Source organism: Bos grunniens, chromosome 13 (assembly GCF_055505025.1).
Source record: "Bos grunniens cultivar Pamir isolate PY7600 chromosome 13, Bosgru_T2T1.0, whole genome shotgun sequence".
NCBI classification, from domain to species: Eukaryota; Metazoa; Chordata; class Mammalia; order Artiodactyla; family Bovidae; genus Bos; species Bos grunniens.
Window position 1 is genome coordinate 41,406,805 of NC_141177.1, and position 138,395 is coordinate 41,545,199.

General features: G+C 50.0%; 8 protein-coding genes and 1 long non-coding RNA gene across 17 annotated transcripts; 2 read left to right on the top strand and 7 right to left on the bottom strand.

Annotated features, from left to right (window-relative positions):
- Positions 1–7,532: 7,532 nt before the first annotated feature.
- Positions 7,533–15,280, bottom strand: LOC147360842 (cystatin-8-like). The gene is made up of 3 exons (XM_086333660.1): positions 15,041–15,280; positions 11,127–11,240; positions 7,533–7,616 (listed from the first exon to the last, which is right to left on the bottom strand). Exons 1-3 carry the CDS (start codon positions 15,278–15,280, stop codon positions 7,533–7,535), a joined length of 438 nt encoding a protein of 145 aa, XP_086189786.1.
- Positions 15,281–23,276: 7,996 nt separating this feature from the next.
- On the bottom strand, positions 23,277–28,182 carry LOC147360843 (putative cystatin-15). Its single transcript, XM_086333661.1, has 3 exons — positions 27,367–28,182; positions 24,390–24,500; positions 23,277–23,463 (listed from the first exon to the last, which is right to left on the bottom strand). The coding sequence occupies exons 1-3, from the start codon at positions 27,808–27,810 to the stop codon at positions 23,383–23,385; spliced, it is 636 nt and encodes a 211-aa protein (XP_086189787.1). The 5' UTR covers positions 27,811–28,182; the 3' UTR covers positions 23,277–23,382.
- A 2,331-nt stretch (positions 28,183–30,513) lies between these two features.
- LOC147360844 (putative cystatin-16) lies at positions 30,514–34,552 on the bottom strand. Its single transcript, XM_086333662.1, has 3 exons — positions 34,042–34,552; positions 32,832–32,942; positions 30,514–30,700 (listed from the first exon to the last, which is right to left on the bottom strand). The coding sequence occupies exons 1-3, from the start codon at positions 34,240–34,242 to the stop codon at positions 30,620–30,622; spliced, it is 393 nt and encodes a 130-aa protein (XP_086189788.1). The 5' UTR covers positions 34,243–34,552; the 3' UTR covers positions 30,514–30,619.
- Positions 34,553–40,770: 6,218 nt separating this feature from the next.
- Positions 40,771–43,645, top strand: CST11 (cystatin 11). The gene is made up of 3 exons (XM_086333663.1): positions 40,771–41,129; positions 41,781–41,885; positions 43,460–43,645. The coding sequence occupies exons 1-3, from the start codon at positions 40,902–40,904 to the stop codon at positions 43,541–43,543; spliced, it is 417 nt and encodes a 138-aa protein (XP_086189789.1). The 5' UTR covers positions 40,771–40,901; the 3' UTR covers positions 43,544–43,645.
- A 5,974-nt stretch (positions 43,646–49,619) lies between these two features.
- On the bottom strand, positions 49,620–53,254 carry CSTL1 (cystatin like 1). Its single transcript, XM_086333664.1, has 3 exons — positions 52,823–53,254; positions 50,417–50,530; positions 49,620–49,738 (listed from the first exon to the last, which is right to left on the bottom strand). The coding sequence occupies exons 1-3, from the start codon at positions 53,030–53,032 to the stop codon at positions 49,655–49,657; spliced, it is 408 nt and encodes a 135-aa protein (XP_086189790.1). The 5' UTR covers positions 53,033–53,254; the 3' UTR covers positions 49,620–49,654.
- A 1,522-nt stretch (positions 53,255–54,776) lies between these two features.
- On the bottom strand, positions 54,777–62,760 carry LOC147360847 (uncharacterized). 2 transcript variants are annotated; one of them, XR_015139440.1, is made up of 2 exons: positions 62,481–62,760; positions 54,777–55,756 (listed from the first exon to the last, which is right to left on the bottom strand). It is a non-coding gene; the product is annotated as an uncharacterized LOC147360847 (long non-coding RNA). The 2 variants fall into 2 exon arrangements; XR_015139441.1 differs by lacking the exon at positions 62,481–62,760 and adding an exon at positions 55,954–57,122.
- Positions 62,745–100,807, top strand: NAPB (NSF attachment protein beta). Of its 3 annotated transcripts, XM_086333670.1 has the most exons (11): positions 62,774–63,028; positions 80,152–80,231; positions 85,040–85,156; positions 86,878–86,924; positions 87,016–87,093; positions 91,927–91,982; positions 92,263–92,347; positions 95,840–95,944; positions 96,618–96,686; positions 97,000–97,050; positions 97,842–100,807. In XM_086333670.1, the coding sequence occupies exons 1-11, from the start codon at positions 62,931–62,933 to the stop codon at positions 97,950–97,952; spliced, it is 897 nt and encodes a 298-aa protein (XP_086189796.1). In that variant the 5' UTR covers positions 62,774–62,930; the 3' UTR covers positions 97,953–100,807. The 3 variants fall into 3 exon arrangements, with proteins under 3 accessions (XP_086189797.1, XP_086189796.1, XP_086189798.1); XM_086333671.1 differs by lacking the exon at positions 86,878–86,924 and having other exon boundaries at positions 62,745–63,028; XM_086333672.1 differs by lacking the exons at positions 62,774–63,028; positions 86,878–86,924 and adding an exon at positions 63,556–63,807.
- Positions 100,808–102,121: 1,314 nt separating this feature from the next.
- GZF1 (GDNF inducible zinc finger protein 1) lies at positions 102,122–110,365 on the bottom strand. Of its 5 annotated transcripts, none has more exons than XM_086333667.1 (6): positions 110,308–110,365; positions 107,764–109,164; positions 106,593–106,687; positions 105,006–105,173; positions 104,361–104,518; positions 102,122–104,098 (listed from the first exon to the last, which is right to left on the bottom strand). In XM_086333667.1, exons 2-6 carry the CDS (start codon positions 109,140–109,142, stop codon positions 103,763–103,765), a joined length of 2,136 nt encoding a protein of 711 aa, XP_086189793.1. In that variant the 5' UTR covers positions 109,143–109,164; positions 110,308–110,365; the 3' UTR covers positions 102,122–103,762. The 5 variants fall into 5 exon arrangements, with proteins under 5 accessions (XP_086189793.1, XP_086189795.1, XP_086189794.1 ...); XM_086333669.1 differs by having other exon boundaries at positions 110,216–110,365; XM_086333668.1 differs by having other exon boundaries at positions 110,133–110,365.
- A 6,685-nt stretch (positions 110,366–117,050) lies between these two features.
- Positions 117,051–119,944, bottom strand: NXT1 (nuclear transport factor 2 like export factor 1). 2 transcript variants are annotated; one of them, XM_086333674.1, is made up of 2 exons: positions 119,653–119,944; positions 117,051–117,711 (listed from the first exon to the last, which is right to left on the bottom strand). In XM_086333674.1, exon 2 carries the CDS (start codon positions 117,655–117,657, stop codon positions 117,235–117,237), a length of 423 nt encoding a protein of 140 aa, XP_086189800.1. In that variant the 5' UTR covers positions 117,658–117,711; positions 119,653–119,944; the 3' UTR covers positions 117,051–117,234. The 2 variants fall into 2 exon arrangements, with proteins under 2 accessions (XP_086189800.1, XP_086189799.1); XM_086333673.1 differs by having other exon boundaries at positions 117,051–117,883.
- Positions 119,945–138,395: the final 18,451 nt, after the last annotated feature.

Genomic DNA, 138,395 nt, shown 5'->3' on the forward strand with positions numbered 1-138,395 from the left:
GGCCTCCCTGTCCATCACCAACTCCTGGAGTTTACTCAAACTCATGTCCATTGAGCCAGTGATGCCATCCAACCATCTCATCCTCTGCCATCCCCTTCTCCTCCTGCCCTCAGTCTTTCCCAGCATCAGGGTCTCTTCCAATGAGTCAGCTCTTCGCATCAGGTGGCCAAAGTATTGGAGTTTCAGCTTCAACATCAGTCCTTCCAATAAACACCCAGGACTTATCTCCTTTAGGATGGACTGGTTGGATCTCCCAGCAGTTCAAGGGACTCTCAAGAGTCTTCTCCAACTCCACAGTTCAAAAGCATCAATTCTTCAACACTCAGCTTTCTTTATAGTCCAACTCTCATATCCATACATGATTACTGGAAAAACCGTAGCCTTGACTAGATGGACCTTCGTTGAAAAAGTAACGTCTCTGCTTTTTAATATCTAGATATTAAATATTTAGATATTTAATATCTAGATAGATATTTTAATATCTATATTTATTTATCTATTTATATATCTATATTTTTAATATTTTTAATATCTATCTAGGTTGGTCATAACTTTCCTTCCAAGGAGTAAGCGTCTTTTAATTTCATGGCTCCAATCACCATCTGCAGTGATTTTGGAGCCCCAAAATATAAAGTCTGACACTGTTTCCACTGTGTCCCCATCTATTTGCCATGAAGTGACGGGACCGGATGCCATGATTTAGTTTTCTGAATGTTGAGCTTTAAGCCAACTTTTTCACTCTCCTCTTTCAGCAAGAGGCTTTTTAGTTCCTCTTCACTTTCTGCCATAAGGGTGGTGTCATCTGCATATCTGAGGTTATTGATATTTCTCCCAGCAATCTTGATTCCAGCTTGTGCTTCTCCCAGCCCAGTGTTTCTCTTGATGTACTCTGCATAGAAGTTTAAATAAGCAGGGTGACAATATACAGCCTTGACGTACTCCTTTTCCTATTTGGAACCAGTCTGTTGTTCCATGTCCAGTTCTAACTGTTGCTTCCTGACCTGCATACAGGTTTCTCAAGAGGAAGGTCAGGTGTTCTGGTATTCCCATCCCTTTCAGAATTTTCTAAAGTTTATTGTGATCCACACAGTCAAAGGCTTTGGCATAGTCAATAAAGCAGAAATAGATGTTTTTCTGGAACTCTCTTACTTTTTCAATGCTCTAACATGTTGGCAATTTGATCTCTGGTTCCTCTGCCTTTTCTAAAACCAACTTGAAGATCTGGAAGCTCACGGTTCATGTATTGTTGAAGCCCGGTCTGGAGAATTCTGAGCATTACTTTACTAGCGTGTGAGATGAGCGCAATTGTGAGGTAGTTTGAGCGTTCTTTGGCATTGCCTTTCTTAGGGATTGGAATGAAAACTGATCTTTTCCAGTCCTGTGGCCACTGCTGAGTTTTCCAAATTTGCTGGCATATTGAGTGCAGCACTTTCACAGCATCATCTGTTAGGATTTAAAATAGCTCAACTGGCATCCCATCACCTCTGCTAGCTTTGTTCATAGTGATGCTTCCTAAGGCCCACTTGACTTCGCATTCCAGGATGTCTGATTCTAGGTGAGTGATCACACCATCGTGATTATCTGGTTCATGAAGATCTTTTTTGTACAGTTCTTCTATGTATTCTTGCCACCTCTTCTTAATATCTGCTAGGTCAGACACCTGGCTCCAGTCCTAGTTTGGGAAGGTTGCCATTGCCCTTGACTGGGCTGTCATACATAATTCCAGTTTGGTTCGTCTCATTTGGTGGCTCTTCTTTGCAGCAATGCCTTTTGTTTAGTCTTGCTCCAAGGATGGCCTGAATGGGTGAGATCCTACAGAAATCACCCTCACTTTATTACAAACCTCCTTTTGTCTGAAGGGAGGATGGGGTCCAGCCCCCGGCACTTTGGAGCAATCCTCTGCTCTGTAGCCTTGCCCTGTACCTGGGCCTCTCTCGCGGGTTAAGTTTGCTGTGACACTGAGAGGGTGAGGCTAAGTCCTTCACATAGCAAGCTCTCCATCTTGGCAATGGGCACAGTCCCACCTTCTTGTCTTTTGCACAGACAAGCTGAGGGGGAGCCAGTGATTGCAGAAGGGCTTTCTCTGCATTTCTCTGTGGGGGGCTGGATGTGGTTCTGAGACAGCGTTCTAGAAGCAGGGCCATGGGCATGTGTACACCTTGGGCTGAGCCCACCAAGTCAGACAGCTCAGAGGCCCGTCCCTGCAGTATCCATGGTGGGGCACCACGTGGGGCCATAGACTAGGTCATTGCCACTGATAATTCTTTTCCTAAGATCAGTCCCCAGAGTCACATTCCTGTTCGTGGGAGGGGAAGGCTGCACGCTGCAGGTGCCTGGTGTCCAGATAAGAGCGGGGGTACTCCTCAACCCAAGCGCTCCCACCCTCTATACCCAGGACTTTCTGTTCTTTGGGGAAGTGCCTTGCAGTCTGTTTTGTCCCTGGCCTACTTAGAAGTGGAAACAGTCAATCTGTGTGTCAGTTCAAGAACAAAGGTGACCTTAGAAATAACGCTTTTCAACTGTAGATAGGAAGCGGTTGACAGTAAGAAGTGGGAGGGACCTGCAGAGATAGGGCTCAGGCCTCTGCTGCTCATTGTCCCCAAGGCCACCGTCCAGCCCAGCCTCAGCAGAGACCCGCAGATCCAAGTGTCCCAGCCCTGATAGCTGAGCTGGAATGGTCAGGCTCCCCGGCCGGGATGTGCAGAGCAGCTGACCCAGCACACCCCTTGTTTCCATGGACCCGCTCACAGAGGTGGGCATGCGGTCCTCCAAGGTGAAGGCAAGCAGCCCCAGGACCCAGTTATACAGGAAGGACTGAACTAGACGGCGACAGTGTTGGGATAAGAACTTCATCTTCCGAGCTGGCCTGTGGCTATACCCCACCCCCTGCAGGGGCCAGCAGCCCCCTAGCTCAGGGGTGCTGGTGTCTGGGAGGTGGTCATACAGCTGACCCTGCTCCTGGCTTCACTCCCTTCACTGGGGGGCTCTGTGGACCACCCAGGACTCGGGACTCATTTACTTGTGCTCAGACACATTTATGTCCGAGAATGGAGGCCATTAGCTGGGACTGGTCCCCAGGTAGCCAGGCTCTGCTCGTAGGGTCAGTTAAACACTGTGGTGAGAGGGCCTTCCCTGGCCAAGCCTGATCACAAGCTCCAGGTGCCCACTTGCCCTGGGCACCCCCACCTCTGTTTGCCATGGCTTCCTGAGCTTCCATCCTTTCCCATCAAAGGCTGAACTCATGTGCGGCAAGGAGTGGGGAGGCTGCCCATCATGGAGGCCAATCCCACTGAAGGTGGGGACATGGTGTGTGAGTGCTGAAAGCTGGGGGTGGTGAGCAGCCCAGAGTGGGCATGCCACCTGTGTGGCCAAGCCATGGATGGGGAATAGCAGGAGGGAAGTTTTAAAAATGCCCTGGGCACTGTAGACAAAGTGGGCACACAAGGGCATGTCCGGTCCCCACTGGCATCATCACTGGGCTGTAGAGGGGCCATCCAGGCCCCTCGAGTCACATCTCCTTCCACTCTGGTCAGTCCACAGGAGAAGACAGCTCCTCAGGGAGGAATTGAAGAGCCTCTGGCTGGCCCTGGGTGACGTCGATGGCTGCATTGACCTGGCCCCACATGTCCAGGAGAAACCTGGTAATGGGGACAGAGACTGCGGGAGGAGGTGAGTGTCCCGCCCGGTCTATTTTGTGATGACTCTTGTGGGGTGGCCCTGGCTGAGACTAAGGATGCCCGAAGGCAGATGGTGCAGTGGCCTGCTTCTGTCCAGGGTCATCAGGGAATCTGGGCACCCCCATGGTGGACCTGAGGGGAGTGGGCTTCACCAAGGAAATCAGCCAGGCAGGCCAGGGACCCTCAGCCACAGAAGGGCCATCTCACCCTCTGGGCCTCCCCTCTGGCTGTAGCACCCTCCTCCTGCTTGCCCATCCTCTGCCCTGGCCGTGTCCATCCATCTTGAGAGAGGACCCAAATCTTTATCCCATAAAACAAAATGGCTTTGTATTTTGATCCCAGGGTTGGAGTGAGACCCCCTTATATTTGCCAGCCTGGGTCCATCCCAGAGCTTGCACGTGGTCATCCCACCCAGCCCCCTGCACAGGGTGGACAGTGGTGGCCGCTCCACACGCTTCCAGTGTCTGGATCTTGACCCTTTGTCTCTGACTCCATTGGAGACCCTAGAAATGCACCCACCGAGTCTACACGTACCAACCACGTAGAAAGGGGTACTCTCCCAAGACGCATATGGAAGCTGAGCCTGTGTACCCACATGGCTTCCCAGTCCAGCAGGACCCAGGAGCCAGGCAGTCCCTAGCCGGCCCGGCTCAAGGCAAGCAGACCTGCAGTGTGTCAGGGGTAAAGGTGTTACAGGGGGACACGGCAGAGCTGGTGCGGCGTTCATGTCTCTGAGACCAGCACTGGGCCGCATTCTCCCCGCAGCCCCCTGGGCCCTTTCCCAGGTTGGAGGCCCTGCACCCCCTGCCACTGCAGCCCGAGTGGTCCCTGGGATGCCTACAGGCCCTGAGAGCTCTGCCTCCTTTCCCCCAGCCCCACCCAGGCCTGGGCTGAATGGATTCCTTGTTCTCACTTAGAATGGCCATGACTGCTCACTGGGTGGAAAGACTTCAACCCCCGCTGAGCCCTGGACCGGTCTTGAGAATGGGCAGCCTCTGAGTCCACCTGGGCTGCCTGGTTGGGCCCCATTTCCCTCGTCTCCATGACTTCCTGGGACCGCATGCTCCGGGGTCTCAGAACAAAGTCCAGGACGCAGGTGGGCTTTAGCAGGATGAAGTAGAGGCTGCAGGTCAGATCTTGGGGGCTCTTTCCCTCCCCTCCCCCTCAGGGGAAGTAACTACATGTGTGTGTGAGAGAGAGAGAGAGAGAAACTCCAGGGACATCTTAGCAGAAATGACATGAAACCTAGCAAGAAAAAGCGAGGCCTGCTTGGCATCATTTTTCATGTGAAGAGAGAGAAAACGAAGAGCCTTGGAGAGGTAGGTTGGAAAGAGGTGAGGTTAGATTAAATTTTCTTGTTAGTTAACACACACTTAGAAATAGGCCTGTATGAGGCATCTCTCAGCAAGGCACACCTGTAGCACCCCCGTGGTGGTCTGGCTGGCCCCACACTGTCCCCAGGCCTGGTTGAACACCGGATCCCCGTGGTTTCCACACAACAAGCCTGAAGGAAGGACCATCCCAGGGGCTGATCCCAAAAGGTCCTTCCCAGGGCACCCACGTGTGCCTCTGGAGCCGGGGGGACAGGCAGGCGTCTGTGGGCTGACCTGGGCACCGGGCTGGGTGGGGGCTCTGCTGCTCCTCTGGGGGGCGTCCCACAAGGGTGTCAAGGGGCACTTTTAGATGGAGCCCCCTGGCTGGTGGGAAAGAGTAGTTTTCAATCAGGGTATGAGAATTAGGTTGACGTAGAGCCTGTTTCAGGTCTAAATCCTGGGCCCTTAGTTGGTGGAGGCTCCTGGTGGAGAGGGGGGCAGAGCAGGGGCTGTGTATAAGGAAAGTGGGGGGCACAGGGCTGGGCCTGGAAGAGAGACTGTGGGGACTGACGGGGGTCGGGAGAAGGGACAGTGGAAGGAGAGGGAAGGGCTATGCCAGGCGAGTGCCCGGTGTCACCCTGGGTAGCGTGATGGTCCCAACTGAGACCTCCATGTTTCCACTTAAGACCTCAGTTCAGAAGAACCAGAGACGAAAGCAATGGCTCTGGGGTCTCGTGGCCTTCTATCGGGGCAGCAACACTGCTTCCCCATCATCCACCAGACCCTGAGGAGAAACCCTGACCTTTGGGAACACAGTTGTCATCCCGAATTGTACCCAAGGCCACCTTTAAAACAGGCTAGTTACTTAAAAACATTTTAATTGTGGCAAATATATCTATATATAACCTCCTGTCTTAACCATTTTCAAACAGACATTTAGTAGCACTGAGTATATTCAGGCTGTTGTGCCCCTGATCTCCACAAGGTTTTCACCCTGCAAAACTAAAAAGTGTATCCATCAGAGAATCCTCCCGCTTCTGCACTAAAACTGTATCCATCAGAGAATCTTCCCGCAGACACACCTAGTTATTTATTTATCACTGGGCTGGGTCTTCATTGCTGCACAGGCTTTTCTCTAGCTGAGGCAAGCCAGGGCTACTTTCTAGCTGCTGCGCACGGCCTTCGCACGGTGGTGACTTCTCTTACGGTGGAGCACGGGCGCTGGGGTGTGCAGGCCTCAGTAGTTGCGTCACATGGACTCGGTAGTTGTAGCTCCCGGGCTCAGGAGTGCAGGCTCAGTAGCTGTGGTGCATAAGCTTAGTTGCTCCATGGCAGGTGGGATCTTCCCAGGTCAGGGATCAAACCTGTGTCTCCTGCATTGGCAGGTGGACTCTGTATCACTGAGCCACCAGCGAAGCCCAGCCACACTTATTTTTAATGACTGCTTTCTTTGAGGGAGTTTTATCTCCTACTATCAACCAGTCCATTCTGAAGGAGATCAGCCCTGGGATTTCTTTGGAAGGAATGATGCTAAAGCTGAAACTCCAGTACTTTGGCCACCTCATGCGAAGAGTTGACTCATTGGAAAAGACCCTGATGCTGGGAGGGATTGGGGGCAGGAGGAGAAGGGGACGACAGAGGATGAGATGGCTGGATGGCACCACTGACTCAATGGACGTGAGTCTCGGTGAACTCCGGGAGTTGGTGTTGGACAGGGAGGCCTGGCGTGCTGTGATTCATGGGGTCGCAGAGAGTCGGACACGACTGAGTGACTGAACTAAACTGAACTGATCATCCCTGTACTTCTTTCACAGACCCCTACGTCCTCTCTGTCACTTTGCACATACACAACTGCATACCCAACTGCATACATAGTATAACCTGCACACATATGCACACTCGTGCACACTTGTGCACACACGTGCACCCCAGACACATGTGTACTTCAGCTTCCCCTGAAGCTTTATTGCCCTCATCTCTCTCTATCGGTGACCACTGTTGACATTTACATATAATGAAGAATAAATTCTCCCAATTCTCAGAGCCCCCGCAGGGGAGGGCTGACGCTTCTGCCAGGGGGTTTCCCAGCCCCCTGGGGGCCCATCCACTCAGGACCCAGGGAGGGAGGAGTCTGGGAGCCTCATCTGGCGTGAGTTAGCACCCACTGTATTCAGCCCTCTGTGTGTGTACGTCTGTGTGTGTGTGTGTGTGTGTGTGTGTGTGAGGGGTGTTATCCAATCAAAAAGTGATTCCTTCCCATGTGTGCGGTGGAAAATGGAATCAGCCTTCACTCCACCCTTTGTGCTGAGGGACAAACGTTCCTTATTCCTAGTGGCATGCCATCATGTCAGCCAAAGGCAAGTGGCCTCCTGTGAGGCCAGGAAGGAGGCATGGGTCTTGCCCACCTTTCATTACCACATAGTAAGAAACTAGAAAGTAGAACGGCAAGCAGGGACACATGTGTGAGGAAAACATGTTGGTAACGGCTCACAGGCCATCACTTCTTCACAAAGCGAGGGGTGGTGGCGGGGTGCCAGAGCCTCTAGATGTCCACACACTGCTTCTTCATCACAGTGAAATAGCCGTGCCATGGGAGTGCGCCCACACAGAAGGTGCACATTTGTCTCTGAAAAAGACCACCACCACAGCAAAAGTCAGCAGTGTGCCAAGTGCGAGAGAAAAATCAGTTCTGTTACCGGGTGCCAGCGCAGGAGCTAGGTGCCAGCGTTGGGGCTAGGTGCCAGCATAGGAACAGGCCAGAAGACGGGTCGCCACCTGTCAAGCAACACCCCACAGAATTTGCCGGCTGGAGGCTGCAGACCCTTGTAGCCACCAGAAGTTACATGGAGGAGTGTTTGTCCCCATCCCATCCGTGGATAGACAGCAAATACTAATCATCGTATTTTTGGTGGGAGATCAGACATAAATTTGATTTTATTTTTATAAAATAAAATATTAATATTTTCTATAATGTAAATACTGTAGTTCTGTGCCAGGTATAAACTAATATGTGTCATCTTAATAATCAAATAATGCCTTTTGCTCTGACAACAAATACATCAGATAAGAGCAATGTAGAGAATTCTAGGACCTAACATAAATTTTATTCCAAACCTCCCCCTTCTCCCTTTAAAAATGTCATTGAAATGACAAATGAAAACTTTTATTGTGGGTAATAGATGGATGAATGGGTGGAAAGAGGCTTAGGCAGATGGACGGGCAGGTAGACATCCTAGAAAAACAGCAATGGCCGTCTTCGATAAATGACTGGAAACACAGGGGCATTTCAGAAGTGAGGGGCAAACAGTGTCAGAGAGAAGGACGTTAGGTTTTGGCTGAATTCTGACACATACAAAGGAGGATTATGGGGTCTCCGTCCCCACAAACCCACAAGATACCAAGTCAAGATGATTTTATGGGCAAATTATGTCAAACCTTGGGAATCCAAAGCTCTTTTGGTTTTTAAACTGATCTAATTGCAGAAAAAAGTTGAAAAGCCCCTGTTCTCATTACACCAGACCTGAGAAACCCTGAAGCCAAAACACAACCAAGAAATAACTGTAACCCAGACTTACCTAGTAAAATGAAATGTAATATCCTTTTAAAAGTCAGCAAATTAAAGGCAGCATAGTGAACAATTGCTGGCCCTCGTGCAGTGCTCTTCAGCGTTCCCTTGACATGAAGTGTGTACAGTGTCTGTATCTGGACATTCTGATTCAGTAGGTTTGGGATGAAGCAGTGGAATCTGTGTGTGTGTGTGTGTGTGTGTGCGCGCGCGCGTGTGTATGTGTGTGTGTGTATGTGTGTGTGTACCCCACACTCCAAGTCATTCTCTGGGGAGTTTGAGTGTACTTAATATTGATATATAGAAAAGCAAAATTCATAAACAAAAAGTGGCACACTAAGCCACCAGGCTTCCCTGGTGGCTCAGACAGTAAAGTGTCTGCCTGCAACGTGGGAGACCAGGGTTCAATCCCTGGGTCGGAAAGATCCCCTGAAGAAGGAAGTGGCAACCCACTTCAGTACTCTTGCCTGGAAAATCCCATGGACAGAGGAGCCATGGTAGACTACAGTCCATGGGTCACAAAGAATCGGACACAACTGAGTGACTTCACTTCACTAAGCCCTCTATATTCTCAGAGAGGAGGGCAGACCCCACCCATGCCACTGCTTCTTTCCAGCCTGGACCCGGCAGGATGGCTCCCACAAAGGGAGGTGACAAGAAAAAGAGGCTGTCCTGTCAACAACAAAGCAGTGACCTGAGACTAGCCACCCACATGCACAAGTACATCCACGGAGTGACCTTCAGGAATTGCACCCTTGCAATCAGACAGAACTAGAAATTTGCCATAAAGGAGAGGAGGATGCCAGATGTGTGTGTCCATAGCAAGCTCCACAAAGCTGATCGGGTCAGAGGAACAAGGACGGTCCCCCGCTGGCATGTCCAAGTCCAGTTGTCCAGAAACCCTGCCAAAGATGCGGCTTCACCCAGAAAGTCTGCACACCCTGACCTGTGCGCCTGACACCACTCTCAGTGCAGATGAATTAACCACGACACTCAGTTACAGAACAACCGAAAAAAGACATGTACTTCCTATTCCAGACACATAAGGATGACTCAATACTAGGGGATCTATTATTTGAATTTATTTTAGTAATGGGTCAAAGAAGAAAAATTATTCAATATACTTGGTAGATGTTGAAGGAATAATTAATAGAAGAAAACATCCTTAATTAAAAAAAATAACTCTTGGTAAAGAGGGAGTTGGAAGAACTTTGGAAATCAACACCTGATATAGTATTTACTAATAAGGTATAAATACTGAAAAGAACCCCATTAAATCCTCCAGGAATGAGACACCACCCAGCATGACTCCTCTTCAGCATTATTCCAAACACTTGGAAAGAAAGGAACAAAGGTTTGTTCATCGATAAATGTGTACTTAAAAATGTGTGCTCTAAAACCGAGATGGGCCATGGAAACTTTACAAAGAATAAAAGAGCTTCCTGGAGACAAGTTTCCTAATTAATCTTAATATTAATTCTTTAATATTTTCTACAAACAGGTAAAAAGTAACAACTCTCCTTTATGCTCAAGGCACCCAGTAGAAAATATAAACTTCAGCCCACGATATTTCTACTACCAGGAAAAGATAAAACTAAAATAGAAGATCAAATGGTATCCCGCATGCTCCCTGCTTGAATGTTTGTCCTGAGGAGCCTCTGCTCTGCTGGAAGTGATGGATTTGTTCACAGCAAGCCCACAGAGGAAGTTTTAGGTTCTGGTCAACTGACCTTTGTGTTTCCCACCGTGACTGCATGCCAGAGCAGTTCTGAGCATGGTCCCAGGACCCCCACTGCAGGAGCTCATTAGCAAGGCCAGTTCTTAGATTCCTCTCCAGACCTACTGAGTCTGATTCTGCAGGGGGAACCCTGTCATCCTCGTGTGTCAAGGCCGCCAGGTGATTCTGACATGTCTCATGTGAAGGACCATGGGTGTGAAGGAAGGGGCCACCTCCACCTGCAGAGAGCCCGGGGGGAAATCAGAGGAAGCCCTCAGGTCTACCCCGGATACTCCCACCCCGAGTCAGAAATACAGGCTTGAGGCCAAAAGCCCCCAGGCCATGTCAGCCCTCTGCTTCGAGCCTGGGGCTCTTCCCATGGCTGAGCCTGGGAGGCTGGGGACACTCCTGACCTGGTCACTGCTTAATCTCCAGCACCCAGCATAGCACCTGGGGCCAGGTAAGCTTTGATGAGCAGTTGAGTGAATGAATGGACTTCCCTTTGTGCTTTCACAAGGATGGGCAACCTCGGGTCAGGCCACAGCAGAGTGGTACCTCCAGGTCCAAGAGGGTGGACCCAGTGAATGTGTGTGAGCAAGTTTCCCTGCACCAGGAACCCAGAGGAATGGAGTGCTTGTACTGAGAGTGATCTTGACAGCACCGTGTCCCTAGGCTGAGGTTTCCTCCACGTCTGCTGTCCTGCACTGTCTGCTACGAGGGCCGCAGGACTGACCACTTTGGGGCTCCGCCCTGGGAGAGGCGCCGACCACTCAAAGACAAGCTCTGGGTACCGCGAGTTCTGCCTGGGGCTCAGAGCAGCCAAGACTGCCGCAGACAGTTGGTGTGTCCCCTACCTTTTCCAGTTTGGAGGTGTTCTTAACCACGCAATTCTCGTTACTGTTTGGAAGCTTTCTGCAGTTGGTGCGGGAGATTTCAGCGTCAATAAAGTATTCCAGACGATCTGTGACCTGTTGATTACCAGTCATGCAATTTTGTTCAAAAAAGCCTTCTTCTACTTTTTAATGTTTTTAACAAACCCTGAAAAAACTGCTCTTCCTTTTATTCCCTCTCCTTATCTCCTCCTCCTCCCTCCTCCAAACATATCTTTAGGAGATGGCCTGTGGAGCCACCACACAAAGATACTCCTACCTGGAGCCGGATTCCCTGGGGCAGAGGCCCCATCCAGTGTGGGGCCTTTCTGAAGGCAAGACGTTCTACTTAAGAACAACCGGCTTCTGCGCCCAGGGTGTTACCCGTTCACTTGGGCCTCTTGGGAACAGGACCCTCAGCCACATGGGATCCCCTCCTTGAGCCCCTTTCCATACACACACACACACACACACACACACACACCCTTCAGATTTTGTCACCTGAGATCCCCTGCCCATTGAGGCTCCTCCACCTAAGACCCCTAGCCCCACCCCAGGGCCCCGTGTAGCCAGGCTTGTCTTCCTGTTCTCTGAGTGTTTAGGAAGCAGAACAGGAGTGGTTGACAGAATTCATGAATGAATGAGTGAGGTGAAGGCTGCTGTATGTAGATTTATTAATAAATCTGCTCCCATCTGGTTTTAAAAGATTACGGCAGGGTTTAGAGATGGCCAAGCCTGCCATGCAAAAAATACTTCTCCCATCAGCTCTTAGAGCAGGAATAGATAAGGGCAGTCCTTCCACAGTGGTGTCCCAGACCTTTGTAGGTGGGGTCCCCGGATCAACAGCATTAGCATCACCAGGGAAGTGGATGGAAATGCAGGTTTTGAACCACTGAGTCAGAAACTGCTGAGGGGGTGGGGTATGCACAGTCAGTGTCTGAACAAGCCTCCAGGTGATTCTGATGGCCAGGGGAAGCAAAATAAAGCAAAGAGGAAGAAGACAGCAAGAGACAGGAGTGTATCTGCAGCTTGGGTCCAGGTTCCCCTGGATTCAACCTTCGATACCAGGCTTTCCCACACTGCCTCTCCAGCCTTAAGCAAGGAGATCCTACCAGTCCATCCTAAAGGAAATCAACCCTGAATATTTATTGGAAAGACTGATACTGAAGCTGAAACTCCAATACTTTGGCTACCTGATGCAAAGAGCAGAGTCATTGGAAAAGACCCTGATGCTGGGAAAGATTGAAGGTGGGAGAAGAAGGGGATGATAGAGGATGAGATGGTTGGATGGCACCACCGACTCAGTGGACATGAGTTTGAGTAAATTCTGGGTGATAGTGGAGGACAGGGAAGCCTGGTATGCTGCAGTCCATGGGGTCGCAAAGAATCAGATGTGACTTAGCGACTGAACAACAACAAGTGACGTCTTAGTTTTGTTCCAGAGAACTAACAGGGAGACTGGGCTGTCATGGGAGAAGCTGGTTGGCCAGCTGGCGGCCAACCCAGGACTGAGACAGAAGCATCGGACGTGGAACACGCTCTCCCGCTGCGGTCCTGGCCTCGGCTCCTCCGGCCACAGGAAGGCAGAGGACGACCTGATTCCAGGAAAGTGGCGACCCTTTCCGGAGGTGAGAAAACCAGAATGGCAGATTGAAAGACCACATCTGGTCACAGGGATCCCAAGAACTCCCTGACCTGATGCCCCTCTGGCTTTCAGTCTTCCTAAGACAGCCTGAACATCTCGCCCACAGTCTGGGAGGCCCGGCCTGGCCTGGTCACAGCCCACCCATCTGGCCGCTCACACCGGTTCCTTAGGGCTAGGAGTCAAACTCCTTCCCCCCTCCTGCACCCCTAAACTCTCCCTGCTGACCTCCTGTAGCAGAGACTGTTGATGGGGGCCCAGGCACCCACCTATTCTGCTGCTTCCCGGGGCTCCCTGCTGCCAGATGGAGCCAAGGACCCTGGGAGCAGCTCCCAGCCAGTGACAGGCGAGAGCTGGTGGGAGAGGAACCCAGCTCCCCTCCTGCAGGCGGCCCAATCCTGCACAGGTGTTGCACCATCTCCTTGAGGCTCAAGGGACACGGAGTCCAGATGCCCTCAACAGTCAACATGCTCAGTGACTCCCCTGCACTGGCCACTTCCCTGCCCCCTCTAAATCCCCTCTGACCACCAGGTGCTTCCTGGATGGCCTCTCAAATAAACCACTTCACTGAAACACTAGTCCTAGAAGCTGCTACTGAGAAACCCCCAAAAAACCACCACCTACCAGCCTCCTCTCCCTGTAGCCCATCTGCCCTCGGGCATCACCTTCATCTTTCCTTGGGGAGGCAGGTCTCAGTCATGACTGTGCAGGGGACCCAGGTCCCACCCAGAGACCCTCACTTAATTGGTGAGGGTGTGGCTGGTGCAGGAAGGGGACTCACCAACTCTCTAAGGAAGCCCCACAGGCAACGTGCCATAGGCGGCATCCCAGCTCTCCAGCTTGGCTCAGGGTTTTGTTTTTTTTTTTAATTTTTTTTCATCGTCTTTGGCTTCCCTGATGGCTCAGATAGTAAAGAGTCTGCCTGTAATGCAGGAAACCTGGGTTTAATCCCTGGGTCAGGAAGATCCCCTCGAGGAGGAAATGACAACCCATTCCAGTATTCTTGCCTGGAGAATCCCATGGTCAGAGGAGCCTGGAGGTCTAGAGTCCGAGGGGTCACAGAGAGTCAGAAATGAATGAGCCACTAACTCTCTCTTTGATCAACATGTCTTGGCTGAGAGTAGAACCTGATTTCCAGTGAAAGACAGCTCTTTACTTAATTAATTAATTTATTTTTGTTCACATTATGCAGCATGTGGGGTCCTAGTTCCCCAACCAGAGATCGAACCTATGCTCCTTAAAGCAGGGAAACTCAGTCTTAACCACTGGACGGCCAGGGAAGTCTCGCAGTTTGTCTTCTAACTGGTCCCCTGGCTTCCTAAAGGCTGTAATCATTTGTTTCCATCTCAGCCTCATCTACAGCATCTGGTACTGCTTGTTGCCCAAGCTACTTGGGTCCCAAAGGAGAAAACCATGAAGGGCTTTGCTTCCTGTGCAGAAGTCACAGGACCCAGGAGCCTTTACTGTGAAGGGTGATGGCGGTGCCCCTGATGGAGCGTGCAGTCGCCAGCATCATGTGTTGGGGACACTGGGCTGATGGTGCACGTGTTCCTGGAGACAGGGTCACATGTAGACTGGCCCCGCTCCTGCCACAAGAAAGCCTGGAGTCCAACACCTGGCCTGTCTGCTGAATGTCTTTGCAACACATCCTTGCAAATCTCCTGTGCACTTACACCCCAAACACACCCCAAACACCCGACTGAGGCTAGAAGTCTGCAGAATTCTAACACCAAGGACCTCTTCTTGGACTTGGCAGGTGAGGATGGAGCGTCTCCCACATGGATATCAGGTGATTGATGACTCCCAGCACTGGGTCACCTGAGGCCCTGTAGGGAGGGATTCCATGGACAGAACCACTGTCGCTAAAATGATGTAGGACTGAGAGCATGAAGGGATCTGGGAGCAGGCACTTTATGAGCCTCCCTATTCCATGTCAACCCACATTCCACGGGATATGGGGAGATTGAATGTCACTCAGGGTAGCATTATTGTAAACATATTCATGGTGCTCAGTTGTCTCCCAACCTTAGCAAACATGGATCACAGATGTGTGATTTGCCATTTGGGGTGTAACCAAGTTCATAGGTTGGGGCCCCTAGGACAGCCGTCATGGCACTTAAGAAAGGGAGCTGGCCGTGGGGCTCAGCACCACTGGGTTCCAGTGCTGCTCACGCACCCTCCCTCTCATTCTGGCTTCGGTCTGTGCTGCCAGGGGCAAGCAGGAGCAAGTATGCAAACTGGGAGGAAGCGCCCTTACCTGCATCTGCACCCGCAACACCTTGACCACCTGGAAGAAGAATTTGTCCTCGCTATCCTTGTTGTACTCCTGCATGGCGAACCACAGGCACTGCTTCACGTTGCCGCTTGAGCTGCTGACGTTCTTTAATTCCCACAAGACCTTGTCCGTGTCCTTGTATACAAGCGTGTTGCCCCCCAGGGCCACCAGGGCCACCAGGAGGGCAAGCAGGAGCTGGTAGGTCCCCCAGAGTCTGGTCATGGTCCCTTCTTTTGGGGACACAGGTGAACGTCTCTGTCCTCCCAGGGAAGGAGCTGCGAGTGGTGTGGGGTGGCCGCTGCTGGCACGCCAGTTTCCAGAGATCTTACCCAGAAAGAATCAGCTTGGATCAAGACAAAAGCATCAGGGTCAGCTGGTGGGACTATCCCCGTCTTCCAAGGAGCCCCACCCATGAGAAGCCAGGTCAGAATCCCCACCTGCCTGCTGCCCTGCTCCTCTTGGGTGACTCCTCCAGGGAGCTCACTTAGAGCCCCAGGTCCACACCTACCCCGTGTGCCTCCTGTTTCTGTGTCTCTGGCTTGTAAGAGGTGGCTGTGAAGGGTGTGATGGCCCGAGGTTTCCTACTCTGGCTCCCTTTCCTGCCGGCTCCCCGTCCTGGGGGATTGCGCTCTGACCTAGTTCCAGCCCAGAGTTCTCCTATGAACCCAGCACTCTCAGCTGCATCAACGCCCTAGTCTGGGGCTTTCTTGCTCCTGCTCCCTGGTCTGTGGTCACCTGCGACCTCCGTGCCTCAGAGGGCAGTCCCACTTTGTGATGTAATCCCACACCTGTGACCCTGTCTCAGAGGGCGCCTCGCCCCTGCTGGCCCCTGGTCCCTGGTCCCGGTGGTTCACATGGCACGCGAGACCCTCCTGCTTCTGCCCTTGGAGTGGAAGGCCGAGCACACTATGACCTCAGCTGCCTAAGCGTCTGGCCTCTGACCCCTTCTGCTGGGCACCTTTCCAATATCTTTGCGAAATTATGCAAGTATTTCTGCATAATAAAAGACCAGAGAGAGAATCAATGCAAAGCATTAAATGAATTTAAATTTAGTGAAAGAAAGTGAAAGGTACTCAGTCATGTCCGACTCTTTGCAAACCCATGGACTATACAGGTCCATGGAATTCTCCAGGCCAGAATACTGGAATGGGTAGCCATTATCTTCTCCAGGGGGTTTTCCCAACCCAGGGATTGGACCCAGGTCTCCCACATTGCAGGTGGATTCTTTACCAGCTGAGTCACCAGGGAATGGCCTATTGCTGGTCACCTATTGGTATAGTTGATTCTTGAGCAATGCAGGGGTGAGGGGCACCTACCCCCAGTACAGTCAAAAATCCACATAGACCATCTGATTCCCCCAAAACTTAACTACTAATAGCCTATTGTTGAAATTTGTTTACAGTCCACATATGCATTAAAAAAAATATCCATTTATAAGTGTACCTACCTACTTTAAGCCAGTGTTGTTCTGAGGTCAGCTCTAATGCATTCATGATTTTTAAATTTTGCTACATATTAAAAGCACCAGGGGTATTTTAAGAGTTTCCTACCTTTAGTAAATACGTGTGTTAGTTGCTCAGTTGTGTCCAACTTTTTGAGCCCATGAACTGTAGCCCAAGAGGCTCCTCTGTCCATAGGATTCTCCAGGCAAGAATACTGGAATGGGTTGCCATTTCTTTCTCCAGGGGATCTTCCCAACATAGGGACCGAACTCAGGTCTCCTTCATTGCAGGCAGATTCTTTACCATCTGAGCCACCAGGGATACAAATGCATTATGATTTGAATAAAAGGAGCCTCTTCAGTTCAGTTCAGTCTCTCAGTCATGTCCAACTCTGTGACCCCATGGATTGCAGCATGCCAGGCTTCCCTGTCCTTCACCAACTGTGTGAGCATGTGATGTGCGTGCATGTGTGAGTGTGTACTGTACAAAGTGTGTGGGCCAATTGATTCTTATTCTCCATCTGGCTTCTGTGTTTCCTATGACCTTAGAAGTTCAGTTCAGTTCAGTCGCTCAGTCGTGTCTGACTCTGCAGCCCCATGGACTGCAGCATCCCACGCTTCCCTGTCCTTCACCAACTTCTGGAGCTTACTCAAATTCATGTGCATCGAGTCGGTGATGCCAACCTACCATCTCATCCTCTGTTGTCCCCTTTTCCTCCTGCCCTCAATCTTTCCCAGCATCAGGGTCTTTTCAAATGAATCAGTTCTTTGCATTAGGTGGCCAAAGTATTGGAGTTTCAGCTTCAGCATCAGTCCTTCCAATGAATATTCAACACTGATTTTCTTTAGGATGGACTGGTTGAATCCCCTTGCAGTCCACGGGACTCTCAAGAGTCTTCTCCAACACCACAGTTCAAAAGCATCAATTCTTGGTCGCTCAGCTTTCTTTTTAGTCCAACTCTCACATACATGACTACTGGAAAAACCATAGCTTTGACTAGATGGAAATTTGTTGGCAAAGTAATGTCTCTGCTTTTTAATATGCTGTCTAGGTTGGTCATAGCTTTTCTTCCAAGAAGCAAGCGTCTTTTAATTTCATGGCTGCAGTCACCATCTGCAGTGATTTTGGAGCCCCTCAAAATAAAGTCTGTCATTGTTTCCATTGTTTCCCCATCTATTTGCCATGAAGTGATGAGATCGGATGCCATGATCTTAGTTTTCTGAATACTGAGTTTTAAGCCAACTTTTTCACTCTCTGTTATGGTGACTTAAAAATTGATATTTGGCAAAACTAATACAATATTGTAAAGTTTAAAAATAAAATAAAATTAAAAAAAAAAGGCATAGTATCTGCACAGGCAATAAAGCAAAATGCAATAAAACAGAAAAAAATTGTATTTAAAGAATTGTCAACAGTGCTGGAAAATGCTTATTGAAAAAGTTGTGCACAAGATGCAGAACACTAAATATGATTCACTTGTTCATAAATAAAAAGTGTGTTGTTAGGAAAAAGCAGAGAATCTTGTTATTAACCTTGTAGGAGAGTCTTGATCACCCTTCAGCTGCGGGTGCTGCCTCTTCACGCTTGGCCCTGGGAGGCCCTCCCATCACACTGAGCTCAAGGCCAGTGCCTCGCCTGCCCCACAGGGCACAGCCTCCTCTCGGGGTCCGGGGGTCCCTCCCTCACCTCCACTAGCCCCTCATCCCAGCTTATCCCCCTGCCAATCTCCATACAGACTCCCCCCAAGTCTCATGTGCCTCTCCAGGCTCCTGTTTTCACCACCCTCTTTGTTCTTCCATGTCATCCATCGTAACCTACAGTTAGTTACCCGTGAGTATCTTGATGGCCCGTCTTTCCCCATGAGAAACAAAATGGACTTTCTAAGAGCAGGGAATCCTTCCTGCCACCCAACACGTCTCCACCAGAGCCAGGCCAGGCATGGAGAATGTGTGACTATTTGAGGAGTTGATGAGCAATGCTTTTGCTTTGGTGGAAAAGCACTCATTTCTGATTTTTCTTTATAATGTTTCAAGTGTTCTACATTATAGATGAATTAATTATATACTATATATTATATAATTATATTATATTTATATATTATATAATATAAACATATAATTATAATAAATATATACAGAAATATAATTATATAATTATAATAAATATAGTTATGTAAATATACATAATTTATATAATATAATATATAACATTATATATAATTATACATTATAATTATAGTGAATTATAATTCAATAATTATAATTGTTGAAGAATATATTCTTCAATAATTAGGAAGAAAAAGAAAGTAGATAAGCTTAGCAGGGGTATGATGGTAAATAAATGGAAATGGGTTAGACCAGAGTGCAATTCCTGTACTCACAGCAGAAGACCAAGGAGGAGCGGGACCTGAGGGCTGACAATCTGTCACCCCGAGGGAGTCAGCCACACCTGCCCCTCCGCCCCTGGGCTCAGGAGGCCTCAGGCACCATAGCTCAAGGTCTGAGCCAGGGGAGACCCCACTCTGGGGGCAGATTAAGCACCAGAGACCACAGAGCCTCTTCCTTGGGCCTCCATGTCCCTCCCTCCTGGAACACCTGGGCCCCCTCCCAGTTCTGTCATGGCCAAGAGTATACTGGAGACAGGTCTTCTCCTACATATGATGGTTCCCACAACCCAGGGACACAGGTGAGCAAGGGCCCTTGGGAGGGAAGTCCAAGCAGGTTGGGAGGCACCCAAGGCCCCACTGAGCCCCTCAGGCCAGGGGTGGGGGTCATAAAGGGCAAAACCCAAGACCCAGCCCAGCAAATGTGGAGCCCACATCAAAGGTATTCAGTGGATGGGGGTGGAGTCCCCCCTCCCCTAGGTGCTCAGAGGCTGGGCTGACGGAGTAACCCCAACCCTCAGCCCTTGTCCAATCAACTACCAAGTTCTAAGCACATGCTGGACTTTTCTCTGACACCAGGGTGCATTTGAGGTTTCTCTTGGCTTGTCTTTTCTTATGAACCCTAGTTGCCCAGAGCCAGGTGAAATGTCATCTGTCCTGGTTCGGAGCACTCCTGGCATGGGTACAACACGCTGGACACCCAAGCATCCATCACCCAGACCAGGAGCCGGAGTGTCATAGGTCTCTCACATGTGCTCCTCAGCTGTCCTGTGACCCCACCCTGGATGCTGTGTTTCTCATCCTTGCCTTTCCTTAGCACGTAGTCACTGGTGTCTGTGCCCCTGCCATGCCCAGTTCTGCTGGATTTCCTACTTTGGGGAAGAACAGATGTCCATCACCACACATGCAACCCTGGGACCTGGGTTGTCCGCTCCAGGTTATGGTACCAAGACTTTTACAGAGAAGCATTGCTGTGGTCCTTGTCCCTTCCCTAAGATTAAGACCAGCTCATTTGCACCCTTTGCCCTGACCGCCCAGCCTCCTGCAGTGGTGGGCTGGCACGTGACTGCTGTCTGCCTATGCAGTGGAGGCAGGGTTGACAGCATCAGGATGAGATGTGAAGATTCCTCCTCTCTCTGGTGGTCTCCCAAGGTGAGGGGGCCCTGGGAGACCCTAGTCTGAGAACATGTGATATGGGAGCTTCTAGGGTCAGGCACCTGGTCTGGACCCCAGAATATGTAGACCCCACCCCAGGGTGAGCCCAGCTGTGCTGACCTAAAGGAAAGCCACACAGCCATGACTCTCGGCCAGTCTCAGACCCTGACCTGATTATGGACTCCTGCTACAACTCAGTGCTGAGGTCAAGGTGATGTCAAGGTGAGGGGAAGGGGCAGGTTGTCAGGCAGTATTCCTGTGCCAAGAGCTGACTGCTGCTGCTGCTACTGCTAAGTCGCTTCAGTCGTGTCCGACTCTGTGCGACCCCATAGATGGTAGCCCACCAGGCTCCCCCATCCCTGGGATTCTCCAGGCAAGAACACTGGAGTGGGTTGCCAGTTCCTTCTCCAAAGAGCTGACTAGCACACTAAAATTCACCCAACTGAAGCAATGTTTCCAGAGTTTGGATATTTTGTGGAAAGAAGTGATTACTGTTGTTGACTTTGTAAAAAAACCAAATCCTATGCCCCCTAACACTCTCATAATCCTTTGAATTTCACAAGCACGTGCTTATACACACATGCACCATCAGCATGTTAATATTACCTAGAAGAGTTTGCTTCCCAAGTGGCTCAGTGATAAAGAATCCACCTGCCAAGCAGGAGACGTAAGTTTGATCCCTGGGTCGGGAATCCCCTGGGGAAGGAAATGGCAACCTATTTTAGTATTCTTTCTTTTATTTTACTCCAATATTTTTACCTGGGAAATCCCATGGACAGGGGAGCCTGGTGGGCTACAATTCATGGGGTTGCAAAGAATAGGACACAGGAAAGTTTAATCCTGGGTAGCCCTGAATGTAATCAGAGACGGTCCCCCTATTTGGCATACTTGTCAGGAAGGATGAATGCTTCCTACTATGTGTGATATTTTGAGGGTGCTTCTTATGCAGTTAGAACTAACTGATACAAAATCTTTTCATTGTGTCTTCCTTTAATTCTGAAAAATGTATCTTCATTATTTCTTATAATATTTCTATCTTTTTACTTTTCTCTTCTAGGGTTTGTAGGTTTGCAGTTCTACAGATACTTGGACTTGTCCTTAAAGCATCCAAGCTTCTCTCTTCATCCTTTCCGGCTGCCTCCGCATACCTTCCCCCATGATGAGATGGATTAACAAGGAGCTCAGCACATATATCCCAAAGGGCCCTGCTTCTCCAAACCAGGTAATCCGAGAAAACATTCTGGGTTTCATGGAAATCAAGGATTTTTAAAACCAATGCATCCATTTTTCTACTGTGTGCTTGTACTCTCTGTATATTTTCCCTCCCTATTGATTTCAGACTAGGCTGAATCTGGAGAGGTCCCTCCAGGACAGGGACATGGGACAGGCCACGGTTGTGACTGATGCAAGGAAGTAAGTCATCACCCACAACCTGCTAATGTGGTTTCACTGATGACAACAGCAGTGGGCGTGAAATTTACCAGTCCCCTCCGCAGGCCCTCTCAGAGCCTGTGACCGTGAGCTTCAGCTCAGTGGATGGGCCATGGTTTTACTCTGATAAATCTGCTCCAGAGAGCAGGATCCAAATGCAGAACACAAGCCACAGACAAGATACCTTCATGGGATTCACACATCTCTAAAGATCGGGCTTCCTTGGAACCATTTCCCAGATCTTGGGCACAAGCACCAACCACCTGGGGACCTTGTGTCTCTCTGATGTCAGGTCACAGAGATGGGCATGAGTGGGAGAGGAGAGGAGATGAGAGAAATGAAGCCAGAGGGATTTCCAAGACAGAAAACTACCGTCATATAATGAAACAGAGCAGATGTCAGGCCTTCCCCAGGGGCGTGAGGGTTCAGGTGAAGATGCTCACCTGGGGCAGAGCCAGCCGACCCTCAGGGAGGGCCTGCTTGTCCCAGGCCAGTGTGGGGCCCAGAGCCGCAGCCCTCAGAACCAGGAGCTCTGAGCCAAGGGTGGGCAATAGGCTGGCTTAGCTGACCACAGACTTACCCTGTCAATGTGTACATGCCCCTGCCAGACCGTGAGGATGTTACAGGATCTACACACAGGCTGGACAAGGAGCCAAAGCGGAGCAGGCCACTGTCTTTGTGATGTGGCTGGTAGAGTTGTCCTCGGTAGTCTTGGGAAAAGCAGTCTCATCAGGGCTGATGACCCCTTCAGGGGAACCAATTGGCCAGGAAAGAGACAAGCTAATGACCACGGACAAGAAAATCAGATCCCCAAGCTCAAAAGGCAGAGGAAAGACCCTTCAGCCCCTCCCAAAGTCCTCCTCCAGACAGTGTCCCATGACCTCTCTGTCCCAGTTGGGCCCCCACACCCTTGGACACTTCAGGGCAGTCCCTACCAGGACCCAGGGAGAGAGACATGCTTGTAAAGAGTTCTGTCACCCCAGGGCCCGTCCTAGGGCTAGTGATCTATGTTGACAGCCTTGGAAGACAGGCTGGGCTCCAAAGGGGAAACACAAGGGTCAGGGAGTGGGAGGGGATGGGGGGACTGGAGCTGCCATCTTCTGAGCCATCCCCAGAAACTCTGAGAAGACATTCTCATCCATCATTGAGCTCCAGGCCAGTTGCCCTATGGGGCTCCACAGAGGACAGAGCCTTCCATCATCTTAGTCACCCACTTCCCACCCCTGTGCCTGGGCATCCTCCCCCCTACCCCAACCCAGAAGGACCATCCACTGTGAGTCTGGCTTCAGAGATGGACATGGAAAGGACACAAGTGGCTGTCACCTGCAACACTGTCTGGATTCTTTTTGAGTGGAATGGATGGAGGGTGGCGACATTGGAACATAAATAGAAAAAGAATGGAAGAATGGATAATGGAAGGAAGGATGGAAGGATGAAAACACGGGTGATGCAAGGATGGATGCACGCATGGCTGGATAATGCATGGAAGGATGGCTGGATGAGTGAATAGATGTGTGGGGAGATGAATGGAAGGATGAGTAAATGGATGGATGGAAGCGTGCGTGAATGGACAGGTGATAGACAAATGGAGAATATATGAATGAATGAATATACAACACCAATCCCAAGGGCCCTGTAGGACCCATGAAGGACAAACTTCCGTGAGCAGAGGAGTTTGATTAACTCAGGACCTGCTCCTGCAACCAAGGTGAGACCAACGATAAATTCTCCATCGCTCGACATTGGCAACAACATCCATGGAAATAAATCATCAGAGAGAAGGAAAAACTGACAGGGACCCAGAACATGCTCTAAGATGCCTTTAATTGCCCTGGTGCCATGCAGACCTAGGACTCCAGACCCTCACTCTTCAGGGGAAGAGGACCTGCCGTGGGAGTCCGGAGCTCATTCCCCTACATCTGCTGGCAGGTGCTGTTCAGGAGGGTAAACTTCGTATATAAGGGCCGTGAGTCCACAATGAAAGTGCAGTTCACCTGAAAATAAAAAAAAGTAAATCTATGTAAGACATAAAATAAGAACAATGTAACAATGAGGGTGCAGAAAGGACTTAACAGGAGCTCAAGGGACATTAAAAACTAAGAAGAAAGAAAAGCAGAATCAAACAGTAGCCTGGGGCTTGGTTCTGGAGCTCAGCTCTCCATGATCAAGGCTGGGAGTTCCTGAGAGGGTGCCTGGCGGAACCATGACCTGCCCCTCAGGGTCCTCTCCCTCAGGGCATGCGATGCCTGAAGGGCTCTGCCCAATGAGCTCCCGGGGAGCCCACAGCCTGCCCAGGAGATGGTTCAGGTGACACCCCCCCGCCACCCAACAGTGGCTGCAAACCCACCCCTGCGGAGGCAGCTCCAAGGCTGGGTCCAGAGAGACCCCAGCCCCACTGAGGGCATCTCTCTGACTGGGACCCATCTTCAAGATCTCAGTCTAACCGACCAGACGTCAGCCCATAGGGTGATGACATGAGGACTGATTGACCGAGCCTTGTCCTTGCTGGCCAGGAGACCAGGAGGAGGGTGGGAGCGACCAGCAAACTAATCAGTCCTCCCGTCCAGAAGAATCGGAGCAGAGGAAGGAGAGGCCCACAGGGAGAACTGCCTCTGCCTGGACCCAAGTTCGTAGGAAGCTGGAGGCTGGGGAGCCTCCATCCTGGAGGGAAGGGCCCTGGGGGGTCTGTAGGAGTCTCTGGTGGGCCAGCCAGGCTGTGAGCACAGGGCCCAGCTTGCTGCTGAGCTGGGAGCATCTCTGTGCAGGGGGAGCCCTGGGACCTGGCGGGGAAGGGCCTGGACCCTGCATTCTGTTCCAGGGTCAACACTGATGCCTTCTAAGCCTCCTCACACACCCTCCTTGACATTCTTTTTCATTCTCTGAAGATTTGTGATGCTTTGGGTTGATTTTACTCTCGAACCTTTTTCCCTTCAGGGCCTTCTTGCAAGGGGCAGTTATCGATGTCTTCATCGTGTTTTTTACAGATTGTGCGGCCCAGGTGCAGGTCCATTAAATACGTCAAAGAGAACTTCTGTCAAAGGGAGATTGTAGAAACTTCTGTGAGTATATACTTTGCAGTAATGAGAAAAACATGGAGATTCGGATAGAAAATGGGCAAATGGTGTGAATGCGCATGTGTGAATCAACTGGGACAAACCTAGGTGCATATTCTTATTTTTTTATTATCAGTTTATATTTTTCTTTTTCATCCTAAATCTCTATTTTCTTACAAAAAGATGCCCCTGAGTGCAGCTCCCGCAGCCCTGGAATTTCCCCTGCCTCACTCCTCCTGATGGTTGGCACCCAGGAGCCGCATCACCAGCACATGGCATTGGCGGGGCGGGGGGGGGGGTGTTCCAGGACGAAGGGCCCTGGCATTGACAGTACACGCACAGCACACCTGGCATCACCCAGCTCTCAATCACATTATCCAGACACCCGGAGGGCATCACACGGCTCCTTCTAGGGAGGGGGCCAAAAATGCTCATCCGCTGAGCCTCTGTCAAAGCCATGCTGTCCCTTTAGGGGGCAACATCCAGACCAGGACGGGAGCCCGGGGGCTGGATGTTCCCTCTCTCCTGGGGCAGCTGTGACACCCAAGGGCTCATCTGGCAAACCTTCATCCAGGTGGATGTTTGTGACCCAGGTGCTGCTCTGTGTATTCATCAGCTTCTCTAAGAAGTCATCATGAGATAGAATCTCATCTCTTATGGAGAGGCAGTGAGAACTCGGAAGAACTCAAACATGGAGAGGGATGTAGCCAGAAATCTCCCCAGGGAGGAAAATGCCTCTGGGGCACTGACCTAGAAATTTCTAGAAAACTGGCTTCCTTAGGGGTACAGGAATGCCTGCAGCTGATGCAGCCCACCCCCCCCCCAACAAACACACACACACACACGCCCAGTCTCTTGCACTGCGGCTGGACCCTGGGCAAGGACAGGTTTAGGATGGATCGGGGGCAGCAGTGGCCACACGGATGCTTGAGGCGCTCTTGGCCTTGCCAAGTCCGGGGCTGGGACTCAAGCCAGGGAAGGACCAGCTGGTCAGGAAATGAGGGCATGTGAGGGAAGCCGGGGCTGTCTGTGTAGGAGAAGACCCTCCCATCAGAGCCCGGCTGACTCAGGTCGACTTGGGGCTGGCCATCCAGTGTCAGGCTTGGGTCTGGGCTCAGAACAGCTGGACAACAGTTAATCCAGACGAAATGTACAGGCGGGGGAGCAATGCACATCAGTGGGAAAGTGCCGCCCGGCCGAGCGCTCAGGACACCATGCTCCCCTCTTCCCCACCCTGATGCTCTGTAACCACAGTCTTCCTGACCTTCCCAGGCTGCCTCGGGGATACCCGACCTTCTTCCTGTCTCCCCCGCCCCTCTCTGTGCCGTCTGCCCATCTGCTCAGTACAATGACCTGGGGTCCACGTCTGACACCCCACCCATACCCCACATCGATTTCCAAGCAGACTCAGAAGCCAGCTCTCCTCTGCCACCCGGAGACCAGGGCAGGGCTCCTGCACCCTGGTCTCAGCTTGCACCCAGGCTGAGACACCCATTTCTCTCACAGTGTCCAGAGAGACGCTGGACAAAGCTGAGCAACCTCTTCTTCTGAGTCCCTGATACTCTGAGGGGAATATCCTGACCGGCCACCAACACACCCACACCCTGCGTGCTATCGCCTCCCGCCCCCCACCCCCACACCCCCTTCTCTGCAACACAGACCTACAGACTGCAGCCTGGCCCTGCAGACACTCATGACTCCTTCTGGTCCAAGGCCCTCTCTGGGCTTCCCCATCCTTCTTATCCCCAAACCTTCATGTGGGTCCTCCCAGGAATGCCAGTCTTTAAAAAGGCTCTTCTGCCCCCCACACCACCCTCCCCACAGCCCTGCAGTCCTGCACTGACTGCTCTTGTCCGCCTTTTCAACTGTCTCATCCGAGAACTTGGGGCTTGATTGCTCTCATCACCAGGGTAACAGCCCCAGGAGAGCAGGCCCTGCTATCTCCACTGCCTCCTTCAGGCCTGGAGGGGGCTTAGGGAGGGGGAGAGACTCCCCATGGCCCCACCTTTACCCTGAAGTCAGGCCCTGGGGTGAGAGTGTCGGATCTGTGGTCTGGACGAAAGGACAAGAGATCCTTGTCAGTGTTAGTGGCTCACTTGTGCCCGACTCTTTGCGACCCCATGGACTATAGCCCGCCAGGCTCCTCTGTCCATGGGATTCTCCAGGCAAGAGTACTGGAGTGGGTCACCATGCCTTCCTCCAGGGGATCTTCCCAACCCAGGACCAATGGTGGTCTGCTCCACGAGGTGCCTCAGCTCACCAGCTGGGCCATGAGCCCAGCGGCCTAGGCCCGCTGTCGACTCTGCGATGCTGCTCCTTCCTGGACTTTGAAGTTGGGGTGCTGCCCCCCGGTTCATCTCCCTCCTCGCTTAGCCTTCTGCTTCCCTCTCCTTCTCTCCCCTGCTCCAAGCATTCAGCAAATATATTGGAACCTTGGAGCCCTTCTAATGGAAGTTTGTATTTTTAAACATCCTTGACCAAATGAGGGCTTCCCTGGCGGCTCAGACAGTAAAGAATCTGCCTGCAACATGGGAGACCTGGGTCAGGAAGATCCCCTGGAGGAGGGCATGGCAACCCACTCCAGTATTCTTGCCTGGAGAGTCCCCTGGACAGGAGACCCTGGTGGGCTACACTCCATGGGATCACAAAGAGTTGGACACAGCTGAGTGACTAACACTGACCAAATGAAGGGTCTCTTACCCTTTCATGCAGACCACGGACCCGCCACCCCAACCCTGGGGCCTGACTTCAGGGAAAAGGTGGGGCCACAGGGAGGGTCTCTCCCCCTCCCCAAGCCTCCTCCCTTCCCACCTCCATGCCTTCCCCTACTCCCCTCACCCTCACCTTGTGCTGACTCCTCCTGACCCACAGCAGCTTGTATGCATTCTCGTCTGGTTGGTGCTCATTGAAGTGGTGGATGGCAAACTCCACACACATGCTGAACTCTTGCCCTGTCTTCCCGATGTCCTCAAACATCCAGCTGCAGACATGAGGCCCCAGAGCAAGAAGCCCCAGGAGCAGAGGCAGCTTCCAGAACATGTTGTCCAGCGTCTTCCTGGAGGCTAAGTGCTTGGGAGGCCGTCTCCTCAGCTCCCCACCCAGCACCGCCCTGCCCCGCACAGCGCTCTGCTGCCCACCGGGCCCTCTGCCCAGTTCCTCCTCTCTGATCCTCCCATTATCACCAGATGGGAAATTGAGCTGGGGGTGGGGCTGGGGGATGTCCCAGTTTCCACCCCTTGTCAAATAAGCCTTGGGCACCAGGGACCCGCAGGCTCTGTTCCCCCTCATCTCTAGAGCAGCTTCAGACCAGCCTCAGTAGGGTCTGGGTGAGGGTCTCGAGCCCTCTGGAATTCCCCTCATGGTAGTACACCCCAGAATGGGCAGAGTCATAGGAACGCTTAGGGATATTGGTGGGTCCTGAGTCCTGGGCAGCTGAGGGTCAAACTGGATCTTGGCTGCAGCCCATGACCTCAGGAATCGTCTGGAATGTACAGTGATGGGCAGTGTGTGGGCTGGGATAGTGTCCTCTCCACCTCCCACATCTGCGGACCTCCTTGCCCTGGGGCCTAGCTGTCCTGGGCACTGGGAAGGGGGCTTCTAATGTCTGTGAGCAAGGGGGAAGCCAGCCAAGGCAGGGGCCCTGCTGGAAAGGATGTGAATGGCAGCCAGGAGGGGGTCAAGGGCTGCGAAACATCAGGATTAGAATACGCTGAATTTGGATAAATGTCTTATCAACTCAAAAAGAGTGTGTGCTCTGCGGCCACTGGTGGATAGTCTGCAACTGTTGTTTATTTGTCAAATCAACACTGAGGTGCAGCCTGGGGTGCTTGGCAGCAAGCCATGGCTCCAAAGAGACCACAGAGAAATTGAAACAGACGTTTCCTGCTCTCAAGCTCTGGACGAGGTACCAGCAGGGCCCATGCTGTTGGTGAAGGAGGGGAGGGTCATGACTGGGGGCCAAACACAGAGCAAGATGTGCACGCCTTCACTGGAGGCCCTGGACTCCCGGCTAAGGCCAGATTGGTCAACTCAAACCAATAGAGCAGGTTCCGGAAAGCTCTGCAGGGGTCTTATCTAAGGCAGCTACAGGGGAAGGGAAGCCTCTGGGGGAAGTTGCACTGGGCTTTTCATTGGTCCTCTTGGGCCTGTGCTCATATTGGGGGCTCATGTCAGGGTAAGGTCCCTGCAGGCCACCTGGCCACACAAACTGGATGTCCCATGGAGTAGCCTCAAGTCTCCACAATACTCCAAATCAAATTTGTTGAATGATTTCTTACACTTTTGTATACATCATCTGGCTTTCACCTTGTGGACTATCTGTCAACCGTTGAGACAGTGCTTTCACTCTTCCCCAGACCAGGAATCTGGCTGTCCTCCCTCTGGTTCTGTCCCTTGTAGCTTTACTTCTCCGGAGACTGGGAGAAGGGATGACCCCTACATCAGAGAGACCTCTTGTAACTTCCCTAACTAAGCAAAGCTGTTACATCGGTTTCCCAAACACTGTGTTTCTGATCCCATACGTGTTTAGAGCTACAACCAGCAGACGGAGGCTGCAGTTGACATTAGCCACCTTCACTTGAACCCTGGTGTCCCCCCAGAAGCTCGTGGTGGGCTTACAGTCACCTTGCAGCTGGGTCTGAATGCTAAGCACCATGGCACAAAGACAGGGACAAGTGCAAAGCCCTCTGGTGTAGTCAGGTGTATCTGAGCTCAGACCATAGCACAGCTGAAAAGAGGAGGACAAAGAACCTCTGATGGGAGACAGGAGATGAGGCTAGACTTGTCCAGCCCAGGGCCCACGAAAAATGGCTTCATTCCTCTGTGCTCAAGTGCCCTCAAAGGAAGCTCAGATGACCACATCCCCACTCCTATCAGTTTGTACTTGCCCTTATCAAATTGTGGGGAGATGTAGAAATCCCAAACACAGGTACCAAAGGACCAAAGCTGACTCCGGCCAGCTGTGCTCATGGAGTTGCCCAGAGCTGGGGGACAGGGCAGAGGGGGGTCTGTCTCACCAGTGCTTACGGCCTCATCATGGGTATTGGCCAGCCAGGAAAGGGACCAATGACCATGGACATGCAAATCAGATTCCCCAAACTCAAAAGGCAGAGGGAAGACCCCTGAAGCCTCTTCCTCTGCAGTCCTCCTCCAGATGGCATCCCACAGCCTCTCTGTCCCAGTTGGGCCCCCACACCCTGATCCCTTAGAGCCTCCAGGCCTGTCCCAGGGCTAGTGACTCTGTGTTGATAGGCTTGAAAGACAGGCTGGGTTCCAGTGGGGGAACACAAGGGTTAGGGAGCGGGAGGGGAGGGGGTACTGGAGCTGCCATCTTCTGAGCCATCCCCAGAGACCCTGAGAAGACTTTCTCATCTGTCAATGAGCTCAAGGGCAAATGCCCTGATGGGGGTCCACTAAGAGCTTTCTGTCATCTTAGTCACCCACTTCCCACTCCTGTGCCTGGGCATTCTCCCCCACCCCACCCCAGAAGGACTATCCACTGTGAGTCTGGCCACAGAAATGGACATAGAAGAGACACAGGTGGCTGTCACCTGGAAAAACTGTCTGGATTCCTTTTGAGTAGAATGGATGGAAACTGGAGGGATGGGAGGGTGAATGGACAGAAGAGTGGATGATGGGAGGATGGATGTATGTCTGGATGGATGGATAGATGGATGCATGGATGATGGAAAGATGAATGGATGCCTGACTATATGGATGAGTGAAGGGATAGATGCATAGACACATGGATGGACAGATGATAGAGAAACGAGGAATATATGGATTAATGAATGGATATGCACACTAACCATGAGGGCCCTGGAGGAACCAGGAAGGGCAACCTCTCATGGTCAGAGGAGCTTGATTAACTCAGTACCTGCTCTTGCAACCAAGGTGAGACCAATGATAAATTCTCCATCGCTCGACATTGGCAACAACATCCATGGAAATAAATCATCAGAGAGAAGGAAAAACTGACAGGGACCCAGAACGTGCTCTAAGATGCCTTTAATTGCCCTGGTGCCATGCAGACCTAGGACTCCAGACCCTCACTCTTCAGGGGAAGAGGACCTGCCGTGGGAGTCCGGAGCTCATTCCCCTACATCTGCTGGCAGGTGCTGTTCAGGAGGGTGAACTGTGTAAACCAGGGCCGTGAGTCCACAATGAAAGTGCAGTTCACCTGAAAAAAAAAAGTAATTCTATGTAAGACATAAAATAAGAACAGTGTAACAATGAGGGTGTAGAAAGGGCGTAACAGGAGCTCAAGGGACATTAAACACTAAAGAGAAAAGAAAAGCAGAATCAAACAGTAGCCTGGGGCTGGGCTGTGGAGCTCAGCTCTCCATGATCAAGGCTGGGAGCTCCTGAGAGGGTGCCTGGCTGGACCATGACCTGCCCCTCAGGGTTCTCTCCCCCAGGGCATGCGATGCCTGAAGGGTTCTGCCCAGTGAGCTCCCGGGGAGCCTGGAGACTACCCAGGAGATGGTTCAGGTGACACCCTCCCACACCCAACCATGGCTGCAAACCCACCCCCGCGGAGGCAGCTCCAAGGCTGGGTCCAGAGACACCCCAGCCCCACTGAGGCCCATATGCAAGGTCTCAGTCCAATTGACCAGACATCAGCCCATAGGGTGATGACATGAGGACTGATTGACCGAGCCTTGTCCTTGCCGCCCAGGAGACCAGGAGGAGGGTGGGAGCGACCAGCAAACTAATAGTCCTCCCGTCCAGAAGAATCGGAGCAGAGGAAGGAGAGGCCCACAAGGAGAACTGCCTCTGCCTGGACCCAAGTTGATAGGAAGCTGGAGGCTGGGGCTCCTCTACCCTGGAGGGGAGGGCCCAAAGCGGGCGGTCTGTGGGGGTCTTTGGTGAGCCAGCCGGGCTGTGAGCACAGGGCCCAGTTTGCTGCTGAGCTGGCAGCATCTTTGTGCAGGGCGAGCCCTGGGACCAGGAGAGGAGGGGTCTGGACTCATCGTTCTGTCCCTGGGTCAACCCTGATGACTTTCTTAAGCTCCCTCCTTGAAGCCTTCTGTGAGGTAAAGAAAATAGACATAGTGGTCTCTGCCCAGATTCCTGGCACACAGCATCTGAATCCCTTGTAAGTTTCTAAGTGATAAGAACTCCAGGAGCATGTTCTGTTCTACTGAGGTGATTCTAGTGAGCTCCTGGTTGGGGACTGGTTACTAGAAAAACCCACCGATGGAATTGGAGATAGTCATGCCAACGGAGGAAGTCTCCTCCCAAATCCTGACCTGAGATTCAGAACACCCATGTGGGTGACCACGTTCTTGTACTGGGGGGTGACGCACCTCAATCACCAAAGCTTCTGTGCTCGGGACCCTCCCTCACCTCGTCCTGGGTATCTCTGTGTCTGGCTGCTCACCTGTGTCCTTTCACTATATCTTTTAATAAGACAGGAAAGCTAATTATTCCCTGAGTTCTGTAGGTCACTCCAGCAAATTAATCAAGCCTGAAGAGGGGGAGATAGGAACCCCTGATGTGTGGTCAAATTGGACAGAAATTCTGAGCAACTGGCATCTGAATGAGGGACAGGTGTCTCAGGGGCTTCAGCCTTTAACCTGTGAAACCTGATGCCACCTCCAGGTAGGTGGCTGGTGTCCTGGAAGGATTTCTTGGTCACTAGAAGGATCAGTAGCAAGGTGCTCTGTGTGGGGAATAAGGAGTTCCAAAAGGCAGTGAAAGTGTTAGCTGCTCAGTCGTGTCCGAGTCTGCTACCCCATGGACTGTAGCCCACCAGGCTTTCCTGTCCGTGGGATTCTCCAGGCAAGAATCCTGGAGTGGGTAGCTATTCCCTTCTCTAGGGGATCTTTCTGTCCTAGGGATCAAACCCAGGTCTCTGGCATTGCAGGCACATTCTTTACCATCTGAGCCACCGGGGAAGCCCAAAGGGCAGAACTGTTGCTAATTAAAGGAGAGGCAGCACCGAAACCACCCGAGGCAGAGGCTCATAGAGATTAGGAGATGACTGCCTGGGACGCTGCATATACCCTAACCTTGACAGCAAGCCCTCCCTTTGAAAACTGCAGAAGAAATAATGCAGGACTGTCACTTCCTTCATCCTTATCACACACTCCTGCTTGACTATATAACCTTTCCCTACTCACCAGGGAGAGGGGGCACAGTTTTTGAGGTACTAGCCTTCTGTGTTCCCCCATTGCCTGGCAAGGTAATAAAGCCACTCTTTCTTTCTCCATAATTCTGCTTGGCACTGGGACACAGAGAGCCAAGATTTTGGCAACACGCCCTCCTTGAAGTGATTTTTCCGTCTCAGGTTGTTTTCATTCTCAAACCTTTCTCTCTCCTGGGCTTTCTTGCAGGGGGCAGTTGTCAATGTCTTCGTCGTGTTTCTTACAAATTGTGCGGCCCAGGTCCAGTTCCATTAAATATATCATTGTCCAGCTCTGCCAAGGAGAAATTAGAAAACAGAAGGGTAGAGAATCCAGTAGAAAAGTGGGCGAAGGACTAGACTATGCATATGAATAGGACACGCACCTATGTGCAATTTCTCTACAAGAACATACCAACCAAAAGATGCCCCTGAGTGCAGCTTCAGCAGCCCTGGACACTTCCCTGTCTTGCTCCTCCTGATGACTGGGACCTGGGAGGCGTATCACCAGTCCACGGCAGTGGCGGGGGGTGGGGGGTGTCATGGGACAGAGGACCTGGGGCTGACAGTACACGCACAGCACACTTGATGTCCCCTAGCTCTCAGTCGTATTAGCCAGACACGCAGAGGGCATTGCACGGCGCCTTCTAGGGAGGGGGCCGGAAATGCGCATCCACTGAGCCTTTGTCAGAGCTGTGCTGTCCCTCAGGGGGAAACATCCAGACCAGGACAGAGGCCTGGGGGCTGGACCCTCCATCTCTCCTGGGGCACCCAGGGGCTCAGCACCCAAGGGCAAACCTTAATCCAGGTGGGTGTTTTTGACCTGGGTGCTGCTCTGTGTGTCCATCACCTTCTCTAAGAAGTCATCATGAGATAGAATCTTGTCCCCTACAGAGAGGTGGTGAGGACTTGAAAGAACTCAGACACAAAGAGGGATGTGGCCAGCAATCTCACCAGGGAGGAACACACCTCCAGGGCTCTGACCTGGAATTGTCTAGAAAGCTGATTCCTTAAGGGTTCAGAAATGCCCGTAGCTGAAGCCACCAGCCACAAACATATACACACAAACACACACACATGCCCAGCACCTTGCACTGCAGCTAGACCCCAGGCGAGGACAGGATTAGGAGAGATCAGGGCCAGGAGTGGCCACAGTGATGCTCAAGGGGCCCTTGGCCTCCCCGAGTCCAGGGCTTGGACTCAACCCAGGGAAGGGCCGGCCAGTCAGGAAATGAGGGCATGTGAAGGAAGCCAGGGTCATCTGTGCAAGAGGGCGGCCGCCTCCAGTCCCTTCAGGAGTGTGTGCGGCGGGGGACCCTCCCATCAGAGCCCTGCTCACCCAGGCCAGCTTGGGGTGAGCCGTTCCACAGCCCCGGCCCATGACTGTCACTCACCTTTTGCTGGGCTCGCCTCACCTCCAGCAGCTTGTAGGCCTGCTCCTCGGTATTGCCACTGTTGAACCAAGCCACGGCGAACTCCACAGACACCACAAAATAATCGAGGTCCTTACTAATGTCTACGAATTCCATTTGAATGGCCCAGACATGCATGCCCAGGACAGCAAGCCCCAGAAGCAGAGTTGCCTTCAGAAACATGCTGCTCGACCTCAGCCCGAAAGACAGCTGACAGGGGCGTGGGAGTGGTCTCTGGGCAGGGGCGCCCTCCACAGCCTGTATCCCCTACAGCCCTGCGCTGCTGGCCTCCTGCTTTGAGGGGGCCTCTGCCCAGCCGTTCCGCAGCATCCCCGGCCAGTCTCTCCTGTGGACACCAAACAGAGGCCAAGTGGGGGGTCGCATTCCCTCCTTGGTCACGTAAACCTCGAAGGTAGGGACTTGCACCCAGCAGGCTCTGTCCCCCTCATTTCCAGGGCTTCATCCTGTGAGTGTCCCACGCTTGCTGGGCCCTGAGTCCCCCGTTTGCCTTCAGGGCCGTATAAGCAGGGACTCCCGGAGTCACGTGAAGTCCTGGGAGCGCCAGGAAGCTCATTCCTGGGCAGTGGCCAAGGCTGCCTGTGGCCTTGGCTGGAAGCAACAGCCCCCAGGCGAGCCCAGGGGAGTATGGGGTATGCAGCCAGCCGCGGGGGTGTCTAGGTGAAGCTGTCCTCCCCACTGCCCTGATAGGAGCTTCTAACCGTAGTTGATCTCCCAGCCGTCTTCTCTCTTATTGACTATCAGCTCATGTCCACTACAGTCAGAGAGTATCTTTCCTATTATGTCTCTTCTTGAAACTTACTGAGGTTTGTTTTATGACCAATATGCCACAGGTTCTTGAGAAGACTGTATGCTCTGCATTCTTCAGGCGCAGTGTTAGGTATTGACGCATCTCACCGCCAGCAGGCTCTAGCAGATACTGATGTATCTCAGGTCACCTGTGTGACCCAACTTTTCTCATATGGACTCTCTTTACTTTATTTTTTGTTTGGTTTAGGTTTGTGTTTGGATCTGTTTTTCTGCCCGTTCCTGAGAGAGGTGTTAAAAATCTCTCACTGTGATGATAATTGTGGATGTATCTAGTCTCCTTTTCTCATAACTGTGTACATTTGAGACACTGTCATTAACTGCTTGTACAAACAGAGCTGTGGGGCCATTTTATTCTCATCAGTGATCCCTTTACATCCCAGTGATGCTCTCGCTGTGGAGTCAGCCTTGTCTGACATCAGAGTAGCCACTCCAGCAATGCTTTCACTAGCGTTTCCATGATATATCTTTATCCATCTTTTTACTTGCAGATAGTGCCTTAATAATTAAGTATGTGTCTTGGTAAACAGCGTGTAGGTTTTAAAATCAGTCTAACATTATTTTATTTAGAGGATTTATCCCACTTGTGATGACTCCTGTTACTTACGTTGAGTATCACTTGACTGTATGATCATCACTTCCCAGGTGGTGCTACTGGTAAAGAATCTGCCTCCCAGTGCAGGAGACACAAGAGATATGGGTTCGATCCTTCAGTGGGGAAGATCCCCTAGAGTAGGATATGGCAACCCACGCCAGTCTTCTTGCCTGGAAAATTCCATGGACAGAGGAGCCTGGCAGGTTACAGTCCATGGAGTCTCAAAGAGTTGGACACGACTGAGTGACTAAGCACAGCACAATACAGAGGTTATCACATTAAGTTTTTATTGCAGTTTACTGTGAGCAGAAAACATACTCTGAACCATGTCAATCTTTTGAAATTTGTGAGATTTCTTTTCTCTTTGGCTGGCTGAAATGTTTTTATTTTGTCTTCATTTTTGAGCAATATTTTTGCTGACTGTAGAATGCTAGGTTGTTTCCTTTTTGATCTCTATGCACATTCAAAGTAGGGCTTCTGAGAACAATGTATTTCCAGTTGACTTTCACTCTTAGGATGCAGCTCTTCATGGTCTCCACTGAAATCCTGGGATATTCATCACAGTCCTCTTTGGCAGATATTGCACTCTAGGTTTTGTTCCCTGAATTGAGACAGGGAAGATGCCTTTTCTTCAGGGGCATTTCTCCTCAGCATCTGGCAAAAATACCACTGTGGGGGGAACCTGGAGACTGGAGAAGACAGGGATGCTGGTGAAGGCCATATGAAAGCCCAAGGAGCAGACCAAGGTCAGCAGGCCTCCTCCTCACCCCACACCTCTGACCTTGACCCTGGGATAATAGATCCATAACTAAACATGCAACTACAGGACATGACTACTCCTTAGCCCTTAGCAGGTCTGACTGTTGCTATTTCAGAAGTCGAGAGGGACCAGGATGGCTGGCCTGGCACCTGCTGGGAGAACAGAGTTGCCATTTCTCAGGGCAGTGGGGTGGGGTGGGGGGCCTACCGTGATGTTGGGGGTCGGGGGCACAGGCAGGAGAGATGCCCAGACTGCCCTCTGCTCCCAGAAGGACACGTGCCAGGCGGCCAGGCTGCTGTGCACATCAGGCAAACACAAATTTAAGGAAGCTCTACAAAATAGTGACCCTGCAGAAAGGTCACAGTCATGAGGTCAGTGAGAGTCTGAGGAGTGGCCCCGAAGGAAGGAGATGAAGATGCCCCTTTCTCCAGGAGCTCCTGGCAGGACAGGTACTTCCATGTCCTGGTGCCCAGCTACTGGCGAAGCAGGGTGTCTGCCTGTCCCTGACAGCTGATGGGTCTGAGCACCAACAGGGGACACCTCTGCATTCTACCCTGGACTCCTTGGTTGCACTGTGGTTAGAGAGGAAGACTCACCTGTGTGTGGGTGTCTCTCACTCACACGCTGAGGGTGATGGGCATCACGTTGGCAAACTCCTCTCCAATGCCTCAGGGGAAACACTTCTTTGCATTGTAATTACAGCATTCCCCTAAATTGGAGATTCTTTGAGATGAAAACTACTTTTGAAAACACAGTAGGATTGGGGCACAGCAGTTGCCTTGGCACATGAAGACAGGTCAGAAGAGGGGAGATGAGCCCAGTACAGTAGGCCTGGCGCAGCACCAGGGGACCCCAAGTGTACCGGGGGAGGGTGGGATGTGCCCTGGGAGTCCTGGGCCAGCACTCCCAATCCGGCAATAGGAACAAGCCTTGGTGGTTGTGACACGGAACCGCACGTTGTCGTGGCTGGAGATGCCTTAAATGTAGCCTAGCACCACCACCTGGAGAGAGGGGCAGAGCTCCATGTGGGCATTTCTGGCCGAAGTGCCCAGGCCATAAGAGGGGGCCCCACAGTGCTGGTGGTGTCAGGGCATGCAGTGCTGTGGGGAAGGGTGGGCAGTCCAGGGATGCTGGTGAGCAGGTGATACCGGCCAATGGGGCTCCATTCCACTGGGGTGCCTGGAAGATAGTGTGGAGCTTGTGCCTTGGGGTGAGGGGTCCCTTGAGCAGGGCATCAAGTCCCCAGCTCCCATCTATCCTGTGTGGAAATTGCTCCCTCTCCCCACTGCTTTAGCCTGTCCCACCGGTGGGCACACATGCCTGTGGCCAGGGAAGTGCAGGCTAGCTTAGGGCCCCATGGTGGGAGGCCTGGGGAGCAGGTCGAGCCCTTCTGCTGCTCTGTCCCCCGGGGGTTGGGTCTTGTCTCTCACCTGGCAGTGCCTTGGAGCAGGATGGCTGCACTGGCCTGGTCTCATGCCTTGGCTCCAGCCCCTGCGAGCAGAGAGTGGGGAGGATGGGGGCTTTCTGGGAGGGTTCTCGGGAGGGCTGTCAGCACACACCTCCCACTCCCCCATCACTGCCAGGAGCCGGGCAGAGCTGCCCATCCCTGTGTATGTAGCTGGGTCTGAACTGACAGCTCTTGGAGAAGCCCTCCAGGGGCAAAACGGGGAGCTTGAAAGCCAGGGGTCTGGGGAGTGGGAGGGTTGGGGGCAGAAATCCTGTCTCTTCCCTCCTCGGTCCTCTTCCGGTCCAGCTCCCAGATGGTCTATGGCAGCAGAATAGACAGCAGAGAAGGGAAGGCTGACCTTCAGCCACATAAATATTGAGGGAGTGGAGCTTCTCTCTCCTATCAGAGCCACTGTGGGTCTAAGGTGGTGAGACAGACCTCCACTACTTTTTCCTGTCTCTGTCCTCCTGCTCTGTGGCCCCAGCATTGGGTGTAGATGTGGGTTTGCAAAGTCGAGCAAGAAAGGGAAGATCCAGGGAACCAGAAAGGACTGGATGGATCATGGGAGCTCAAGAAAGTGGACCTGAATGGCACGAGTGTGGTTCTAACCCTAATGGCACAAGGAAGATGTGAACGGAAGGAAGGGACAGACCACCACCCAGCCAGCCTGGCTCCTGCAAAACACACATGCACAGACCACAGCCCTGCAGGACGGACACAGAGCTGACCTGACCCTGAAACCACAACCCACAGAACGCTGGTCAGAATTTGTGCCCTGAATGCAGCTGGGAGGATCGCCCACTGAAACAAAAATACCAACATTCCCCAGAAAGCACAAATAAGATACAGACTCTCCTAATACAATTTTCAGAACATCCAGGATATGACCCAAGATTACTCAGTATACAGAGAACCAAGAAAATTACAGCTCTCCTGGGGGATGGGAGGAACCAATCAACAGATGCCAGTGCTGAGATAACTCAGGTATTGGAAATATCTGACAGACTTTAAAGAAGGTATTATCCAAAACTTCCAGGGACTTCCTTGGCAGTCCAATGGTTAAGACTCCATGCTTCCAATGCAGGGGGACCAGGTTCGATCCCTGTTTGGGAAACTAAGATCCCACATGCTGTGTGGCCAAAAGAAAAAATGAAAGTTCCAAGTGGGAGTAAGCACTCTTCAAAGATTGGAAAGGTAGGAACTATTAGTAAGAAATAGAAGATAGCCTTAAAAACCAAATGGGAATTTTACTGATATCCTGGAAAATTAAAAAAAACAAAATAAAAATCTCATTAGTGAACTCAAGAGCAGACTGAAGATGTCAGCAAAAAGGGCTTATTAACCTGAGGACAGATCAATAGAAATTATCCATTACAAACACTCAAGAGGAATAAAATGTTTAAAGGCGTGAATAGAGCTTCAGCAGTCTATGGGAAAATTTAAAGGAGTCTTTCATGTCCTTGGACTCTCAGAGGGAAATGAGAAAGTGTTACAGAAAAAGAAGAAGAGGGGGGAGACGAAGGAAGAAAAAGAAGAGATAATGGCTGAGACTTTCCCAAATTTGTCAAAGACAGAGGTTTATGAAACTTATTGAACCCCAAAACAAGTAAATTCTAAGAAATCCACATCAAGGTACTGCTAAAAACTAAAGACAAAGGAAAAAAAAAACCAAGAGCCTTTAGACAAAAGACATAATTTACAGAAGAACAAAGATTTGAACAACTGCAAATTTCTCACCAGGAACAGAGAAGCTAGAAGGAAGTGGAATAAGACTTTGAATTCTGAGAGATAAGAACTGCCAAACCAGAATCCCATAGTCAGGGGAAATATATTTTAGGAATAATCATGATATGAAGATGTTATCAGCTGAGGACAGGTTTAAGATATCTCATTGCCAGCAGACATGCTCTGGAAGAAGGGCTAAAAGAATTCTTCAATGGGGAGAAATTTTCTGAGTTCTTCATGGGCTGAGTAACCTTGGATTGCATTTTGGGCATATGAAAATTGTGTTATAAGACTCTGTCTTACTTATCTCTATGGGGAATGTTGGTATTTTTGTTTGGGAGGGTGGAGGGAAGGGTTCCACATGAGTGATGCAGGAGCTTCTGGAAGGACAGCAGCCCAGCCCACACCTCCAATGTCCAGAGCTGTGAGATAATAAATGTGCGTTGTCTTAAGCCATTGTTGGTGGTAGCTTGTCACTGCAGCCTCCAGAAGTTAACCAGCTGCCCAGAGAGGAGAGGGCGCTGCCGTGGAGACTGGGGGAGAGCCTGAAGGGACCTGCTGGGGCTGGAGCCCTGCAGCGGGGGCTTCTTGGTCTCTCCCCTTACTCTCTTCCTCCAGACCAGGAAAGTCTAGGACGTGTGATGAGACAGGAGGCAGGGCAGACTGAGGGTCACAGGAGAAGGAAGACATCTCTCCCTCCCGCAGCAGGCCTCTGGGTTGGAGAACCACATCTCCAAACACCTTCTAAACTTTGGGCATCTGAAGACCCTGCCCAGATGGTGGTACTGGATGGAGGCTATGTGTGTACTGTATGAGTGCCACAGAGGGTCACAGGGACAGGAAACACCACTGGTCCATCCACAGGGACAGCAGGATGTGAACACAGAGCTGTGTCGAGGCCACACCCGCAAGTTTCCTTATGAGGCACACCCTCCATTTTCTGGGGAACCTTAGCTTTTCCAGGGAGTCCCAGACACCTCTCATAGCTAAGAAATAGCAGGAGGAAGATGCCAAGGTTTGGGCTCGTGGGCAAACTTGCATCCTGGCCAGCCCGGGAAGTGGAGAGGGGACCAACCGGGAGAAAGTCTGAGGATGATCACATAGAGAGAACATGGTGTTCGGGACTCCACCTCGCTCCACTGCCCTGGGACCCAGCGCCCCCGTGTCCCTGTCGCTTCCTGCCCCTCCAGGCCTCTCACGGCCTGGCTGGACTGAACTCAGTGGATGGAAACCCCAGGCTGGCTCCCACTCAGAGACACTAGGCTAGCAGGAGGGATCTAGCCTGCCCAGAGAGCAGCCCCCAGAGAGAGAGGGGGTTTGGTGGGTATGTGTATTTAAGACGAGCAGGCCTGGGAGGAGGACGCAAGTTTGCCCAGCTCTCCCAGAGGGCTCTCACCTGCGAGATCAAGAGGAGGAGAACAGCTGTGGGTGTGGGTGGCGCCCAGCTGCCTTGAATCCACTGGGCAGAACGGCCCCAGGCAGGGCGAGCCATGATGGCCAGACCCTGGCAGGGGCCCCGGCTGCTGCTGGCTATTGTGGGGGCTCTGGTGGCCCTCAGCTATCAATCAAAGCGGAAGACCTTCATTCTTGTCTACGAGGTGCCTGTGTCAGACCCCGTGGTGGTGACCACCACGGACTTTTTGACCACGGACTTCAACAAGAAGAACAAGGACCTGTACAACTTCAGGATCGTGCGTGTCCTGAAGGCTGTGAAGAGGGTCAGTGCCCCCCACCCTCCCCTCGTGCCCCTCTCTGGGGATCTGTGGGTTCAGGGCAGCCATACAAGTGAACTCAGTCTCGTTTAGTCCAAAGTGGGTGTTTCAAGTGAAAGTGAAAGTGAAGTTGCTCGGTCGTGTTCGACTCTCAGCGACCCCATGGACTGCAGCCTACCAGGCTCCTCCATCCATGGGATTTTCCAGGCAATCTCGTGGAGTGGATGAAGTGGAGTCGCTTAAATGATACCCAAGACCAGGGCCGCACATCCTGGTTCAAGGGCCTGAGCTGCGGGAAGGGGACTCTTGGGCACCGGGAGACCATGTGTGCACGTCAGGGGCTGTCTCCACGATGGCAGCGGCACCCAGTACCCACAGCTGAGACGGGCTGGCCCTCAGAGTCTAGCCTGCTGCTCTCTGCCCTTGACATCAGCAACACATGGATCACCAAGGGTGACTTTGCCCATGGAGTGGCTTCTGGGGAATTCTGCTCAAATGGCAGAGGGGCCAGGGGAGGCAACCAGGAAGGGGAGAGGGGAACCCGTGGGTCTGTCCAAGGAGGGCCTTCAACCTGGGGTGGCCCATGAGGAGCTCCCACCCCTGGAAGTGACAGAGATGGGAGAGGGGTCCTTTATCCCTTGTCCTTGCCTCCCACAGCTGACTGACCACCTGGAGTATCAGGTCAACCTGGAGATGCGGCGGACTACCTGCCTCAAGTCGGAGCTGACCAACTGCTCCTTCCAGGAAGGGAAGCTCTACAAGGTACTGGGCATGTCAACAAGAAAGGGCTCACTTCCCGGGGCTCTGCTCCTCAGATTTTGGAAGAACGATGGGGAGGCAGGGGGCCCAGATGGAGGAGCAGAAGTGGCTGAACTGCAGGGTCGGGCAGAGCCCTCTGACCCCAGGCAAATAGCTGGTTATAATAATATTTTAGCAGCTGGGGGACTTTGCTGGTGCACCCACTGAATATCTGAACGTCAGCCTGTTGTGAACACACAATCACAGGGCTGTATGCTCTGCTCCTTTCACCAGCAGTGTTGAGGCAAACAGGAGGAAGTAATAGGAAAATGAGTCAGGAATAGTTCAACCAGGGGTGGAGTGGGTCAGGGAAGGGAGAAGCCTGCAGGCACGTGACCTGGTGAGGAGCTGCCTCCCCAAAAATGGCTTCATCCCGACCCAGCATTCTCATACTGGGAAGGTCAGCTGGGCCATCATCACTCAGGAGGTGGACCATCACACACACACACACACACACACTCGTCAGAAGGGCCCATGTGCTCAGAGGCCTTGAAGACCTCAAGTCCTACAGGCCCTGCAAACCACAGCTCTTTACCCAAAGGGACTACATGAGGGTGATCACATAGTGATCTTGCCTAGGACAGTCCTGTTTGGTGTCCAACTTCCTAGTGTCATTGTTAATACCATCCCCATTTGCTTACAATGTGTCCTGGTTTGGTTCCTAGATTTTTGGTCACCCAATTCTAGTGGCCTGCGTGTTCTGGACATAAACGTGTCCATCCACAGGCTCCCCCTTCCATGGAAAAGTCTTCAAAATCTAGCAAGTTAGACGTGTTGGTGGAGAAGATCATGAAGTCTACGAAAAGAGTAATTGATGATTACAGTAAACTTAGTCTTGTCATTGTGGGAGATTGAATTGTGGAGTCAGTATTCTGAATTCTATCTTAGGAGAAATGTCAATGTTTAAGCCTCCCACCCCACCACGTCCTCGCCCTGGGATTTCCAAGAAAGAGCAGGAAAGCAAAACCACAGTATGACATGATAATACTGTACAAAATCTGTTGATTGAGCTTTCATTGTTGGAAAAGAAATGGGGTCTTAGGAGAGAACCAGGAAGGGGAAGGCGAAGGTGTGATGACAGGTGGATGGGCAGATGAAGGAAGGAAGGAGGGAAGGAAAGGGGATGGGTCGCATGGGAGGAAGGTGAAGGGAAGCGTGAAGGGGTGAGGTAGGAGAGCAGGTGGAGGGAGAGGGAGGGAACCAAGTGAGGGTAAGGTGTGACATGAACAGTGCATGAGTAGAAAAGAAGAGGAAGAAAAAGTCAGTCGTTCCCACAGTGATGTGAGTCGGGAGACACTTTATCTCTAGTCTCCAATTCCAACCACGAGCAGAAGGCGGTTCTGTGGGGGTGGTTCCAGCAGGGCCACTATCAAATCCTTAAAATCAAAATAAAGACAGACCCACAAGTTGCCTGGAGGTGGATTGGGGGTGGGGGCTGTCATTTCCCCATCCACATGTCTAACGCCTTCTTCTTTCCCCTTTAAAATGTTTACCTTGTGTGTTGATCTTTTCTACATTTTGTTTTGTGTTTATTTTAGAAAATCGATTGCTACTTCTCAGTATTTGTTATTCCCTGGTTTGAAAAGTATAAAGTTCTGGCCCAAAACTGCACAAATGTCTAGGTGTCTCGGAGTGCAGCCCACAGATACTGTGCATCAAGATACCCTGCACCCAACAGGAACTCTCAGTGAAGAAAATAAATGTTGGTCAACCTGTGCTCTTCATGCTCTGAATGTTTATGATTCCATTCTTTTCCCCCAAGATTCTTTAACTTATAATAAAATGATCTGAAGTTCTTCTGGGCTAGGGCAGTTTGGGGGTCTAAGGGAGATGACATGTATAATTCTTGTCCTTATAGCCTATACACCTTCAGGATAGCAGAACTTCAACCTCATCTTTATATCAAGTAGGATTGTTTAGATTTTAAACTAAGTTGAGAAAAGGGGGAAGGAGAACAAAGGAAGATGCTCTAATTACTTAACTGAACAGCTAAAAGATACTGGCAAGAATGCCTGTGATGACATCTCTGAGATGCCCAGTCTTGTCTAAAGTGTGAAGGAGGAAACAAGGACAAACAATGCAAGTAATTGAAAAGAGGAGGGCACATGCCTTATTTTTGCAGGCATGAGCACTTTCTGATACCAGACTTCAGAATTAGACTCATACCCCAGCAACAGCAGCATTGGACCAGAGCAGGTCTCTTTTTGGAAGGATTTCTCTCCCACAATTGGCAAACCAACCACAATGATGTTTGGTTTCTTGTTTTCCTTCCTGTGGGAGGAGGAGGATATGGGCCATCATGCCCCATTTATTCTTCCCAACAAACCCATCAGATGAATTCCTCCGGGAAGGCAGTGTTTGAGGGCAGAGAGAAACCAGGAATGCTGCATTAAAGGAGGTGCCCTTTCACGGATGTCACATTACCAGTGAGAAATAAGCACCCCCACCCACCAGCTTGATTCAGGATGTCAAGTAATGTCACCAGGCTCAGCTTCCCACTCGACTTCCCCCGTGTGGTCTCAAGATGGCACCTGTGGTTCACTGAGTCACATCCGCCCTGGTTCACACAAGATAGGGAAAGGATGAGCCTCCCCAAGAGTTGGAGCAAAAACCTTGGGGTTTAATGTCTCCGGGGGATTCTAGAGACTATGTGGGAGACTCACAGGCCCACACAGCAGCCATCAGCTGGCAGAGAGAGAGGTGGCTGGGGCGTTTATCTCCTGTTGCAGGCTGCCAGGCATTAATTCCCTGGAACCTCTAGCTCATGGTGGCTCAAGGGCAGAGCAAGCAGCCAGAGGTGATGGGAACAGGTGTTGGCATTTGGAGCCGGTGTGCACAGAAGGATGAGAAGTGAGAGACACGGCAGACACTGAGGGGACAGGGCATGGGTGATCTGTGAGCTGGCAGCAGCCGCCACGCCCCCAACAGCTAGCGAAGAACAATTTTTTTTTTCAACTTCTACTCTCCCAACGAAAGTTCTGGAGTCCTCAGGACTCCATTTCAGGTGGGGCCCAGGTGAGAGTCCCCTCTACCAACCGTCTGAGAAGATGCTAACCTGCAGTCTCCTTATCCCTAAGGAAAATGACAAGAATGACAGTACCTACTTCTCAAATCGTTGTAAAGATTAATGATGATAAATGCGTTTAAGTCGCTCAACACAATGCCTAACACAAAGCCAATATTCAAACAAACATTAGCCGCTTGTAAGAACACCGGCAGTAGCAGCGTAATCTAACATTAATCGGCTGTCATCTCTCTTCTGGCATTTTGACTGCTTTGTCTGGAGCTGGGGGCTGGGGTGGGGGGTGGGTTGGAGAATAAAGGAAAGGCAGGACATGTGTGCTCATTGACCTTGGACTTCCCAGCCCAGTGGGTTTTTGAAATTTATTTTGAAATCACTGTAGATTCAGAGGAAGTTACGAAGAATACAGAATGATCCCTTTACCCTTCATTTAGTTTCCTCCCCCCCACCATGGTTACATCTTTTGTAATTATAGAAAAATATCACAGGCAGGAAATTGACACCATACAGTGTGTGTCCTTTCATCACACATGTAGCTTTGTGTGGCCACCTCCACGAAGACCTTCTGCCCGAACTCCACAGCAGTCGCACCCTTTCTTCACCCTCTCATACTTCCAGAAATCACTAACTTCTTCTCCATCTCTATTACTGCACCAATTAACACATATTGTGTAAATAGAATCATACAGGCCTCTTTGGGGACTGGTAACATTGCCCTGGAGAAGGCAATGGCACCCCACTCCAGTACTCTTGCCTGGAAAACCCCATGGATGGAGGAGCCTGGAAGGCTGCAGTCCATGGGGTCCCTAGGAGTTGGACACGACTGAGCGACTTCACTTTCACTTTTCACGTTCATGCATTGGAGAAGGAAATGGCAACCCACTCCAGTGTTCTTGCCTGGAGAATCCCAGGGACAGGGGAGCCTGGTGGGCTGCCGTCTATGGGGTCACACAGAGTCGGACACAACTGAAGCGACTTAGCAGCAGCAGCAGCAGCAACATTGCCCTTGGGATCCATCCAAGTCATTTCATGCATCAGCAGTAAGCGCCTTTTAACTCCTGAGTGGCATTCCATGGTGCACTCAGTACCGGAGTTAACTACTTACTTGTTGCAGGTGTGTTAGTTGTTCAAGTTTGGGGCTATTACAAAAGAAGCTTTTACTTGGAGAAGGAAATGGCAACCCACCCCAGATTGCCTGGGAAATTTCATGGACAGAGGGACATGGTGGGCTACAGTCCATGGAGTCACAAGAGCTGGACACGACTTAGCGAGAACCACCACCACCCACCTCACTAAGCTTAATCATTTCTAGCTTTTGATTTAAATTGAAAGACATGTGAATCTTCCTTTGACAGAATAGGGTTATTAATTGGCTTAATATCAATATTGTATCTCAGGGAATAAGGAAGCCCAAGGAGAGGGAAAAACATGAGGGAACAGCCTGATCCATGGAACAGTCAGAACACATACAGAATTTATCTATTAAGTTCACTGTCTTTTATGAGCATGGTTCATGGAGCCTCAAAAAAATTTCAATTGTAACATCAAAGATCACTGATCACAGATCACCATATCAACTATAACAATAATGAAAAAGTTTGAACTACTATGAGAATTACCAAAATGTGACACAGAGATCTGAAGTAAGCAAATGCTGTTGAAAAAATGGTAAATGGTGCCAATAGATTGCTCAACACAAGGTTGCCACAAATCTTTAATTTGTGGGGAAAAAAAGAACAGTATTTCCAAAGCATAATAAAATGAAACACAATAAAATGAGGTATGCCTGTAACAAATTACCAATACATGCAACAAACTGAATGAATCTTTAATATATTAAGCTTAATAAAAGGAGTCAGACACTAAAGAGTATACACTGATTTATTCCATTTGTACGAAGTCTTTTCCACAGTAATAGATACCAGATCAAGGGGCTGCTTCTAGGGCCATTGACTGATTGCTAGCACAAAAAATAAAACTTTTTAGGGTGAAAAAATGTTCTGTATCTTGATTGGGGGGTAGGTATTTGTTCACTTGTCAAAAATGATCAAAAGTGTATTAAAATCTGTGTATTTCACTGAATGTTAAGCCTCAATAAACTTTTCTAATAAAAAATGAAAAAAAAAAAGAAGCTTTTATGGACAATCATGTAAGGCAGTGGTCCCCAACCTTTTTGGCTTCAGGGACCAGTTTCGTGGAAAACAATTTTTCCATGGGCTGAGGAGGGGTGGGGGATGTTTCAGGATGATTCAAGGGCACTACAGTTATTGTACACATTATTATTATTTTATTACATCAGCTCCACCTCAGATCATCAGGCATTAGATCCTGGAGGTTAGGGACCGTTAATGTAAGATTTACGTGTGGAACTAAATTTTCATTTCTCTAAGTTAAATGCCCAGGAGCGCAATTGCTGAGTAATGTGGTAAAGCATATTTTAAGATTTAAAAAAAAAAGAAACTGCCAAGCTTTTCCAGAGTGGATGCATTATAATGTTCCTCTGTCTCTGGTGATGGGCTTCTCTGGTGGCCCAGTGGTATAGATTTCCCCCGCCAATGCAGAAGACACAGGAGATGTGGATTTGATCCTTGGGTTGAGAAGATCCCCTGGAGGAGGAAATGGCAAGCCACTCCAGTATTCTTGCCTGGGAAATCCCATGGGCAGAGGAGCCTGGTGGGCTACAGACCATAGGGGTGCAAAAGAGTCAGACACAACTTAGAGACTAAATAGCAATATCATCTCTGGTGACAATCTTTGCTCTGAGGTCAACTTCATCTGATGCTAATGTAGGCTCTCCTGCTTTCAATGAATGCCTGCATAATAAAATTTTTTTCACCCTTTTATTTTCAACCTACCTATATCATTATGTTTAAGGAAAGCTTCTTGTAGACAGCCTACAGTTGGGTCATTTTCTAAATCCACTCTATCAATCTCTGTCTTTTGATTGCCTCATTGAGACAATTTACATGTGACTTGTATGTATCATGCATATAATTATTAATATGTCAGTGATTATGTCTATTTTGCTATTTGCTCTCTGTTCTCTCTGCTTTTTATTTGTTTTATTTTTCCTGTGAGTTTCTTGAACATTTTTTAAAAGAATTCCACTTGTATGTATCTATACTGTTTTTGTTTTTTTTTCATGTATTTTTATTCTGTTTTTGCTATGTGTCTCTACATACACTTTTTAGTGGTCACTCTAGATATTACAGTACGTATATATAATTTGGTCTACTCGCATCAATATTCTACCAGTTTAAGAGACGTGTAGACAGTTTATCTCCATTTACATTCCATTTCTAGAAGTCAGCCACTAGGCCAAACTCAGCTGGGATGTTAGGATCTGGACACAGAGGTTTCCTGGAGGCTCTTGGCCTGTGGCAGGGTGATAAGATGCCATTTCATAGGACTCTCACTCTGATAATGAGCGAGCAAGGGTAGAAGGCAGTGCCAGGTCCCCAGGCAGCCCTCTAGGACATCAGATTTGCAAAACTGGACATCCCTCTTTTTTTGCACAACAATTTCCCCACCTTTAACCCTTTACCTCCATTCTCTCTTCTGACTCAGGACTTTCCGGCAAATGGGAGGTTTTTGCTCATGTGTTTACTCTTCCCCTTTGAAAACACTCTCTCCAGTTGCCATTATGACTGCTGGTGAGACTGGTCCCCAGGGAGGAGGCCAGCTGGTCGGGGGGCAGCACTCAGCCCACAGCTGATCTACTGGTGGTGAAGGGCACATCTTTTCTGCTCGACTGTGAGTCGCATGAGGGAAGACACCTTGGGTCTCACTCCCCCAGCCGTGAGCCAGAGAGAGGTTCAAGAACCCTCTGTCAAGAAAAGCTCCCACGGCCAGCCCAAGATAGGGTTCTTGGAAAGGCCTGCTGGCAAAGCTGGCCTTGGCTGGAGCCTGGGAACTTGGATGATAAACCACTCCGACGCTGATATAAAACTTTCCCTCAGCGATGAGGGCCTCACTTTGTCTACAATGTTTATACAAACAATGGGGTTTATGCTGAGCACCTGTTTTCTTTCCGCAAATCTGCGATTTCGGTACATGCTGGGCAGAGGCTGCCCATGTGAACAGCACCAAGTCCCCAGGGAGATTCCCTGGCACACATTCCATCGAATTCCTAGAGGAATGAGGGGTGTCCCATGTAGTGGCCCCGAGAAGGGATGCTGGAATCCTGTGCCTGATGTCTGTGATGTCTCCCCCAGAGCCTCTTCCCTGTGCTGATTTTGTCCTGTATCCATCACTGTAATAATCACATCCCTGAGCACCCTGAGAGTCCTCCCAGTGAATTCCTGAGCCTGGAGGTGGGCATTGGGACCCCTGATGTACTCACAGAGACCGGTGTCAGTCATAGAGTTATCCATGCATGGGGCAGAAACTGGGCCCTCCAAGCTCAGGCCAGAGTCTGAAGGTACCTGAACTAAGAAAAGCTCAGATGTGACTGAGGGTGGGAACTAAGTTATGAGGTTCCCCCAAAGAACTAACAGCCTTCTGCTCAAATGGCATCAGCCGCCTAAAGACCATCAACTCCGTGCCTGAGTGTGAGTGCACGTGGGAGAGTTTTGGGCGGCCATGAGTGTGCACGTGTATGTGAGTGTGGACGAGATTTCGATGAGGGATATGAGGGCCTGGCGGATTCTACAGCACAAAGCACACAGCACAGTGGCCCCAGGCCCCATCAAGGATCTTTGCACACGTGCATCTATACATCCAGGCACGAGTTGTTCCAGAGCTGGTAATGGTTCATCCAGGGTAGAGTGTACACCAAAAAGTCGCAAATGAAACTCTGTGGGAGAAGAAAGAAAACAGTCAGCTTTCGGGGAATTGGTTCTTGAAGACGAAAAGAAGTTTCTGCCCCTGCCCCCCGCCCCTGCTTGGGGAGTCTGGACCCTGCCCTGAGGCTGAGGCCCGACCACATGAGCGAGGTGGGTTTTGTTCGCTGGCACATGCTGGGGGCAAAGGGGATGTCCGAGTCAGCACAGGAATGTCATCCTGGGCTCCCCGACCCGGTCCTCCTGTACTTCCTTCCCGGGCACAGAAAGAGAGACCCTCAGGCCTGCCAACTTGCAGGAGGGACCAGGAGGAGGGCACAGGTCGGGAGACAAGGAGGTGACTGGACAATCCAGAGGGACCCAGGGATGTGGACCAAGACAGAACAAGGTCCCCAAGGAAAGTAAAGCCGCTTCCACCTGAGGTCCAGGAAGTGGACCAGGTGGGCAAGGGGTCTGGCAGCCCAGAGACCTGGGGCCGGGGCGGTGCCAGCCCAGGGTGCAGAGATGCCCAGTTAGGGTGCTTCCTTTTTCCCCTCCCCACCCTGGGTGCCACCCATGGCATCAGGCAGCCCCGTGGCTGAGTCCTGGCTCTGCCCCAGCCACAGGGCCCCTGACACCTATCCACGTTTCCTTGTGCAACGTTTGCTGCCCCCTTGACTGGAGCCCCTTGTCAGCTGCTTGCCAGCACACACCTTCTTCAGATTCTTCTTGGTCTGAATGGGGCACGAGCGGTTTTTCGTGCTGTTCCTCTTGCACTTGGTCCTGCTAATCTTCACGGTAATCAGGTACTCCACGCCCGTCGTCAGCTACCAAGAAGCAAAGGCTGTTAGCTTTGACTCCCAGCATGGCTGACGCTCTCCTGGAGGAGCTGGGACAGGAGAAGACCTTCAGGAGCCTCCGTCCCTCATCAGTTCCTGGGGCTCAGCCTCCTCCCTACCTGCTGGAGGATGCCCAGTGCCCCCTGATTACCACCTGGGATGTGTGATGCCCAGTCCTTGCTCTGTACCTGCTCTATTGCTGCAGCCACAGGTGGCTTCTTACCTGTCTCCCTCTCATCTTTGGGACCAGGGAGGCAACCTGGCTGCAGTCCCATCATGCACCCAAGTCTGCACCGTGGCTCTCAGAATGCGTGGACGGAACCGTCTGGGCTAGTTTAGTTCCTGGGCTCTGCCTCTGTCCTCATCTTCCCTCCCTGCTGCCTTGTCTCAAAGTTAGTGGTCAAAGCGGTGAGAAGGCCGGGCACTCTGTGGGATGGCTCCTGGGAGGAGAGGCCCCAGAAAACCTCAGGGCAGAGCAGCAGGGGAAGAGGACTGGGATAGGACCACCACCCTGATCCCGGCGTCCCCTGGAAAGATGTCAGGATGTGGGCCTGGTCCGGCATCAGGATTTAGGGCTCCTGGCTCTTCATCTAAGGATGTCTCCAACCAGCTAGCAAGACTGGTGCCAAGAGTTTTCTCCCTGACCCTCAGCACACCCTGCACGTGTGAAGAAACTAGAACGCTAGCTGCAAAGTTAACTAAACTTTTAGTGTGCTCGTGCCCCCGTGCTTAGTCGCTCAGTCGTGTCCAACTCTTTGCGACCCCATGGACTATAACCCCCCAGGCTCCTCTGGCCACAGGATTCTCCAGGCAAGAATACTGGAGTGGGTTGCCATTTCCTTCTCCAGGGAAACTTCTCGACCCAAGGATCGAAGCCAGGTCTCCTGCATTGCAGGCAGATTCTCTTTTTGTGCATGCAAGCAGATTCTTTACCATCTGGGCCACCAGGGAAGCTTCAGTGTGCTCAATGTTTTCTCATTCATTGTTAGACTTATTTGTTAAATCATGATAGGAATGATCGTGATGATATAAATGTTTTCACAGGTGCTACTTCACTCTTATTCAGCCCACTTCGAAGGTCAGGAAGCTGAGACCTGGAGAGTCTGGATGGCGCTTGACCAACACCCCACAATTAGGAGGAGCTGGGTGTCAAAACCAGAAGCGGCACCGGGAGCCCAGCAAAGATGGCCACGGTGTCCCCTCCCTGCCTGTTGAGAGGTACGGATGGAAATAGTCAATGGGCAGCATACAGGCCTGCCCAGGGGCCTAGCCCCAGGTCACCCAGCCCCTCAGGGGCACTCTCTCTGTGCACTAATCTGGCCGAATGATATCAGAAGTTCGCTTGTGAACAATCACTTCAGTTAGCTGTTAGTGATAGAGGACCAACAGTCCACGGGGTCGCAGAGAGTCGGACACGACTGAGCAACTGGCACTTTCACTTCACTTTCACCAGCTCTGTTACTGGCCTCCTGGAGGTCCAGCTCTATCCCAGGGACCAACAGCGGGAAGAAAAGGCCAACTTGGGCAGAGTGTGGTGAGTGGCCGCCACCTTGTGGCCACGTCACCTCAGTGTCCTCGGGCCTGTGTGCTGGCGTCACGCAGCAGGAGTGACTCAGGTGGACCGGCTGCTGTCCACGCCCGGTGAGGCCCTTCGGGTCACACCAGCACTGCCCGAGGGCCCGCCCCACCCTGGTCTCCATTCCTGCCTCCCCTCTGTCTAACTAGAGCCTTGATCTCCAAGTCAGTCATTTTCCCAAATCCAGCAAATTGAACCAAGGTGTATTACTGTCGCCGCCCTAACTCATAGAGTTTACTGTCTAACCTTGAGGGCAGGTTGGAGCAACAAAAGTGTTTTTTAAACAGCTTTGCTTTCCTCTATTATCCTTCAACTGATGTATTTCAGAGAAACTTTATACGTTAAATAAAATGAGAGAGGATGGGTAATTCCAGGTTCTGAAAGGACCCAACTAGAGGCCCTCTGTATCATTCTGGGTTTCTCAAGGACACAGCTACGATCTCCAGATAAAGATTTTCAAGCCCTGGGCATGAACACTTATATTTTGCCAAAAGAGAGGAATAATAAAGGCAATGAAACTATCCTCGGTTCTGTTCCTCTGGCAAATTTCTGAATGAAAGCAATTCTTCCCCTGGAAGAGCAGCTGAGAAGCTCAGGGGATACTCAGAGGGGCTCGGGGTCTGAGGGACCCTGCGGGGCCAGCTCCCAGGAAGCCGCCCCCACCCCAGCCCTGTCTGGGAGCCACACCTGTGCTGCTGTCTCACCTGCACCTGGCTGCGGAGCAGCTTGTCTATGCCGAACAGGTAGGAGTCATTGCTTTTGTTGTTGTAGTTCTCCAATAAGAAGGTGAGCGTGGCGTTCACATTCCTTGGGCTCTTGGAATCCTGGAAGCCAGGCCACTGTTGATGTCGACCCAGCACCAGCGCCAGGGCCGCCAGCAGCAGCAGAGGGTTCCCCCAGCGTCCAGCTCCCATCTCTGTGGTCTCCTCTTCACAGGGCTTTCCAGGTAGGAAAGTGCCAGCCACGTCCGCTCACTTGCTCTCCCTGCCGCCCTCGCCAATGCAGGTTTCCATGGGAGATGCCTGCCTGCGTGAAACCGAGAACGGAGACCTTGACCCCTTCTTTCTGGGGCTTGCCCGTGATTTGACCAGAGGACCCGCGACGGACCTGCAGAGGGTCATTCACTTTTCTCAGTAACTGAGGCAAGTATGATTTCTAAATGTCTCTCTCCCCCTTCATACCCTATGAGGAGGAAAGCCCCCGGGACAGACCCCGCAGGCAAGAAGAGGTGGTGTATCAGACAGAGAAGGGGTTTCCCTGGTGGCTCAGACGGTAAAGAATGCGCCTGCAATGCAGGAGACCTGGGTTGGATCCCTGGCTTGGGAAGAGCCCCTGGAGAAGGGAATACTCACTCCTGTATTCTTGCCTAGAGAATTCCATGGACAGAGGAGCCTGGCAGGCTATAGTCCATGGGGTCACAAAGACTCAGACGTGACCAGCTCCTTTCACTTTCTTTCATCAGACGGAAAAGAGGCTGTCTGTGGGACTGGGGGAAGGTTACAGAGAAGGTGATGCTTGAACTGGGATCCAAGGGATGAAGGCCTGATACATTCCATTTACCTACAGTGGGTTCCAGCTGTCTAGGCCAGAGATCCACTATTTCCCGTGCTTCCCTTTTGGCACTGGCTCTCTGCCATCCACTGACCACAGAGTTCTGCTGCTGGATCCAACTGTGCCTGCAGGCCCCAGCGCTCACCCTTACCATCTTGGTGTGACCCCAGGAGAGCTTTGTGAGGTAACCCTGGCCTTTCTGTGAGGGAGCAATGAGCTGTGAGCTTTGTTTAGAAATTAAATCCTGCAGTCCCCCAGAGGTTAGGTGTTACCTGTACAGGAGGGGAAATTTCCTCTCCACTCTTTGGGTTTCTGTCTGGGCCTAAGAATTAAACTGACAGAAGCCAGATTAACAGGAGAAAGGCTACCAACTTTCTGGGCTTTCACGAGTACCTGGGAGCCTCCACAAGAAAGTGAAGACCCAGAGAAGTGACCGGAGCAGGGAGCTTTCATAACTTGTACACACAGTAAAACTGTGAAGTAGCCAAGACGAAGGGGTTGAGTTCAGGGTACCCCATGGTGAAGGGGTAACAGGTTAGTTTACGTAGCCTCCTTGGCTCTGTGTTCCCGTCTCCGGTTACAAGGACAACCTCTGTCCTCATGTGCAGGGAGGGGATGGTTTCACTTGGTACATTTATCTCCTGCTTCAGGAAGGAAGGACTAGTGGGGAGGTCAGAGTGACCTTCCTGCTTCTGCCATTTTTTCAGACTCCTCTGGCTTAAGACCGTCTTTGGGCCAAGGTGCCATATTTGGGGATAGCTTGTCCTGAACCCCATCACCTGCACCAATAAGCCCATAAGAGCTCCCTGTGCTTAAAACACTCATTGAAGTGGGATCCTGAATGGCATTCTGCTCCAGACAACGCTAGTGGGACAAGTATGAAATGTGGGTAAAGTCTGTAGACTAATAGCGTAAAACTGTTGACACGAATAACCAGTAACCCATAGCGACTTCACTTTCACTTTTCACTTTCATGCATTGGAGAAGGAAATGGCAACCCACTCCAGTGTCCTTGCCTGGAGAATCCCAGGGACGGGGGAGCCTGATGGGCTGCCGTCTGGGGTCGCACAGAGTCAGACACGAATGAAGTGACTTAGCAGCAGCAGCAACAGAGATAGAAAAGGGCTTTATTTGAGACAAACCGAGAAGTATAGCCAGAGACACAATAACTCAGACGACTCTTAGGAACTTCTGGGAAGAAGCATGGCTGTCAGCTGTTTTATGTCATTTTAGAACAAAGAACATCAAACCAGTCAGGGATACATGCCTGCAGGGTTTCAGAAAAACTGGATCAGCGAGTATACAGACAGTCAGTTCACCGGTGGCCCTGGGAGAGGAGTCTTATCATCAAGGAGTCTGAGCATCGGCATCCTAGGAAGGGAGGCATTTATCTCTTATCTTCAGATGTTATAAACTTCTGGACAGTCTGCCCTTTTCTTTAGTGATTAAAGCAAATATACAGTGTATGTCTGATGGGTCACAAACAGGCTGTTTTAATTAGCATAAAATTCAACACAACTCATATATAAGCCTAGGGATTCCCTGGTGGCTCAGACAGTAAAGCGTCTGCCTACAATGCGGGAGACCTGGGTTTGATCCCCTGGGTTGGGAAGATCCCGTGGAGAAGAAAATGGCAACCATTCCAGTACTCTTGCCTAGAAAATTCCATGGATGGAGGGGCCTGGTGGTCTACAGTCCATGGGGTCGCAAAGAATCAGATACGACTGAGCGACTTCACTTCACTTCACTTCATACATAAGCCCGAATGACTAACTCTTATTTCAATATGTGAACATTTCTTCTGTGAATACAAATGTTAACTCTTTGGTTTCTACCGTCGTCCTAGATTTAACACAGGATGTTAGCATGCAGGGATGGGAGAACTTGATGCTATTGCTGTAACCTTTAGTAAGTCTGAACTGACTTCAAAATAAAGATTAAAATGTTCAAAAATAAATACATAGGTTCTTAGTCATTGAGAAGCAGCTTGATATGGTGAAGGAGACCCATGTTTGTAATTGGCTCTGCTGGGGTCTTTGCTGGGTTCTAGGGGAGCTGGTTCATCTCCTCAGCTTCAGATTCTTCACCTATAAGATGAAAACGGGGAAAAAGACTCATCTCAGATCAGGGTGGAGACAAGGAAGGGAGGAACCTGTTCTCAAGCCAGGCAGGAACACCCTCTCCCGTGATTCTTGCATTACTCTGAACACACACGCCCACGGCCCGTTGGACCCCAAGTGTCCTGGAATCTAGGCTACCCTCCAGTGTGAAAGTCTTACTATACCTGGTAGGGTGTCCTCCCAGACCCCATGGCTTCATGATTTGTCCAGCTCGGGGAGGTGGCAGCTTTAGAATACTTGAGCCCGGATGGCAGGTGTGCAATCATGAAACAGATACAGAAGGATTCTGAGTGATGTGCGGGAGTGCTTGGGCCTGGACCAGCTCCTGGACCAGCTCGGCCCGCCCCGGACGTCTAGATGTACAGCCACCCTGGATATACCACCAGTCTGTGGACCTGGGGAGGGGAAGGTGATATCCATGGGCTGTGTTAGGAAACCCACAAACATACCAAATAGATCTGCTTAAGAAATGTGGGCTGATTATATGCATGGAATAAGGGGAGAACAGGGGCCCTGGTCAAATGCCAGGAAAGGGAAAAGGAGAATGAACATATCCAAGAAAAAGGAGGAAGTGGGATGAAGTAGGAGGCCTTATCAAGTCTATGCCTAAGGGAAAAACAAGAGCCTTGGTCACATCTGTGAAATGAGGAAGTAGCAGCGCTCTAGTTCTTTCCAAGAGTAAGGATGAGATAGGACATGATCGTGGACCAACGGGAACACAGCATCCCGGTCCTGTCCACGGAAAGTGAGGAACAGGGACTGGACGACATCCCTGGGGCAAGACGAGTCAGGCAGCAGTGTTCCATCCACAAATCAGAGGGCTGAGATGGGTTGTTTCCACAGTTGAGGGAGAAGTTGAGGGCTTAGTCATGTCCATGTGATAAGTGGGAAGCTGGGGTGGTCCTGTCCATGGTAGAAGGGGAAACCAGGGCTTGGTCAAGACCATGGAATAGGGGGAAAGGTGGAACATGCTGTGGGGGAAAGGTGGAACATGCTGTGGGGAAAAGCAACAATTTAATGTCCATAAAATAAGGGGAAACGGGGGCTCATCGTGTCCATGAAACATGGTACAACTAGAAGAAAAACAGAGACTCATAAAACCCACAGAAAGGGAAAGCCTGAGGCCCAGTTGCTGTGTGTGGTCATGGGACAGTTGGGTGAAAACAGATACGGCCGTGGCAGGGGAGTAAGGGGGAATCTGAAGCCTGGACAAGTCCACAAGTTCAGAGGAAGGGGCCTGATCACATCCAGCGACACAGCCTGAATAGACCACGCTGGGCAAAACCACTGCTCATCGCGCTATGGTCTGACTAGACATCTGAAGTGGGGCTGCCTTTGGTCCCCGAAGTGGAGCGGGTCCTGGGGCAGGGGGAGTCACATGGCTGGTGAGAGCCGAAGCCCTAGGGTGCCCGGCAGGTTCCAGGACAGGCTGTTCGGGAGCAGGCAGGCACGTAGAGGGCACTCCTGCCTGGCCAGGCTGGGTGCAGACATCCCATGGGGCGGCGGTTGGTCTGGTCTCATGGTGGGGCCTGGGCCACTGTGAGGGGGACACTGCCCAGCAGGAGCCGAGCGTCGAGGTGGGGAGGCCTCGCCACTATTGCTTGGCCGAGCTTCACCTTCGTAGTATGTAAAGTCAGTGTCATAGTAAAACAGCTTGTGGATGTTGAATCATAAAAGGTACAGAAGTACGGGCATAGTGCCTGGGGCTGTTTGCACAAGAAGGAGCTGAGGCAGGTGGAACGGCCCTGGGCTGCCTGCCATTCCTCCCCTCCATCCCTCTGGAATGACTGGCCTGGGGCTGGGACATGGGTCACGGTGTTCCACTCTCCTAGCCACCTGCATTGCTCCCGAGCCTCCCCTCCTCACTTTGGGTGAACAAATGAGCCCCTCCAAACAACACGCTGGCCCCCTCTGGGTTCTGCTTTCCACCATCTTCTTGTTTGGTTTGTGTTTGTGTTTGACAAGCTCCTCCTCGTCCTCTAAACAGTCCTGCTCTGGCCTGGCTGCTGACCTGGATAGAACCCAGGCAGGAAGCCAATCAATTTGCGGTTCGTCCTCCTGCCAGAAGCCCTTCAAAGCAAGCCCAGCAAGGAGCAGCCCGGGCTGGATGAATGCCTGCCCAGAACGCTCCCAATGGAGGCTATAGAAGGCACTGCCGGCCGCCAGCGGCTGCCCTGGTCCCTGGGCTGAGGCAGAAGGATGTGGCTGACCCTGGCCAGAGGCTTGCTGGTCCCCCACATGCAGGCCAGCAGCAGACTGACAGCCGTGACAAGGCACCGCCCTAAAAGGCCCAGGGGACATTTGCTCTTTCCAGACTAAGACACCTAAGAAACCACGGGGCTCAGGAGGTCAGAGGTAACAGGGCCAGGTCTCCATGGGACTTCTGGGGTGGTGGGCCTGGGGTGGTGGGTTTTTCACATGCCATTGTCCTCATGCAACCCTTCTACAGATGGTGTCCATAATCCTGTGATGTTGGTTTATCAGCTCCTAAGCAGGCTATAGCGAAGGATAAGGAAGCCTGGCGTGCTGCAGTTCACGGGGTCACAAAGAGTAGGACATGACTTAATGACTGAACACCACCAACAAAGCAGGCTATGTCACTTAAATAGTGGTCAAGACCCATCCTGAAAACAAAGGGCACCCAGGCCCTGAAGGCCAATGGCTGCCGTCGCCTGGTTTTCTGTGAACATACCTCCATTCTCCCCAGGCAAACAGCAGCAGAAGCTGAAGAGGATCCAGACTTTGCTGCTGTAACCTTCAAGTCTTCAAGTCCTTTGCCCGTGTTTTCTATTTGGTTGTCGGTCTTCCACTGATCTGTAGAATTTCTTTATCCTTAATGATTTGTGGGTAGGTGTGCTGCAAATATCCTTTTCTGGGTTGTGGTTTCCTCTTTCTGTTTGAGCTATGCTAAGTTGGTAAAAATACATCTTTACTGTTAATGATGTGTGTGTGTGTGTGTGTGTGTGTGTGTTAGTCACTCAGTCTTGTCCGACTCTTTGTGACCCCACGGAATGTAGCCAGCCACGCTTCTCTCTGTCCATGGGATTCTCCAGTAAAGAATACTGGAATGGATTGCTATTCCCTTCTCCAGAGGGCCTTCCCGACCCAGGGATCGAACCCTGGGCTCCTGCATTGCAGCCAGATTCTTTCCTGTTTGAGCGATAGAGGAGTCCTTAATGGAGTGAATGTATCAATTTTTTCTCTTACATTTTGCAGTTCTGATGTCTATTTAGGAAATTAAGGTCATAAAACTATTTTCCTGTATTTTCACTTAAAACTTCTTAAAGTTTTAAAGTTTAGCATTTCATATTTATGTCCATGCCGATGCTGCTACTGCTAAGTCACTTCAGTCATGTCCGACTCTGTGCGACCCCATAGACGGCAGCCCACCAGGCTCCCCCGTCCCTAGGATTCCCCAGGCAAGAACACTGGAGTGGGTTGCCATTTCCTTCTCCAATGCATGAAAGTGAAAAGTGAAAGTGAAGTCGCTCAGTCCTGTCCGACTCTTAGTGACGCCATGGACTGCGGCCCACCAGGCTCCTCCGTCCATGGGATTTTCCAGGCAAGAGTGCTGGAGTGGGGTGCCATTGCCTTCTCCATTTATGTCCATAACTATCAAGATTTTCTTTTTTTTTTTGCATGGTGTCTTTACTAATGTTTGTTTAGAATTTTTGTATCCATGTTCATAAAGTGAGGCTGGCTCTAAATTGTACTTTCTCACACTGACCTTTTCTGTTCTGGGTTTCAAGGTTTCAGACAACAACCTGGGGAGCATGTCTATCTGGGTCCCTGCAGGACACACTAGCAAAAGGAGGGCTTACTTATGGGGGTACCTGCAATGCTGTGGGTGAAGGAACCCAGGGCACAGGACTATTATTTCCTGAAGGATGAAGGGAGCCAACTCCAGTGCTTTGGCCACCTCATTCGAAGAGTTGACTCATTGGAAAAGACTCTGATGCTGGGAGGGATTGGGGGCAGGAGGAGAAGGGGACGACAGAGGATGAGATGGCTGGATGGCATCACTGACTCAATGGACATGAGTCTGAGTGAAATCCGGGAGTTGGTGATGGACAGGGAGGCCTGGCGTGCTTCGATTCATGGGGTCACAAAGAGTCGGACACGACTGAACGACTGATTTGATCTGATCTGAAGGGAGCCTCAGATGGTCACCTGACCAGGAGACCAGGGAAAACTGCCATGATGTTTCTTACCTTCTGCCCTCCACCTCTGGTTGGGCATCTTTTGGCCAAACACAACAGGAAGTCAGAGGTCATGGCCCCATGGATGTAGTCCGTACAGGTCAGAACCACAGAGCAGACAGCACCACGAGGCGGCTGGTGAGTGGGGCTGGGGGTAAGGTGGTCTGACATGGAGAGGTTTCCCTACTTTCATTCTCGGGAAGAGTTGCTGGATTTTTAAATTTTTTTTGTCCATTTGTTTTGGGGAATGGGAGGAGAGATTCCCTGATTTGACTTCATTGTCTACCAGACACCCTCCCAAAGTGGTCGATTCTCACCCTTAGAGGTAGTTCTGCAAAGTCAGTAGAGATCCTGAATTAACAAAGATTGAACCATCATCCTGCCCCACCTTTCAACCCCCAGGGAAATGCAGATTTGCTTCCCGTGTTGGTCACCCATCAGCATGTAACCTTCTTGCACACAACATATTTCATTTGATTTGACATCTTAGTGACTTGTTAACATGGACTCACAGCCCACAGCCCCACAACTCATGCCTGAATGAAGCTCATCCAACACACGTGTTTTCTCTGGAGGGCACAGTCCAGCCTTCTCCCTTGAAGACATTAGACAGCACTTCAGCATGGTGCTTGGGGGACAGTTTAAATAGTGAAATCACCAACAGAAAGTACAAAGTGGGGAAAACATGGCACTAAATAAACGACGAGAAGGACATTGATTTGTAACAAGAGAGCAGCATGGTCTAGTCCTCGTGAGCATCGGGCATGCCAAGGTCTCCTGCTCTGCCCATGTCCACAAATGACTGCAAAAGTACCCTGGTATTGATTTGGTTACAAATAGATGTTAGGGAGTAGGCACAGCAGCAAGTATGGAATCCGTGGGCAACAAGCATCACACATTTCCTGATCCTGTCACCTGTGCAGAGCGTGGAGGGGAAGAGACCTCACACCCTAGAGCAGCCAGGTCCATGTGATTGCTTCTGGGAAAGCCTTTCTTGCATCTTGGGATGGACTTGAGTATTTTGGTAACAGCCAAATGTGACAAAACTCAAATATGCCACAATGGTGAACTGCTATGTTACATTCGGGGCATGAATTGGACGCTCTAGAATAGTCATGTTCTTTCTTTTTTTATAGGCATACAGTTGTTCTACAATGTTGTGTCAGTTTCTGCTGTACAACAAAGTGAATGAGCTAGCTGTATACATATATCCCCTCCCTCTTGGGCCTCCCTCCCACCCTCTGCATCCCATCCATCTAGGCTGTCTTAGAGCCCCAAGCTGAGCTCCTTGTGTTATACAGCAGCTTCCTGCTACCTGTTTTACACACAGCAGTGCACATGCATCAATCCCAATCTCACAGTTCATCCCACTCCTCTCCAATCCATTTCCTACGTGTTTCTTAAACATACACTTCTTAGACTCCAGCTTCAGGAGATGCCAACACAGAGAGCTAGGGGGTTAGGGATCGGTATTTCTTGAACATCCTTTGGGAACTGCTTTAATCAACACGCTGATGCTGCCCTTGGAGCTTCTAGGTTGGTCCCGCCACCAAATCCACAGAGGCTGCTCTGCTTCTTAGATGCTCATGCCCACTTTTTGCAGTTTTTCTCTTTACTCCTTTATTGAGTACTGCCTCTAATTTCCTGCCTCCTCCTTTCCCAATTCTGCTCCAAATTAGTTTTTTGAAGTCAGAATAATGGATGTAGTGAAAATAAATAAACTTCACCTGAGAATCTAAGGCTTCCTTCTGCCTCTGAAGTGCCTGCACTGTAGGAACTCTGTGACGTATGCTTTAGTGACCTTTCTTTCTAGGAGTTTGACCCCGTTTGCCTTGCTCTGTCAAGACAGGCTTCATTTTCTTAGATGTATTTTGTGTGCCAGAGCCCACAGTGTATGTATTAATAGTTTGAAGCTGTCACAAGTTCTCCTTTGGTAGTGACTTTCATAATTGCATCACTACCTTTGCTTTAGTATTCCCAAATATAAATGGTCTAGACTTTGCATTACAGAATAACTCCCTCTGGGACAGGCCGGGAAATCACTGGCACAGGAGAGCGTCTGTCTATGAATACTTCTCCTAGGAGAATAGACGTCGTCCTGGCAGGCAGAACTGTGTCCTAAGAAATCCATTTCACACTATGGCCAGCATTATGTCAAGAATAAGAGAGCTCAATGGCTCGCGTCCATTGAAAAGAATTCAGTCAATAGAGGACTATGCACAGATCCTATATATGGAAGTCTTCGGTAACCAAGGAAGAAAACAAACATTCACATGGAGACCGAAAACCAACTTTGAATTTGTCTTGGGGCAAATGCTTCCTTCTTAACTGCCTGGCTCTTCAGATAAACTGGGTCCTCTCTGGAGCTGAGCGGTGGGCGCGTGACCCTCGCAGGGTTAGGGCCCGTTTCCCCTGGCCGCCCTGCATCGCTAGCGGAGTTCGCGTGCGGTCGAGGTTTCCTGCGGGCACCCGGGCACCCGCCGTGTCCTCACCCGCTCCGTTATCCCGCGCCCCGGACCAACCCCTGGCCACGGTCGGTCGTGCTGGGCAGGAACTCCTGATGCAACGGGATGCTGCCGTTTCAGGCCGTCTTCCCTGGAAGCCGCGGGCCCTTTTCCATCTCCCGCATCTTTAAAGGCCATACGCTCTCAGGCACCTGTCTCCAGGATCCAGCTGCCCGCCGGCTCTGCGCCCTTCAGGAAACGAGAGCGGACGTCTCGCAGGCTCCCGCGGGCCGAGCGCGGACTACAACTCCCGATAGGCTGCGCGCCGCGCCTCTGCGCCCGGGCGCTGAGAGAGGACGGCCGTGGCACTGCCTGGACTACAGCTCCCGAGAGGTCGCGCGCCGCGCCTCTGCGCCAAGCCGCTGAGAGAGGACTTGGAGGTGCGGGCGGCGCGTCCGGCCTGCTGAGGAGGTTGTGGCGGGGAGTGAGGCCGGCAACATGGACAACGCGGGGAAGGAGAGAGAGGCGGTGCAGCTGATGGCCGAGGCCGAGAAGCGAGTCAAGGCCTCCCACTCCTTCCTCCGAGGGCTGTTTGGGTGAGCGCCGGACTGCGCGTGCCCCGGGGAGGGTTTCCGTCCCTGCCCGGCGGCCCCCAGAGCGCCCCGGGGCCCCTCTAATCCCTACACACCCTCCAGAAAGTCCCCTAAGTCTCCCCGGAGCCCCCTGGGGTCCCCAGGACGCTGCAGGGCTCCCCACGCCCTCCAGGGATCCCCTAGGATACCAAAAGCCCCCCACCTTGCCTCCAGGGACTCCCTAGAATCCCCGGAGCACCCCCCACGCCCTCCAGGGATCCTCTAGGATCCCCGAAGCCCCCACACCCTTCCAGGGATGGCCCTAGGACCCTCGGAGGGCCCTCGGAGCCCCCCATCTTGCCTTCAGGGACCCCCTAGAATCCCCAGAGCCCCCCACCTTGCTTCCAGGAACCCCCTAGAATCCCCGGAACCTCCCACCTTGCCTCCAGGGACCCCCTAGAATCTCCGGAGCCCCACGCGCCCATTAGAACCCTTCAGGACGACCCCAGGGCCCCCCACATGCCCTTCCGAGATCTTCTATGACCCTCGGAGGGGGCCCACCTACACCCCGCGCGGGTGGCGGGTCCCACTGGCCGAGCACCAGTGTGCGTGACGCCGCGGCGGCCACACCGGTTTGCTGTTTCGCCTGGACTCGGCCCGCCCCTCTCGGGAGTCCCGCGTGGGCGTGAGGCTCCGGGGAGAGGCGGGCCCCAGACCTCTGCTCGGGCTCCAGGCCCGCAGTCCGCCGCCCTGTGCCCGCGCGCCTTGCGCCTTGCGCCAAGCACACCGGTAATAGCCGTGGGGTGAGTGAGGACGTGCTCTCAACCCGGTGCCATTGCTTCGCCAGAGATTGATGTGATAACCAGGGTCTCCGGTTGGTTTAGGGATAACGCAGCTCCTCGAAGTCTGGGTCTCTTGGAAATCCCGTTCATTTCCTGTAATTCTTCTGCCCCCTCCTACGGAAGGTCTTAAATTCGGACTTCCCAAAAAGCAGAGCCTGCACTGACATTTCTTGGAAGAATTCTGGCTGGTTGAGTTGGTGAATGATTCAGCTGTTTAGGATGAAGGAGGCAGAAAATTCCTGGTGGTTTTCCGTATTTTCTTATGAAAGCGAAAGGCCCTTGGCCAACACCCAGAGCATTTGCAAATTCAGCTTGGAATCTCCTTGTTTTGCCACCTTCGTTGTTTGAGTTGTGATATTTTACCAGTGTTGATAATCTCCAGGAAACGCTTAAATGCAGGTTTCATGCAGTGCGCGTAATATACGACGCAAAGATGCAGAAAGGTAACGGTTCCTGCCTTCAAGAACCTCTCTAGGCGTTTATCCCTGCTGCTGCTGCTAAGTCGTTTCAGTCGTGTCCGACTCTGAGCGACCCCACAGACGGCAGCCCACCAGGCTCCCCCATCCCTGGGATTCTCCAGGCAAGAATACTGGAGTGGGTTGCCATTTCCTTCTCCAGTGCATGAAAGTGAAAAGTGAAAGTGAAGTCACTCAGTTCTGCCCGACTCCTAGTGACCCCATGGACTGCAGCCTACCAGGCTCCTGCATCCAGGGGATTTTCCAGGCAGGAGTATTGGAGTGGGTTGCCATTGCCTTCTCCAAGGCATTTATCCCTGGTGGTTTCTAAATTTATCATGTGATGTATGGTTTAGAGTATAGCCATGAATTGCAAATTTGTACTCCTTTAAAAGTTATGACAGTACTATAAGGAACCCTGTCTTATACCTAACCTTAACACCAAGCGGTAACTCCTTTCTCTGGTTCACAAAACAATTACAGTTTATTCCAGTAAAATTTAATGTCATAGCACCTGGAGCTGGGAGGTGATCTTAATGGCACAGCATTTCCAGTCCAGATTCGCATCCCTGGAAGAGAATCTGTAATCGGCAGAGAAAAAAGCGCCTGACAGCACTTGATGATTCTCAGAGGGATGCTCCTGCTGGCTCCTTTTGATGAAGAGGTGTTGCGTTGTGCTTCTTGTGAAATTTGACCACATCTTGAACCAGTAATCCTAAAAGGATTTTAGAAATGCATTTTGTCTTTAGAGAAACGTCTTTTTTTTTTTTTTTTCCCTTCTTGATCACCTGTTTTGTTGTGGAGCACTGTAGGAAGACTTCATCCTCAGCATTCAGCCTCAGTTTGCACGGAAGTCATTGCATCTTAGGACTGATGCGGATCCAACATGTCGGTGCACTGTCCTTGCTCTGGGACCAGGGGCAAGTTCCTTAGCCCTTCCGTGCCTCAGTTTCCTGTGCTGTAAGACGAGTGTAAGAGAAGTGAGTGAAGGTTCCATGAATATATGCTTGTAAAATGTTTAGTCTTAAAGATGAGGATTATTAATTAGCATCTTCATCAGAATTATCAGGCCCGGTTATTTATCAAGGAAACAGAGAACCAAGCAGATGAAGCTGACTTTGCCAGGATTTCAGAGTCAGAGACTTTTTGGACTGCATCCTTGGGCTTTTAATGAAGTAAAATATCAATATTTGAAAGAGCTTTGCACCACCTAAGTGTTATTTATACTGTGGAGGACTGTGTAGTAATGCTTGTCTCCGGAAAAGCTTGGGGAAGAAGGGTACTCAGAGTTCTTTGAGCTTTAATAGCGTTACATAATTCTTTGAAGCCAACAGCTAGATCTAGTTTCTCTGTCACTGACAATGGGAAGACAGATTCTGTGTCAGTTTTAGGCGTTCAGAATCTTACCTTACGTTGGGCATAACTTACACCTGTCTTCAGCTTTCTGGGCTAGGATACCTTTGTTAATCCTCCCTGCCCTAGCTCCCTTAGCCAGAGAATTTTCCCCTCTACTTGTTTCCCTTTATTTAAACCACAGTGCAGTCCATCTGCATGTCAGACTCCTAAGTTAACAGCACATACCCACATATTGGTGTCACTGAGCCCACCTGTGTAAGAGCTGACAGAACTTTACTGGGGACAGGTGATGCTGTTTGGGGTGCTGGTGGCCGTTACAGGCGCTCAACCTACTTTACTGCAAATGTTTCACGCCTGGGGCTGCTTAACCCAACTGCAGATTAAAACCTGTGTAAGAGTGGATCCCCTTTGCTCAGTGTCGATCCACACACTGTGCTAGTTCTGTGGCCATGCCGCCTTCTCACTGCTCTTCTGTGGCTGTTCCTTTTTGTTGCTTTCAGTAAAATTAGCCAAAAATATGAAGAAGTCAATCACGCATTCTTCTGTACGTAAGGCACAAGTTCAGGCTCCCCTGCGAGATGTCCGTGTTCCTCGCAGGTCTTTCCCACAGTACCCTGCAGGAAAGGACCTGCTGAGCCATCACAAGAAACCACTGTCATGATGGTCAGTCTTTCTGCTTGACTGACAGATCAACAGTGATGTGTTCTTGGAGTCCTGGAATTCAGTTAAAACTTAACTCCTTCACTGGCTTAGCTTAGTGTAGCAAAATTGCCACTGAAGGGGCTGTGCTTTGATTTTGTTTCCAAAGATGAGCTATTGAATTTTGTAGTTAACGTCAAATTTTAGTTTACCATATTAATGAACTGATGGTCAGCCGACCTAGGTCTGACAGCAAGATGGCTTTGCATTTCTACAGCCTGTACTGTCTGTGCCATCCTGTTATAGGAGACCACAGTGGGGAACACTGCCTGTGGAGGAGAGTGGCTTAAGACTGACTGTGGGAGCAGGTTCTGGGTGGTTAACCCTATCTTCCCATGCTCTTGAATGTTCCCCAGGCTCAAAGCGTGTGCTACTGCTAAGTCACTTCAGTCGTGTCCGACTCTCTGTGACCCCATAGATGGCTTCCTACCAGGCTCCTCCGTCTCTGGGATTTTCCAGGCAAGAAAACTGGAGTGGGTTGCCATTTCCTTCTCCAATGCATGAAAGTGAAAAGTGAAAGTGAAGTCGCTCAGTCGTGTCCGACCCTCAGCGACCCCATGGACTGCAGCCCACCAGGCCCCTCCATCCATGGAATTTTCCAGGCAAGAGTACTGGAGTGGAGTGCCATTAAAGAGCTATAAATCTGGCAGTGTCAAAGTAAATTTAATGAAAGGCCCTATAGGGTTGTGTGCATGCTCAGTCATGTCTGACTCTTTGTGATCTCCTGTACTGTGGCCCACCAGGCTCCATGGAATTTTCCAGGCAAGAATATGGGAATGAGTTGCCATTTCCTACTCCAGGGGATCTTCCCCACCCAAGGATCAGACCCATGTCTCATGCATTGGCAGGCAGATTGTTTACCACTGTGCCATCTGGGAAGCCTCTTATAGGTTTGCTCAGAAATAACTGAATCTATATTTCTTAGCTACTTGTGAAAATTGGGAGTATTTCTTAAGCATTGTGGGCCATTAATTATCAGTATTTTTCACTCAGCTTTATTTTGGCAAAGACTGTGTTTAAATTTTGCCAAATTATGATGGGACATATGATGGCATTTGTAAAGCATTTAGGTCCACCTCAGTTATAGTAGATATTCAGATGCAGATTGAACTTTAAAAAAAAATTTATTATTAAGCTTAGATTTAGAGACAGGTGGTATAGTGTAAGAAGTATGTATGTTATATTTCTTATAATTTTATGTAATAACAGAATAACCTGTTATGTATTATGTAATGTATATGTGAGCCGTAGTAATATGTACACACACTCTGTGTGTGTGTGTGTGTGTGTGTGTGTGTTTATGTATATATATAAGGCCAAATACAGATTCTGGTTTACTGGCTTGGTGACCCTGGCCAAGCAAATCGTACTCAGAGCTTCTGTTTTTTTTTTTTTTTAGCTTTCACATGGGCAGAGGGAAAGAATTTACTTGTCAGAGCTGTAAGGATTGAATAGGTGCTGCACAGAGCTGTATTACAATCATTTGGTTTTTTGATTTTTAGTGTCAAGTTATTTCGTATATGAAATGATAATCACGATTGGCCTTTTTCTGTTTGCGTTTTTGCAGTGTTCACTGTATTCTCTCATTTCTGTGAGCCCTGTGAGGTGCAGAGTCCTTTACCAGTGGTAGGGAGGACCAGGACTGTGCTGCCCTGCGGCTCGAGGGTGTAAGGTCCTGGGGGTCTACCTTGTTTGGTGGCTGTGGCCCAGCACCTCCCTGGGACTTCAGGGGTCTCCGGTGAATGCCTTACAGATGCTGATTTGTTTTCTTGTGCTCTTTCATTTAGTTTGAAGAGCAAAGGTAACAAAGTGAAGGGGAGTCCATGTTTCTTTCTTCTGTGTTTCCTTCAATACTTGTTCGTTGTAAACATAGCAGCTACCTATGGTAGGAAACGGCAAGGAGTACAGGACGGTTTTAGTTGAAAAGTAGAGTTTTCCCTGAATCCTCATGCTCCTCAATCTTACTCAGCAGAGGTAACTGTTTTTAACTTTCCTTTTGATTCTTCTGATGGTTGCTACCATGATTCTAAATAATTTTAGAATACTTTTGCTACCTTACTAATTTTAGATAATGTTTGTTGATTCTGCTGAAAATGAAGAAGGTAGCATGGCTTACGTGACAGTGCATCTTCTTCACCTCCTGATTTTTGTGATTTCTCAATCTCTAAATACGATCTTTTATATGTAAATAGCATTTAAGCTTTATATAATTCTACTTTAAACTTTTTTCAGATATTTCCCTGTATCTCTGAGTTATAGAGTGACCGTGAAGGTAGTGTTCAAACTGGGATATTTTTGAGATGCCAAGAAGATGGGTATAAACCGGGAGTGTCCCTGCAACCAGGACAGAGGATCATCCTAGTTATCAGATCAGATCAGTCGCTCAGTCGTGTCCCACTCTGCGACCCCATGAATCACAGCACGCCAGGCCTCCCTGTCCATCACCAACTCCCGGAGTTCACTCAGACTCACGTCCATCGAGTCAGTGATGCCATCCAGCCATCTCATCCTCTGTCATCCACTTCTCCTCCTGCCCCCAATCCCTCCCAGCATCAGAGTCTTTTCCAGTGAGTCAACTCTTCGCATGAGATGGCCACAGTACTGGAGTTTCAGCTTTAGCATCATTCCTTCCAAAGAAATCCCAGGGCTGATCTCCTTCAGAATGGACTGGTTGGATCTCCTTGCAGTCCAGGGGACTCTCAAGAGTCTTCTCCAACACCACAGTTCAAAAGCATCAATTCTTCTGCGCTCAGCCTTCTTCACAGTCCAACTCTCACATCCATACATGACCACAGGAAAAACCATAGCCTTGACTAGACGAACCTTTGTTGGCAAAGTAACGTCTCTGCTTCTGAATATGCTATCTAGGTTGGTCATAACTTTCCTTCCAAGGAGTAAGCGTCTTTTAATTTCATGACTGTAATCACCATCTGCAGTGATTTTGAAGCCCAGAAAAATAAAGTCTGACACTGTTTCCACTGTTTCCCCATCTATTTCCCATGAAGTGGTGGGACCGGATGCCATGATCTTCATTTTCTGAATGTTGAGCTTTAAGCCAACTTTTTCACTCTCCACTTTCACTTTCATCAAGAGGCTTTTTAGTTCCTCTTCACTTTCTGCCATAAGGGTGGTGTCATCTGCACATCTGAGGTTATTGATATTTCTCCCGGCAATCTTGATTCCAGCTTGTGCTTCTTCCAGTCCAGCGTTTCTCATGATGTACTCTGCATATAAGTTAAATAAGCAGGGTGACAATATACAGCCTTGACGAACTCCTTTTCCTATTTGGAACCAGTCTATTGTTCCATGTCCAGTTCTAACTGTTGCTTCCTGACCTGCATACAAACTTCTCAAGAGGCAGATCAGGTGGTCTGGTATTCCCATCTCTTTCAGAATTTTCCACAGTTGATTGTGATCCACACAGTCAAAGGCTTTGGCATAGTCAATAAAGCAAAAATAGATGTTTTTCTGGAACTCTCTTGGTTTTTCCATGATCCAGCAGATGTTGGCAATTTGATCTCTGGTTCCTCTGCCTTTTCTAAAACCAGCTTGAACATCAGGAAGTTCACAGTTCACATATTGCTGAAGCCTGGCTTGGAGAATTTTGAGGATTACTTTACTAGCGTGTGAGATGAGTGCAATTGTGCAGTAGTTTGAGCATTCTTTGGCATTGCCTTTCTTTGGGATTGGAATGAAAACTGACCTTTTCCAGGCCTGTGGCCACTGCTGAGTTTTCCAAATTTGCTGGCATATTGAGTGCAGCACTTTCAGAGCATCATCTTTTAGGATGTGGAATAGCTCAACTGGAATTCCATCACCTCCACTAGCTTTGTTCGTAGTGATGCTTTCTAAGGCCCACTTGACTTCACATTCCAGGATGTCTGGCTCTAGATGAGTGATCACACCATCGTGATTATCTGGGTCGTGAAGATCTTTTTTGTATAGTTCTTCTGTGTATTCTTGCCATCTCTTCTTAATATCTTCTGCTTCTGTTAGGTCCATACCATTTCTGTCCTTTATCGAGCTCATCTTTGCATGAAATGTTCTTTTGGTATCTCTGATTTTCTTGAAGAGATCCCTAGTCTTTCCCATTCTGTTGTTTTCCTCTATTTCTTTGCATTGATCACTGAAGAAGGCTTTCTTATCTCTTCTTGCTATTCTTTGGAACTCTGCATTCAGATGTTTATATCTTTCCTTTTCTCCTTTGCTTTTCGCTTCTCTTCTTTTCACAGCTATTTGTAAGGCCTCCCCAGACAGCCATTTTGCTTTTTTGCATTTCTTTTCCATGGGGATGGTCTTGATTCCTGTCTCCTGTACAATGTCACGAACCTCATTCCATAGTTCATCAGGCCCTCTAGCAGATCTAGGCCCTTAAATCTATTTCTCACTTCCACTGTATAATCATAAGGGATTTGATTTAGGTCATACCCGAATGGTCTAGTGGTTTTCCCTACTTTCTTCAATTTAAGTCTGAATTTGGCAATAAGGAGTTCATGATCTGAACCACAGTCAGCTCCTGGTCTTGTTTTTGCTGACTGTATAGAGCTTCTCCATCTTTGGCTGCAGAGAATATAATCAATCTGATTTCGGTGTTGACCATCTGGTGATGTCCATGTATATAGTGTTCTCAGGAGACTTTATAATTCATTTTTATGCTTTCACTTTGAGTTCATTTGATCACTGTATAAAATCAGCAAGACTTTTGTATCTTAAGAATTTTTGGTAAGTGATATGTAGGAGTTCACAGTAAGGAGATTTTGTAAGCAGAATTTCAGAATGTTAATCATGCCTGTATTTGAATATTAATAGAACTTATCTTAGGAATGTTAATTTAATTAAAATCTAACAAGTTAATAGATCAGTACTTTATTGGATTAAAATACATGTTTTTCACAGTAAGGAGATATCTGCCAATTCTGGTTTTAATGGGTGTTTTCATTATGGATTGAATGAAGGACTTATATTTTAAGGCCTTTTCAATAACTGTGAGGTAAGCATGACTTTTTTCCTTTAGTTATTAGTACATTAACCAAGGGATATCCTCATACTGAACTGTCCTGGCATCCCTTGAATAACCCCCTGAATTATAATGTATGAATTTTGTAATGGGCCGTTGGATACTGTTTTAAATTATTTCAAGTTCTTTTATTTGCAGTGTGTGTATGTGTGTAGTCTTTTTCAGCTGAAGCACTGATGTCACAGGGGCCTCATAAAAACAATTTGTAAGTTTTTATTTTTTATTTTTCTCCATGCTCTGGTCTCTGCATTTTTAAATCGAATCCTCTTAAGGGAAGTCATGTTGGGCTTTTTGGTGTTAATTTCCTTGATACTTTTCTTTTTCCCCTGGAAATGTTTAAATGTTTAAACTTCCTATCTCTACTGAGGTTAGTTTTGGTAAATTGTATTTTTAAGGAGATCATTCGTTTCACCCATGAATATGCTTGTACAGGTATCTCTTCGAGAGCCTGCTTTTCATTCTCTCATGTACATGCCCCAAAATGAAATTGCTGGATTATGTAGTAATCCCATTTTTAATTTTTTGAGGAACTGCCATACTGTTGTCCACAGCGGTTGTACCATTTTACATTCCTATCAGCAATGCACACAGATTCTAATTTCTTTACATGCTTCCTTCCAGCACTTGGTATTTTATAAATAATGTGCATTCTAACAGTTCTGAGGTTATATCTCATTGTAGCTTTGATTTGCATTTCCCTAATTATTAATAATGTTGAGCATCTTTTCATATGCCTATTGGCCATTCATATATGTCCTTTGGAGAAATGTCTATTCAAGTCCTTTGTCCTTTTTTTTTTAATTAATTTATTTTTTATTGAAGGATAATTACTTTATAGAATTTTGCTGTTTTCTGTCAAACTTCAACATGAATCAGCCATAGGTATACATATAACCCCTCCCTTTTGAAACTCCCTCCCATCTCCCTTCCCATCCAACCCCTCTAGGTTGATACAGAGCCCCTGTTTGAGTTTACTGAGCTATACAGCAAATTCCTGTTGGCTATCCATTTTTAAATTGACTTTTTTGTTGTTGTTATTGAGTTTTAGGAGTTTGCTGTATATTCTTGATGTTAATCCCTTATTGGGTATGTGATTTGAGGATATTTTCTCCCATTCTGTATGAGGCCTTTCTACTCTCTGAATAGTGTCTGTGATGCACAGTTTTTTTTTTTTTTAATTTTCATGGAGTTCAATTTGTCTGTTTTTTTTTTAACCTGTGCCTTTAGTGTCATATCCAAGATACCATTGGCAAATGTAGTGTCATGAAGCTTTTGCTCTGTTTTCTTTTAAAAGTTTTTGCTGTTTTAAATGTCACATTTAGGTCCTTGATCCATTTTGAGTTAATTTTCGTGTAAGGCTATGCATAAGGCTGGAGCTTCCCTCATAGCTCAGTCAGTAAAGAATCTGCCTGCACAGTGGGAGATCTGGGTTCGATTCCTGGGTGGGGAATTCCCCTGGGAAAAAAAATGGTAACCCACTCCAGCACTCTTGCCTGGGAAATCTCATGAACAGAGGTGCCTAGTGGGCTGCATACAGTCCATGGGGTGGCAAGAGTCAGACACGACTTAGCGACTAATCCACCACCACCACCGTATGTAAGGCTCCAGCTTCATCCTTTGGCAAGTCAGTATTTGATTTTCCCAGCACAGTTTGTTGAAAAGACTGTCTATTCCTTGTTGAATATTTGACACCTTTGTTGAAAATCATTTGACCATAAAAGCAAAGATTTGTTCATGAGCTTTCTTTCTAGTCCCCTGGTCTGTATGTCTGTCTGTATTGCCAGTACCACATTGTTTTGATTACTATAGCTTTGCAGTAACTTTTGAAATCAGGAAGTGTGAGCCCTCCAGTTTGTTCTTTTTCAAGATTATTTTGGCTTTCAGGGTTCCTGTGATTTTTGCTTTATAAAGATGGCTGCCATGTTTGGGTGCCTAGATGTTCACAACCAGTATACTTTCACTTGAATTGTATCTTTAGTATTATGAAGTGAATTTCTCTATTTCATTTGATACTTTTGAGCCCAAATTCCACCTCCTCTGATGCCAGGGTAGCAGTCTTTGCTTTCTTGTTACTTGTGATTGCCTGTTTTAGGGCTGTGTTAGTCAAGAGGATTATCTGATGCCTGTGGCCATGTGGCCTGGGCTGCCCGGCCCCAGGGAGAGGGCAGCTCCCCTCCCTCATCGAGTCTGGGCACAGTGGCCAGGGCTGACTTGGAGGGAGGGAGTGGGAGCGGAAGCTGCAGGGGTTGTCTATGCTTCTGTCACCAGAGGAGTATGCTATTACCCCGTGACTCTTCTTTAGTACCCTTTGCCTGATTTCCTTACTTGGGAATCTAGTGTTTTGTCTGCCCTGGGAAGCCTGCATTACCTACCTGTATGCCAGTCAGTGAATGTGCTCTACTTACCCCTCTATTCAGGGTGTGTGTGTGTCAGGGGGATTCAGGTATTTGTATAGGTCTCTTTCTGCTTACAGTAGGGTTATGTCCCCATAAACCCATTGTAAGTCAAAAATGTGTTTAACACACCTACCTGGCCTACCAGAGCACTTCCATTAGCCTACAGTTGGGCGAAACAATCTAGCACAGAGCCTGTTTTATAGTAGAGTGTTGACTGTCTCATATAATTCATTGAATACAGTACTGAACATGAAGGCAGAGTGGGTGTCTGGTCCAGAATGATTGTGAGTGTGTCAAGGAGCACATGCCTGACTGTGAACTCAGATGGTGCCCTTGCCAGGCCCGTCACGAGAGAGGGTCACTGCAGACCACTCACCTGGGAAAGGGCCAACATTGGGAGTGTGCTTTCTCCTAAATTCATATTACCTTCACAGCACCTTCTGTTCACATGTTGGTGTGGTTTCCTTGATGACTAGGATTTTGGGGGTGGGTTGGGGCTTGCTGCCATTCCAGTTCTGCCACCTCTGTTTCCCAAAACCCTGGGTTTTATTTCCAGCTCTGCTTTCTTTCACTAACTGCCAAGCCTCCTCTCTCCTTCCCTCCCCCAGAAGCACATCTTCTGGAGCCTGACACCTCTAGCCAGGCCCCCCTTCCAAGCCCCCATGCCCTCCAGGTCTCATACTTGTCTCCTGGACCCCACACTGCAGCCCCTCTCTGAAGGGGTGTTGCTGCCTGTGAACTGCGCTTGTGGGACCCTGCTGCACCCCATCTTGTGTCCAGGTATCCCCTCCTGATTGCTAGCAGGGGCTGTCTTCTCCTTAGCTCTGTTGTGTGCATGCTAAGTCACTTTAGTTGTGTCTGATTCTGTGCGACCCTATGGACTTTTGCCTGCCAGCCTCCTCTGTCCATGAGATTTTTCAGGCAAGAATACTGGAGTGAGTTGCCATGCCCTCTTCCAGGGGATCTTCCTGACCCAGGGATCGAACCTGTGTCTCTTGTGTCTCCTGCATCAGCAGGGGAGTTCTTTACCACTAGCGCCACCTGGGAAGCCCCTAGCTCTGCTGGTTCAGGGTTTTTACTGCCCCAGCTTTCTTAAATGAAATCTTGTTGACTTCTGACTCAGTGGTCTCCAATTCGTTGAGTGGATCCAATCCATTGGTTACATCCACTCCTTGTTGATCTGTGTGGTTCCAGAAAATACAAGGACCTGTTTTTGTATTTAGGCAGCTACCATTGTCCTATAGGAATCTCAGGTCTCAATGATTAAGTTTCTGTTTAAAAAAATTAAATTTTTATGAAGATTGAAATTAAATACCAAAGTTTCTCTTGACAAGTCATGTTGTGTGTGAGTCATTTCTGAGTTTATCCAGTAATTCCTATTCTTAGCTTCCTTGTAATGTTTAAGTATCTTGGTTTGTTTTACTAAAAGATCCAATCTATACATATCTCCCCTCTACAGGAGGCGTGACCCCTCGTCACACTTGACCCCTCATCTGGAGCTATTACCAGATAAAAGTCCCACCAGCTTTATGTGCTGTACCTATTCTTATAACTTTATTTCAAGAAGTTATGCTTAAATGCAAATACTTTGGTCAGACAGTCCTTAAACGTCTCAGATTGTTTCCTGCATTTGAGAATCTGTGATTCTTTTTTGTTAAATAGAAATAAAGTGAGACGTTCTCAGAAGGTGGAATCCCAGGGTCCAAGGCAGAGCACATGGTGGTCGAGGCTGAACTCCCTGCTCGGCTTCTGCTGGTTACTCTGGGAGTGCTGTGGATCTGGGGCAAAGGGTCAGGAGCTGATGGATCCTTGCATTTGTTTGTTAGCAGTCCGACTCCAAAGCCTACCTCCTTGCAGCCACACCTCTTGTTTCTGGTTTGTGAAAAAGCAAAGGATTTGAGTCAAGCAGTTACAGGCACGTGAGCCATTGGTGCCCACAGCTCTTGCCTTGTTATCTCCCCACCCTCACTGTCCATGTGCTCAGTTACAGTTTCCTGGGCTTCCAGATAGCTTTCACTCATCACAAGGAAAATGCAAGATTCTGAATGAGTGAGGGGTTAATAGTCTTGTCTGCGTGTAGATGTCATCTGAGCTCTCTGGACTACTAGGCTGTGATTTTCCCAGGCTGAGTTTTTCCCTCCTAAACAGGAAGGGGCAGGGAGGAGAGTCAGGGGCTTGGACCTGGCTCTGCTGTTTTGGGCTCCTGGGGAGCGGTGGGGGTGCGTGTCGCTCTCACCCCATCTCCTCTGTGGAACCTGGGGTGGGGGTGTCAGGCAATCAGATTTTTCCAGCCTGCAGTTAATTATTCTTTTCTCAGCACTTTGACCTCCTTGGTAAGAACGTTATTTTCTCAGTGTTTTCTGGCAGGTTAGTGCCGTGTGCTGCTGCTGTTTAGTTGCTAAGTCGTGTCCACCTCTTCTGTGACCTTACGAACTATAGCCCACTAGGCTCCTTTGTCCACGGGACTTCCCAGGCAAGAATACTGGAGTGGGTTGTCATTTTCTTCTCCAGGCGATCTTCCTGACCCAGAGATCGAACCCGAATCTTCTGTGTCTCCTGTACTGGCAGACAGATTCTTTACCACTGAGCCACCCAGGAAGCCCGCCATGGGCTGTACTGTATCACTTACAATGTAGACTCCTCACTGAAACTTGTTTCTGTTTTCATGAATCTTCTACCTCAGTTCTAAGGGCTTTGGATAACAGTCAGTCAAAACTATTTTTCTTTAAAACTCAAAAAAATCAATTTTCACAGGTATAAAACACAGTAGACATTTGGAGTGACTTAAAAGTAAATTTTTTCAGTGCAAGTTCAGTTCAATTGCTCAGTCATGTTTGACTCTTTGCAACCCCATGAGCTGCAGCATGCCAGGCCTCCCTGTCTAACACCAACTCCCGGAGCCTACCCAAACTCATGTCCATTGTGTCATTGATGCCATCCAACCATCTCATCCTCTTCTGTCCCCTTCTCCTCCTGCCCTCAATCTTTCCCAGCATCAGGGTCTTTTCAAATGAGTCAGCTCTTCGCATCAGGTGGCCAAAGTATTAGAGTTTCAGCTTCAACATCAGTCCTTCCAGTGAACACCCAGGACTGATCTCCTTTAGGATGGATTGATTGGATCTTCTTGCAGTCCAAGGGACTCTCAAGACTCTTCTCCAACACCACAGTTCAAAAGCATCAATCTTTGGTGCTCAGGTTTCTTTAGAGTCCAACTCTCACATCCATACATGACTACTGGAAAAACGATAGCCTTAACTAGACGGAACTTTGTTGGCAAAGTAATGTCTCTGATTTTTAATATGCTGTCTAGGTTGGTCATAACTTTCCTTCCAAGGAGTAAGTGTCTTTTAATTTCATGGCTGCATGGAGTAAAAAAATATAAAGTCTCTGACTGTTTCCACTGTTTCCCCATCTATTTGCCATGAAGTGATGGGGCCAGATGCCATGATCTTAGTTTTCTGAATGTTGAGCTTTAAGCCCTCTTTTTCACTCTCCTCTTTCACTTTCATCAAGAGGCTCTTTAGTTCTTCTTCACTTTCTGCCATAAGGGTGATGTCATCTGCATATCTGAGGTTATTGATATTTCTCCTGGCAATCTTGATTCCAGCTTGTGCTTCTTCCAGCCCAGCATTTCTCATGATGTACTCTGCATATAAGTTAAATAAGCAGGGTGACAATTTTTTCATGAATTCTTTAAGTTGTGTCTGTTTATGACAAGTGAGTTCTCTGGTGCTGTTAACGTCAGCATTTTTCTGGTGATTCTGTTAAGTGAGAGGTGAGGGTCTTGAGTCTCGCAGAGTTCATTCATTAGTTTTGTAAAGATCGCTGAACCTGACATCAGGTGTCCGCTCCACCACTGACTTTGGCTGGATGACAAGCCATTGACCTCCAGGTACAGTGTTTTCCCTTCTGTAATATGGAGACTGCATTCTGCAGTCCATAGGGTCACAAAGAGTCAGACACAACTTTGTGACTGGACGACAACAACACAGAGATGTCATCTTTTGTGGTCGTTGTAATTCTGAAGGTGGCAGAAAGCACATGGAAACATGCAGCATAAGACAGCATGTTGTAGGCGTTCTATTATTCTTAGCTGAACCTGCTTCTGAAAATAATAGGATAAAGTACATTTTAATTAAGCTAGTTTTATTTAGAAACCTTTAATAAGAATGATTGCACTGTAATTACAGTTCAAGATTCCTGGTACACTTTAGAAAAATAAGACACAGAAAGTGGCAAGCCTTTTGTTATCTCCAAGGAGCTGTGGCTAAGATTGAAAGCTTTCTTGAGTTAGGAATGTTCATCACAATAATTAGCTTTTTTTAAATGTAGCTTTGAAGTGAAGGAAAAGGAGCGTGAAGGTGTGAGCGAGAAGTCTTTGCTCTTCTACCGCTTTATTGTTGGTGTGGTTTGTTGCCATCCTGTCCCTGGTTGTATGACATACCCACCCAAAGGGGAGTTTTTTAGAGGAGAGGGAGATAGCTTTATTGAGGTGTAATTCACATACCATACTATTCACCCATCCAGAGTGTCCAGTTGAGTAGTTTTTAAGCATATTCGCTAAACGATGTGGTTACCACAGCAAGTGGTTTTAGCACGTTTTCATCACCCCAGAAAGAAACTCTGCCCACCCCCTCCATTTCTCTCCAGCACTCCCAGCTCCAGGACCAGCCTGTTGCAGCCCTTGCTGGTGCATGGTGGGCTCCCCTGGGACTGGCCCTTCACTCCACATGATGTCATGAAGGTCGTCTGCTTTGTAGCACAATTAGTGCGTCCTTCCGTACATCATTCCTTTTTATTGTCTGATCTGCTCCACTGTGTGTATACCACCTTCATTTATCATTTTTCAGTTGATGGACATTTTGGTTGTGTCCACTTCTGTCTATCATGAGCTATGCTTCTGTGAACATTTGTGTACAAGTTTTTGTGTGGACCGATGTCTTCGTCTCTCTTAGGTATGTGCCTTGATGTAGAATTTGGGGTCATTTAGTAACCATGTTTAACCTTTTAAGCAGCTGCCAGACTCATCCAGGGTAGCTTCTTACACAGTTTGCCACTTGTACTGGCAGTAAATGAGGGCGCTGGTTTCCTGCATCCTCCCTACATTTCCTTAGTCCTCTCTTTTGAGTCTAACCAGCCTGGTGGGAATAAAGTGCTGTCTTATTTGTGGTTTTGATTTGCATTTCTCTGATGCTTAATGATGTTGAGTATCTTTTCAAGGGCTTATTGGCTATGTCTTTTTTTTTAAGCTTTGGGGAAGTGTCTATTCAGATCTTTCACTCATTTTTACTTGAATCATTAGTCTTTTTGTTATTGAGTTGTAAGGGATCTTTATATATTCTAGATACAGATCACGTACGAGGTATACAAATATTCCAGAGTTTGTATGCCTTCAGTACACAAATCTAGTTACAGTGATCATCCTGACTGACTCTGGGTGCAGCCCTACACAACTCCATATGGATTATTTCTTCTGATCTTCATAATAACTCAGAGGTATAGACTGTGTATTACCCTCAGTTTACACATGCAAGATTGGAGACCCAAAGAAACTAAAGTACTAGTCTGGAGTCAGACACTCAGTGGTGACTGCCCCAGGTAGAGTCACACGTGATCTGTGCCTGCCCTCGTGGCATGGGGTGCCCCTCCTCTGGACTGCAGTCAGCCTTGGCCTCGCCCTCTCTCAGTCCTTACATCCATTTTCTGCCGGGAGTTCCCCTTGGCGTGTGGTGTGTGTTGTGGAGAGCCCGTCTTGTTCTGGTTCTCTCTCTCATTCTTTCTTGTTTATAGAGTAGACACACGAGACAGAGGACCAGTGGGCGTAGAGGCCTCAGCTTGGTGGAGTGGAAACTCTGAAAGCAGTGGGGTTCCCCTACAGGATGTTGTAGAGTGCGTTTCCACCCCCGGCCCCTTTCACGCCAGGCATTGCAGCCCTTGAGCAGCCTGGTGCATTGCTGCTCCTGCATCGGGTTTTAAGTCTGAACACAAACAGCGGACGTTAAAAGCATCAGCATGTCTTTATCCTTCAAAATTCAGCCTCCTTTGAAAAACGTACTTCTCATTCCTTGGGACAAGTAAAACTTCGGTTCACATGCATGGAAAGGACGCTCCTGAGGGTGTAGGCCCTGGGTCCCGCCACAGCGGTGTTTGCGTCTCAGTGCTCTGGAATCCTCGCAGGGTGGCGTTTACTCTCTTAGACCTCGGTTCCCTCACCTGGGACAGCAAGGGTGATCAGAGTGTCCCGTCCGAGCTGCTGGCAAGGTTGTCTAGCACTGGTCTGGCACGTCGTAAGTGCTTGGTAGATGTCCATTACTTGAGGGATATTTAGGGACATGGATGGTTGTTACTGTAAAACTTAACCTCATCTTTACATTTTTCTCAGAGGAAACACAAGAATAGAAGAGGCTTGTGAAATGTATACCAGAGCTGCGAACATGTTCAAGATGGCCAAGAACTGGAGTGGTATGTATGAAGGTGGTGTTTGTTTGCTTTCCAGGCAAATAACTTTAAAATCACTTTGAAGGAGGACATGACTCTCCGCCTTCCCCTTAGAAAAACTGCTGGCTGCGTGGGCAGGGTGGGGGAGAGGGGCTGTTGATCCAAGGGAGCAAAGCTTGAAATACTGATTGAAGTTTAGGCATAAAGGCGTGTCTGCTTTAGTGTCTGCAAAGCACTTACTACAGTGGGCATGTGGTTTTAAAAGACTTACTATTACTTGGAGTTAAGAAGGGTAACCTTTGGTGTTTACTCATGTGCTTAAATAAATTTAGTACAAGGAGTGAAAGTTGAAGTAAAAGTTACTGAAAAAGATGTCAGATACATAGAAATGCCTGCTTTTCTTTGCCTAAACCTTGGTGGAGACTTTCTAACCATACCTTACCCTGATAACTGATTGTGGTGCCCTGAGAAATGAGGCAGTTGTGGGTGTTACTTCTAAATCCTGACAGACTCCTCATTTTCTAACATAATACTTTTTTTTTTTTTATTTTATTTTTAAACTTTACATAATTGTATTAGTTTTGCCAAATATCAAAATGAATCCACCACAGGTATACATGTGTTCCCCATCTTGAACCCTCCTCCCTCCTCCCTCCCCACACCATCCCTCTGGGTCGTCCCAGTGCACCAGCCCCAAGCATCCAGTATCGTGCATCGAACCTGGACTGGCAACTCGTTTCATACATGATATTTTACATGTTTCAATGCTCTTCTCCCAAATCTTCCCACCCTCTCCCTCTCCCACAGAGTCCATAAGACTGTTCTATACATCAGTGTCTCTTTTGCTGTCTCGTACACAGGGTTATTGTTACCATCTTTCTAAATTCCATATATATGCGTTAGTATACTGTATTGGTGTTTTTTCTTTCTGGCTTACTTCACTCTGTATAATAGGCTCCAGTTTCATCCACCTCATTAGAGCTGATTCAAATGTATTCTTTTTAATGGCTGAGTAATACTTCATTGTGTATATGTACCATAGCTTTCTTATCCATTCATCTGCTGATGGACATCTAAGTTGCTTCCATGTCCTGGCTATTATAAACAGTGCTGCGATGAACATTGGGGTACACGTGTCTCTTTCCCTTCTGGTTTCCTCAGTGTGTATGCCCAGCAGTGGGATTGCTGGATCATAAGGCAGTTCTATTTCCAGTTTTTTAAGGAATCTCCACACTGTTCTCCATAGTGGCTGTACTAGTTTGCATTCCCACTAACAGTATAAGAGGGTTCCCTTTTCTCCACACCCTCTCCAGCGTTTATTATTTGTAGACTTTTGGATCGCAGCCATTCTGACTGGTGTGAAATGGTACCTCATAGTGGTTTTGATTTGCATTTCTCTGATAATGAGTGATGTTGAGCATCTTTTCATGTGTTTGTTAGCCCTCTGTATGTCTTCTTTGGAGAAATAACATAATACTTTTACGCAGGGAAGGTACACAAAATGAAATCAGAATTCTTTTCGAGAGGGGGTGGCTCTTTTCCAACACTGATTCAAGAAGCAGAATCTTTCCTCTACCCCTGGAAAAAAAGAGGTTACATGAAGGGGTTTTTCTATAGTGAAGGTGGACATGGCTTTTGACCAGGCCTGCCTGGTCTCTGTGGGTCTCTGGCCCCGTTGAGCCTGCAGATGACCTGAGGTGGGGGGCCTTTCCCTCCCAAAGTGCATTTGTTTCCCCAGGGGCTCTCCGAGCTTGACGGAGATGTCCATGCCACGCTGAGTCATGTGAACGTAAGGTGTGCGATCTCTCCACTTGTTTCTAAGGTGGACGCTTCCAAGTCAGTTCCGTGAAGTAGATGCTTTGGCTTAGATGGCCCTGAAAGGTCCTTTCTGGCTGTAAAACTCTTTTTAAAACATTTAGATAAGAAAGACATGTTCTGTTTCCAAAGTGCCTTTGCCCCTGAATTATAATGTATTTTAAAAGAGAGGAGAAAAGAGGATTAGTGGTCACCTCTTTTTTTTGGTTCAGGTCCTATTAGTGTTGTTGTTCAGTTGCTCAGTCGTGTCTTAACTCCTTGTGACCCCACGGACTGCAGCACACCAGGCTTCCCTGTCCTTCACCATCTCCCGGAGCCTGCTCAAACTCATGCCCACTGAGTCAGTGATACCATCCAGCCATCTCATCTTCTGTTGTCCCCTTCTCCTCCTGTCCTCAATCTTTCCCAGCATCAGGGTCTTTTCTAATGAGTCGGCTCTTCGCTTCAGGCGCCTAAAGTATTGAAGCTTCCGGTTCAGCATCAGTCTTTCCAGTGAATAATCAGGTTTGATTTCCTTTACGATGGACTAGTTGGATCTCCTTGCAGTCCAAGGGACTCTCAAGAGTCTTCTCCAACACCACAGTTCAAAAGCATCCATTCTTCAGGGCTCAGCCGCCTTTATGGTCCAACTTTCACATCCATACATGACTGTTGGAAAAACCAGGGTAAAAAGTGATCTTATCTAAAAAGACCTTTTCCTTCCTTTATCTGGGGACCAGATGTTCTAACCTTTGAAAATTCCTTTCAGAGTGTTACTGTTTATATAACTGAAGGGGATATATGTGTATCCTCACCCCCACCCTTGTGATCTCTTGCCTGGGCTGACATCTCCCTGCTTCTTGACTTTACCTGTTTGTTTTAAAGAAACCAAAGTAGCCCTGTTGAATCTCTAGTCAGGTCATGTAATCTCAGAGCAGAGCTATAATCCTTCAAGGTGGCCTTCAGAGCCGAGCTGGTCTCCCATCCTCTCCTCACTCTGGACGCTTCTCCTACCCACCCACTCCTTCCCCAGCACCCTCCTCTGACTCTTTGCCTGTGCTGTGCCCTCCTTCTGACACTGTCTTCCCCACAGTAGGGTGTGGCTGGTCCCTGTTTTCCTCCAGGCCCTTCTACAAATGTCATCATCCTTTTAGTGAGGTCTCTCCTGGCCATCCCTGGCAGTCCACTCTTCTGGGAAGCCCCTTCCCCTCTTCCCCGATGCCCTTAGCACCATCTAGCAAAAATAAGTGAAGTTCATTTGTTCGTTTGTATTGTCTGTGCTTTTATTATGTGCTGTCCCTCCTCGGAACATAAACCTTGGAAGGCCAGCGTGTTTCTGTGCTTCCTCTCTGCCCTGCCTGCAGGGCCTGGACCCATATGTGCAGCACAGTAGACAGATGCTGAGTGTATTTTACAGAGTATTAGGTTCCTTGAATTTGGGACTAATGGACTAACAGATACCACTGTTTATAAAATAAACAACAAGGACCTACCGTATATCACAAGGAACTATACTAGATATTTTGTAATAGCCTATGAAGGAAAAGAGTCTGAAAATTAGTATATATATATATATACACACACATACGTATAACTGAAACAGTTTGCTGTACATCTGAAACTAACACAACATTGAATCTACTATACCTCAATTTTAAAAGTGGTTAAAAAAGGAAATAATAAACTGAAAATTAGGTTCTTTGAAATCGTTGCCATGTTGCCGTGGTGGTGATCGTGATACCACTGCATCTCATCTGTTTATAGTTTTAGAAGTTATTTTATGAGAATAAAAGAATTCGTCTGATTTGTCTGTTACTGTGCTCTTGAGAGATCATCCTGGCAGGAATTAGATGTTTACAGTTGAGGAAACTGGGTCTGAGAAGGTGTGTAACTTTATTTTGATAATACACTCCTTTAAAGATACTTCCACATTGGTAGAGATAGAGGTTAGTGGTGTTTGGAGTGAGTGCTCAGATTGAAAAGGTGAGCCAGCAGCTTGTTTTGGAAGGTGGGAGCGTGAAATTGTCAAATCAGCGCTTTTAATACTGTCCGGGGAAGTGGAGCCAGCCCGGGAGAGCCTGTGTGCCGTGCTGTTACCCCCAGCCAGGAAGGGATGGAACACCATTGGTTCTGGAATGGCCAGCATAGATAAAATGTCAAAAAATGAAATTACTGGTGGGAGGAGGAGGATTAAGTTCTAAAAGAAATGCTGACATTTCAATCTGGCAAAGCACAGGTGTGCTCTGAGGGCAGATATACATGTGATTATGAAAATGGCCAGCACGTGAGTGTGTTTCTGGGGCCACGCTGTCCTGAGCACTTTGCCTAGAAGGTCTGAGTGATGGTACACACTTCTGAGACCCAACTCATCAGAGCTGCTCTTCGGCGGTCACATTCCTGAATTATGGTGGGAAGTTTCCAGCTGCCCTGAGGTCCTGGGTTCCTGCCTACCACTTGGCAGCAGCTTGGACCCTCCTCTGGGCTGCCAGGTTCATGATCCACAACGGTAGGGGTCAAGGCCTGGTGGGCAGGCTTCTCCGGTCCCACCTCCAATCTTGGGCCAGTGTTGGCTCAGACTGGCAGGGCCTAGGCTGCACTGGTGGGTCCATATCTTCAGAAGTGCCCGGAAGTCCTCTCGTCTTCGTTCTTATTCAGGGCAAGACTTGAAGCTGGGCAGTTTGATTTGGGGGCTTGTGCTGCCTCTTCTTGTGTTGCCATTTCTCCGGCTATGCTGGCCGAGTCAGTGTAAATGAACCCTCCCAGCCTCATGCCTCCTCGGAGACGCCCATCAGTGTGGGGCCTGCACTGGGGACGGAGCTGAGTGCTGAATGCGCAGTCAGTGTGGAAGGAGGCCTGAGGCTGAGAGCAGCACTTGTTGCTGGCCCAGGCATCCCGGGTGTCTTTGTGGTCACCGGAGGTGACTGGGTCACATGCACGTGTGCCACCGTCAGGACGGGGCCTTCCCCAGGCGTGGGCTGGAGCGGGGCTGCCCTGGGGGTGGCTGCTCCTGTGTTTACTCACTCATGTGTTGTCTTCAGCTGCAGGAAATGCATTCTGTCAAGCCGCCAAGCTCCACATGCAGCTGCAGAGCAAACACGACTCAGCCACCAGCTTTGTGGACGCCGGGAATGCCTACAAGAAGGCAGACCCCCAAGGTGAGCCTCGCACCCCCCAGACCTCCCACGAGTTCTGCTGCTGAAGGGAGACGCACTCCCGGACGGTGGAGATTTGAAGATTTTTAACTCTGATCATCTGAAGTTTCTGTGGAGAAAATCTGTTAAATTTATCCTGTTGTCAGTACCATCGTCTTAAACACCATCTATGCTGCATTGTGGACAGTTTTTTTGAAATTAGCTTTAACTTTATGTAAGTCTTTAATGTTAATTTCACGAATGTGTACCTCGCCCATTAAGGGAAACAAAGGTTCGTTCCTTTACTTCTGAATAGTTTATGTGGAGGTGCAGTGTACGGGAGGTCGTAAAATCCAGTAATTACAACAGTTTATACACACAGCATTCATCTGACTTTTTTAGTATATGTGCTGCCAAAGCAAGTACTATCTGACTATTTTAAAAAGCATTTTTCCAAGTGTTGGTTTTGAGGAAAGAATGATCTTGGTTATTTGAAGTGGTGAAGTTTTTCAGATGTCCTTTGTTTTTGAGCTGGAGAAACGTACATCCTGCAATTGAAGGCCTGACCTCTCTCCACACATGCACTGTGTTTGTGGGATTGCCCTCTGGTTTCAGCAGCCCATTTTAACACAAAAATCCCGAGTTTCCTGACAATCTCACATTGGAATAAGGGCTGTGGTATAAGGATTAGCTGTAGCTTATTTCCAAAGGGAAAAGCTGGGCACAGCCCAAGTGCACAGTAGAGTCATTGCACATCAGCATGTAGTGCCACACTCACGTGGTGCAGGCACTCAGGCCCTGACGTCCGGGACGCCCTGTGACCTAGGACGTTTGCACGGCAACTGAAGGACCACAGGGAGCCGAAATCTCAGGTTCACAAAAAGTGTGTACTCGTGGAAATGCGTCCAGAAAACAGAGGAAAAGGGCATCAAATTCCTAGCTGGGGGATTGAGTGGGATTTTGTGGGTAGCTCTTCAATTTTCCTGTATTTTTAAAGGCACGACTATCCATGTTTCTTATGCAGGTTGGGGGAAATCACTTTCATTGTCACTAATCTACTTACTTTCCTGATTCTTCCGTTGGGTCTTTTTGCTTTGCTGCCTCTCCAGAGCAGAAGCAGTGCCCTGGGCGCTGCCAGCTGCGTGCCCATGTTGTAAATGTCTCTGCTCTGTGAGGTGGGCACTCATTGGCCCCGTGTGCCCGAGTTGTAAATGCCTCTGCTCTGTGAGCTCACTGTTCTGGGAAATCGGTATTATTCATGAGCTCATTTATTAGACTTTTTCTTCCTGTTGATATTTGTTAATACACCGAAAGTTAGCATCTTCTAACCCTGTACAAAAAGTAATTGTCTTCCAAAATCACTGCATACACGTGATGTCAGTGAGGAAGGAGCTGCCCTCAGGTTTTAGCAGATAGATGGATGGGTGTTGATGCTGGCTCCGGCTCCATTGTCCTGTCTTCTTGATGCAGGCTTCCCCATGAGGTCCTCAGGGTCAGGGTAGGTGTCACTGAGCCAGCCTCCCCTCCCCACCCTGCCCTCCTCTCTGATGCTGCAGCCTCTGTGTACTGGCTCGTGGAGGGGCTGGGCATGTGCAGATGCACTTTTGCTTCTTACCAACCACCCTGCCTCCCCTTCGCCCCAGCGGGGCCCCCTTAGCGGTCTAGAAGCCCCCAGGAAGACAGGCTTAGCAAACCCTCTGACTGAATGGATTTTTCATTGTTTCTCTTGAATGCCTTCGCTTCAGAGGCTATCAACTGCTTAAATGCAGCCATCGACATTTACACAGACATGGTAAGACCTGCCTTGCTTGAGCGGCCGTGGGGTGGAGCCCTCGAGACGGCTCACGGTTAACCGGAATGTGACTGCTCTGTTTCCTCCCCAGGGAAGGTTCACGATTGCGGCCAAGCACCACATCACCATCGCAGAGATCTACGAGACAGAGCTAGTGGACATTGAGAAGGTGCGCAGATGGGGGAAGCTGGTGGGCGGGGACCCCAGGCGCCCCTGCAGTGGGGATGTGAGGGCAGAGGGAAGCATGTGTAGTTGGGGTCTCCTGGAGACCTCGGGTGGTGGCGGGAGGGAAAAACCCCTTACCAGGGCCCCAGGCTGCCTTTGCTCAGATTTGGGACAGCGTTTGTGTAAAACTGAGCACTGTGGGCAACAGACACGCATCAGGGAGGAATGGCTGGTTTTGTTGGTGGTGGATGCTGAGCTCAGAGATCACCTTCATCCCATGCCTGCTTCCGCCCTGGACTGTTGTCACTCTCGCTTCCTGTTTCACCTCTCTCTTGGCCACTGGAGCATGTCCTTCCTGGTGCTCTCACCCCTGCCCGTGGCTGCTTCCTCCTCTTCTCTGGGGGCTGGGCTTTCATGCCCTCCCTGCCCTCACTCCCGTGGTCCTCCGTGCTCACACAGCTTCACGGCATGTGTGCTCTGTGTCTGGCAGCAGCTTGTCCGCGTCAGCAGTGAATCAGGTGGTTTCTCCACTACTTACAGCCTTGGGGCCTGTCTCCTCACCCAGCACCTCTCCCCCCACCCCGGGCCGTGCTCCCCTGTTCCTCATGTGGTGGCCACCCTGACCTCTCCGGAGCCTCTCACGTGTCAGGAGTGCTCTGCCTCAGGGCCTGTGACTGCTGTTTCCTCTGCTCTGAGCTCTTCTACCACACGTCAGTTCTGCAGAGCTTTGCCTATTTGATACTGTGATGGGAACTGTTCCAGCCGCCTCATGAAAACTGGGACCTCCGCCCTCTCCAGGACACACCCATTGCCCCCTACCTCAGGGCCCCCTTACAGGCGCTCTGACGGCCCGCTCACCACCCCTGTCTCGCTCTCTCCCTCCACTGCAGTGGGTGCCCCACACCGGCCAAAGCCTGCCTCTGGTATACCAGTGTGTCTGAGACCCTGGCTCTGCTGAGTGAGCCGAGGGTGCCCTCCCCACCAGAGCAGATGGGATCCCCGGTGGGGCAGCCCCTCAGGACTGCCATGGGACGGGCGGCTTCCCCCTCTGGCTTCACGGGGGTGCCCCTGGTGGTCAGGCGGCTCAGAACTCACTGGCTTATGTCATGGACGGTCTCTGGGCCATCCCTGTCGTGCTGTGCCCTGCTCTTCTGAGGCCACCCTCAGACCTTGACCACATCAGGGCCGTGTGCCGTGTCTCCTGGGGAGGTTTTCTCTGACCCAGGAGCAGGTGCTGAACCCCAGCCCTGAGCCCGTCTTTGTGACTCTGAGTCTGCAGAGTCGATGGCAGAGCAGGAGTAGCGGGGCCGGGACGCTTGTCTGGTCAGGGTGTCTGGAGCGGGCTTGGTCTTTACTGAGTCTGAGCTGTCCTGAGAAGGGTGAGTGCTGGTAGGCAGAGTGTCCAGCCAGCCGAGGCTGCTCTGTCCTCTCCTGACCTCAGCGTTCAGTTTTCAGTCTGAAGGGCGAGATCTCAGGCAGCCTCTTCACCACATGCATCTCTGTGAGATTCAGGGTGGCTAAAACGATCTGTGGTGAATTCCTGGTTTTCTTTTTGTTAAACAATGTTGACAGTTTGTCATGGGAGTTTCTGCAGCCCGTCACGTCACTCCCAGTGCTCCTGCTGTTCTGCCAGTTGCTCACGGACCCTGAAGGGGTGAGGGGTGTCAGGGTCAGGGGTGTCAACGGTGTGGGGTGAAGCCTTGTGGAGCAGCTCGCCTCTCCTTTGGGCTCCTGTATCTAGAAACATCCTTGTCCTCGCCTCCCTGGTGGGACTCTCCAGATTGGGTCGGTGGCGCGTGACATTTGTTTGAAAAATCAGTTACACTAAGGCACCTTGTGTCTTATTCATTCATGAGTGAGTTTCTTCCCTGTCAATGTGGCCATAGTGTGTCCCTGGTTCACTCGGATTTTAGCCGGCGAATAGGGGTATGTGAAGTTCCGTAAACTTATTTCTCCTTTGACTTCAAGTAGAACATTAATATGGTAACAGTCTGTGATCATCAGTGACCCAGAGGAGCCCTGGTTCAGGTCCCTGGAGAACGGGGTTTCTCTTGTCTGTGTTAGCATAGAGTAGGTATTTATAGGGTAGGGTAGGCTTCTCAGGGTGTAGGTTCTAAAAGGATGATCCATCTGAAGGCTGTTTTACCTACACAGTGGGCTCTAGAGTTTGACTCTCAACCACTGTGTTGTCTGTAAGGCCCTGGTGGTGACCGTGGTCCTGGAGCCCCGTCTCTGCCTTCAGGGCCCAGTGCTCTCCAGCATGCTGTGGCTTATCAGGCTCCCCAGGGAGGAGTATAGTGATTGCTTTATCCAAATTAGAGGGTAGTAATTTTGTCTAGATTCATTGTTACATATGCTGTTGTTCTTGATAGTTGTATTCTACTTTTGATATTTATTGTCATCCTTGAGGGCTTCTCAGGTGGTACTAGTGGTAAAGAATCCTCCTTCCAATGCGGGAGACAAAAGAGATGGTGGGTTCAATCCCTGAGTCGGGAAGATCCCCTAGAGAAGGGCATGGCAACCCATTCCAGTATTCTTGCCTGGGGAATTCCATGGACTGAAGTGCTTGGCGGGCTACAGTCGATGGGGTCGCAAAGAGTCAGACATGGCTAAAGTGACTGAACACACAGGCACACCCTCCAGAACAGCAGTCCCACTGCTCCAGGCCAGCCCCGCTCCTCAGATTTTGGGTGGTGAGAGCAGAAGGGTGAGTAGTTTGCTCCCTCCTTGGAGAGAGGGCACACAGCCTGGTTCCCTGCACGGTGACTTGGTCTTGTTTCCCATACTTACCCCATCATTACAATGGGAAGGAGTGCCAAGTACTTTAGAGGATATGGACAGTTCAGAGATGATGTTTGATTGGTTAGAAATTCACGGAAAACCTGGTGGTATTGTAAGCAGGACTGCCTGTGCAGTGCAGCTGCCTTTGTCTGCTCAGCACCTGTTAGCTGAGCACTGGCTGTGGCAGGCGTCGCACTGGGCCTTCACCCTCGGCGCTCACAGGGTAGAGGGGGAGGGAAGTCCTCGGCAGTGTGTGTGCCATGGCTCTGCCCCTGCTCCAAAGGAGTCGATGCCAGCTGCATCTTTCAGGTATATGTTTTTTTATGGCTGTTTCTAAATGTGCTATTTCATAAAGAACTTTTCATATTGGAACTTCCTGTCATTATTCTTCTTCTTAGCACAGTAGCCCATTATATTCAATCACTTAAATTATTCCCAGTTTTTCTCCTATTATCAGTTATACTCAGAAAGCTTGTATGGGAGCGTGTTAGTGAGGGAGGGCTGCATGGCTGATCCGTAGACCCCACGTGTCGTGACTCCACGCAGAAGTGTCTGCTTCACAAATGGGCTCTGGTGCCCTGCAGTCCAGTCGAGGTTGACGTGGCTCCAGAGGTGGCTCTGCTCCCTGGTCATTCCGCCGGCGCCCACGGGAGAGGGCCCAAGGCCATGCAGTCAGCTCTGGGGGCTTCCCAGTGACCCTGGTCCAAGGGCTCTTCTGATGGGGTTCCCCTGCATCCCCACACCCCCGTCTCAGATCCTTGGGGCTGCCCTGCAGACACTGAGCTGCTGGCCTGAGTCCATGTCAGGCCTTGCCTCGTCTCCACTCCTTGGGTGAACCTGGATGTTTAAGGCAGGACTGTGCACGTCTACTATCTGTTTACACCCACAAACTAAGGACAGTCCTTACATTTTGTGATCACTGGTGGGAAGAACATTGCATGGCACATAAAGTGTGTGGGGTTGAAATTCCACCATCCACAGGCAGGTCTCCAGGCATGGCCCTGCCCGTTCACGCCCGTGTCCTTGGTGGCAGCCTCTGCTGCTGTGGGAGAGCCACGGGGGCAGCAGATGGAATGGCTCACGAAGCATTGTGTGTGTCCTCAGGCCTGCTGCAGACCCGCTTGGCCCTCCCCCATAGAAAACACCATCTGACTTCTCTTGCCAGTTGGGGTATAGAAGACGTTGGCGTTTTCAATCTTATGAGGTTCTGTCCATGTATAATTGCCTACAAACTAGCTGATCTTTCCAGAGTTCTTCTCTCTTACGAAGCCTTGCTGAAAACCAGGCACTGTTGTCTGTCTCTTCCCTTAGAATTCCTGCTCCAGCAGCACGGGTTCTGCTTTGAGTCATCGGGTGCTTTATTTCACTGTGTCTTATGCCACAGCATGAGCAGGGCTTCTAGCTCTCCAGACTGCAGCCTGTTTCCTCTCCACCTGACAGTTCACAGCATCCCCATCTAGGTGGAAGGCAACACCCTGATTCTACAGGATCCCTGGGTCTTGTAGGAATGTCTATGCTGCTGCAGCGAGCCATAGAGCTGAGTGGAATAGCTCAACTCTGTCACCACTTAGGGTTTGGCAGTGGTGGGGACACCACTTGGGAACCAGGCTGACAGAAAGGCTGCCATCTTCAGTTTATGGCTTCCAGCATCACTAGACGTGGTCGCTGCCTTCAGCTCATAGGAAGGGGACAGGCCTGGAGAAGGCTGCAGAGTCAGCTGTATGGACCACGCCTGGAGGTGGGCCACAGCATGTCTGTTGACATCCCCTTGGAGAGGATGGGTCATCTGGCTGCCCCTTACTGTCACAGACCTGGGGAAATGGGGTGGTGGGCATTTGTCTGGGTGGGGGGGTCAGGAAGAAGAGAGTCTGGTGGATGGCAAGCCACCTGCCACCAGATTTCTGGAAGCACATGCTTTCTTGTGTTCCCAAAATAAAGCAAGCCGGATTATGAAAGTTGTGCTGTTGAAAAGGGTTTTTATAGGAAAAAAATACCTGTGCAAATGTAAATGCAACTCTTCAAACAAGTAGTTTGAATAAAACATGTGTGTTTTCAGGCTATCGCCCATTACGAACAATCAGCCGATTATTACAAGGGGGAGGAATCTAACAGGCAAGTATTGTTTTTCTTACAATTTTGTGATATGTGATGAAAGGTTCTGATAGTTTTGTGACGTGTGATGAAAGGTTCTGATAGATTTGTGACATGTGATGAAAGGTTCTGAAAGATTTGTGATGTTTGATGAAAGGTTCTGACAGTTGTGTGACGTGTGATGAAAGGCACACCTCCGCTTTTTCTCTGGGGGTCTCTTGCACTGGACCTGGTGAAGGTTCGCTGAGGTGGCTTGTCGTTTTTCTCTGGGACTGTCACCCTGCCTGGTTCTTGGTTTCAGCTCGGCTAACAAGTGTTTGCTGAAAGTGGCTGCGTACGCCGCCCAGTTGGAGCAGTACCAGAAGGCCATCGAGATCTTCGAGCAGGTGAGGCTGCCGTCTGTGCAGCTTTGAGCAGGCCTGCCAGAGTTCGCATGCTAGTATTTTGTTCAGGGTTTTGCATCATGTATTCATATGGGCTGTTGATCTTTAACTTTGTCTTGTGATGTCTTTGACTTCGGTAGCAAGGTAATACTGGCCTCAGAATGAGTTAGAAAGAGTTCTCTCCTCTTCTATTTTTTAGAAGAGTATAGAGTATTGGTGTTATTTCTTTAGATATTTGGTAGAATTCAGTGGTTTTCTGTACTGTTTTTCTATTTTCATTGATTCCTTCTGTTATCCTGATTTCTATCCTCTACTTTCTTTGGATTTATTTTACTCTTCTTTTTTAGGGCGTTGATGGTGGACGCTTAACTTACTGATTTTCCTCTTTGTTGTGTGGGCATTTTTAGTGCTCTCAATTTCCCTCTAAGTGCTGCTTAGTCTGTACGATGCTGTTACATTGTTTTATCTTTATTCATTTTTATAACAGCAATAAATAATTTATTCATTTCCCTGGTTTTTTAATAAGTGTTTTGTTTAGTTTCCAAGTGTTTGGAGATGTCCCTGTTATCTTCGTTTTTGGTTTCTGGTTTGATCCTGTTGTGGCTGGAAAGTGCAGTCTGTGTGATCTCAGCCCTTATAAGTTTGTTTTATGTTCTGTGGTGCTGCTGTTGCTGGGTGACACGTTCTACAAATGTTGATAAGCTGCTCATGGTTGATGGCGTTGGGTTCCTCTGTACACTTGCCGATTTTCTGTTTCTGTCGTTGAGAGTGGAGTGCTGCGGTCTCTATCATTGTGGATCTGTCTAGCTTGCATTTCTGTCAGTCTTGGCTTCACGTTATTTTGCAGCTCTGTCCGCTGCGTGCTTATTTAGGGTTGCTGTGTCTTGCTACATTGTCCCTTTTATCTTATAATGCCCCCTTCTGTCTCTGGTAATTCTCTTTGCTTTGAAGTCTTTATCTGATACTAAATGTAGACTCTTCTGCTTTCTTTTGATTAATGTGTATATGACATATATTTATGCATTCTTTTTCTTTCACCCTGCCTATGTTGTGACAGTTGAAGTGAGTTTGTTGTAGACAGCATAGAGTTAGGTCTTGTTTTTAAGTCTACTCTGCTAGTTTCTTTTAATTGGTGTATTTGGACCATTCACATTTAATGTAATTATTGACATATTACAATGGAAGTCAGCCATTTTATTTGTTTGTTTTCTGTTTATCCTTTGTTTTTTGTTTTTCTGTTTGTTTTTTCTTGCCTTATAGGGGGTTGCTTGATTATCTAAAGTATTTTTGAGTATCTCTCTCTAAATAGCCTTTGTAGTGTTTTGCTCTAGGTGTTACATTTACATACTGTATCACAGGGTAATGATGTCATTTTTTTTCAGTTCCAGTGAAATATAGAAACCTTACCTTACTTTCTGTTCCTTTATCCTCTCCCATTCAGTATATAATTGTCTTTAGTATTTCCTCTACACACTTTTAGAAACACATCAGTCACTATTACAATTTTTACTTCAGTCACCCAATTTAATTTACAAAACTGAAGAGGAGAGGAAAGGCCCATCATATTTTCCCATATCTTGCTTACTGTGTTCTTTCTTCTTGATGTTTCAGGATCTCTTCCTGCATTTTGTTCTACTTGGAGGGCAATGTTTGCCATTCTTTTAGGGTAGGTCTGCTGATGACACATTCTTCTGGCGTCTCTTCACCTATGAATGTTTTGATTTCCCCTTCGTTCCTGAAGCTGGGTATACAGTTTCCCTGGGTATACAATTCTGGGTTGACAGCTTTTTCAGCACTTGAGAAATGTGCCCTTATGGCTGGCTTAGTTTCTGATGAGAGGTTTACTATCATCCAGGCTGTTTTCCCTGTAGGTGTGGTGGTGTTTCTCTCTGTCACTTTCAAAATGTTTTCGTTTGTCTTCAGTTTTCAGAAGTTTGTACGGCTTAGCAAGGGTGTTTGCTTTGATTTTGTTTGGAGTCACTAAACTTCCGGAATCTGTAGGTTTACGTTTCTTGCCAAGTTTAGGAAATTTTCAGCTACTACATTTTCAAGTGATTTTTAGCCACTCCTTTCTCTCCCCTTCTGGGACTCAGGCGGCCCAGATGCCAGGCCTTGTTTTATCGTCACACACATCCCAGAGCTCTGTTCCTCTTTTCTCATTGTCTTCTCTCTGCTGTTCAGACCGAGTAATTTCTAATGTTCTTCCATCAGTTCTCTGAGTTCTCCCTCTTTTCCATGGGTTCTGCTGTTGAACCCATCCATTTTTTATGTCAGGTATTACATATTTCAGTTCTGAAGTTTCTGCTCATTTCTTCTTTATATGTTTTAGGGCTTTTTGCTGAGAATTTTTTTTCTTTTCTTCATTGATGCTTCGGTTTTCCCTCTGGCCTCAAGCACTTTAGTAATGGTCGGTGGAAACATTTTAGGAGGAGTCCTTTAACACCTGTTAGATAATTCTAACATCTCGTCTATGTGAGAACTATTGTTTATTAGTTACTCTTTTTTTCATTCAACCTGAGTTGTTCCCTTTTCTTGGAATTGCAAGTGAGTTTTACCTGAAAACTGGGTATTTCTACATTGTGTTATAGGGCAGGGTCTTGTTTAAACTTCCTCTCTCTGCTGGTCTTCTTTGACATTGAAGAGGTATGACTTGTTCCTGCCAGGTGGAGTTGTAGGACCAGGCTCTCCACCTGGCCTCCTGGTTCCTAGCAGATGATGGTAAAGCCAGGTGCACTGGGAGGCAAGGATGCCTCATTCCCTCTAGGAGGAATGGTGCAACAAGCCCCACATGGGCTCCAAAGGCCTCTGTGGTAGGGGCGCAGGCTGGCTCCTAGTTGGCTCCCTTGGCAGAAGAGTTGAGCTCTCCGGCCAGTCTCAGGAGGACAGGCGTCCCGTCTCTCTCTGGCATTTGCTGCTGTGGGTGGGGTGGGCCAGAGCAGGTGTCATCTGAGCCTTCCCTGTCTTGTGCACTGCTCCCCTCCTGGTCCTCTGGCTGGAGAAAGCAGACTTCCGTCTGTTCCTTCACTGTTTTTATTTTTTTTCTTTGCCACACCCACTGGCATTAATGGGTTGTTGGCTTTTTCTGTTCCAAGTCAAGGATTTATGCAAGAAAAAGCAGGCACCTCCCTGCCATTTGCCCTGTTCCCCATGCTGATCTGCTCTTCGCTCTACGTTTTAGTCTCCTGACGTTAATTTTCTATAAAAGGATCAAGGCTTTTAGTTGTACTTAGTGGGAGGGACGGAAGACAGCGAGTCTGTTCTACCCTCCTGGACATGGAATTCTGAGTCGCTTTTAACAGGTTCAGCACTTTATGTCTCAAATACTGTTTCTTGTCCAGTAACATTTCTGGTACATGACTTTGGGTTAAAAGGATGGATTTCATAGATTCTCTAACATGAGACGCAGAGAGAGCACTTGCTAAAGAGCAGGTAAGGGTCAGCATGCTTTTTGTAGGAGAGCCAACCTTTTTACTCTGATCCCACTTTCTTGCCTAGATTGGGGCCAACACCATGGATAACCCTCTGTTGAAGTACAGTGCAAAGGATTACTTCTTTAAAGCCGCCCTCTGCCACTTCATAGTGGATGAGCTGAACGCCAAGGTGAGGCGCCCTGAGGCACAGCTTCTGATGTGCTTCATTCACCCTGAACGCGGGTGCTCAGCCATCGTCCAGAGCAAAACTGCGCTGTATCCATGAAAAACAAGACAGGGATGAGTCCCTGACCCCATCCTGGCCATCCTGCGGCCACTGGAATCCCAGCTGTCAAGGGTCTTAAGTTAAAGCAACCCAGGGGCCACACCTCATTCAGTAGTTTGGTTTAAAGAAATCAGGGGGCTGAGAGGAGACAGAAAAAGTAGAATCACATCTTTTTTAAAACTTAGAAGTGGAGTTGGAGTGAGGATTGGGAGAATTGAAAAACAGAGTGAAGGCTGGAGGCAGAGGCGGGGACAGGGTTGGGGTTCGGGCCCTGGCGTCTGGGCACAGCATCCGTCCAGTGCACGAGAGCAGATGCCTGCCCTGGGAGTTTTGACAATGACATCTGTCTTGTGTGGTTTTCTCCACAGCAGCCTCTTTCAGAAAAACTGGTTTAGCAGTTTATTCTTAACTGAAATTGAAATTAAAAATAAATAGATTTGATCAGTACAGGTTGCTTTTGATGTTGAGTGTAACAGTTAAACAGGATGTAAATAAATTGTATTGAGGTTAATAGAACGTCAGAGCTTCATTTTCTGGTTCAGTGACTCAGATGTTAACAAGTGGTTTTCTTCCCCAGCTTGCTCTTGAGAAATACGAGGAAATGTTTCCAGCATTCACTGACTCTAGAGAATGCAAATTACTGAAAGTGAGTAAGTGGGATTGAAATCTAGGAACGTTTTAACCCTGTGAAGCCGTGAGTGCTGCTCTCGCACGCTAGGCCTCAGATGCCGTTAGAGTTGGGTGTACACCATGCTCTGAATTGGGTGGATCAGAAATGTTAGCACAAGGCTGGATCCCTGACCTGGGTGCCTCTTGTATTTGAAAACTCCCCCATTTTTGTAAGTCATTTAGCAACATCAGTTAGTGTAGTAAGAAGGCTGTTTCTCTATTTAAAGTATTCACTCATAGATGGAACTTTTAAGCCAACCAAGATAATTTTTCTGTATTTATTTTCCCAGAAACTTCTAGAAGCTCATGAAGAACAGAACAGTGAAGCTTACACAGAAGCAGTAAGTTCCCCTTTGGGATTTAATGCGTTCTCTGAAAGTTTACACTGTAGATACAACTTCTCTTTTTCATTGTATAAATGCTAAACATCTATTTGGACATCATTGTGCTTATACCTGTGTTGTTTTCCAAAAGAAATGTTTTTAGATTCCACCAACCTTCAAAATTAAGACAGTCTATGAGCTCTGCTGACTTTAGCTGTAAGGCAAATATATATCACATACAGTTATGACTTATTTGGATATTTTCTATGGAAAATAATCTGATCCATAAATAAGTGTGAAGTAATATCAGTTAAATCAGTTAAATTTAAAACATAAAAATAAAGCAGTGAGAGTTTGTTATATTCTTGGCATAAAATGGAAAAAAATTTTCTACATTCACCAATTCCCTGTTTTCCCATATTTTTCCATCTTATGTTTAGAATCAAAGTGAATTTCTTAGTGCCCTTCAGTAATTCATTCAACCTGGCTTTGAAGCCATGGTGGGAGGGCGAGTTTCCCTCTCTGCAGCTGTGTTTTGTGTTCATTGGAGACTGGAGCCACATTAATTTTCCACGTCCCTTTGTCCTTATACAAAGTCTTATGTCCTTTGTCATGTTAAACGTGCTCTTTGTCCAGTTACAAACGCTGCTGTGGATTTTTGCCATGGCATGTTAGCATAAGAGCAATGTAAAAAGCTCTTAATGAAGAAAGTTGTAAAGTAGAATGAATGATTTTAGAGTTAGTACAGTGTGATTCTGTGTTTGACTGTGTTTCCGTGGACCATTTTCTGCTTCTCTTCCCTTCACCAGGTGAAGGAGTTTGACTCCATCTCCCGCCTGGACCAGTGGCTCACCACCATGCTGCTGCGCATCAAGAAATCCATCCAGGGGGATGGGGAGGGGGACGGAGACCTCAAGTGAGGCGCAGTGTCCCTGCGGCATGCCGCCGAATCCTTGTTCATTTCGCGTTAGGGCCAGTGATCATTGTGGGATGCCCATTCAACGGCTTCATTTCGTTGCACGTGAGCCTGACGGTGTGTGTGTGTGTGTTTAAGCCACTGCGTGTATCACTGTGCTGTGGGCGGGTGGGCCGCTCCTATGCGTATTGTGAGTGTGTGATGGGCTGCCTCCCGCTTGTCAGAGTCCCCAGAGTTTTCCAAGAACTGCTTCAGAATCTTCCTCCTGTTATTTCAGTATGTGCAGAGCTCGTGTTTCATTTTGACACATGTTTTTATGTCCCTTTTCCTGGACTTGTGTGCCCAACCCAGTTGTTGTAATAGATGCTTTGCATGTTCTCTGTGAACTTGCACCTTGGTGGATTCTCTAAACGTGTGTGTTTAGTGTAGGATGGTTGTTTGGAATGCATTTATGGCTTTCTTCATTAGAATTATTTATCCTTTTTGTTATTTCGTGATTCTTTTGACAGTGCCAGTGACCCGTTTCCCTGCTCTTGTGCATTGTTCTGTAGCTGATGTGCATGTGAGAATTCAGGTCAGCCGGGCCTGCTGGCTGCTTGCAGTGGGGATGAGGGAGCTTCCTGACACGGCCCGCTGACGTGTGTGGCCGTGTGGAGCTGAACCTGAGCTCATAAGTGCACTGTGCGTGAGATCTAGGAGAGACAGGTGTCTTCCTTTCCTGGAGGGAGTGTCCACTTCTAGTTGGGGCAGGACCCTTGCTTCACCTTCACAGAAAGGTATTTGAACTGGCATATCCCTTTCATGTTCACACACTTTCCCACGTTGAGAGGGCACCCCGTGTGCCCCCTTGTGTACATCCTTACCAGAGCCGGGAGGTTATATCAGTCAAAGCTTGTATGTCATTCATTTTCATTTTTAATTGTCCGTCATTCATTTTATCTGTTAATTGGACACGATGGGCTTGGTGGCCTGAGTACAGTACAGTTTACTGTACCATCGGGAAAGAGTCCCAGTGAGCTGCTGAGGGGACCTGCCCTTAGCTGATGGATTGTTTTATCTGGTGTATTTGAATTCTGTCCTATTGTTTTGACTTATATATGTGCGCTATTGACCTATGAACTTAATCCCTGCACTTTATGTTACGTGCTAATAACCTTGTGCTTTAGACGTGCTCTTGTTTCCTGAATCTCTTCTAAGTGATTTGTTTGATGTGCATTTATTGCTAGGTAATGGCAGTATTGACAGATAAATGGGATTTCCTATGTCCTGTCAGATGTTAACTGGTATTTGAAAGGTATTGCATTTTTGGATGGCCAGCAACTGGGATTCAAAGGTGCTGTTGGGCAGAAACAGAGAGTGGGTCCAGGTTGAGGGCTGAGTCGGGAGGAAGGTTGGGGATGGGGAATAAGTCCGACTAGGAGGGAGCAGAAAGTGGCAGAAAGGAGGCTGAGAAGGACCAGCGGAGGCCTGATCGTGGAGCAGCCCTGTGGGCAGCCGTGAGGATTCGGTGGCTGTAGTTGCGGGGTCATCTGTGCGGCCTGGGCTGGTGGAGAGGTGGGGGCAGTGGTGGCTCTATCCCAGCCCACGGGGCAGTCATGGACCAGGAGACATGGGGTACTCTGACCTTGGACCCTGGCATCCAGTGAGGATTCCTTCTTTCCTTCAAAGGTCTGGGATCCTTAAAAGAAAGCTGGCTGTTGGTTATGGTCCATTTTGGAACAGAGCCTGCTTGGTACTTCTTCACTTCCTATCGGAACCTCTTAAGAAAAAAACACTTAGAGAAGTGGGATTTTGTTGCTCTATGTGATTCAGTGCCCAGCCTGTCAGAAGCACGTGGGTGAGATGAGCGTGTGTCCTCCGGCTGCAGGCCTGCCTACCTGGGGGACAGTAACCCTCCCTGCCAGCCATGCACTTTTGTTGCTGGTCTGGAAAGTCTGCTTCCACTTATTAAGGAAACCTGTGGTCTGACCATGTAAAGGAAAAATCGAATGACGTTTATTAGCTTTTTATCCTGATCCCCTGACAGACCTGTCTGAAGACCTGTATTTTTGAGAATATTGGCACCATTTTCAGTCCCTGGGATGGGCAGATCCCCTGGAGAAAGGACAGCTGCCTACTCCAGTATTCTGGCCTGGAGAATTCCATGGACTGGATCGTCCATGGGGTCAAAAGAGCTGGGACACGACTGAGCCACTTTCACTTTCACTTTTGTCACATCAGAGTTGTTGTGTTGAAATGAACACTAGGACCAGTGCCTGAGTTAAGATGCTTTTGTTTTTAATATTTCACATGAAAAAGTAAAAAGTAATTGTAATGGCTAGAACAGACCACTAGAACATAAAAGTGAGAAGAAAAAAGTCCCAGAACAGCTACAGGCTTCCTCCCTAGAAACATTCCATCAGAGTGGGCAGCGCTGTGACTTCCAGTATTTATAAATCGTTATTTATGAACAAAGTATGATTGTGTTGCAGTCTTTGTATTTTAGTGAGTCATGTTTAGTTCATTGTCAAGAGTTAAAATTTCTTATGGGAAAGCTTTGCTTTTTGTGGCAATGTTTTTCTAGCTAGTGTGAACTTCTTTTTTATTGAATGATTTGGAAGCAGTGTCCTTGCAGTCGTGACCGCGTGTGACAGTGCCCCTGTAACCACAGCGTGTGTGTTTATTGTTTCCTCTGACACCATGTATTTCAGATGCCCAGAGTCAACCCCCATGGCTTCTGCGGGGGTTCTGGGCCTCTCTTCCCCAGGGCTGTCGAGGAGGGTGTATTATGAAAATTCACCCTGGATGATAAATCCACCTTCGCAGAGTCAGTGTATTTTGTGTGAACCTGTACAGTAAATAAAGTCCCAGTTATGAGCAGCGTGGTGCGTCTTTCCTGGCTGATGTGCACAGGTCAGGGCTGGCTTCTCATCCTGGAAGGTGTCCCCGGGCAGTGGGCATGACCATCCGGGCTCTGTGAAGACCAATCCTGTCGGTTGGTGCCACTGCTGGTCTGCTGAGGGCTCTGCAGGCTCCGCATTCCCATGCTTGCTGCTGCCAGGTCAGGGAGCTCACGACAAGGTTCAGGGAGGAGCGGCCCCTTGGTGGTGGAGGCCAGCAGTTGGTCTATCTTGGCGGAGCCACGTTGACTTGGTGCTGTCAGGGCCTTGTTCACATCCCTCCAAGATCACTCGAGGCAAACTCACAATACATGGTCTAACAGGTGGTCCCATTTAGGAGCTCTGCCCCGTTGTTGATCCTCAAGGTTAGTTTCTCATTCAGATGCCTCTCTCAGAATCTTTGTTTCCTAACAGAAGCCCTTGTGGTGGGTTTGGCCAGCCTTGGGGAGGGTCCCATAGTCCCTTGCTGGTAGAGGGAAGTGGGCAGTTCCTAGGCATCAGCTGGGTCTGACTGATGTGCCAGCTGGCCCTGTGCCTATGTCCTCCTGCCTGCCTTGGTGCCTGTGGACAAATCACCTTTCACCTTAAGCGACAGGAACACCATCAAGTTAAGGGGGCAGGCACTCTTTTGGTCTCAAAAGATGTCCCTGCTGTGGCAAGGCACGCGACATGCAGGTTAGTTTCAATTGTAACTCACACTCAAATTGGTCAGTTTAGGTGACTGCCTTCGGTAAAACCACATTTCTGTGAAGGTCATCTTTAAGAAAGGTCTTCCCTTACCAACTGGCCAAATTTATTTGCAAAGTCTGTACAACAAATTTTGGGTAAAAGCAGAGGCAGGGGAGCTCTGGAGTTTGGGCTGACTGTGTCTTCCACACGAAGGCTAGAAGGTGCAAAATGGCCCCCTTGGGTAGCATGTCCAGAGGGTCTGGGGCTGACACTGACTTGGCAACACAGCACCCAGATGGGGAGAAACGGGAGATGTCCCCAAATCCCTGAGATGCACCTTCAGCAAAGTTTAGGGAGCAGCTCTCCCCTCCCCTCCGCTCCCCAGAAGCAGACAAAGTGACCGTAGACAAGGAGGCTCTGTGGAGCAGACTTACCATGGCCGTGACGAGGCCAGGCCCGTGCACTGGGCCAGGCCGGGCCGGGCACATCTCAGAACGAGTGCAGCAGACAGAGTTGTCGAGACTCTCCACAGACCAGAAAATGCAAATACTGGTTTCAGTCAGGAATCTGATTTCTACAGAACGTGAATTGTAATCATGAAAATGAACTTAGCCTTACAAAACTATTTTTACAAAACAAACATTTATTAACACATAAAACTTTTGTAGAATCTCTAAAACAAATTCAAGACAAAAATTAATTCCAGTAGGTAACAAAATAATCTATTATTCCTTCTCGTTAAGATGACTTTATCCCATAAAACAGTTTATCAGCACGCAGATTCATTCTGTTGAGAGAAAACGTGTGTGAAAATAACTTCTGTTCTGTAAATACAAGAGGGTGTTGCTGTCACAGCAGGAGACAGACGTGGGACTCAGTACCCCAGGAGCAGGCGTGTGGCCTGTGTCAGCCCCCGGAGCACTGTCAGCGTCTCACGGGGAAGAAAGCACCTAGGGTCTTCCTGTGGCGTTTCATGCGCCTCTGTCTCCATCTTAGACTTAAACATAAAGTACCTTTCTCTTAGAAAATGAGTGTTTTCACAGCAAGTTTAATAAATTAAAATGTAAGAAAAAGAGCGACTAGTGAGAGGAACTCTTTGCTTTTGATCTGGGTCACCTGTGAGTCAAAGCACTGTGCACCCAGTGAACTGCCCTTGCCAGCAGGTCAGGAACCAGGCTGGGGCGGGATGCAAATGCCACTTGAGCAAGAGTGGCCAGCGTGAGACAGGCACATTTAAGACAAGGCTGGCCATTCCGTGGTCCACTGTTAAGGCTAATCAGAGAGGAAGGAGCGCGCCCAATCTGCTCATGCTCCCAGGGGAACGTGTGTCAGTGACTTGCCTGTGTTAGGCTCCTCACGCAGTAATGAAAAACACTGGGTTTCTGAAAAATCACAGAAATGAAGTAAAAGTCTAGCAAAACTACCAATACTCTTGTGTTCTTAGATTTGCCACAACCACTGCATTGCTGCTTATGGATAAAATAACTACACTATGTTTCAAGTGTTCTCAGCCCCTGGCTTTTTTCACACCTCCTTGCAAAAACTACTCCACTGTTTTCTGCTAGTCTTTGGTAGGACAGCTTTTACCTAATTGGGTTTTTAGGAAGGAAACCTGATGGCCACATTTCACTTCAAGTCATTTTAATGACCAGCTTCCTAGTTGCATGTGTGCTACGAGCAGCTACCTGACAAGTGTTCGGTTTGGGGCCTACAAGCAGGGGTGGGGGCCAAGTGCTGTCATTCATCTCTTCAGCCCAGAGTATCTCTGATGGGCTTCAGTTTGACAGGAAAGAAACGGCTGAAATAAATACGTGGTCCCAGTTTTCTTTCACCTTGTTAGAAAAATAGCTTTAAAGTGTCGGAAACAAACCTACACAAAGCCTAAGGCAGCAAGCTGGTGCACAGCTCCAAGAGCAGGGTTGGTGCTCTGCTCCATGATTAAGCTGAGCAGTAACCGTGGCCTTGCGAGCATCAGGGTTGCCGGGCATCAGGGCGCTGCCACCAGAGGTCAGTGAGGCGACGCTAACTGCCTTGTTTGCTGATGAAGTGTGGCTGAGGTCATGCGGATCAGGATTTCTAAGGGAAAGCTTGAGAAATGACTTGACAGCGACGTGCAGGTAGCAGTTCAGGAAACTGTGGAAGCCATCCCTGCCCGCTTCTTTGCCTGCAGTTCTTGTCCCCTGACGAAAGCTCACATCCAGCCCTCCAGTGCTCAAGTGCAGGCTGGAACCCTCCAGGCAGGTGACCCCGCTCCAGTCCACGTGGGTCAGAGAGCGGAGCTATGTGGGCCTGGCTCTGTCTGTGGTGTCAGCTCGCTAAGCTCACTGATGGCAGTGGCCAGCAGCGTGTCCTGGGACCCCACAGGGCCGTCGGACTTGCAGGCTGGGTCTTCGGGGCTGTCCTCATGCATGGCAGGCATGCTGCCCTGGACGGTGGCCAGGTTGTGAAAATGGCCATTTTCTGCAAAAGATAGCAATTTATCGGAAAGTTTGGACGGCGCGTACTCGTCGTCAGGCTGCTCAGTCTTGTGGCCGTCGCCGTTCTTCGGAGAGCCGTCCACGATGACCAGGAAGGACTTCCACGGAGTCGTCTTGTCATGGATCTGTGGAGCAAGTACACAACAGCGCTCACCCACATGTCCCTGTCCAGGGTCTGCAGACCCCCGGTTCACAGCCACTTGTCATTGGGCCCGACAGCCTTCTCCACCCATCAGACCCCTGTCTTCACCGTGGTCCCCGTCAGAACGGACTTGGCCAGCACCAGGCCCCCATCCCGGATGGAAAGCCCCAGGGCAGGAGGACGGGCACTCTGCCATCCAGGGCCACACAGCTGGAAGCAGCACCCCCAGGGCCAGCCTGGCTTACCGAAGTGTGCCGCCGCAACGTGGACTTATCGGTGAACGCCCGCCCGCATGCGTTGCACATGAACGGCTTCTCTCCTGTGTGGATCCGGTGGTGGCGCTGGAGGGCGTTGAGCTGCGTGAACTGCTTGCCGCACTGGTCACAGCAGTATGGCCGCTCCCCTGAGGGGAAGGGATGGAAAGAGGGGGATAGGAGGGGAAGGGGTTGCCTATTGCTCTGTGGCCACACGGTAGCACCCCCCAACACCCCCCCCAGCCATAGCAGGGCTGCAGGAGCACACGTGCCCCCCCGCTCCCCCCGCCCAGGCCACAAGGGGCCCCGGGGGCCGTGGCCTCACCCACAGCTGGTGCAATGGCTGTGGGCAGCTCACCTACTTTCTAGTCACACCTGACCATGCACACGTGTGGTGTCCCAAAAGGACATGCACACCGTCACCCCTAGTTCTAATCTGAAGGTTTGAAAAAGTTCACATGTCCACATCTGTGTACACATGTTCAGACCGTTCCAGTTCGTCAGAGAAACTAGAAACTCAGGAAATGCTATTAAGACATACAATGTAAAGTTAAATTCCAAATAATTTTTCAATAAAACCTTCAGGATGTTTTCTTGCACAGTGACCTCCCATCTCTGGCGACACTCCAGCCATACCTGTGTGGACTTTGATATGCTGGTAAAGTGAATTCCGCTGAGCAAAAGTCCTGAAACAAACTTCACATTTAAAGGGTTTGGACCCAGTATGGATCCTATTGTGATGTTTTAAATACTCCTTGGAAGCAAAACTCTTGCCACACGTTTCACACATGAAAGGCCTCTCACCTACACAGAGAGAGGAGACAGGGAGTTAGATGTGACACAGGCGGGAGGACCGGGTCCACCCTCCCAAGTGCCCCAACAGGCTTCAGGCTACCTTCTCTTGTGAAAACTACCCAGAAACATCTACTCAGGTACAGCACTTGCTACCCACTCAAAGTTGGTGGAACTGCCCCCTGAAATCCCCAGAAAGATTCCAGTAGAATATGATGAAAGAGCATGTCCAGCCAGCTCACATTTTGGAAATGCAGTCATTCCCAAACAAGAACAGCCTGCTGGAAAAGTTGGACTTTTCCACAGGGCTGCGGTGGGTCTCTAGCAGAAGCCCTTCTGGAAGGGAGCGGAGTCTGTGGTGAACACACGTGGCTGTCCTGGAGCAGCGACCGCTCACCTGGGCAGGTGAGGACCAGGAGGGCGTCCACCCTCCATGCTGTGCAGTCTGCGCCCTAGACTTCTCTGTTAGGTTTGCCCTGATTTCTCAAATGCCAAAACTGGCTTCAATAAAATCTGAACATATTAGCAAGTCCATCAAATGACCAGTTCTAACTGAATGCTTCAGTGTGACCTGACCTCCCCTCCTCCACTCTGATCAGACACCACTTCTGCTTTTTCAGTCTAGAGTTCACATCATTAAGTGGCTCACCTGTCTCACCATCTGAACTTGAGGCTCACAGGACAGTGCAGAGAAGTAAACCTTTTAAATGCAGGCAGGGAAGAACTGGGCTTGTGTGATAAGCACAGTACCCAACAGCTGGACTCCCCGGGGCTCTGACCCCAGGAGCACTGCACAGAATCAGAATGGTGAGCTTAAACGTTCTCCCTAGCCCAGTGAAATTATACCATAAAACTTCTGAGAACCCCATAATTCCACCACTTCAACACCTCGTAACTCTTAAGTCTGCAGGTTTTCAGTAAAGCTGGGATTCACTGTATGCTTCATTGCGCATCTCTCAAGCTGACAACCAAGCACAGGCATTTTTCATAATATTTAGAGACCTTAGGCCCAAACGCTTGGTCCTGGGTGGGACGGGGTGGATTTACCCAATTATTGAATCACTTTCTTGGGGCTGGACAGTCCATTTGTTCCTGATTCTGTGTTATTAGAAACAGCAAGAATGGAGATAACAGCATATGGCTTTCCCCACATTCTGAGCAGTTTCTTTGAGAAAGATTCCTGGAAAGGGAACATGGGGCTGAAACACCAGGGTACCTCTGGATGCCTAGGACACAGGACCAGCAGTACACAAAGGTCATGGCCATGGAGGCAGTGGGCATATTTTATTCATTTACTTGTGCTCACTTACTAGATGAGGAAGCAAGTCTGGGCTTTAACCTGAACCCCAGGCAGACAGCAACATCTAAACTAATAAACTGCAGTTTCCCTCTACAGCCAGGAAAGATATTCAATCACAACAGCATATTTACCTGTGTGACACCTTTTATGATAAATCAGCATGTGGTTCTGAGTGAATCTTGCACCACATTCATCACAGACAAAAGGTTTTTCCCCCGTGTGAATTCTGAAAGCATAACAGAATAATTCAGATTGTGTTCCAAAGCTCACTCCATCACCAAGCTCCTCCCTCACCTGCAGAAACCCTTTGCTCCACGAGCCCGAATGTGAAGGACTGAAAGGTAGTGAGGCCCAGGACTCTCAGCCCCAAGTCAGTCTCTGCCTGAGGCAAGACCGCCAAGTCCCGCTGGACACACAGCCCCCCAAATATGCCGTGTGGTTAGTGCTGCCCCACATGCAGGCAGAGGCTGCACCTCCACAGATTAAAACACTCAATAGCACTGCATGGTATTTATAAAACTGCCTCATTAAGAACAGTCACCTAGACTGACAAAGAACCACGTGGTCAAAACCTTTACTGTCCTTTTCCAGTTCAGTGTAACAGTCTAGAAAGAACTGTTAACACGTGAAGCTAGCTGGTCCCCAGGGCGCACACGTCAGCCCTGCATGTCAGGGCAAGGACAGAGTGACCATCACCACGTTTCCTGAGCCGGGCTGGGGCAGGGAAAGGACAATGAACGCCCACCTACCACCCCCAGACTGGCCCAGGGTGAGGGCAGATCTCGGGGAGAGTGGAAAACTGCTTTGTCTGAATTTCTAGTATAAGTACTGAGCATCAGAAGGGAATTTGTTTAAAAACTGAATGTCACCTCCCTGTACTTCAGAATCAATACACGTTATTCCTATCTGTCCTAACCCTGGAGCTTATCAGACTGACAGGTGGCAGGCACTCTCCAAGCCCAGAGAAGTGTCCCTCTGCTGAAGTCTCCAGGGAGACCGCACCACCCGGCTGGTCTCAGGCCGGGGTCCCAAAGTAAGGGGGTCTGGGGTCTCTGGCCCGACTCAGCAGGGGTGATGGGGGTCTGTAAGGGGTGGAGAGAGGCCCCTGAGCCTGAACGGGAGGCTGGGGTCCCCGTCAGCCCAGGCCCCACCCAGAAAGCGCCATCCCCGCATCTGTCTCCAGGGAGAACCCAGACAATGGAAGCACCCCCCGACTTCGAGAAGGAGCAACCGAACAGTGACCCCTCCGGGGAGAGGGGACCACGCCAGCCGCCCACGCCTCCACGCCCACCCCAGGCCTACCTCAGGTGGGTCTTGAGGGCTGAGGGCTGCGAGAAGGTGGCCGGGCACTCGGAGCAGCCGTAGGGCTTGTGGCCGGTGTGCGTGCGCTCGTGCAGCCGCAGCGCCGTCTTGGAGCTCAGGCCCTTGCCACACTGCTGGCACTGGTGCCGCTCTCCGCCGCCCTCGTGCACCTGCACCACGTGCCGCTTCACGTCCTTCTTCCTCTTGAACTTCTTGCCGCACAGCTCGCACGGGAAGTGGCGCTCGCTGCTGTGCACGTGCCGCTGGTGGCCCTTCAGGTTGCAGCGGTTGGCAAAGGTCTGGCCGCAGGTGTCGCAGCGGTGCACCACCTCGGTGGCCACGCCGTGGTGGAGCCGCACGTGCTTCAGGAAGCTCTTCTCGTACAGGAAGGCCTTCTCGCAGCGCGTGCACTGGAAGTTGCTCCTCCGCCGACCCGGGCCCTCCTCTCCCTCCTCCTCCTCCTCGTCCCCCTCCTCAACTCGTCCCACTTTGGGCGGCGCGGCCTCTACCCCTGCCCCAGCCCCGCTGTCCTCCTCGTCCTTCGTGACTGCTTCTTTCTCGTTTTCCAGGGCTTCTGGGCTGGGCTCCCGGGGGCCCCCGCAGCCCCCCATGTCCTGCTCAACACTCTTCTGCTGCTCCCGGAGTCGGCGCGTGTACTTCTTTTTAGGGATTTCCACGAACACCTTCCTCCCGGCCAGCCGCCCACTAGCCCTTCTGAGCTTGGGGTAGGGGGGCTTAGCCACCTCTTTCCTCTTGTCTGGCTTCTCCCTGGACTTCCTCGGGGGCAGATCTGGCAATAGGCCATTGCCGATTCTCTCTGCTGGGGGATCCAAAGAACTGGCAACCCCATTGGCCAGAGGGCCATCAGGGGCCATCCCTGCCCAGGCCTCAGGGGCAAGAGCAGCCGTAACCTGGGTGCCGCTGCTCCCTTCTGCCTCCTGAGACTCTGAGAAATTCTGCAACTCCAAAAGTACCGACTCTAACATCTGCTTCTTCAGCTGAAAACAAGTTTCGGATAAGTCCAAACACTTCAGCTTTTCTGCCATTTCCAGCATGCGCTGTACCCGGTCTTCCTCAACCTGTACCTTGGCCGTGTAGACAAACTCAAGAAAGGAAGCGAAGTCGGCTACCTGCACTTCGTCTAAGTAGACGTTAGTCCTGGCACCATCCACAGTCTTCTCGTTAAGGAACACTTCCTTAAAAAACTTGCTGGTGGCTGCCAGCACTGCCTTGTGGGCCATGAATTCCTCCCGGACGCCCTGGTATTCCACGCTGACGGTCACGTCACACAGGTGACCCAGCAGGCGGAGCTGGTGCATCTCATGCAGGAGGTTGATTGGGGAGGACTTGGATTCCAGCAGGACCGCACCACTCTCCATGTTGCTTCTTCCCCAGAAACACCTTTGAACACAAACCAAGAATTATTTATGCACAGCAACCTCCGAAGCAGAAGGAATAAGAACTGTGAGGATTATATATCAGTTCTTTAGAGGGTATAAACTGATTAACGACCTAAAAAACCTAACTTTTCTCCCGTACACTTTCAAGTCACACATCACATCTTAGCATTTTTTTCTGAAGTCCCAATGTACCTCCAGAGACATTTGTATGAAAAATGACTAAGGCTGTCCTAAAGTTATTATTAATGAAATATGTTAAAGCAACAATTTGCTTCTCGAGGTGATTCTGTTATTTGCCTGCAGACCCAGACCCCCTAAACAGAATTTAAAGCAACAATAAATTAGGTGTGCTGCTTTGATCAGGAGGAGGAAATGGCAACTCACTCCAGTATTCTCGCCTGGGAAAATCCCATGGACTGGGGAGCCTGGCCGGCTAGAGTCCCCGGGGTTGCAAAAGAGTCGGACACACGACTTAGCGACCAAAACACAAACACTTTGATCTGGAAACCAGATAAAATACATGGCCACCACCGTTAGGAGAGCAAACCCTGTCTGACTTTGTAAACAACCGACTGAAGAAAATATCTACTTTCTACGAAGAAAATTTCCTGGAAAGTAGCGGACGATCCACGGCATTTCCACCCCCGGACGCCCGTCCTACTGCACTGGAGCGATCGGGGGCACAGCGCTGGGGTCCAGCTGCGCTACCTGGAGCAGGGCCCTCAGCTCCTCCGGCCACAGCGGCTCCTGGGCTGGAGGCTGGCCAGGCCGCCGTGGGGGTGGCAGCCACGCCGGCCGCCCGGCGACCCCGGGGCAGGCTTCGCGGGGTTGGGGGGGCCCTGACACGGTCACGGAGCGGCCGGGCCTGACTTGGGCCTCCCCCAGAGCACACCGCCTTCCAGTCGGGCCCGTCCTCCCAGACCCGGCCTCCGTCCCCCCGGTGCGGTCGGGTCCCTAGGTCGGCCTCACCGGTCCCGGTCCAGCCCCTCAGCGCCCTCCGGACGCAGGGGCCGTGGCCTCCTTTCCCCTAGCCCGCCGCCCGCTGAACCGACCCCGACTCCTCGGCGGCTTCCCAGCCCGCGGGTGGCCACTGAGCGCGAGGCGGGGGCCAGGCCTGCCGCCCACCGCCCCGCTGGCCGCGTACCCGCCACCCCGCCGCCGCCGCCGCCGCCGCCGCCGCCGCAGACACGCTTCCGAGGACTAGGCCTGGGGACGGACAGACGGACAGACAGGCGGCCGGACGGACGGGGGGCGGGGCGCGGGGGGAGGGGGCGTCGGCGAGGGCGACACCGATTGGCCGTGTCCGGCCCGGCCCCGCCTCCAGCTGGTAGAGGGGCGGGCCTGCGCAAGCACTGGAGGCAGCGGAAGCCGTTCGGAAAAGTTACGTGATCCGACGCACGCTGCCGCCGCACGCCCCGCAGGCTGCGCAGAATTGCGTCACCCGCCGCGAAGTAGGATCTGCGCCTGCGCAGAACACTGTGCCGGCGGCTCTGAGCTTCTCGCGACGCGGTAGCGGGGAGGGGTCAGGGCCGGGAAAGTCACGTGACCCGTGGGGGAGACCCGCGCCTCACGCACAGGTCTCTCCCCCCGGGCCCCAGCCGGATGGGCGGGACGGTAGGAGGGCGGGGCACCCGATGGGGCGGAGCGTCTGGTGGGCGGGGTCATAGGGGCGGGGCGGTGGGAGGAGCCAGGAGGGGCGTGGTGCAGGAAGAGGGCGTGGCGGTGGGAGGAGCCAGGAGGGCGTGGCACCTGGAGGGGGCGGGGCGCCGCCACGTGCCGCAGGAATCTGTAGGTCTAGCCCGGCAGCACTTTGCGGAGTCGGGGCTGGGGTCGCTGTGGGCGCGCGGGCCGCAGGCGAGGCGCGCGGGCGGCCGTGAGGTGAGCCGGAGCCGCCTGTGCTCTGAAAGCCGCGAGCTTCGCGCTCGGGCCACCGCTCCCCGGGGTGTGCGCGCCTTCGGCTGTCCGCAGGCGATCCCGGAGCCTGGGCAGTCCCCCGCAACCCCGCCCCATTCTGGAGGCTTCACGTCGCCGCTCCGAACCTCCCTTTGTCTTCATTTGTCCCAGAGGCCCAGCATATCCTGGGCCGACCTCTCATCCTGTGTCTTCTGGTTCAGTTTGCATAGTGTAGACAACGTCCAGAAACGAGGCAGATCCTCTGCACGGTCCTCGTCTAGAACAAGCCCTCTCTTACTGTCTCTGTACCAGTCTGGAAAACATCTGCCTGAAGCGGCTGGGACGTAGTGTGGACCCGGGTAGCAGGGCCCGGATGCCAGGGTCCAGGCAACGGCGCCTTAGGCAGCAGCTTCTTTTCCATGTTGTCAGGGCAGGAGGAATGGAAGCCATTGAAAATAACTATTCATCATCCTTTAGTTTCCATGTTTAGGACTATAAGCGCTCAAGTCCATCCCAGAGTGGGAGGCCTCGCCCTGAGGATCGCAGTGTCACTAGTGGAAGAAGCCCAGGACCAGAGAGCCTGGAGGCCGTGTGGCAGAAGACTGAGCTCAGCTTGCCATGGCCCGACTCTTCCTCCACACAGGGCACATGTCACACGCCCTCCCTGCCACCTGGCACTGTGCCCACCTGCCCTCCCTGGGTGCAGTCAGGGCAGAAGCCCGTGACCTTGGGGAAATGGGTCAGCCGCTATTCACAGTGAAGCCCAAACAAGATAAGCAGTTCCACCATCTGTTCCGCCCTACTTTCTAGCTTCTGATTTGTAGCTACTGCACAATCTCTGTTTTCTGTTGCAGCTAAAAAAACATGATGACTCTGCCGGTTTCCTGCCCTCCTTACACACTCCTGGGCTCTTCCTCCCTCCAGGTGCACTAGGAAGTGTATCCCACAGTGCTCCTTCTCAGGAGGATTTCCAGAAGTCATCCCAGTTTCTGGAGGTTGGCCTCAGGCCCAGGTGCATGCCCTGAGAGTTTAGTCTCTCTCCAGACTGGAGTCTCCTTCCCTCCCTCACCAGGGAGGGCCTGACTTCCTCCTGCAAACAGATCTCCTCCCAGCAACTTCACCCAAACTGGTCTCAAGTCTCAGGATAATAACAGAGCGTGCTTCATGGTTACAGAAGGTGGGCCGCTACTACACCATTCCCCCATTACTGATGTTAGTCACTGCTCACAAAACTCTGAGGGGGTAGTATTATTGCCCCCATTATATGAACGAGGAGACTGAGGCAGAGGGAGGTTGGCCAACTTACCCAAGATCACACAGGGAGAACAAGACAGCTAGGATTGAACCTCCATAACTCAGCTCTGTGCTGGCCACACGCCTCTGCCGCTACACAACAGAGCTGTCTCTTGTCAGATCAGGTAAACATCAAATGGGAACTAGGGAGGGTATGATTAAGTATCAATAGCATCTTAGATGTTCCATGTCTGTTTTGTGTGAATCCAAAAGTGAATACTGAGAAGTGTGGTTTCTAAGGTGCTGGGGGGACATGGGGGGGGGGGGTGCTGCCCATTAAAGTCCAGCAATCCAGCCCTACTGCCTGGGCACATGGCTACCATCTCTCACCTCTGCACTCTCCTGGTATCGGTCTGCCAGTGACTGCTATGAACACTGGTGTACAAGAATCTGAGTCCATGCTTTGATTTCTTTGGGGTATGTATCTAGAAGTAGAATTGCTAGACCATATGGTAATTCTGTGTTTAACTTTTTGAGGAACCCCCAACTTGTTTTCCATGACAACCACACCATTTTCCATTCCCACCAGCAGTGCCCGGGGTCCAAGTTCACATGCTCACTGATGGATGGAAACAACTTTAAGCAAGGGATTTTTACACATACAGTGTCTTCAGCATGATGTTCTGTTTATCAAAACTCTCAATAGTTTCAAAAAATAGTCCTCAGTCTTCAAGATGTGTGCCCAAATAAAATGTTTCCGAGAAAAGTGTATATGCTAATGATAGAAGATAGGAAACATACGAACAAATAGCACCTTATTTGTGGAAAGAGTTCAGATTCCATTAAGCCATGTATGTTTTAAAAATACATATATCCTCTTATCATGAGCACCACATTTGGATAAATTTAATCTGGCCACACAATTTAATCTGCTTCAACACAAGATGTCAAAATAGACCCACCATTCTTTATAGGACAATTGCATATAAAATGTAACACCACTGCAATCTTACTTTGTCACTAACAAAGAGCCTAAGTGTTTAAAAGAGCACATTAAGTATTTAGAATTGTTAAAAGTCCAAGTAGACATAGAACCAGGATATGTGGAAAAAGCAGCCAAAATTCTGTGTTCTACCTAAGTTGGTTAGTGTTCAGTGCTGAAAGGACTTCTTTATTCAGGGTCATAATAGTTTTAATGATTAAAGTGAAGAAACTGGATGTGATTATTATAAGTTTTATATTCAGTTCCCTTTAGAAATGCTACCTGATCAGGTTCCAAGGTAGAAATTACAGCAGGCTATTCAAAGAAGCTTTAGAAAATGAAGAAACACCAACAGCCTAATACAAAACAAAGAATACAAATGGACAACTCACATACATGTACGAATGGCAGAGACATCACTATAAAAAGCAATGATAATGAATAGGACAAACTGACCCGAAGTTAAACATAACCTGTGATGCAGGAGAAGTTGCATGGGAAATGCAATCTCAGGGGAATAGATATTTATCTCCATGTAACGCCCTGTAGTCATCCTGAGGAAATGGAGTGAACAGCTTTCAGGTAATTATGTTAGTGAAAATTTGGAAACAACCTACTTGCCCAGAAGGAGACAACTGAATATACCCATGCACTGGTTTATTATGCAGTCATTAAAACAACATTTTAAAAAGTGTTAAATGGAACTCGTGGTAATCATTCCACAATGTATATGTTTATCAAATCATCATGTACACTTTAAAGACAATTTGTCAATTATACTTAAAGCTGGAAAAATGTTTGAGGAAATCTTCACTATACTGTAATGAATAAAGAAGGTATGCTGTTGTACCCAGGAAATGATCTGATTTAAAAGCGAATCTTTGGAACCAGACCGTAAGCAACTCCCCACATCAAATTCTAAACTGCCCAGGGAGCGTAGCCGGAGCTGCCCGCCCCGTCCACAGGAGGCCGCCCTCTCCGGAGGCCGCCCCCTCCGCCCACCGAGCGCTGACGAGAGGCGGGGCTGGAGCCTCGGTTTCCGATGGGTCCCCGGACGTCGCCGGTGATGCTATTGGCCTCCCTGCGTGCGCCAGGATGCGCGGCTTAGTGGCCTTTGAGTGGGCGGAGGCAGGTCGGGCGTCTGTGCCTGGGGCCGGTGGCCTCGCGGTTTGGGTTCAGGGTGGGGACCCGGCCCTCTGTCCCACCCTCGGGGCGGCGGGGCCGGGCAGGGGTTTTCTAGCGCTGTCCGGCTGTACGGTTCACTGCGAGATCCGGTTCAAGTGGGCCAGGCCAAGCCGTATTGGGTCAGCTGGGGCTATATCAATGAGATCAGGCACGTCTTCACCTGCCTTAAATTTGGGCAGCGTTTCCTCACAGGGCCAGGTGGTGATCTTTAATAAAACACCCCCCCGCCCCTTTTTTTCTTTTCCCCCGCGAACCCAGGATGTTTCAAAGCGTTATCTACTTGGATACTTCACTGGTAGGGTCAGGCTCAGGTGGGGACGCTCTGGGGCGGGAAGCCACTCTTCGAGGTGTTCACAGCAACTTGAATGCCCCTATTTCTGGCTGTGAAAACAGCCTTGATTATTAAATGAGATTTTAATTTAAAAAACATGATGCGCACACTGTATGAAAATCTACGAGGACATTCGGCATCAAGTGCCTTGTCTCCGTGTTAAAACGCTAGAACCCAGTCCCTAAGGACAGCCGTACTTAACATTTTTGCCAATCCTCCCAGCGGTCCGTGCATATAGGGCAAGCCTATATGGAATTTTTTTTTTTTTTTTTTTTTTAAACACAAAGCAAGTTTCCTCATTTTGTAAAACGGGGCTTAAAATGGTGCAAAGTATCTTGAGCTGTTTTGGGGATGTTGTTCTTGCTGCCTGTAACAACTGTTGTTAATGTTCTACCAAGTATTTGAACTTCAGAGACTCTCAAAGATTTTTCATATTTGTATCACAGACAGGTTTGCGTCTTCAAGCCGCCTTCAGAGGGGCTGTGAGCCCCTGCTACTCTGAAGTGCAGGCCTGCATGCTAGCTGCACTAGCGAAGACCCACAGAGCAAGTGATGTCTGACCTAGCTCTCAGTGGACTCTCAGTGGTCAGACAGCAGCTGATGCCCTTCAGTGGGGCACCCTGATGACATGTGGCACTCACTTGTAGATGAGACAGTCCTGCATTCACCTAAAGCCCCTCAAAGCCTCGAGGATTAGAAGGCTCTGTGTCTGGACTCTTCCTCAGCCAAGCTGGTGTACCTCTAGCCCCCTGAACCAACCTCTGTCATCACTGAGTTTCTCAGTCATGAGCTTTTGGAGGGGAGCATTCTGTAAGAGGAGTTGGCTATCTCTGAACCTGGATCTTTTTTCTCTTGGGGCACTGGAGTGGGTTTCCTGAGGCCTCAGCACTGCTTAGTTCATGTGTGCTAAGTCGCTTCAGTCGTGTCTGACTCTTTGCGACCCTATGGGTTGTAGCCCTCCAGGCTCCTCTTTCATGGGATTCTCCAGGCAAGAATACTGGAATGGGTTGTCATGCTCTCCTCCAGGGAATCTTCCCAACCCAGGAATCAAACCACCTTTCCTACATCTACTGCATTGGCAGGTGGGTTCTTTACCACTAGCGCCACCCGGGGAGCCCAAGACTGCTTAGATCTGGCCTTAGAAAACAGACCTCCTGCCGTGGGGGGTTCTTGCTCCCCTAGCAACTCTGAGCCCTGAGGACCCTGTCCACTCTCTGCTTGGCTTCTCCCAGAGGCCCAGTGATCCGGCATCTGAGACACCCCCCCACCACCCCCCACCCCACCAGCCCCACAACACACACCGGGCTCTGTGTTCAGGCCTGCATGCCAGCCTGGGACACTGACCAGGGCTTGCCCTGAAGTACAGGCTGCCGCTGCCCCCCACCTTCTGTGCAACAGCCACCGTCCAGCCTCCTGCCCTGTCCCTCTGTCCTGCCAGCTCCCAGTCCAGTCCCCAAGGTCAGGCCCCTTTTCCTCTATCAGAGGGGAGTGAGATCCTTATACCCACCTTGCCTAGCCATCCCCAGTGGACGCCATAGCCCAGGGCTAGAGGTCCCTACCATCTGTGCAGCCTACACAAGTCCCCCATTCCTAATCCTAACCCACACCCCCCAGCCCGACCTTTGATCACAGATTTACCTGGGGAAACTGTGTGTCCACAAGAGCTCATCTATTAATCAAAGGATGATGGCAACAGCTCATTTTTTCTTTACTTTGGCGAAATGGGGTGAGTTGGTCCTCAGGGTCAGTAAAACCAGCATCTAATTCTGATGCCCTCCGGCCCCACCTCAGTACTCCCTCCTCTTAAAAGCAGGTCTCCTCTTTGTAAGGGAGTAGTCAACAGAGCTTCCTGTTTACAAGCAGTTATTAGCTAACTCCAGGTATCTTACCTGTTTTCATCCATGTAACTCCCAGCACAGGTGCAAAGTCCCAGTGCGGGTCTAACCACCTAGTCAGGGGGTTCTCTAAAATGTTTTAATAGACAGCTAGGGGGCTTTTGTAAAATGCCAAAAACGCTCAGGCCCACCCTCTGAGATTCAGGAGTTCGACCAGGATATGTGCCTGCTGTTTTCGAAGAGTCCCAAGGGTGTCCTCTGTGTGTGCGGCTGAGTCCGGCTCTGGTACACCTGTGCACACACCTGTGCCTGGGGCAGGTGCTCAGCCCTGGATCTCAGTCTCTGCAGTACCTTCTGCTGGCCTTGCAGCTTTAACCCTCCTTCTCCTGGGCCCCTCTCCCCAGTATCGCCCAAACACATCCAGCAAGGAGAAAACAAGCAACATTTTATTCATCAGAATTTCCAGAACCAGAGTCTCTCCTGGGCAAATAGAAAAATAGAGAATTTTACTACTTCAAAAAGGCAGCTGTGACAAACAAGTATATGCCCAGACAGGGGCCCCTCAGAGTTGAGCGAGCCCAGGGTTCAGGCTGGGGGTGTCCCGCCACCCCACTAGCAGGCCCAGTCCTGGAACCGGAAGCAGTCGCTGGCGATCTTCCACACTGTGTTGCTGGGTGAGGCCTGGGCCGTCAGGATGAAGTTCTGGTTGAAGTCCCGCTGTTTGTTGCCCTCAAACTTCACTGTCCCACAGATCACCACAAGGACTGTGGTCTGGCTCGGGGTGGCTTCGTCATGGACAGGCTGGCAGTCTACCACGTTGATCTGGAACTCGCTGGAAGGCAGCATCTCAAAAAACTCACTCAGGGACTCTTGCCCGGAGACGGCGTTGCCGTTCCACACCAGGGTGGCTGTGCCCATGTACAGGCGGGACAGCAGCCGCCGCCGCTTGTCCATGGTGCTGTAGTACACGTTCACGAACTCCTCAGCTGCGCGGCACGCCTGGTCCACATAGGTCTTGAAGTCCACGGAAGCCATCACTGGCCCCGCCAAGGGAGGCCGTGGCCCAGGTGCCTCCTGTACCCAAGGCGGCTGGAAGGTGGAAGAGACCCTGTGTGAATGCTGATGACCGTCATGGCCCACAAAGGACCAGTCCTCCCACTGAGGCGAAATTCTGGGCGCCCCCTGCTGCTGACGCCTGGTCCGGCTGGGCTCCAGTTTGCTCATTTGAGACAGGAACATCCCTACCCGTGCATGACTATGACTGCAGTGCAGGATAAAAGGAAGCAGGGGACACCACACACTCAGTTAAAAAGCCTGAGACCCACACGGTCAGCAATGACAGCTATTACTATGAATTTTAACAACCTTATTTTATAAGCTGCAGTACAACGGACTGTGGGAGGCTGCTTTTTCCTGGAAGCATGGAACTGCTGGTGACTGTCTGGTGCAGACACCACATCTGGAGAAGGGAATAGTGGCCTAACGAAGGCTGATCCGTCTATCATGAGCTCATCTACTGGGCCTGGGAGGGTGAAGAGAAGGCAGGCTTCCTAAGAGGGCAAAAGAACAAATGTCGAGAGAACAGGACAGCACCAATAATGGTGGCCACAGATCTCACTATGGGCTCTACTTAAGGAGCAAGGCTGGAGCTGACTGGAATGAGTGAGGACTCAAGAGCTCCAGGGAGCACAGGGGAGTCCTGTGAGCCAAGAAAGGACAGGCCAGACAGAAGAAATTCTATGGGGTGAGGAGGTGGTGACAGCAAGGAAGACTTTTAGCTGTAGCCAAAATGAAACATTTCCTTAAAAAAAAAAAAAAGTCCAAAAGCATAAGGAAAAATTATTTGCTTTTTTTTTTTCAGGGTATACAATAACTACTGTAGTTCTATTCTTTTTTGCCTGATTAAAATATTTCACTATACAAAAATCCAACAGAAGACAACATTACTAAAATATTGGATGCATTTAGATTTACAAACTTAAATACTGAGTATTTTTTTCATTTCAACGTTGTGCATGCATGCTCAGCAGTGTTCCTTTGACTCTTTGCGACCCCATGGACTGTAGCCCGCCAGGCTCCTGTCCATGGGATTCTCCAGGCAAGAATATTGGAGTGGGTTGCCATCTCCTTCTCTAGGGGATAGTCCAGATCGAACCCGCCTCTCTTATTTCCTGTACTGCAGGCGGATTCTTTACGGGGATGAGCCATGGGGAGAGTCTAACTTAAAAAAAAAAAAAAAAAATCAGCTTTTGAAAGAGATAAAAGATCCCACGAAAGGTTAGGAGGGAGTCAGGGAGAGGAAGGTGGAGGAGGTCAGAGCCTCCAGGAGAGAACTGGCCAGGGGGAGGAGGGGGTAGGCGGGGAGAGCTCCGGCCTTGAAGAGAGGGCTGAAGGCCAGGCTCCGACGCGGGTCCTGCCACACCCTCGGGGCGGGGGTGGGGTGGGGGTGGGGCCTCAAGTCCCGCCGCGCAAACACTCGCTCCAAACTCTACTTCCCAACGCTTTATATACACCCAGTCCTTCAATAGTCACCGCGAACTGATGAGGCGTTACGGTAACAACTTCGCAAAGAGGAAAGAAAACCCAGGTGTGGACGAGGTCGAGGGTGGACACGCCCCTGATCTGTCCTCTACTAGAATACGCTGCCTGCCGGGACGGCGCGGTTGTCTCACCGGCTCCTGCCTCTCTGGGTCCAGTCTCTGGTCCAGGATGGCCAGTTTGTAACCTCCCCCTCCGGGCCCGTCGCCCTCGCTGGACACCACCCCCCGCACCCAGCCGAGCCCCCATCAGCTGGCGTCCACGCCGATCACCGGCATCTTGGGCCTCCGCAGCTCAACCAGCTGCCCGCCCGAGGGTCCTTAGGGAGCGGTCGTTTCTGCGGGACTGCGACCGCCCCATACTTGCGGCGAGACCAGGCGGCATCCTCGCCACGCGGGGGCCACTGACGGGGGGGGGGGGAGGGGGCACCTCCTACGTACGCGAGGGTCATCTACCAGACCGGGGAGCGCAGATCTGCGCAGGGGCACCTACCTGCGCGAGAGTGACCGCCCTGCTCAGTGCGGGAGATGATCGGGTCAGCCGGGGGCTCAGTTGGGTGGGCAGGTGCAGGGGAAGCACCGCAAGGGTCGGCGTGGGCGGCTCAGTTCACGCGGCTACGCGGAGCCCCCCGTGACCGTAGGCCGGGCCAGCCGAGGCTCCGCGGTCCTCGGCCGCCTGCCCAAGGGGGCCCGGGAAGAGCCGCCTCCGTCGCACCGCTACCTCCGAGGACGTGCCGGGTCCAGCCAGCGCCTCTGCGGGTTCCCGCGCGCGGCCAGCGAGCAACGCGCAGACTCGAGCGCCCGGCCCCTTTCCGCCCCGTGACGGACAGCCGTTTCAGCCAGTGGGGCGGCCAACCGTAAGGCTAGCCCCGCCTAAGTGTGGCAGGGGGTAGGGCAGCTTCCGTGAGAGGCATGTTCCCAGAAGACCGCGCGCTCGAGTCTTCATTGGTCTATAGACGCCGGCCCGAGGTTAGGTGAGGTCTCTGATTGGACGAAGTCTCGCAGGTCCCCGGCTCTGGAGGCGCTTTGGTGCCGTCTCGCGGCTGCGCGGAAGCCTCCAGGCAAGGGTTAACTGATGCTGCCGCCTGTTCTGGGTGTGTTCACCTTGGCAATGCCAGGGCGGTTCTTTGCCTGCTCTCCTAAGGGAACGCTTGCTCTCAGAGTTCACGACCAGTTTAGAAAATGATGGGCTCTTCAATATAGGCTACCGCCCCCCGCCCCCCATGAAAAATGTGGTTTATAAACAAATAAGTTGTAGGTTGAGTAGAACGTTTGAATTGAACTAGCGTCTTTGGAACCGTATGCACAAGACAATGTCTTTACAAAGCCCGATCCAGTGAAATTGGAATTTAATCTACAAAACTCCGAATCCCAGCATCACTAGCATGAAAACGAGAGTTGACCTCGTGCATGCCCACTGGGTTGGATTGTCGCTTTTAAGTTTCCGTATGTTTCCCATGTAAACCCGTTTCATTCTCATAACTTCAGGGAGGCATCATTATTCCCGATTTTATAGACTAGGAGGTCGAGAGACAGAAATTAAGTAACAGTCTGGAGTCACAGAGCCTCTTCAATCCTAGAAACACTGGTCGGGAGGATATTTAACCAGCACTAGGTTCTGATGAAAACAAGAGTTTAACCCTGAGAGGCAGCCCAGCCAGCAACAGGAAGATGGGAGGTCGGGAACTTTCAGATTAGTCTCTACCATCTAAAGTGTGCCTGATCCACAGCAAGGGATCGGCAAATACTGTTTGAATGAGCAGACAGGGTTCAAATCATTGCTTCACAACATTCTAATAGGCTTGCAAGCAAGCCTATTTTATACTTTCCAGTGCTCCTTGAGTTTAGAAAGTTAGACACACTGCTGGCTCTAAGGCAGCAATTCTGGGGTGGTGGGCTGCCTAATTAGGGCCGCTGAACCTAGAGAAGGAGTTTGCCAGGGGATTTTGGAAAAGATGCTATTTCTCTTTTTCCTTCTGGGCATGTGATGTGTGGTGGTGCTGCTCCAGCCATCTTGCTATGCTGAGGCGGGCACCTTGTGCCATGAGGCAGACAGGAACGAGGGGGAGAAAGCAGACTTTGATGACTGTTGGGAACCAAATCAACCCTGAAGTTTAGACTTTCTGGTTTCAAGAGTCAGTAAATTCCCCTTATTATCAGTACTACTAAAAATTGGGCATAAACAAACAGTGTTAGTTGTTCAGTCATGTCTTACTCTTTGCAACCCCATGTACTGTAGCCCACCAGGTTCCTCTGTCCATGGAATTCTTCAGGCAAGAATACTGGAGTGGGTAGCCATTCCCTTCTCCAGGCAATTTTCCCAATCCAGGGATCGAATCTGGGTCTCCTGCATTGCAGGTGAATTCTTTAGCAACTAAGCTATCAGAGAAGCCTATAAACAAACCTACTTGTAGGTTAATTAGTGTGGCTTCCTGCACTAGCAGAGTGATTGTGCAAGTAAGTTAACCTTCTTGAGGTTCAGTGCCTCATGTGTAGAAGAGGGACAGTAATGCCCTCATTTCCTTGGGTCAGGAGTGACTGGAAGAGGGTGTGATCAGTGCTTAGCCCAGGGCCAGGCGCAAAGCAAGCATCCAGGAATCATTGGTATGCTTTGACGTTTTGCATTGATAACAGCTTGCTTATTTGCCAATGATCCTTCCAACAACTGGCTTTTAAACTTGGAACAAGTGTACCAACAAATTGGTGGGATTTGTCACCAAACCACATGGGCGCCTTCTGGAAGATGAGCCTGGCTTGAGCAGCCGTGGAGCCAGTGGCCTATTTGCCTCATGGAGTCTGTCCAGGGAGGAAGGACACAGCTGGTCAGACGTGCCGAGCTGCTGGCAGCTCTGAAGACAGGCTGGTATCCTTGGGTCTGTAAACCTGGTACCGAGCTTCTCCCCTTATCCACATAGTTCTCTGCTGCAGTATCTGATGGCATTTGCTTGATAAGGCTGCGTGACTTGGAGCTGATCTCCTGGTGGTCTATGGCGATGGCTGGGCAGTTGTGCCTGCAAAACAGGATGACAAGCACCATTGTGTGCTGTTCTCTCCCTGCTACTACCACCCCTACCCCCTCACCACCCCCCACTAGAGGAACTATTAAAAATTGAGCATAAACAAACATAATGTTAGTTGTTCAGTCATGTCTTACTCTTTGCGACCCCATGGACTGTAGCCCACCAGGCTCCTCTGTCCATGGAATTCTTCAGGCAAGAATACTGGAGTGGGCAGCTATCCCCTTCTCCCACCCTCCCCCCACCCCCACCACTGGAGGAATCATCCAAATTGCTGCTGGACAAGAGTGAGCTGAGACTGCCTTTCTGGAAGGTCACTTGGGACCTGTCTTTTCTGGAGGTCCTAGGAAGGCAGGGATAAAAGAAGTCCATTAGTTTAGGAGCTGAGCTGTGGCCAGGAGCCCAGAGGGGACGTATGAACAAGAGAGAGGTAGGGACGGAGAAGGGGAGCAAGTGTGTGTGCACACATCTACACACACACACACACACACACACACCAGAGAGGAAGCAGCAGAACTACAGAGGAAGCAGTCCTGGGAGTGGGCTGCCTTTGAAATGGACCCTCCAGTTCTGGTCGGGCTGCTGGGCTGGTGTGGCTCAGGGCAGACATGTGCCTCCCTGCCAAGCCCTGCCCTGATAGGTGGCAGACTCCTGAACAAATAAACGGCTGGTCCCCTGTGATGCACCGAGGATCATGTGGTCCATTATGCAGCACTCTCGGAGGCTCACTGAAGCCCCATCCTGAGGCCCAAGGAAAGCCTCCGGAATAGCACCTCACAACTGTATGACCTGGTGGGCCACTTGCCACTAAAGGGACCCTGAAGACAGGGCCCCTCCAGGCCTTCCAGAGTGACACCGCCTCAAGAGCTGCCCATGGTCCGAACTGGCTCCCTCCTCATCTCTGAAATTGCACCCAGACGGAAGTTTGTTCATTTGCAGCCCGAACCTGTGTCCTGGGGACTAGAGCACCCCGTGAGACCAGCACGGGGTCTGAGGGAGCAGGGGAGGTGGAGGCCATGGTAGCACGGATGGGGCCGCGACCAGGACCAGGGGTGATGGTGGATGATGTGATCTGAAGGGTCTGCTTTCCCAGGAGAGAAAATGTCACTAGAGGGGACCAGACATGGTCCGTTGAGCACAGCTCCCTCCAGCAGCACAGCCCATGTTTGTCCCATAAGCTTTCCACCTGCTTCGGTATCTCCCACTGGGCTGCTGGATCATAGCCAGACTGGCCTGGAGCTTCCTTTTTCTTATGGATGACATTGTACAGGAGGCAGGGATCAAGACCATCCCCAAGGAAAAGAAATGCAAAAAGGCAAAATGGTTATCTGAGGAGGCCTTACAAATAGCTGTGAATAGAAGAGAAGTGAAAGGCAAAGAAAAAAAGAAAAGATATACCCATTTGAATGCAGAGTTCGAAAGAATATCAAGGAGAGATAAGAAAGCCTTCCTCAGCGATCCATGCAAAGAAATAGAGGAAAACAATAGAAAGGGAAAGTCTAGAGATCTCTTCAAGAAAATCAGAGCTACCAAGGGAACATTTCATACAAAGATGCGCACAAGAAAGAACAAAAATGGTACGGACCTCACAGAAGCAGAAGATAATAAGAAGTGGCAAGAATACACAGAAGAACTATACAAAAAGATCTGCATGACTCAGATAATCACGATGGTGTGATCACCAACCTAGAGCCAGACATCCTGGAATGCGAAGTCAAGTGGGCTTAGGAAGCATCACTATGAACAAAGCTAGTGGAGGTGACAGAATTCCAGTTGAGCTATTTCAAATCCTAAAAGATGATGCTCTGAAAGTGCTGCACTCAATATGCCAGCACATTTGGAAAACTCAGCAGTGGCCACAGGACTGGAAAAGGTCAGTTTTCATTCCAATCCCAAAGAAAGGCAATGCCAAAGAATGCTCAAACTGCCACACAGTCGCACTCATCTCACATGCTAGCAAAGTAATGCTCAAAATTCTCCAAGCCAGGCTTCAACAGTATGTGAACTGTGAACTTCCAGATGTTCAAGCTGGATTTAGAAAAGGCAAAGGAACCAGAGATCAAATTGCCAACATCTGTTGGATCATTGAAAAAGCAAGAGAGTTCCAGAAAAACATCTACTTCTGCTTTATGACTATGCCAAAGCCTTTGACTGTGTGGACCACAACAAGTTCTGGAAAATTCTTAAAGAGATGGGAATACCAAGTCACCTCACCTGCCTCTTGAGAAATTTGTATGCAGGTCAGGAAGCAACAGTTAGAACTGGACATGGAAAAACAGACTGGTTCCAAAGACGGAAAGGAGTACATCATCCTGCTTATTTAACTTACATGCAGAGTACATCATGAGAAACACTGGGCTGGAAGAAGCACAAGCTGGAATCAAGATTGCCGGGAGAAGTATCAATAACCTCAGATATGCAGATGACACCACCCTTATGGCAGAAAGTGAAGAAGAGCTAAAGAGCCTCTTGATGAAAGTGAAAGAGGAGAGCGAAAAAGTTGGCTTAAAGCTCAACATTCAGAAAACGAAGATCATGGCATCTGGTCCCATCACTTCATGGGAAATAGATGGGGAAACAGTGTCAGAGTTTATTTTTTGGGGCTCCCAAATCACTGCAGATGGTGACTGCAGCCATGAAATTAAAAGACACTTACTCCTTGGAAGGAAAGTTATGACCAACCTAGATAACATATTAAAAAGCAGAGACATTACTTTGCCAACAAAGGTCCATCTAGTCAAGGCTATGGTTTTTCCAGTGATCATGTCTGGATATGACAGTTGGACTGTGAAGAAAGCTGAGCACCAAAGAATTGATGCTTTTGAACTGTGGTGTTGGAGAAGACTCTTGAGAGTCCCTTGGACTGCAAGGAGATCCAACCAGTCCATTCTGAATGAGATCAGCCCTGGGGTTTCTTTGGAAGAAGTGATGCTAAAGCTGAAACTCCAGTACTTTGGCCACCTCATGCGAAGAGTTGACTCATTGGAAAAGACTCTGATGCTGGGAGGGATTGGGGGCAGGAGGAGAAGGGGATGACAGAGGATGAGATGGCTGGATGGCATCACCAACTCGATGGACATGGGTTTGAGTGAACTCTGGGAGTTGGTGATGGACAGGGAGGCCTGGCGTGCTGTGATTCATGGGGTCACAAAGAGTCGGGCACAATTGAGCAACTGAACCGACTGACCTAAGGGTGGAGCTGATTTCCAGAAGAACCAACCCAGTGATGAGAGGATTAGAAGGTAGAACTTTCAGCCCCAGGTCTGGACCTCTGAGGAGGGGAGAAGCTTGGAGGTTGAGTTCAATCACCAATGACCAAAGATTGAACCAATCATGCCTATGTGCGTAATAACAGACTGGTTCCAAATAGGAAAAGGAGTACATCAAGGTTGTATATTGTCACCCTGCTTATTTAACTTATATGCAGAGTACATCATTTGAAATGCTGGACTGGACTAAGCACAAGCTGGAATCAAGATTTCCAGGAGAAATATCAATAACCTCAGATATGCAGATGACACCACCCTATGGCAGAAAGTGAAGAAGAACTAAAGAGCCTCTTGATGAAAGTGAAAGTGAAAGTGAAAAAGCTGGTTTCAAGCTCAACATTGAGAAAACTTTGACTGATGCTGAAGCTGAAGCTTCAATCCTTTGGCCACCTGATGCAAAGAACTGACTCATTAGAAAAGACCCTGATGCTGGGAAAGATTGAAGGCTGGAGGAGAAGGGGACAACAGAGGATGAGATGGTTGGATGGCATCACCGACTCAATGGACATGAGTTTGAGTAAACTTCGGGACTTGGTGATGGACAGAGAAGCTTGGCATGCTGCAGTCCATGGGGTTGCAAAGAGTTGGATACGAGTGAGCAACTGAACTGAACTGAAGAACCTAAAAGGATGGGGTCCTGAGAGCTTCTGGGTTGATGAACGCCCAGAAGAAGGAGGCTGGTGAGCTTGGAGGGGGCAGGGAAGCTCCACCGTTTCTCCACACCCTGCCCTGAACATCTCTTCCAGCTGACTTCCTGAGTTACATTCTTTTATAATTCATTGTCCCCTTTCTGGCCCCTGCAATGTATTATGAAAGAATGTAACTCAGGATGTGGGGACAGTTACATTCTTTCATAAAGCAGTGGTCTAGTAAGGACTGATTTCTGTGAGTCACTCCAGCAAGTCAGCCTAAGGGCTTGGAGGAGTGGGGTCGGAGGAACCTCTAATCTACAACCAATTGGTCAGAAGCACAGGTGACCACCTGGACTTGTGTCTGGCATCTGGGGAATTTTGCCTGACTGAGCCCTTAGCCTGACACCATCTCCTGGTAGAAAGAACTGTGTGGAGTTGTTGGACACCAGTTGTGAAGACTCCCACTCCAGTGAACCTCAAGGATGGTGATGTTGACTTTTCTGACTCTTGAGACTGCAGTCGACTAAAGCTTGGGTTCTGTTGACCTTTGCCCTGATGCTGTGCTGAATTCTCCTGCCTGAGCCCCTTCACAAACACACATGTACCCAGTCAAACACTCTGCCAGGCAAACACTCTTTTGGGGAAGATCCCCAGGGTTCTCTTTATTTCCTGCAAGTAATACATTTCTCCTTCTCCTACTCTTTGGCTTGACTGTGTCTTTTGGCCCGACACCCTCAAAGTGGAGGACCCAGTTTTTCAGGCAACAGTCCCACCTTGGAGGCCAGAGAGGGGACAGAGCTGGGGTATCTGCATCCAACTTCTGAGGATCCCGGGCTGTGGGAGGGTGTCGTTTCCTGGCACCAAGTTCTGGAAAAGCCCTTGGGCACTTGGAAGTTAGTTGGAGCCTCTGGCTTGGGGGACCCCTGGCTGTGGTGGGGACAGTGGAGTTGAGGAGACAGGCATTGTAAGAGTGTGGTGACCCTCATATTCAATGTCCTTCACAGGCCACCCCTTGGTGGTGGGCCTGTAAGGTGACTGGTGCCAGTGTTACCACTCCTAGATACCCAGCTGGGTAGGTTGGCTGGGTCCTTCCTTAAGCCATAGCTGCTCCGAGCCGACCACCCTGGGAAGAGTGGAGTGCTTCCTGGTCCCTGCCCTCTATGAGCTGACCATCTGTGTGAGGTCCTCAGGGAGAGGTGGTCTGGTAAAACTGCCTGTCCCTGGGGCCCCACTTCACTCCCTCTAAGGTGTTTCTGTACAGCATCTGGTCACCTGTGGAGGGACCCTTCTGGTCCAAGAATCAGTAGGGCCCAGAATCAGCAGAGATGCGTGTCTGAAGCAGCAGTGCCCCACCGGGAGATGACAAAGTGTCCAGGGAAGAGGGGACTCGAGACGCCTCAGCCAACGTGGGGAAACTGAATAAGGAACCAGAGTCTCTGAACCTTCCTTCTCCCTGGCAGCCTGCGGAAGCTTGGTGGAGCTGACAGTGGGGGCTTCCACGCTGTCCTTTCTGGATACAGGTCCTCTGGCCACAGACTCCAGCCTCATCCAGGGGACAGCAGGACACTGGGGGGTTAACACCCCAGAGCTGCCCTCAACTATAACAGATGGGGGCTGGAGGACTGATGGCCCAGCTCCCGAGCCGTGGGAGGGACATCTCTGAGGCTGCCTGAACCATCTCCAACACCCCCAGTGCTGGCCTGCTCACCACACCCCGTGTGCTGACTCCTCCCCATGCCCAGCACATGTGTCCTGGGATCACCTCCCCAGGGCTCTGCTCACACTGGAATGATTGTCGGGGTTGCTTCCGGGGGAACCCAGCCCCAGCAGTGAGTGAGAAGACAGGACTGCCTCAACATGAAACATCCTGGGGAGTCTGCAGGGGGTCCTGCTGACTTGTCAGTACCTTGGCATCCAGGTGTGTTGCGGCAGTACAATAGACAGCAATAAACCCAAACACATCTAACAGAGCACGGGCATTGGGACCCTCCGGAGGACTTCATAACTCACAGATGCTGGAGCCTTGGCCTCGTTTTCTGCTTAGAAGGATGGTTGAGGCCTGGGTTAAGCCCCAGGGCTTGCTGGAGCAGTGAGTGCTGGTCTGGGACCATGTAGACAACTGCCTTTCTGACCAGAGGACGGGCTAGGGGATGGGTCTCTGAGGGGCTGCAGGGTGAAGGCTGGGGGAGAAGTCCCCAGAAGTGGAGGCCTACTAGATTCTGCTGATGGCAATGACCCCCCAGCCCATACCCAGGATTCTTGTGTCTCTTGTGATCTTAGCACCTTGAATTGGGCGTTACTTTCCACCCCATTTCTCCGTCCCATGGCAGTAAGTTCAGACCTGACTGCACTCCTGATTTCCATACCTCACAGATGAACTTTCCAGCCCTTAAATTCTGAGCTGCTATTCAAGCAATGGCCACACGAGTGTGGTCCAGACTTTGGAAAGAGCCTCTGCCCACACGCCAGCTCAGCTTTATGGCTTGAGGCCTGTGATGACAAAGCGGCTCTAGAGCAAACCCAGGAAAATGTGGAGAAGTCCAAGAATATTTCTTGTGCCTCGGCAGTGGGTCACTGAGGGGCTTTGGGTTTTTCTTTACTGGAAGGAAGTGTTGGAAGCCTTTGGGAAAGCAGATGCCCTGTGCCTTCCTGGAGCAGCAGAGACATCCTGGATGGTGAGATCAAGGAAATAGTCCACCAGCATCAGGTCTGCTGCCTCCCAGAAAAAGAGGAAAAGGTGTCCCCAGAGAAGACGGCTTGATGGTGACTGTGGTGGGCATGCTGCACCACAGATGACCCTTGCTGGCACAACCCCTGCCAACAGCCCAAGATCTTCCCAAAGCTCTGGATTCTCTCAGTTGTTCTTCCAGCCCATGCTCATTGCTTAGGAATGAACTTTGTGATTTGGAAGTCAGGTCAGATGATGCTTTACTTCAAAGAACTGTGTAGAAGGATTGCAGACTTATCTCCCACCGTCAGGATCATGTCTGGTGGCAGCTCCAAAATAGCAGAGATTTTTTTGGAGGGAGGAAAGGCAAATGGATGTTCCAAACCGAAAACTGTTTTTCAAGATTCTGGGTGAGAAGCGGTTTTTACTGTCTCAGAGAATAACTGCTTCCATCTGTGTATGGCTTTATCCAAAACCCCCACAACACTTCTGTGAGAGGGATTTTGTGAGTATTGCCATTACATAGAGGAGGAGACTCAGGCTGCGAGGGTGAGGTATTAGTCAGCTCAATTGCTGTAACAAAGCATTGGGTTGGCCAAAAGTTCATTGGGGTTTTCCATAACATTGTGCAGAAAAACCTGAATGAACCTTTTGACCAACCCAGAATAGTGGAGTGGGTCACCCTGCTTATTTTGTCACTTATATGCAGAGTCAGATCAGATCAGTTGCTCAGTCATGTCCGACTCCTTGCGACCCCATGAATCGAAGCACGCCAGGCCTCCCTGTCCATCACCAACTCCCAGAGTTCACTCAGACTCAGGTCCATCGAGCCAGTGATGCCATCCAGCCATCTCATCCTCTGTCGTCCCCTTCTCCTCCTGCCCCCAATCCCTCCCAGCATCAGAGTCTTTTCCAATGAGTCAGCTCTTCGCATGAGGTGGCCAAAGTACTGGAGTTTCAGCTTTAGCATCATTTCTTCCAAAGAAACCCCAGGGCTGATCTCATTCAGAATGGACTGGTTGGATCTCCTTGCAGTCCAAGGGACTCTCAAGAGTCTTCTCCAACACCACAGTTCAAAAGCATCAATTCTTTGGTGCTCAGCTTTCTTCACAGTCCAACTGTCATATCCAGACATGATCACTGGAAAAACCATAGCTTTGACTAGATGGACCTTTGTTGGCAAAGTAATGTCTCTGCTTTTTAATATGCTAACTAGGTTGGTCATAACTTTCCTTCCAAGGAGTAAGTGTCTTTTAATTTCATGGCTGCAGTCACCATCTGCAGTGATTTGGGAGCCCAGAAAAATAAAGTCTGACACTGTTTCCACTGTTTCCCCATCTATTTGCCATGAAGTGATGGGACCGGATGCCATGATCTTCGTTTTCTGAATGTTGAGCTTTAAGCCAACTTTTTCACTCTCCACTTTCACCTTCATCAAGAGGCTTTTGAGTTCCTCTTCACTTTCTGCCTTAAGGGTGGTGTCATCTGCATATCTGAGGTTATTGATATTTCTCCCGGCAATCTTGATTCCAGCTTGTGCTTCTTCCAGGCCAGCGTTTCTCATGATGTACTCTGCATATAAGTTAAATAAGCAGGGTGACAATATACAGCCTTGACGTACTCCTTTTCATCATGTGAAATGCCAGGCTGGAAGAAGCACAAGCTGGAATCAAGATTGCCAGGAGAAATATCAATAACCTCAGACATGCAGATGACACCACACTAGTGGCAGAAAGTGAAGAACTGAGGAGCCTCTTGATGAAAGTAAAAGAGGAGAGTGAAAAAGTTGGCTTAAAACTCAACATTCAGAAATTAAGATCATGGCATCCGGTCCCATCACTTCATGGCAAATAGATGGGGAAACAATGAAAACAGTGACAGACTTTATATTTGGGGGTTCCAAAATCACTGCAGATGGTGACTGCAGCCATGAAATTAAAAGACGCTTGCTCCTTGGAAGAAAAGCTATGACCAACCTAAATAGCATATTAAAAAGCAGAGACATTACTTTGCCAACAAAGGTCCATCTAGTCAAAGCTATGATTTTTCCAGTAGTCATGTATGGATGTGAGTTGAACTCTAAAGAAAGCTGAGCACTGAAGAATTGATGCTTTTGAACTGTGGTGTTGGAGAAGACTCTTGAGAATCCCTTGGACTGCAAGGAAATCCAGCCAGTCAGTTCTAAAGGAAATCAGTCCTGAATATTCATTGGAAGGACTGGTGTTGAAGCTGAAACTCCAGCACTTTGGATGCAAAGAACTGACTCATTTGAAAAGATCCTGATGCCAGGAAAGATTGAAGGCAGGAGAAGGGGATGACAGAGAATGAAATGGTTGGATGGCATCACCGACTCAATGGACATGAGTTTGCTCAAGCTTCAGGAGTTGGTGATGGACAGGGAAGCCTGGTGTGCTGCAGTCCATGGGGTTGCAAAGAGTAGGACATGACTGAGCCACTGAACTGAACTCCCAGACCTCACTGTGCCCGAGTGTCATCTGTGTATCTGAGATTATTTATATTTCTCCTGGCAATTTATATCCCAGCTTGTGCTTCATCCAGCCTGGCACTTTGCGTGATGTACTCTGCATGTAAGTTAAAACAGCAGGATGACAGTATACAGCCTTGGCGTACTCCCTTCCTGAATTGGAACCAGTCTGTTGTTCCATGTCCAGTTCTAACTGTTGTTTCTTAACCTGCATACAGATTTCTCAGGAGACAGGTAAGGTGGTCTGGTATTCCCATATCTTGAAGAATCCACACAGTCAAAGGCTTTTGACTTTTTGAGGTCTTGGAACCTGAAGCCATTCACAGAATACTTTCAGAAGGTCAGTTGAGAGGGTGGGGCCCAGTCCCTGGCAAGGTTAGGAGAGGAGGGTGCCTCCAACCTCTATATATGGTAAACACAGAGCCTTTTCCACAAGATGGCTCTGTGTTGAGAAGAGTGGAAAAGTGAAGGAGCCAGCAACACCCAGCCCCACTTCCGATTCTCTCTCAACTCCTCCCTCACCCCCTCCTTCAGCTGTTGGGTCCACTTGCTGAGCACTCTTGAGGGGTGAGTGGAGGAAGGTGGGCAGGTGCACAGGTCACACAGATGTGGCCTCAGCTCCCCCTCTGCATGGCACCCAGTGCTGTTCCTGGGGCCTTTCCTGTGCCAGTGGATGCCCGTCCACAGTCAGCTTCCCAGCATATGATCTGGCCGTCACACAGGGCCCTGCATTTGGAAAGCCTTGATCTTGCTTTCGTGCTTTGTGTCTTGGAATCCTAACGACTTCTAAGCAGGGTACCCCAGGTTTTCAGCCTGCCCTGGACCCAGCAGATCCTGTAACCCTTCTTCCTGGGGCTTTGATTTTCTACCAGAGGAGGAAGGAGGGACTGGATTGGGCCCAGGGACCCTGAGAGAAGTGGGCATGACCTCTGAACTCAGCACAGTGGACAGGCTTGAGCAAGGCTGAGGCCAACATGCTCCTAAGACAAGGACTCATGTGGATCAGGGGCAAAGGCCCAGCTGCTTTGGGGACCAAGCGACTGAATATGAGTTAGGGTTGGAAAGAGGGGACTCTCACCACATGAAAACTCAGGCCTACTCCAGCATCCAAATAGTGTGGGAGGCCGGGAGTAGATAGTGGGGTGCCTGTAGGGCTCTTCCCGAGTGGCAGTGGTTTGTGAACAGCAGGAGACAAGGAATAGCTACAGAGGGGACGAGGGGAGTAGTGGACAGATGCTGTGCACCACGGAGAAGGCAATGGCACCCCACTCCAGTACTCTCACCTGGAAAATCCCATGGACGGAGGAGCCTGGTAGGCTGCAGTCCATGAGGTCGCTAAGAGTCGGACACGACTGAGCGACTTCACTTTCACTTTTCACTTTCATGCATTGGAGAAGGAAATGGCAACCCACTCCAGTGTTCTTGCCTAGAGAATCCCAGGGACAGAGGAGCCTGGTAGGAGGCCATCTCTGGGGTCGCACAGAGTCGGACACGACTGAAGCAACTTAGCAGCAGCAGCAGCTGTGCACCAAGACCTGTGGGCCCGTGTGTGTGTGTGTGTGTGTGTGTGTGTGTGTTTGGAGGTATCTGAGCCCTTCTACTGGCACATGGCTATGCTGGTCCCCTGAGAGCTTTCTGAAGCCAGGTTAATGGGAGTCCTGGGCCGCTGGCTCACGGTCGCTGGCAGACTCAGAGCCTCAGTGTTGAGATCACGAGGCAGGAGCCAAGCTCCACAGGTGCTCAGGAAATAGGCACTGCTGTGATGAAGGCTCTGCAAACCTGGCCTCGATCCTACAAAGCTGACATCAGAGGCTGGAGGGCCTGGATCCTCTGTGGCCGAATAGGGAGTGAAATGAGACAGGCCTGAGAGTCATTGGGAACAACTGCTCCCTGACTGTGAGGGAACCACGGCCCAGAGCTTCGAGGTGTCATTCCCAGGGTCTCAGACCAAAAAATCCCCACCTCCTGGCCCTAAAGGATGCTCTTGCCCTCTCCATCCCCCTCCAAGATCAGACCAGACAAGGCCACCCAAGTCACCTTCGGGCCTGTATGGCTGGTTTTCTTTTGTTACAAAGTCCAGCTCGGGGGCAATAGTGGGCAGGACAAGTGGGCAGGCTACTCTGGTTCATCCTCAGGTCTCGATTCAGGCGTCATTAACTGGGAAGTCTTCCCAGAGCCTCTCAGCTGCCAGGGGTCCTGAGAGTAGCAAGCACGTGAAATAGCAGTTCTCAGCTTCCCGTCTGGTTCTTGAACTCTGGTAGCCTTCCAGGAAATTTCCCTTTTGGCCTAAGTTGTTCTGTTGCTTGCACACCAGACCCCTGACTGTTTCCGGTGGAAGGGACGCCCTGGGAGGAGGAAAGGGGTGCACAGGGCAGGATGTGGGGACGTGCAGCAGTGGGCCTGGCCAGTGTGGGGCCCAGGGCTGGCAACTCGCATAATGCTGTGTGCTTTGGGGAGCCTTCTGAGGAAGCAGGGCAAGGTCCCTGATCCCATAGGATGGTCAGGAGGTGGCAACTGGCGCTGTTCCTCACCTTTGTCGCCAGGTGGCTCAAGTTGAAGTTGTTGGTGGGTGAGGGGGAGGGGGGGTGGTCTGTTCCTGTCAGACCTCTGGCTGTTCTGCAAGTTTGCTCAAGAGTCTTGAGCAATTTCCCCCGTGGACTGAGCCTGGAACAGGAGCGTGAAAAGCCTTGCTCCAGGGAGCAGTCTGCAAAGGGAGGAGTTTTGGATTCTCCAAGAACAGCGTGTTTGTGTGGGTCAGCCAGGGTCCACGGGTGCCTCAGGCGGTCCTGTTCTCCCCCTAAATAGCAGGGGACATCGGACCTCCACCCCAAAGCCAGGCCAGGAAAGGGTGCTTTCTCCGAGACCTGTTCGCTGAGCCGACAGTCGGCTGGGCTGTGTCTTCTGGGCCAACAGGTTTGCAAGTGCACTTCTGAGTGATGGAGCCTCAGGCAATGCCACAGAAGGTGCCCCTGGGTCCTTTACTTCAGAGTTTGAAGGAGCCGCTAACCGGCCCCTGAGACACGGGGCAAAGTTGTGGCCTTGTAGCTCCATTCCCAGGTGTAGCCGCCCGTCCCCTGGGCACTCAGGGTCCTCTCTAGGGTCATCTGCCTTCCTACAAACCTTCAGCAGAGCTCCACACGTGCTCTGCTCGACACGCAAGAGGTGGTTGCCAGGGGACCCCAGTGAATCTCAGCAAGTCACCGTCTGGCATCCAGACCCCTTCATGACATTTAGGGGTGATGTATCATGACATTTGGGGGTTGCTTTTTTTTAAAATTTAAGTGAGGATTAACAAACTACTGATTTTTGCCATAAATCATGGAGTATTTTTGTGGTTGTGCTGGGTCTTTGTTGCTGTACGCAGGCTCTTTGTTGGGGTGCACGGGTTTTCTCCAGTTGTGGTGGGTGGGTTCTCTAGTTGCGCACGGGCTTAGTTCCTGAGCAGGAATAGAATCCACGTCCCCTGGCTTGGAAGGCAACTTCTTAATCACTGGACTATTGGGGAAGTTCTTGGGGGTTGCTTTATATATTTAGCAATTATTTTAAAAAAGACTTCACTGCCTATTCTAGAGTTATCACATTATGATTGTGGAGGGAAGAATGGGGGAAGGGATAGTCAGGGAGTTTGAGATGGACATGTACACACTGCTGCTGCTACTGCTGCTGCTAAGTCGCTTCAGTCGTGTCCAACTCTGTGCGACCCCAGAGACGGCAGCCCACCAGGCTCCCCCGTCCCTGAGATTCTCCAGGCAAGAACACTGGAGTGGGTTGCCATTTCCTTCTCCAATGCATGAAAGTGAAAAGTGGAAGTGAAGTCGCTCAGTCGTGTCCGACTCTTAGTGACCCCATGGACTGTGGCCCACCAGGGTCCTCCGTCCATGGGATTTTCCAGGCAAGAGTACTGGAGTGGGGTGCCATTGCCTTCTCCATGTACACACTACTATATTTAAAATGGATGATCAACCAGGACCTAGTATACAGCACAGGGAACTCTGCTCAATGTTATGTGGTAGCCTGGATGGGATGGGAGTTTGGGGGGGAATGGATACATGGTAAGTATGGCTGAGTCCCTTTGCTGTCCACCTGAAACTATCACAGCATTGTTAACCAGCTATACCCCAATAGAAAAAGTTTAAAATAAGTAAATAAAGTTATCACAAACATTAAAATATTTTTTCAAGAGTTTATGGATATCTACTAAACATGATGATGTTGAGAAGTTATTGTGATTTGGGGTCACACTTCCCTGAGCCCTCTCCATCTCCTGGGGTGTGTTCCCCCGGAAGGTGCCATAGGCTGGAGTTTAGGAGGAAAGACAAAGGTGGAGAAGAAACTCACCCAATAACCACTCTGGTGCTCCTGCTACACTTGGCCTGAAGGTGGGCTTGGCCTCCAGGGCTGCTCAGTTGTTGCACTGGTTGCTGACAACTTCCTCACCTTCACACCTCACACCTGCCCTGGATCCCAGCTGGAATTCTCCTCACAAATGTTTGGGGGACTCTGCAAAGGAAACAGCTTCCCAAGTCCTCTGGGGACATAACAAGAAATGAGACCAAGTCTCCACTGAGTGCTCTGCAGAGAGAAGGAGAGAGACCCTGATAGGCAAGGGTTCCTACAGATGCCAGTCCTAGAGCCAAGAGGCTAGGTGGTCTGCTTAACTTCATTCCCGCCTAACCCAAAGTCACGAACCTCCTCCTCCTCCCAGATGGAGTTTTCTGGAGTCTTCCCTTCCACCTCCACCTCTGCCCTTGCAGTCCTCACCAACCCCAAGGCTAATGCCAGTTCCAGGTACAAACAAGTTCTTGGAGGGCAGTGGGTGTCTTTGACATGCCTGTTTCTCAGGTTGGAGCTTAGTGCTTGACCCAAGGCAGGTGCTAAACTTAGAGACATTTGAAGTAGTTGAGGAAAGAGGTCACGGTAGCTGGGGGAGATCCTGGCAGAGAAATGGGAACAAGGGGCCATGGGGGAGGTGCATATGGGGGCCATGCAGACAGGACTGCCTGATGGGCTAGGAGAGAGAGGGCTTGGGGTGTCTGTCTTGGAGGAAGTGGGAGCCCCATCTGCACCCATTTGGGGTGTGAGGTCCACAGGGCACCTGAGTGGGTGATCACAAGGCAGCTGGACAATGAAAACTGGAGGTTGGGGAAGAAATCGGCCCTGAGTTCTCATTTTTAACTGGGTCATTCTCACTCACAGGAGTAGACGAGCCTGTCTGCAGTGGGAATTTCAAGGGGTAAGAAAGAGTGTTTTGGGCGAGGAACGGTGGGAGGGTGGCTGGCATCTGGCTGAAGCTCCACGGGGCGGTGGGGCACTGATGGAATAAGCTGGAGGATGAGAGGGGTGGGCGTCAGGCTGGAGCAGCCGAATGATATGCTGTGGTATGGAGAGCCTCCCAGGGGTGACTTTTTTCTACAAGTCACTTCTTTGTCATCGTAATTCCCCCTGGTGAGATGGGCCCAGAGACAGAGCCCCCCCTCAGGCCTTCCATCAGAGATGCCACCTCTGATTGGGACCCTGGACCACACCTGGCGATGGGACCACGGCCACAGGGATGCTGAGGCAGGAAATGGCATAACCAGCCACAGACAGACTGGCAGACTGAGAGGGACACCGTTGGGCCTGGGACGTTGGGCCTTTAGGCAGAGGGGATGGAGTACGGGGAGAGCAGCAGGTCGGTGAGGGCCACTAGGAGGAGGTTAGAGGGACGGAGGGGCCAGCTAAAGCTTGGAGATGCTTGTTGACCATCTCCCCTCTGCCCAGGCAGTTGTCTGCGCCACACAACACATCCCCCAAACCCTGGCCTTGAAACAGCAATGACCATTTATTGTCTGCCGCTGTGACCCCAGTTCAGGAACTCAGATGCGACACATCAGGACAACTTGTGTTTGCTCCAGGATGAGGCCTTGGCTGGGAGTTGTGAGGGAAAGAGATTCTCCTGAAGTCACCCACCCACAAGCCCCCAGGGGCTGCTGGCTCTCTCCCACTAGACCTCCATGTGGAAGGGCGAGCCTGGGGGTTGGGGAGAGGTTGGGAGGGAGAGACCGAGGGACAGAGCGAGACACACGTGTCTCCAGGGTCCAGGGGCAGCTGTGGTTTGAGTTGTTCAGTAGGTGGGGCCACTTCTGCTTTCACTCACTGATCCTTGGCTCCTGGAAAACCCACGTCATCCCCAGGGTGGAGTTAGAGGGCTGATTTGGAGTGTTCTTTCTTCCTGTAGCAAATGTGTGTCTGGAAAAGAACTGTCAGAGACTTCCACTGAAAATCAAAGCCTTTTCTTATTTTTCAATACTGTCTGTAATGTTGTCATACAGTTTTCAGAATAAAAAGCTTAAAGCTGTACCTTTAAACCCTGATTCTGCAGTAGGAGAGTCACACAGCCTTGGATGTTGTGCTGATTAAGAGGGTCCTTTTTTTCCAATCCTGTATTCACAGCTCCTCAGCTTTTGTGTGACAGAGCAAGGGCATTGTGTTTGGATCAGTGCATCAGTGGAGCTGCCACTGCCCAATAGATTTAGGCGTAATGGGTCTCATGGCCACCCCACATCAACTACAATAGTTAAGCAACCGACTCCCTTGAGATATGTGGAGCGAATTTGGATTTTGTATGTTTCAGATATTTTGCATATTTTTCATATATTTTGCAGTGATGGTGAAATTGCCTTGGCCTCTGGTTCTGGTCTCAAGACGTTGAGTGGATACGCAAGCTTGGCGTGGGGAGGGCTGGGCTGTGGTCAACTGGAAAACAAGTTTTAACCACAAGCAGTCGACGGAATGAGGCAGGCTCGGGCGGTCCCTGACTTGTGGAATCAGCAACTGTCAAGAGGAGTCCACAGGGTGCTGTGGTTAGTAGACATGTTCAGGCAGCCAAGGTTTCCACCCCAGGCCCAGTGTGTTTGCAGGGAGACGAGTGCAGGGTCCCGGTCAGTGTCACACCCTCCGTCTGACTTCAGCTGACGGCATGAGGGGCCCCAGTGGAGAGTGGGGTGTGTTGGGTGGGGACCCTTGTGCTTCATCATAAGGCCTGTAGTGTGAACCCAGAGCTGGTGGAGAGGTGAGTTTTAGGCTGAAATCTAAGAGTAACTATTGGGGAAATCATGGGTCGATGCACAATGAGGACTGCAGCAAGGGAGATGCCCAGGAACCCGTAGTGGGCACCAAGGAAGAG

Excerpts from the sequence above, each read along its gene's own strand:
- LOC147360842 (XM_086333660.1), bottom strand. The coding sequence starts at position 15,280 with ATGACCAGACTCTGGGGGACCTACCAGCTCCTGCTTGCCCTCCTGGTG. Across the intron at positions 11,241-15,040 it reads TGTTGCGGGTGCAGATGCAG|GTCACAGATCGTCTGGAATA; the intron begins GTAAGGGCGCTT and ends GGTAATCAACAG. Across the intron at positions 7,617-11,126 it reads ACACCTCCAAACTGGAAAAG|AGACAAATGTGCACCTTCTG; the intron begins GTAGGGGACACA and ends GGTCTTTTTCAG.
- LOC147360843 (XM_086333661.1), bottom strand. The coding sequence starts at position 27,810 with ATGAGGGGGAACAGAGCCTGCGGGTCCCTGGTGCCCAAGGCTTATTTG. Across the intron at positions 24,501-27,366 it reads TCAGGAGGAGTCAGCACAAG|AAGTTCTCTTTGACGTATTT; the intron begins GTGAGGGTGAGG and ends TCCCTTTGACAG. Across the intron at positions 23,464-24,389 it reads AAGGCCCTGAAGGGAAAAAG|GTGAACTGCACTTTCATTGT; the intron begins GTTCGAGAGTAA and ends TTTTATTTTCAG.
- LOC147360844 (XM_086333662.1), bottom strand. The coding sequence starts at position 34,242 with ATGTTTCTGAAGGCAACTCTGCTTCTGGGGCTTGCTGTCCTGGGCATG. Across the intron at positions 32,943-34,041 it reads TGAGGCGAGCCCAGCAAAAG|AGCTGGACAATGATATATTT; the intron begins GTGAGTGACAGT and ends TCTCCTTGGCAG. Across the intron at positions 30,701-32,831 it reads AAAGCCCAGGAGAGAGAAAG|GTGAACTGCACTTTCATTGT; the intron begins GTTTGAGAATGA and ends TTTTTTTTTCAG.
- CST11 (XM_086333663.1), top strand. The coding sequence starts at position 40,902 with ATGATGGCCAGACCCTGGCAGGGGCCCCGGCTGCTGCTGGCTATTGTG. Across the intron at positions 41,130-41,780 it reads TCCTGAAGGCTGTGAAGAGG|CTGACTGACCACCTGGAGTA; the intron begins GTCAGTGCCCCC and ends TGCCTCCCACAG. Across the intron at positions 41,886-43,459 it reads AGGAAGGGAAGCTCTACAAG|AAAATCGATTGCTACTTCTC; the intron begins GTACTGGGCATG and ends TGTTTATTTTAG.
- CSTL1 (XM_086333664.1), bottom strand. The coding sequence starts at position 53,032 with ATGGGAGCTGGACGCTGGGGGAACCCTCTGCTGCTGCTGGCGGCCCTG. Across the intron at positions 50,531-52,822 it reads TGCTCCGCAGCCAGGTGCAG|CTGACGACGGGCGTGGAGTA; the intron begins GTGAGACAGCAG and ends GCTTCTTGGTAG. Across the intron at positions 49,739-50,416 it reads CCAAGAAGAATCTGAAGAAG|AGTTTCATTTGCGACTTTTT; the intron begins GTGTGTGCTGGC and ends CTTCTCCCACAG.
- NAPB (XM_086333670.1), top strand. The coding sequence starts at position 62,931 with ATGGACAACGCGGGGAAGGAGAGAGAGGCGGTGCAGCTGATGGCCGAG. Across the intron at positions 63,029-80,151 it reads TTCCTCCGAGGGCTGTTTGG|AGGAAACACAAGAATAGAAG; the intron begins GTGAGCGCCGGA and ends CATTTTTCTCAG. Across the intron at positions 92,348-95,839 it reads CCATCGAGATCTTCGAGCAG|ATTGGGGCCAACACCATGGA; the intron begins GTGAGGCTGCCG and ends TTTCTTGCCTAG.
- GZF1 (XM_086333665.1), bottom strand. The coding sequence starts at position 109,799 with ATGCCGTGGATCGTCCGCTACTTTCCAGGAAATTTTCTTCGTAGAAA. Across the intron at positions 106,688-107,763 it reads GCCCTCAAGACCCACCTGAG|AATTCACACGGGGGAAAAAC; the intron begins GTAGGCCTGGGG and ends TTATGCTTTCAG. Across the intron at positions 104,099-104,360 it reads CGTTGCGGCGGCACACTTCG|ATCCATGACAAGACGACTCC; the intron begins GTAAGCCAGGCT and ends CTTGCTCCACAG.
- NXT1 (XM_086333673.1), bottom strand. The coding sequence starts at position 117,861 with ATGTTCCTGTCTCAAATGAGCAAACTGGAGCCCAGCCGGACCAGGCGT.